Below are 144,179 nucleotides of genomic sequence, written 5' to 3'. Positions count from 1 at the left end.
TACAGATATAAGCTTGAAGTAGAAGAAAACAATTATTTTGATAAAAATCTGTGCTAGATATAATTAAATTATGACAGTTGATTAGTCAAACAGTTGATTATGGATTAAAATAATCATAAACTGTTTCTGTTGAAAGTGTTAGTCAGTCAGTTGTTTCCAACTCTTTGCGACCCCATGACTGTACCCCTTGAGGCTCCTTTGTTCATGGAATTCTCCTGGCAAGAACATTAGAGTGAGTAACCACTTCCTTCTCCAGGGAATCTTCCTTACAAAAGGATTGAACCCAGGTCTTCTGCATTGCAGGCAGATTTTTAACAACCTGAGCCACCAGAGAAGCCAAGAGAAGAAATGATAAACTTTATCTAGTTGCTGTTGTTATCTAGTTATCTAGAAAGCTGAGCACCGAAGACTTGATGCTTTTGAACTGTGGTGTTGTAGAAGACTCTTGAGAGTCCCTAGGACTGCAAGGAGATCCAACCCGTCCATCCTAAAGGAAATCGGTCCTGAATATTCATTGGAAGGACTGATGTTGAAGCTGAAACTCCAATACTTTGGCCACCTGATGCAAAGAGCTGACTCATTGGAAAAGACCCTGATGCTGGGAAAGATTGAGGGATGAGATGGTTGGATGGCATCACCGACTCAATGGACATGGGTTTGTGTGGACTCCAGGAGTTGGTGATGGACAGGGAGGCCTGGCATGCTGTGGTTCATGGGGTTGCAAAGAGTCAGATACAACTGAGTGACTGAACTGAACTGAGTTGCTGTTAAGAAGAAATGATAACGTCATGTAGCTCAACACCTTATTTTCTAGATGAGGAACCTGAGATCCAGAGAGAATGAATAACCAGTTAAAAGTCATACAACTAATGACCAGCAAATGTAAGACTGAAGCTCTTATCTCCTGGGTCTGTTGATATCCATTTATGTCTTACTATACTTGTTTCTGAATCCTCAATATGTTTATTGTCTTCCATTTTTATGAAAAGAACCATTAATGGAATTTACAAAAATCATGGTCCCTGTCCCTCATCCAGTCCCAGCTTTTTCTTGCTCTGCTTCATACACATATAAAAATATGACAATATTGGTATAATTTTATCCAATTTTTATTAAATACTATTTGTTGACAACATATATTTTTCATAATAGGGATCTAGCTGTATTTTTGAAATTGACTTTGATGTTTTGATGCTGAAAGAGCCCTGGATATTTACATATTATCCCTAGACTTCTCTCTCTGTGCCTCACACTCTCACCTCTCTTAGCCTGGCTGTAGCTCCATTCATCAAAGTGAAGAAGGAAATGAACCAGAAAGAGGGCCAGCAAAGCTTTGTGCATCTTTGAAAGAAATGAAGCATTGCATTGAATTGTATAGCAAGTAGAAGAGGTGGCCGTGGTGTGGGCTGTGTAATGTCTGGAAATTGCTTGTAAGGGGTATGTAGCATTTAGTGTTGTAGACAACTTATGACACCATTTGAAGTTTAAAACCACTTTAAATGGGGAGAGTAACTTGTAAAAATAAATAAAGTAATTAGATTTATTTTGTAAGGTAAAGAGAGAGAGGGTTAAGAGGGATTTGGAGAATGAGCTGGAGGTTTTAACCTTAAGGATACAGTACCCTATCCCATTTGTTGATTTAAAAGTCATATATAAAACATATAAAATATTATAAAGTCTGGAGATGTTGTAATGGTTATTAAGGTAACTTTTAATAAGGTACATTCTAGTTTTATGTGATCACCAGTTAGGGAAATAACCCTTGCTGAACCATTAGGACACGGACTAATAAAACACAAAGCTTCTTGTTGGAGGTAGCAATATTGTAAGGCTTGATGAGAATGAAAAGAGTCTAAATTAAGCAATAACAATTGGGAAGCAGGACATTTCCTGGGGATTAATGACAGGCTGGGTGGAGTTGATGAACCATGGCTATTCTGTGGGCCATTAACCTCAGTTGATTGTTAATTCCCAAGAAATACCTGATGGTGAGGTCATTACTATAATTATCACCTTAAAGAGGGAGAAGTGGTAGAATCCAGGTAGTGAAGTTAAAAGAATAGCAAATATTTCATATAAAGCATGGTGCCTTATAGACCAAAGGACTATAAGATTCCTTGAGTCATTTCTCAGTTGTCAGTTCAGTTCATAGATGAAAAGGAAGAAAAGTGCCATTCTTTAGTGAGGATTTCATGAAAGAGGGAGATAAGAATGCATGTTACTAGGTTGGGCAAAAATATCATGGTTTTGGGCCCTGAATTTTAAATCATTATAACTAAGCTCAGAAACATCTTTATTAGTCAAAATAGGAACCATTACAATCAATACATTTTTGCAAATGAGAAATAAGTTTTATTTCTTTAGCATAAAAATGCATGCTTTAGGATTTGATGAACTCTTGGAAAGCATTTTCTACCTTCTGCTGGTTGTGGAAACGTTTTCCCTGCAAAAAGTTGTCAAGATGCTTGAAGAGGTTGTAACTGGCTGGTTAGAGCTCAGGTAAACATGGCAGATGAGGCAAAACATGACAGCCCAAATCGTTCAACTTTGGAAGCACTGGTTGTTTGGTGTGTAGCCAGGTGTTGCTGTGGAGGAGAACTGGGCTTTTTCCGTTGACCAAGGCCAGCTGCCGGTGTTGCCGTTTTTGGTGCATCTCACTGACTTGCTGATCGTACTTCTCAGATGAAATGGTTTCGCCAGGATTCAGAAAGCTGCAGTGGGTCAGACCAGCAGCAGACCACCAGACAGTGACCATGACCCTTTTTTGGGAAAGGGTTTGGCTTGGGAAGTGCTTTGGAACTTTTTCTCTGAGCAAACACTGAGATGGTGGCTGCTGGTTGTCGTATAAAATCCACTTTTCATTGCACATCACAATCCAATTGAGAACTTGTGTGTTGTTGTGTAGAATAACAGAAGACAACCACTTCAAAAAGATAGTTATTGGTTGATTTGCAGTCAGCTCATAAGACACCCACTTTTCAAGTTTTTTTACCTTTCCAGTTTGCTTCAAATGCCAAATGACTGCAAGATGGTCGACGTTGAGTTCTTGGGCAACTTCTTGTGTATTTGTAAGAAGATTTGCTTCGATGACCCTCTGTTGGGTGTTGTTAACTCCGGACAGCCAGGAAATGCATTCCTCTTCTTCAAGGCTCTCATCTCCTTTGCAAAACTCCTTGAACCACCACTGTGCTGTTTATTCATTAGAAGTTTCTGGACCAAGTGCGTTGTTGATATTATGAGTTGACTCTGTTGCTTTTTGTCCCATTTTGAACACAAATTAAAAAAATAGCTCAAAATTGCTTTTTGTCTAACATCATTTCCATAGTCTAAAATAGGTATAAAGTAAAGAGCAAATAATAATTCATTAGCAAAAAATATAAAGCAAGAAATGTGCATTAAAAATGATGTATAATATAACGATGTTTATTTAAGAATGTACTCCAATAACAAATTTCAAATTTCAACAATGCAAAACTGAAATTACTTCTACACCAGTCTTAATACACAGGGTAAAGTATGTGTGTTTTTTTACAAACTAGCCTGTTGTAAAATGACTGGCGGAACAGTGAGAAACTTTCTAGTAACACAAGATTTCCCATGACGGCAGAGTTAGGTAGTGTTTGGAGTTTGATATTCATCTTGCCTCCTTTGAATGGATTTTATTTGATTCTAATATGATGAGGGTGATAAATGTAACTAGGTGAGAATTGAAAGACCTGAATTCACAGGAAGTGTGGTGTTGGGTACTTACAGTCTTTAGATTTCAGTTTGTTTATCTGTAAAAATGAAGGGATTGTTCTAGATATCTCTAAAGACCAGTCCAGCTCTGAAGATTCTCTGACTTGTATTTAAGAAGCCCAAGATCTTCCTGGAATAAGGCCTATAGAACTTTGAAATAATGAGATAAACCACTGGGAAAGGAAATCATGAACTTCTCCTAGAGGAACAAGCAGTTTGTGTGGGTGGAAGTGAAGCTTCCTGATTCAAATTATTGATAGTATTTATCTATTTTTTGAGATTGACTCATTCCAGGTTGCAAGCTTTTAACAAAGCATAAAATTATTTAGACGGAAGCTCCCTGCTGTTTTAATTGAAAATTGATCTTGAAAAAAAAAGAAATTCCGACGGGCAGCTGGTTCCCGGCTCTCCTGTTGTGTGATCCAATAGTGCCAGAAGGCAGCTTCACTGGTGTAATTTTCCAAAACCAAGACTTCTATACATAATGGGTTTGAACTGGGAGATTAAAGCAGACACAGGGTGTGAAATAAGCCGACATAGGTTGCCATGTTGACTCACAGCCTTGACCTTAAAATTCTGCTCATGTCCGTTTTCTCATCCTCTAGAACTTTCTGACACATTTGTTAATCCAATCATCTGTCCTTCTGACAATTATTAAGTACTTTCTATGTGCCAGGCACCGTGCTCTGTGTTGAGAAATTAAGGGTAACAAAGACATAGCTCCTGACCTCTGAGGAATCACAAAGTCATGGTTAAAAGAAAGAAAGACAGTATGTGGCTCTTGTAAGAGAATTAAATGCACAAGAGACAGTGGTCTGTTCTTTCCAGAGAAGTCATGGAGCCCAGGCAAGCATCATAGAAAATCTTGATTTGAGCCCTAAAGGAAGAATGGGGATGTAGTGAGTCTGGTAGGGATGGTTTTCTCCATGAAACAAAAGAGGGGAGTACGCACAGAAGCAGCAAGTAATTCAATTTGACTGGGACGGAGGGAAGGTGTTGAGATGAGACTAAAGGGATAATAAGGTTTGTGTCATGAAAGATTTTTGCATACAATGATAATGGGTTTGGACTTTATCCTTTGGGGTGTGGGTAGGGTGGTTAAATATATGTAACGTATAGTGTCTGACTTTGCAACCTCATGGATTATACAGTCCATGGAATTCTCCAGGCCAGAATACTGGAGTGGGTAACCTTTCTCTTCTCCAGGGGATCTTCGCAACCCAGGGATCAAACCTAGGTCCCCTGCATTGCAGGCAGATTCTTCACCAGCTGAGCCACCAGGGAAGCCCAAGAATACTGGAGTGGGCAGCCTACCCCTTCTCCAGGCAATCTTCCCCACCCAGGAATCCAGCTGGGGTCTCCTGCATTAGAGTTACAGTAGGAAACAGTAGAAGAAGAGGTTAGTCTAACCTGGGCAGCAGTGCCTATAGAAGAAAGAGGGGAATGTGTATGACAATATTTAAGAAATGGAAAGTAAAGATGAAATCATTGCTTGAGTGTATAAGGGTGAGGGAGATGGAGCCATCCAGGACCATCCTGGTTTGGGTTACTAGCTAGTGTCATTACACAACACATAGAAAAAAGGTTGGAATGATGCTATAGGTGGAATGTTTGTGTTCCCCCAAATTCGTCTGTTGAACTATAATCCCTGATTGATGATATTTGCAGATGGGGCCTTTGGAAGTGATGCAGTTATGAAGGTAGAGTGCTCATGAATGGGATTAGTGCCTTTACAAAAGAGACCCAGAGAGCTTCCTCTCCCCATTTGCCACAGGAAGACACAGAGAGAGGACTGTCTTAGGAAACAGGATGTAGGCTCTCACCAGACACCAAATCTGCCAGTCTTGATTTTAGCATTCCTAGGCTCCGTGACCGTGAGAAGTAAATGTTTGTTGTTTAAGCCACCCTATGCCTGTTTTGACAATTAGGTGGCTACTGGTCCATTAGCAAGAAAATGGATATAGAATAGCAGCAGGCCAAGCAAACTGCTCAGTCCACACTGTTGATTAAAAACAAAAATAAAATTCAAACCCAATGTTTCTGACTTCAGATGCAGTGCTTTTTCTACCTTACTGATTTTCGCCTCATTTATCCTTGTCGCCTGTATCTTACAAAGATTATTCTGTGTGCCACGGACTAGCCCTTGTGACCCATGATGCCACTGAATCATAAAAAAAAAATCCTACCTCTTCTGCTTTTGGATATTCTTGGCTGTGTTTGCTGTACCAACTAGTGAAGCTTCTCTTTGCCTGTACCTACACCTGCTAGGTTAGACCTCCCTGCATCCCTCAGTGTCTCCGTGAGTTAAGTCTGCATTTACCTTTACTTTGGACACCATGTTCTTCATCCAGTAGGATCAACTGTGTCCATCTGTCTCACTTTATGAGTTCATTCAATAATACTTTTGTGCATTTAATATATGACAGATAACGTTCTCAGTGCTGCATAATACAGCAGTGAATAAAATAAGCATGATACCTGGCCTCAAGGAACATACAATCTCATTTCCCATTTGGGAATAACTTTCTGATCCTGTTCTTTGTTGCTGAAAATGCAGAATTTCTAGTCCAAATAAACTCCTTATAGTGAAGAAACTAGCTAGAAGTTGGAAAAACTGGGCAGTGAAATAGTTTTATTAGAAACAGTCACATATTTTCAGTTGTAAATGTAAAAGAACAGGATTATAGCTGGAGTATGCTAAGAATATGTCTTATCTAATATGATATTGTCCCAAGTTTAAAATTTACTTTATCCAGTTTCCTTGAATATATAGATATGGCAACTGCCTAGTGCATTTTTATAGTCATCACTAGAGCAGGGTTCCCTAAGAAAATTTTCCTTGATAATGATGCACATATTTTGGTGTTTCCAGGTATGATGTCCTTTATACTGCCTTTAAAGTTGACTAGCAAGTTTGCAAAATAAGTTTGGTGAGTGGTTAAAATACCAGGATCTAAAGGATTTTGTTTTATTTCTTATTACCTTTGGAAAAATCTCCAGCATAGTCTATGTCTGTTTTCTCGTCAGTAAAATGATGGTGTTGAACTTTATAACCCTTAAAATCTCTTCTGGCCCTTAGATGCTGTGATTCAATTGCAGGCAAATGTCCACAGCAAAGAACAGGAATCAATAAATGTATTTATTCTCCTACTGATTATATACTGTTAACCTTCATTGAAGATAATTGTTCTTGCATGCTCCACAACCCAGGTCTACCAGATCCTAAGTAAATATTGTTTTTGATGAATGGATGGATGTGTCAGAACCAAGGAAACCATTTTGAATACACTTTAAGAAGCAACCACAATCTGTTCCCTCTTGACCTTCGGCTATAGTCACTGGCTAACCTCCAACTCTGGGTCAAACTAACCATTTGTTTTCTCTGAATAAAGAAAGCCATATCTCTTTATTTGCTGGCTCTCTCTATAGTAATTTGTGTTTTTTTTTAAACTTGGTTGAGCCTTCAGTATTACCTGCCAACATTTTACTTATCTCTGGATGATTCTATAGCAACTACTCTAAATCTGTAACTGTCCTCTAACGTGCCTAGCATAACCTGGCTAGCTACCTTGACCTTCCTTTTCACTTAGAAGATAGGATCTCTCATTATATGAACACCCCTCTTTACTAATTCTTCTTTAACTATTTTGCCCAGGATTTCTATCCATCTCTCTTTTCTGAAGTGTTCTGACTCATTTTCACTCTTAATTCCATGTGCTGGTGTGGTCAGTTGCCCAGTTATGTCCAACTCTTTGTGACCCCATGGACTGTAGCCCACCAGGCTCCTCTGTCCATGGAATTTTCCAGGCAAGAATACTGAAATGGGTTGCCAGTTCCTACCCCAGGGGATCCTTCCGACCCAGGGGTTGAACGTGTATCTCTTGCGTCCCCTGCATTGGAAGGTGGATTCTTTACCACTGTGCCACCTAGGGGGCCCTTTAATTCCATACCAACCTGTAACTAAAGTTTTGCTTCATCTATTCCTTCCTTCCTTTCTTAAGTCTTCCAGTTTTCCTTTCCGCAGGCTACTTGCCTTCAGCTGTCAAACACTCCTGAGGATTCACATCCCGGAACACCCTCTTATTATAGTCCTGGACTCCTGTTCCCTAATCCCTTTCCTTTCATTCCTCATCAGATTGTTCTGACCATGTCTCTTCTATAACCTCCATTTACATCTTAAGACTGACTTTAACATGACTTCACATTATTCTTTTCAAGCTGTGTTCCTAAAAATCACAAGTGCCTGAGAAATGTCAAATGGCTTGACTTTCTCCACTATATTTCTGAATGACTTATCTAAGCCCTGCAATATTTTGAAAAACACTTCCTTCTATAGTTTCTCTCCCCTTTTAACTTTTCTTTTTTTCTTTAAACTGACTTCTCCTTGCCTAACTCTGGGATTCATTTCTGATTCTACATTTTACATTAAATTTTGGACTTATAAAACCCTTTTCTCTTTTATTAACAGCTTTATTGAGGTATAATTGACATAAACTACATATGTTTAAATTGACATTTTAATGAGTTTGAATGTTTATAAACTTATGACACTATCACTGGATTACATAAAAGATATTCATCATCACTAAACATTTCCCGACCTTACTTGACTCTTCCCTTGCCCAATCTTCCCAAGCCATCACTGATGTGCTTTCTCTCACTATCAGATAATCTGTATTTTCTGGAATTTTATATAAATTCATACATATAGCATATCTGCATTTTTTGGTCTTTTATTTAGTTTGCTTATTTTAAGATTAGTTTATATTGTTGTCTGTATTAACAGTCTATTACCTTTCATTGCTGAGCAGTATTCCATTTTATGGATCTATCTCAATCTTTTAAAACATTTACCTGTTAATAAACATTTGAGTTAGTTTCTATTTTGGACAATTACAAATAACACAGCTATAAATAGCCATGTATGTCTTTATAGGGATATTTCCTTTTATTCCCTTTGGTAAATACCTAGAATTGAAATGGCGGGGTTGTGTGATAAGTGTATGTGTAACTGTTTTTAAAACTACCAAATCATTTCCAGATAAACTGTTTTAAATTTTTAGACTAGATCTATAATGTAAAGTATGGATCAAAGTTCATCTTTTGCATATTGAATATGAACATTCTAGCATGGTTTGTTGAATCCTTACTCACTGAATTGTCTTTGCCTCTTTAATGAAAATTAGCTGATGATGAATATGTGGATATATTTCTCCATTCAGTTCCATTGACCTATTTGTCTATCTTAATGCCAGCCCTCCACTCTCTTGATTACTATAGCTTTTTACGTCCTAAACTCAGCTGGTGCCATCCCCTAAGTATGTTCTTTTCCCAAATGGTTTCTGGGTCCTTTGCATTCCTTCATGAACTTTAGATCATCTTCTCAGTCATGAATACCTCTCCATTTATTTAAGTATTCTTCATCTCAGCAATGTTCTACAGTTTTCAGCTCACAGATGTTGTAAATTCTTTGTCAGATTTATTTCAGTGCTTCAGATTATTTTCACTGTTGTAAATGGCATTGTTTTTTGATATCATGCTCAGGAGGCTCATGAGTTTCCCAGGTGGTGCTAGTAGTAAAGATCCCACCTGTCAGTGTAGGAGAAGTGGGTTCAATCCTTGGGTTGGGAAGATCGCCTGGAAGATGGGGAGATCCCCTGGAGGAGAGCATGGAAATCCACTCCAGCATTTTTTCTGGGAAAATCCCATGGACAGAGAAGCCTGGCAGGCTACAGTCTTTGGGGTCACAAAGAGTCAGAACGACTGAGCAATGAGCACACAGCACACCACATCTTGCTGGACTAGGTAGGAAGAGCGCTGACTTTTGTATGTTGGTCTTCTACTATGTAACCCACTAAGCTCATTTTTAGTTCTGTAGCTTTTTTGTAGACTCCATAGGATTTTCTAGATAAATGTCATGTCATCTCTGAATAAAGTTAGTTTTATTCTTCCTTTCCAATGTGAAAGATTTTTATTTCTTTTTCTGATCTATTCTCTAGGTATGATCTCTAGTACAATGTCAACTAGAAATGGTGAAAAAGAAAATGATTGCATTATTCCTTATATTAGGGGGGAAACATTGTCTTTCATAATTAACTGTGCTATTGGTTTGTAGTTTTTTTTTTTTTTTAATTCTCCTTATCAGACTGGGGAAGTTAACTTTTATAGAGAATTTGGTGAGAAATTTTATTTCTGTTTAAGTTCAGGAATAGATGCTAGATTTTGAATTTTCTCAAAAAACTTTTTCTGATCTATAGAGATGACCATATTGCTTTTTCTTTTAGTTCATCTACAAAGTGAATGACATTCATCAAATTTTAAATATGAAAACAAACTTGCAGCCTTGCATTACTGAGATAAGCCCCACTTGGTCATGCCCTGTGGAACCATCAAGACGGATGGGTCATGGCTGAGAGTTCTGATAAAACGTGGTCCACTGGAGAAGGGAATGGCAAACCACTTCAGTATTCCTGCCTTGAGAACTCCATAAACAGTATGAAAAGGCAAAAAGATAAGACACCGAAAGATGAGCTACCCAGGTCGGTAGGTACCCAGTATGCTGCTGGAAATCAGTGGAGAAATAACTCCAGAAAGAATGAACAGACAGAGACAAGGCAAAAACAATACCCCGTTGTGGATGTGACTGGTGATGGAGATAAAGTCCAATGCTGTAAAGAGCAATATTGCATATGAACCTGGAATGCTAGGTCCATGAATCAAGGTAAATTGGAAGTGGTCAAACAGGAGATGGCAAGAGTGAACATTGATACTTTAGGAATCAGCAAACTAAAATGGGCTGGAATGGGAGAATTTAATTTAGATGATCATTATATCTACTACTGTGAGCAAGAATCCCTTAGAAGGGATGGAGTAGCCCTCATAGTCAACAAAAGAGCCTGAAATGCAGTACTTGGATGCAGTCTCAAAAATGACAGAATGATCTCTGTTCATTTCCTGATCTCAATGGTTTACAAGGCAAACCATTCAATATCACAGTAATTCAAATCTATGTCCCGACCAATGATGCTGAAGTGGAGTGGTTCTATGAAGACCTACAAGACCTTCTAGAAATAACACCCCAAAAGATGTCCTTTTCATTATAGGGGGCTGGAATGCAAAAGTAGGAAGTCAAGAGATACCTGGAGTAACAGGCAAATTTGGCCTTGGAGTAAAACATGAAGCAGGGCAAAGACTGACAGAGTTTTGCCAAGAGAACGCACTGGTCATAGCAAACACCCTCTTCTAACAACACAAGAGAAGACTCCACACATGTACATCACCAGATGGTCAACACCGAAATCAGATTGATTATATCCTTTGCAGCCAAACATGGAGAAGCTCTATACAGTCAGCAAAAACAAGACTGGGAGCTGACTGTGGCACAGATCATGAAATCCTTATTTCCAAATTCAGACTTAAGTTGAAGAAAGTAGGGAAAACCACATTAGACCATTCAGGTATGACCTAAATCAAATCCCTTATGATTATACAGTAGAAATGACAAATAGATTAAAGGGATTGGATCTAATTTACAGAGTGCCTGAAGAACTATGGATGGAGGTTCGTGATATTGTACGTGAGGTACTGATCAACAGCATCCCCCAGGAAAAGAAATGCAAAAAGGCAAAGTGGTTGTCTGAGGAGGCCTTACAAATAGCTGTGAGTAGGAGAGAGGCTAAAGGCAAAGGAGAAAAGGAAAGATATACCCATTTGAATGCAGAATTCCAAAGAATAGCCAGGTGAGATAAGAAAGGCTTTCTCAGTGATCAATGCAAAGAAATAAAGGAAAACAATAGAATGGGAAAGACTAGAGATCTCTTCATGAAAACTAGAGAAACCGAGGGAATATTTCATGCAAAGATGGGCTCAATAGAGGACAGAAATGGTGTGGACCTAATAGAAGCTGAAGATATTAAGAAGTGGTGACAAGAATACACAGAAGAACTGTACAAAAAAGATCTTCACGACCCAGATAATCACGATGGTGTGATCACCAACGTAGAGCCAGACATCCTGGAATGTGAAGTCAAGTGGGCCTTAGGAAGCATCGCTATGAACAAAGTTTGTGGAGGTGATGGAATTCCAGTTGAGCTATTTCAAATCCTAAAAGATGATTCTGTGAAAGTGCTGCACTCAATATGCCAGAAAATTGGAAAACTCAGCAGTGGCCACAGGACTGGGAAAGGTCAGTTTTCATTCCAATCCCAAAGAAAGGCAATGCCAAAGAATGCTCAAACTACTGCATAACTGCACTCATCTCATATGCTAATAAAGTAGTACTCAAAATTCTGCAAGCCAGACTTCAATAGTACGTGAACCATGAACTTTCAGATGTTCAAGCTGGTTTTAGATAAAGGCAGAAGAACCAGAGATCAAATTGCCAACATCCACTGGATCATTGAAAAAGCAAGAGAGTTTTTTGAAAAACTTGTATTTCTGCTTTATTGATATACCAAAGCCTTTGACTGTGTGGACCTCAACGAACTGTAGAAAATTCTTCAAGAGATGGGAATACTAGACTACCTGGCCTGCCTCTTGAGAAATCTGTATGCAGGTCAGAAAGCAACAGTTAGAAGTGGACATGGAAGAGCAGACTGCTTCCAAATAGGGAAAGGAGTACATCGAGGCTGTATATTGTCACCCTGCTTATTTAAATTATATGTACAATACGTCTTGTAAAGTGCCAGGCTGGATGAAGCACAAGCTGTAATCAAGATTGCCAGGAGAAATATCATAACCTTACATAGGCAGATGACACCACCCTAATGGCAGAAGGTGAAGAGGGACTAAAGAGCCTCTTGATAAAGGGGAGAGGGGAGAGGGAAAAAGCTGGCTTAAAACTCAACATTCAAGAAATGAAGATCATGGCATCTGATCTCATCACTTCATGGCAAATAGATGGGGAAACAATGGAAACAGAGACAGACTATTTTCTTGGGTTCCAAAATCACTGCAGATGGTAACTATAGCCATGAAATTAAAAGTGTTTGCTCCTTAGAAGATAAACTATGAGAAAGGCAGGTAGCGTATTGAAAAGCACATATTACTTTCCCAATAGGCATGTATGGGTGTAAGAGTTGGACCATAAAGAAGGCTTAATGCCAAAGAATTGGTGTTTTTGAGCTGTGGTGTTGGAGAAGACTCTTGAGAGTCCCTTGGACTGCAAGGAGATCAAACCTAGATTTTCCTAGAGGAAATCAATCCTGAATATTCTAGAAGGCATGTTACTGAAGCTGAAGTTCCAACATTTTGGCCACCTGATGTGAAGAGCCGACTCATTAGAATAGACCCTGATGGGAAAGATTGAAGGCAGGGGGAGAAGAGGACGACAGAGGATGAGATGGTTGGATGGCATCACTGAGAAGGATGTGAGTTTGTTAAGCTCTGGGAGATGGTGAAGGACAGGGAAACCTCGTGTGCTTCAGTCCATGGTGTTGCAAAGAGTCGGACACAGCTGAGCGACTGAACAGCTATAAACTATCAGGGAACAAATTTTTCAATAACTTGATTCTATTATAATTATTAAGATTTTTTGTTTGGCCCAGTATGTTTCATTTTCATTTTAAAAAATGTGTTTTTTGTTGTTTTTGGGGGGAGTTTAATCTATAACTTTTAATCATGTCAGATTGGTTGATGTTGTTGTTCTAGTATTCTATACATTCACAGATTTTCTATTTGTTCCTGCTATTTTTGAAACAGAGGTATAGAAACTGCTGACTGTAACTGTAAATTTGTCTATTTTTGCTTTCAGTTTCATATTATGCTTCATGTGTTAAATATTTCAAAGCTCTGTGTAAGTGATAAAGTTTGTTACATTTTCTTGATGATATTTTTAAAATCATTACAATCCATTCCTATCTGTTCCTGCCTTCATCTTTGTTTTATGTCACCTAATATCATGATGCACTCCCCTGGTGGCTCAGCCGCAAAGGATCTGCTTGCAATGCAAGAGACACAAGAGACTCGGGTTCAATCCTTCGGTCAGGAAAATCCCCTGGAGAAGAAAATGGCAATCCACTCCAGTATTCTTGCCTGGGAATTCCCACAGACAGAGGAGCCTGGTGGGCTGTCGTCCATGGGGTTGAAAAAGAGTCAGACATAACTTAGCAATTAAACAACAGCAACAAACAACAGCATCAAGATAGTTACTAGTGCTTTCCCATGATTGGCATTGGCCTGGGGACACTTTCTCCTCATCTGTTTACTTTTAACCTATTTGCATTTTTATATTTGGGTTCTCAGGTGGCTCAGTGGTAAAGAATTTGCCTGCCAATGCAGGAGACATGGGAGACTTGGGTTCAGTCCCTGGGTTGAGAAGATCCTCTGGAGGAGGAGATGGTAACCCATTCCAGTATTCTTGCCTTGGAAATCCCATGGACAGAGGAGCCTGGCAGGCTATAGTTCATAGGGTCACAAAGAGTCAGATACAACTGAGCATGCATGCACACCTTATGCTCGTTAGCATATAGTTATTTCACTCTTTAATCTAATTTTACAATATTTGCCTCTTAATTGGAGTGTAAATTATTTACATTTAATGTTATTATTTTTATGGTTAATTTAAGTACTCCATCTTACTATGTGTTTTCTATTTGCCTCATGTATTCCCATTCACCTTTCCCTCTTTTTTCAGATTGAGGTTTTTTTTTTTTATGATTCCTCTTTGACTCCTTTGTTTATTAACTATAACTTTATTTTGACATGCAAACTTCCTTTAGTTTTTACAGTATACATCTTGTGCTATTAACATGGTATATTTTACTTTATATATATATTATAAATACCACAACATACTGTTACTATTTTTACTTTAAGCAATTATCTTTTGTGGATATTTAATGAGAATAAAAGCCTTTATATTTGACCATGCATTTATCATTTCCATTGCTTTTTATTTCTTTGTGAAGATCCATGGTTCTATATGATATCACTTTCTTTCTGCTTGAGGGATATCCTTTGATATTTATTGTAGTTCAGTTTTGCTTATAGTGAATTTCTTCAGTTTTTGCATTCTGAAAAAAGTCCTGCATGGTAAAAGATCAGTAATTGTTAGAGATTGAAAGTAGGAGGGGAGGGATGAATGGGCAGTCCATAGAGGATTTTTAGGGCAAGAAGATACTCTGTGTGATACCATAATGATGGATACATGCTATTATTCATTTGTTTAAATCTCTAGAATGTACAACAGCAAAAGTGAATGGTAATGTAAACCATGTATTTTGAGAGATTATGATGTATCAATGTGGGTTCATCAATTGTAACTAACGTGCCACTCTAGAAAGGGCTGTTGATAACAGGGGATGCTATGCATACGTGGGGTCAGGAAGTATATGGAAAAATCACTGAAATTTTCTCTCAGTTTTACTGGGAACCTAAAACCACTCTAAAAAATAAAGTCTTAATTTTTTTTAAAAGCCCTTAACTTATCTTTAACCCACTCCAGTATTCTTGCTTTCCCAGATGGCGCTAGTGGTAAAGAATCTGCCTGCCAATGCAGGAGACACAAGAGACTAGGGTTCAATCCCTGGGTCAGGACGATCCCCTGGAGTAGGAAAGGACAACGCGCTCCGATATTCTTGCTGGGAAAATGCTATGGTCGGAGGAGCTTGGCAAGCTACAGCCCATGGGACCACAAAGAGTGACATGACTGAGCAACTAAGCACGTGGCTTATCTTTACTTTTGAACAATATTTTTGTATGAAACAAAATTCTAATAATTTTATTAAAGAAATTTGATTTATTGTCTACTTGCTTTCATTATTTCCCACAAATCTGCTTTCATCCATATATCTATTCTTCTGCACATAATCCTTTACTTATATCTGCTTCTAACATTTCCTTCTTATCACTCACTGGTTTTAAGTAATTGGCTTTTATGTGCCGGGCTATAGTTTAATTTATATATGTATTTTGTGCTTAGATTATTAAGCTTCTTTGATATGTGTTTGTATTTTTCATCAAATTTGCAAAGGTTTAAGCCACTATTTTTTCAAATATTTTCTCTCTCCTTTCCCCTTTAGGAACTTTCTTCTCTGTGTACTTCGTTTTGGATAGTTCACACTACTATATTTTCAACTTTACTTTCTTTTCTTCTGAAATGTCATCTGTCATTCCATCCTATGTATTTTACAAAGCAGAAATCTTAACTTTTACTTCTAGAAATTCAAATTGGGTCTTTTTTATATCTTCTATTTAAATGTTCATTCTTGCCATTAGCCTTTTGGATATATAGCATACAGTTATAATTACTTTTTAATGCCATCTATATCATATTTGGTCTAGCTTAATTGGTTAACTCTTTTCTTCTCCGTTATGTTATATAGTCCTTCATTTTTGTATACTTGACACTTTTTTTGTGGGTGTCAGACATTGTGATTCTGGGTATTGTTGTATTTCTGAAAGAATATTCTTGAACTTTGTACTCAAATACTGTTAAAGTACTTGGTAATAGTTTAAATCTTTTTTTTTTTTTCTTTTTAAGCTTTGTTATGCGAGACTACAGCAGTATTTACTTGCCCCACCCCATGCTTCAGGCAATATTCTTAGTTCTCTGATGCCAAGGATTATAAAATTTTCCATTTTGGTTATTGAGCACAGGCATGCTTCCTGGTCTTATATGTTTCCTTGGTAGTATTTAATCCTTCTGGCTATTTCCTTTCCTGGCTTCAGGTAGTTTCCTCACAAGAATGTGTCACTGGCAAAGCCCATTAACAGTTCCCAGAGAATAAAAATAGAATCTGGGTAAAAAGTCCAATCTTTGCTTTTCTTCTGTGCTTAGTCTAGTTTCACCGGCTCATAGGGTGCCATGTGCAGAGTTCTCACACCTGGCATTTCAAACCAGAGCTCCTAGTGCAAAACAGCGGCATAGGGTGTGTGCAGAAGTGCTGCGCAGAACATTGCAGCTCAGTGTGGTGGCCATGGGCCTTGCACAGAGATGCCGCATCCAGGGCTGAGATCTGAAGTGTGAGCAGCAGAGCCGCACCCAACCTGAAAGAATCCTGCCCCCTCCTTGCTGAGGAGAATTCCATAATGCAGCCCAAAATGGCTTTGCATGAAGAGCACGTGCTCTGGAGCATGGGCATGCACCTCTCCATTCATTGATCAAAGAATAAGGCTGCGTGCTGCTTCTGAACTGAACTTGGTTTCCTTTTACTGCTGCAAGTGGCGTGGGAAGGAATGTTGGTGACAAATGCAAGTCGGTCTCTACTTGCTTTAAGCAGAACCATCTGCAAATCTTTGGAGTTCTCTTTCTGTGCAACTTTCTCCTCTTCAGTGTCCTGCCCTGCGAACACCAGTCACGTTGGGTTTTCTAAACTCCTTACTCCTTTTCGTCAACTCAGAATATTCAATAGACTTTGCCTGAATTTCCTCTCCCTGATTCACAAGCTGGGAACTTTCTCTGAGGAGTAAGCTAGAGCAACGATAAGGCTCCCCTTATTTGTTTCATGACTTTTTTTTTTTTTTTTGGCAGTCACTCGCCTTTATTTCTAACATGTTGATGACTATGCCTTTACATATTTAGTCTGGTATTTTAGTTATTTTCTACAAACAGGATGGTAAATTTTATCCCTGTTTCTATATTTCATCCAGAAGTCTTGCTTTTCTTGATATTTTTTTTATGCCAACAACTTTGCTTTTGACATATTGAGTGGTTCTCATGTAATAACAGTTATCAATATTTATTTAAGTCTCCCTTCTCAATTATTCTAAAAGGTACAAACTTTTATGTTTGTCTTTATATTCTCTGTACTAACACAATGCCTAATGCAGAGCAGAGGTTTCATAAACACTTGCAGAATGAATGAAACTAAAATAGAGTAAGCGCACATTTCTGTGACAATCTATTGTAAAATAGAGTAAGCAAATGTTTCTGTAACAATCTATTGTAATCTATATATATATTATATGTAAAATCTATATTTTACATATAAGTATATGATACATATTTTATATTATATATATGCAAGTGTATATGTATGAATATGTGTGTGTAAGTATATATTCTTTCCATTGCACTTACAGTTCTGGAATTCTCTTTTTTTACACAGCTGAGAGATGCTTAGTAAAAGCTATTTTGCAGCAAAGAAAGGTTAATTAGGTTTCACTTCAGCAAAATGAACAACAAGATTGATGCTTAAAATGTAAAGGTGTTACCTGCCCAGCGTTTACTCACTCTGAATATTAATAAGCATATACGTATGATTGTTGAATATTAACTAAGAAATACTACTTCCAAGATTCAGAAAGGAAGAATCTATAACAAAGGTTAGATATCTCATATATATCTCTTTATAATTTCATTATAAAAATAAAATAGTTTAGAATTACTTTGCAAAAGAAATATATAGAAATACAATCCTGTGTCTGTTACAACTATGGTTGGAAAGAAGTCTTTAGAAGAGTTATGTTTGCTCTTAGGTCAGTTTCATTCTAAACTCCAAGGGAGTAAGGCCTGAGAGAGTGCAGATCCTTCTTTAGTGAGCATGAAATGTGGTAACCTTAGCCCTGACCTTTAATCTGCTAAAGCGATGAGACAGAGGCATTTCTCTGGGACACTTGAGAAGATACAAACCATTAAAGTTAACAGTGGATGAACTCATTCCATTACTTTTAATAATATTGTATCTGTGTTTGTCTGCTCAATGTAATGATAACTTAGTGAAGGAGAATTAATTCCACATATTATCTACATAAAGGATAATGAGGGAAATCAGTTTCCTCTAAGGAAGTTTCATTAAATTTGGGTATAAGCCAATCTACTTTAGATTGGTCCCCAGCTTTTGGATGACTTTCAAGCCTTGAGGCTCGGAGAGAATGTACAAGGCCATTTTTGAATCTCAGGGAAGCAGACACAGACGGTTTCAGAAAACCCTTGTCACTGAAATTCCCTCCCCTTCTGGAAGGCAAACTGCTAGTTTGCAGACCATCAGGTGCAAAATATAATTTTTTTTCCCACATACCAACATGGTGTCTGCTGAGATAGTTTTAATTCATATGATTTGTGCCCGAATTATCTGATCTGTGGGTCTGATGGTTCCTTGAGGCATTTCAAGTAATGAAAACAACAAGCAAGCCAATAAATAGTGAGTTAATAAATATTCAGTGTCAGTAAGGAGAAAACTTTTGCATTTTTTTAGCACAAGAAGGTGAAAGCTGTGTCTTCCAACTTAGTTACCAGTTTTGAAAGTCTTTCAAACCCAGTTGAACTCAACCTGAGTATTGACTTCATATACATAGGTAATGATTCTTATAGTGGAGCATAAAATTTGCAATTTTCATGCATGCACAATTCATGCAATGTAATTAATTTTGTATTAGCAAAGTTAACTGAGAAAACAATTTGATGTCTCAAAGACAAAAAATAAAATTCACCAAAATATGTTTGCTTTAAATTGAGAATAATTTCATCAAAGGTAAATTGCACCTAAATTGTCTTGCTCAAAAAATGTTAGTGATCCTTAAAAGGTTTCACCACATAGAGTATTCTTATGTACTAAAACATTACTAACTCAGACTAGATGGGGAAAAACAAGTCTAAAATAGCAAGCATGTTGAGTTTCAGTATTTATGCAATGGTGCTTCAGATTTAGTCTATTACTTCTAAGCTACTGCTACAACCCAGACAATAATTATACCTCAGTGTAGGCTACAGGATTAGTACTGAGTAGAAGAATTTATAGCCTAAAATAATAAAATCAAAGAGTTGAGGGAACCATTGTATCAAAGTTGATTCTGCTGTTAGGTTAGAACCTTACTAAATGAAATTGAAGTAACTGAATGAACATTTAAGCACTTTTTTACCTTAAAAAACCAAAGCCAAACAGAAACCTTATTCCTATTTTGAACAGTTCTGAAAGAGTGTTTATTCTCAAGTATTTTTCCCCTTTATATTTTGTTATGAAATTAATTTATTCAACCTTATTAAGAAGAACATCCTAATCAAAGATAACCTTCGTTGCTCACCTTGTCTGAATGTCTTCAAATTCCAAATCGGTGTAGCCCACATACATCAAGTGTTGCTGTATTTACAATTCCAGAATAAATTACACAGCAATGGAATGTGAGTTTCTTTGGGGATTTGATTATTCACAAAATGAGTAATTGAGCTAATCCCGTATGTAGATTTTCAATTTACAATTATTATGTGTTTAATCATTATGGTTACTTGGGATGCTGAAGAATTTACTAATAGGACTTTATGAAAATGAAGCAAATATTTCTAGACAGAAAATGGCTAGAAAAGGGTTGTGAACCAGTAAATCTTGAGTGAAATAACTGTTGATGAATAGCTGATGATGAAAAGTTTGTATTATTTCTCACAATGGGCTCTAACAACAGGAAACATTCAAACAGGAGCTAGAACAGAGGGGACAGTAACTGTTCTTTATAAGCACTGTGTTTTTTGTAAGGAACAATATAAAAAAGATGCTGGCATATTGGACAGCTCTATTTTAGGGTCCAAAATTTTAGTTTCACCATTTTTAAGCCAAGTAACTGTTACAGAGTATCTGAAGAATAAGAAAATCATTTCCCCTATGTGTTTTTCAGTGTATTGTACTGTTCTCTGTTTGCCTTAAAAATCATTATATCATCCTCATCCTCAATAACTGTTAAGTGGGTAAAAGGAGGTCTATTATGGCTGGACTGACATCTGTGGTGGTTCACTGCTGATGGCACACACATCACAAATACACAATGATAAACACAAACCTCTTCTTCCTTCTAGGTGTTCACAGAAGTTGCTATTCATTCATTCGATCAACATTTATGAGCACATACTACACATCAGTGCTATGGTGAAGAAGCCCCATAAGGCTCATATTCTAATGAGGAGAAATAGAAACCATAGTCAGTTTGGTTCAGTTTAGTTCAATTGCTCAGTCGTGTCCAACTCTTTGTGACGCCATAGACTGCAGCATGCCAGGCCTCCCTGTCCATCACCAACTCCCAGAGTTTAGTCAAACTCATGTCCATCAAATTGGTGTTGCCATCCAGCCATCTCATCCTCTGTCGTCCCCTTCTCCTCCTGCCCCCAATCCCTCCCAGCATCAGAGTCTTTTTTAATGAGTCAGCTCTTCGCATGAGGTGGCCAAAGTATTGGAGTTTCAGCTTCAGCATCAGTCCTTCCAATGAACACCCAGGACTGATCTCCTTTAGGATGGACTGGTTGGATCTCCTTGCAGTTCAAGGGACTCTCAAGAGTCTTCTCCAACACCACAGTTCAAAAGCATCAATTCTTTGGTGCTCAGCTTTCTTCACAGTTCAACTTTCACATCCATACATGACCACTGGAAAAGCCATAGCCTTGACTAGACGGACCTTTGTGGACAAAGTAATGTCTCTGCTTTTTAATATTCTGTCTAGGGTGGTCATAACTTTCCAGGAGTAAGCATCTTTTAATTTCATGGCTGCAGTCACCATCTGCAGTGATTTTGGAGCCCAGAAAAATAAAGCCAGCCACTGTTTCCACTGTTCCCCCATCTATTTGCCCTGAAGTGATGGGGCCGGATGCCATGATCTTAATTTTCTGAATGTTGAGCTTTAAGCCAACTTTTTCACTCTCCTCTTTCACTTTCATCAAGAGGCTCTTTAGTTTTTCTTCAGTTATTAATACTGACTTGTATACTAGAAATGTGCTAAAAGAGTAGATCATAGCTGTTCCCCTGTCTCCCACCCCAAAAGTAGCTGTGATTAGTTTGACTATGGTAAGTATATCTAAATATCACTTTGCACACAATAAATATATATGATTTTTATTGTCACTACACTTCAACAAACTATAAAGAAATGGCAAATGCCCAATTGTATCACATGTTCTGGATAATTCTAATCCTCGAGAATTAGGCTGACATTAATTAGCATTGAGGACACTGTAGAAGACCTTGAGCATAGCCATTTGCTGGTAATAAAAGGCTGACTGAATGGCCTCTAGGTGAGGAGATAAGGTGTTAGACACATTAGTGTAGATAATTCTTTCAAGTATGTTTGTTGTAGTTGAGAACATGGAATGGAGCTGTAGCTGGAGTTTGATGTGGGATCTAGGAAGGGTTTTTAAAAATTGTTATTCATTTTGGCATATTTGCCGCTGATGGGAATGGTCCTATAAGGGGGGAAAGTCCTGATGATTAGGAGAGAGAAATGTGATGGTGCAGTGATATGATCGTATAGACAAGAGGGGATGGGATCTGGAGAAAATGCGAAAGGCTGGCAATAGACAGGAGCATGGACCCTTCCCCAAAGTAACAAGATGGAAACTAGATTACAGGTGTTCAGATCCAACGGGGACAGTAGATGTGGTGGTTGTGTGGGCAGGAGTCGGTTTGTGATGCGCCCACTTTCTTAAGAGGATGGGGAAGAAGTTCATCAGCTGAAAATCATGAGAGAGAGAAGATATTGGAAACTGGGGGGTGGATGGGAAGGTATGAGATAGTCATGTAATAGAAAGAGAGTGAAGGAACTCTACTGAATGAGCTGCCAAATGTTTAACCTAATATATCAGGTGTTTCAGTTCAGTTCAGTTGCACAGTCATGCCTATTTGCTCTCCCATGGACTGCAGCATGCCAGGCTTCCCTCTCCATCACCAACTCCCGGACCTTACTCAAACTTATGTACGTCTAGTTGGTGATGCCATCCAACCATCTCATCTTCTGTCATTCCCTTCTCCTCCTGCCTTCAATCTTTCCCAGCACCAGGGTCTTTTCCAATGGGTCAGTTCTTCACATCAGGTGGCCAAAGTATTGGAGCTTCAGCTTCAACATCAGTCCTTCCAATGAATATTCAGAACTGATTTCCTTTGGGATTGATTGATTTGATCTCCTTGAAATCCAAGGGACTCTCAGGAGTCTTCACCAATACCACAGTTCAAAAGCATCAATTCTTCAGTGCTCAGCTTTCTTTATAGCCTAACTGTTACATCCATACATGACTACTGGAAAAACCATAGCTTTGACTAGATGGACCTTTATTGGCAAAGTAATATCTCTTCTTTTTAATATGCTGTCTAGATTGGTCATAACTTTTCCTCCAAGGAACAAGCATCTTTTAATTTCATGGCTGCAGTCACCATCTGCAGTGATTTTGGAGCCCCCCAAAATAGTCTGTCACTGTTTCCATTGTTTCCCCATCTATTTGCCATGAAGCGATGGGACTGGGTGCTTTTTTTTAAGCCAATTTTTTCACTCTCCTCTTTCACTTTCATCAAGAGGCTCCTTAGTTCCTCTTCACTTTGCCACAAAGGTGCTGTCATCTGCAAAACTGAGGTTATTGATATTTCTCCCAGCAAGCTTGACTCCAGCCCGGCATTTTGCATGATATACTCTGCATATAAGTTAAACAAGCAGGGTGACAATAAACAGCCTTGACATACTCCTTTCCCAAATTGGAACCAGTCTGTTGTTCCATGTCCAGTTCTAACTGTTGCTTCTTGACCTGCATACAGATTTCTCAGGAGGCAGGTCAGGTGCTCTGGTATTCCCATCTCATTGAGAATTTTTCACATTTTGTTGTGATCCCACAGTCAAAAGTTTTGGTGTAGTCAGTAAAACAGAGGTAGATGTTTTCCTGGAACTCTCTTGATTTTTCGATGATCCAACGGATGTTTTCAATTTGATATCTAGTTTCTCTGCCTTTTCTAAACCCAGTTTGAACATCTGGAAATTCACAGTTCATGTACTATTGAAGCCTGGCTTGAAGAATTTTGAGCATTACTTTGCTAGCGTGTGGGATGAGTGCAACTGTGTGGTAGTTGAATGTTCTTTGGCATTGCCTTTCTTTGGGATTGGAATGAAACTGACCTTTTCCAGTTTTGTGGCCACTGCTGAGCTTTCCAAACTTGCTGGCATATTGAATGCAACACTTCCACAGAATCATCTTTTAGGATTTGAAATAGCTCAGCTGGAATTCCATCACCTCCACTAGCTTTGTTTATAGTGATGCTTCCTAAAGCTCACCTGACTTGGCATTCCAGGATGTCTGAATCTAGATGAGTGATCACACCATTGTGGTTATCTGAGACATGAAGATCTTTTTGGTATAGTTCTTCTGTGTATAGTTGCCATCTCTTCTTAATATCTTCTGCTTCTGTTAGGTCCATACCATTTCTGTCCTTTATTGTGCCCATCTTTGCATGAAATGTTCTCCTGGTATCTCTAATTTTCTTGAAGAAATCTCTAGTTTATTGTTTCCCTCTATTTCTTTGCACTGATCACTGCGGAAGGCTTTCTTATCTCTCCTTGCTACTCTTTGGAACTCTACATTCAAATAGGTATTTCTTTCCTTTTCTCCTTTGCCTTTAGCCTCTATTCTTTTCTCATCTATTTGTAAGGCCTCCAGAGACACCCATTTTGACTTTTTGAATTTCTTTTTCTTGGAGATGGTCTTCATCCCTGCCTCCTGTACAATGTCACAAACCTCTGTCCATAGTTGTTCAGGCACTCTGTCTATCAGATCGAATCCCTTGCATCTATTTGTCACTTCCACTGTATAAATGTAGGGGATTTGATTTAGGTTACACCTGAATGTTCCAGTGGTTTTTCCTACTTTCTTCTATTTAAGTCTGTATTCTGCAACAAGGAGTTCATGATCTGAACCACAGTCAGCTCCTGGTCTTGTTTTTGCTGACTGTATAGAGTTTCTCTATCTTTGGCTGCAAAGAATAAAATCAATCTGATTTTCGTATTGACCATCTGGTGATGTGCATGTGTAGTGTAGAGTCTTCTTTTGTGTTGTGAGGAGAGGGTGTTTGCTATGACCAGTGCGTTCTCTTGGCAAAACTCTGTTAGTCTTTGCCCTGCTTTATTCTGTGCTCCAAGGCCAAATCCGCCTGTTACTCCAGGTGTCTCTTGACTTCCTACCTTTGCAGTCCATGCCTCCAACTGAAGCAGATGTTTGGGCACTGACATACGTATTTCCGTGGTGATACTCAGAAGTGCTGTAGTGAAAATGAGAGATATTATGATATTAAGCAGTCTGAGAGAGGTAGAAGGGAGGAACACTTCATGGTTGTGAAGGGGAGATGCAGAAATCTGGATCTAGATACAGCTGACCCCAGAGTCCGTGGGGTTGACAGGAGACTGTGCTATTCCACTCACAGGTAACAGCTCCTGCACTCTAGAGCCCATTATCAAATAGTCGGGCTAGCCGTGGACATGAGCCACCATCACACAGACAGGGTATCACGATTCATGTGTAATCAGAATCCCTGCCATCTTACTTTGAGGGAAAGAGTATTCACTTTTGGCTGGTATGCAAGGAAGACTTCAAGGAGGAGGAAGGACTTAATTTTGGATTCTGAGTGATGAAAAGGGTTTGACAGTGTAGAGTAAGGCATTGGATTTTAAGATAAAGGAATAAAACTCTTTGCAGTGATATTACTCTAGGAAATGACCCTGCACGAAGGCTTGAATTCTTTGTTTATTGCCTGCCTTTCTATGCTTTTCTGTAAAATTTTAATTTCTCCTGGTGGGATTAGGGAGAGACTGTTGACATATCTCCTTCTTAATTAAGTATAGTGTTGACCTCACTCTGTTAAGGAAACAAAGCATCTCTTTCACCTGTTACCCATGAGATGCTGGGCAGAGCTTTGGGAATTGTGTTTGTTCATCTATAACACAGGGATGTTAACATATTTCTCACAGGGATGCTCTGAGTATTAAATAAAAGAATATGTGGCAGTGCTTTGTAAAGCGTAAACATCATAAAGTTGTAGTGTAGATGTTGTTATTCAATTTCATCAAGTAAAACAATGCTAGAGGAAAAGACAAAAAACAACAAACAATATTTCTTTGGGGTTTTGCTTATGGCCCTGTGACCTTGTTTGGCTGAAAGATCTTTGGTATGTTAATATAATAGCTTTGAAAAGATTTGAGCCCTATCATTCATGTTAGACATTTCTATCCACTTACAAAAGCACTCTGCTGTATCCAGCTTGGCTACCAGCTGGCCTGGTAGAATGCAAAATAGTGATAGAACCTGAGAGCTGTACTTGATTGACCCAAGAACTTCAAAAACAAAATAATCTGGTTCTATTATTTTTTATTTCCTGCAAAACATGAAAGCTGATAACTTTGGGGCTCTCTTGCTATTTCAAGGAAACAATCTAGTTGAATCACCCCTTTAGCCAACGACAGAAAAGTCTAATAATTTCTGTTCCAGAAACCTGCAACTTGGAGGTTAAAGACTTTTTCTTCAGTAAAGCCATTTCTCTTTTGGGAAGCTTTCTGGAAGCATCTGGTTTCATGGTGCTGGCCAATTTGAACTCCAGCACTCTGCACATGGCACTTCACCTCAGTTTTTAGGAGAGGCAGGTAGTCAGCATGCTATTTACACTGGTTATTGATCTTTTCAAGTTGTCTAAAGGAGTCCCTTTGGCAGTTCAAAAACTTAATGTTCATTTCAATCAGCTAAGAGCCTCTCCAAGTTATGATTAATCTCTAAAGAGGGTGCACATGGCATCTGATCTTGAATTCTCTATAACCAGAAACTTCACAAGTGCATCAGAAGTTAAGAGTCCAAATAATATTTTTTTTCTCTTTTTTGTTGTTTCTCTTTGCTTTAAGGATGCCCCATTAGCCTTTTGTGTACCATAACTCATTCTTTTAGTTGTCTATACTCTGGGAGACTAGTGAAACCTATTAGGAATGAAATGAATCAGGGTAGATCAAAGTTGTGAATGCAGGTAAGGCATCTGAGAAACTGATAGATTTCAGAGGATGCAGAGTTCGCTCTACACACTCCACACTCATTAAAGTGCCCTGAAGCAGCTCAACAAGTTTCAGTCTAAACCATGGACATTCTTTTATCAGGTTCTCTTCCTTTTTCGCATAACGCGCTCAGGTGTTCACTACTTTACATGTAATCCGTGGCCAACTGGAGCCATTTAAGTTGCAGTTTAGAACTGCTAGTCAACGCCAAACTCCCATGGAAAGGATGCTGGGTGTGGGGATGTGAAAAAAACCTGGTTACTTGGTGTCCACATCCTTTTCCCTTCTATTTTTTACTGGCTCCAATCTGGAGCTGCAGCTTGCTCTAAGATGTAATAGACCAGTGCATCTCAGACTTCAGCGTGTATAGGAACACGGAAGGATCTGGTGAATGTTCAGTTTCTGCTTCACTAAGTGTGGGATCAGACCCAAGATTCTGCCTTTCCAACAAGCTCTCTGGTAGTGTTGATGCTGGGGTCAACTCATCACCTTTTAAGCAGCAAGGAATTAGGCAGAGGATGTATTGGTTATGGAGGCTCTCAAACATTCAGACTCAGGCTCCAGTAACAGTGCAGACTTAACATGATGCATGACAAAGAAAGAGTGTCTTTTAACAGCATTTTCCCTGGCCTGTCCCCTGGGATCTAGCATAAAATGATTTCATTATATTTATCAAATACTCTCTGCAAAACATATTGTTATAAAAATCAGTTAAGCGTTTGTGACTAAATAAAATGACTAAAGTGCTGTAATTGTCTAAAGAGTGATATACGAGAAACTCACCAGCGCTATCTGGGTGCACAGGATCTCCGAGCCTCTTTCATCCATCAAAGGTTTTCCTCCATGGATGTCAGCCGGGAGGTTATCTGTATCGTAAACACTATGCAAAGCTTTTTGGATCCTTTCTCTGGGACAGGTTGCTTCCATCGACTATGTTATCAATCAGGGCATAAACCACAGCCGTAATGTTATCTGAGACTCAGAACTTCACCCCGGTACACTAACTGCTGGGGAATTACGAGTCATGGGATTGCTCTCACAGAGAGTATTGTGCTGTGAAGATTATGAAATCTTATTAGAAAAAGCTCTGCCCCAGATTTGTAGCCGTTAAAATCAGAGCCTTTCTTTCAGATACCTTAGGGAAGATAAAAAAGGTTGGAACCTGTTTATATTTACTCATATGTACTCCCAGGATACAGAGCTGGCAGCAGGCACTGCCTCAGCCCTCACTTATTAGGATGAATTTCCCCTTTGGAGGGTTATTTAAAAATATTTGTACATATTTCAAATCCCTCAATCTGGTTTATGGCAAATGGTTACTTAAGCAGCTTCTTAATTATTTCGTTTGAGTTTGTGCAGGAGGACTGTTGCAGATATTTGGCACAAAGCTTAGGTTTTGGAGGCCTTTTACTACCTCCTGAATAGATTTCAGGAAAAGGAGGGAAAAAAAAAATCCATCAAGGGGTGTTAAATTATTACTCTCTTTGTGTCGTATGCACAAATAGAATTGATTGTGGACCTCATACGGGAGAGAAATACTTGCACAGCTGCATGGTAATAATTTTTATGTGTGTTAAAATTATGTTCTTGCTATTTTGTCATAATATTCCAGAGTGAAGCTTTGGAGGAATGACATGGTTATAATAATAGTAAATGGAGTCACTTTGTAGATATCAGGTCATAAATTATCTCATGAACTTGGGGATGAAATGTAAGGAAAATCATTTAAACTCTAAGGTAGAAAACTAGAAACAAACACAATCAGATGTTATTTGCAGTCATATCAGGTGGAATCATTCATTGGAGGAGACATAATTCAAGTGCCAAACTCAGATTGAAGCCAATTTTGATTAGCAAATACATGCCCAGCCTCTGCTCCTGCCCTTCTCTGGAGCCTCGGAGCAGCTGGAAAGGTGTGCATCAAGTGTAAAGGGAGGCAGGCTCGAAGAATTTATGGACTGAGGATGCCTGAGACCCAGGGCCATCCCGAATCGTCACAATGGCCAATTTATTCCTTGCAGTCAAGGGGAAGATGAGATGGTGTCATACCCTCATTGATCCTATGGTGGTTGATTTAAAACATCTGGGCTGAGCATCCAGAGAAAGCCTCCATACTGTCTCCCTGCTTTTCTAGTGATTCAACTACATAGCTTGTTGCATTTCATTCTATATATTTATGCATGTTTATGTATTTTTAAAGTACAGAAAAGACCAGCAATAGGCGGTAAGAAAGACATCCTACATTGCGAGGTTGCCCTCTTATCAAATTGAGCAGGAGACAGCCAATTTGGAAATATAATAATGAGCTTCAATCACGACTCCAGAATAATTTGTAAATAATTTTTTACCAAAAAATCCATAATCTCTGCTCGGTGAAAATTATGTTGTGGTCACAACTTTGGCAATGAAAATAGAACTTATATTCCAAAACATTGCCAAGGAACTCAGTCCATAGCCATCAGCTTTATATAGAGCATTGAATGGTCACTGAAAGCACAGTGCTCCCCTATACTTAATTTAAAGGCATGAAACGAAATCCCACAACCCAAACCATGAACAGAGAATCCTGTCTGGTCCATAAGAAGTACAAGTTTACAGGGCCTCAGATACCTACCGTCTGGTTGAAAGCTCAAAAATAAACCCAAACCAAGAACAAATAGTAGAGCTCGGAGGTCACAGAGTGCAAATAGTTGATTTTTACAAAGAAGGAATCCGACAGAGAGGTTATGCAAATTTCCCCAGGTCACAGACTTGACAAGCGGCAGAGCTGAGATGATGATCCAGGCAGTCTGACTCTAGCATCTGTGTCCTTGATTCTATGAGATACTGCCTTTCTGCAGAAGTTGTGACCTAAGGGAGGTTTCTTTCAGATTTGTTTCAAAGGCCTGTAGTGTCTTCCTTCATATCACAATTTGGCTGCCTCTATCTGCAATTCTTTCTGCTAGTAGAGTGGGGGGAGACAGGCCTAATCAGCCAATTATCCAAGCAATTGCTCACTTTTCATTTTGAAAAGCACTGGGTAGCAAAGAGGGCTGTGAAAGTCCTCAGCAAGGGTGGGGTGGGAGGACTCAACTAAAGGCTGGGGAAGGAGCTGGTGAGGGGAGACGTTTGAGCTGAGAACTGATGGATGAGGAGGTTTTCACTGGGTGAGGGGGGCTGTGGACAATTTTTGAAGGGATAAGTGAATTCTAAGCACAGAGTGCAGTTGGGTAAAGACCTTTTAGCAGGAAGCACCAGGCACCTGGGAGGGTCTGAAGGACCAGCCAAATTGGCATGGTCAGTGATATGACCAAGGTTTGGGAGGCTGGCAGGAAGTATGGGGTCATATAGGACCTTGAGGATCATGTTAAATAATTTAGTATTTGTTCTTAAAACCAACAGACTCTTGACATTCACTAAATGGTGTTTTATCTCTGTCCCCATAAACGGTAGGAAATGAAAAAAAAAAAACAAAAAAACAAAAAGTTGAGATGTAAATATCTAATGTTCCCCTGGAATTTAGATTGGAGATTTTGCCACCCCTCCCCCCAGATCTAAGGCAGGAGTCAGCATCCTTTCAAATCAAAGTGTGAAACTCACACTTCTTATTATCCAGACATAGAGGAAGGACCAGCCTTATTAAGGGCAAGATGGGAAGTGGTAGTTACTCAGGATGTCAGAGGTCAGCTTCTGCACCCTCTGAACTGGGCTTTCTGCCACCTATCTCCTGGGAATTGTAGTTTGCCTCTCCTGCCCCCATCTCACATTTGTGTCTTGTATAGCAAGGTTTATTTTCCAACAGACCCCAATCTTTAATTTTCAATGGCTTTAGAGGATCATTCTGTCAATGCCGAAATGAAAGAAGTCCCCAACTCATAAACTTCCATTTTGAAAGTTTATATATCAGAAGGCAGGGTGACCCTTGGACTTACGCCTTCAATCACGGAATAGGCCTCTCTCCCTGGGTGCCTGAGTCTGGGCCCTAGGCATGGCCACTTCCCAGAAGTGAGGTTATAAATGGCAGTTCTGTTTCTGCACAAGTCCAAGATTGCATTAACAACTTAGTCGTCTGAGCCCAGGGAAAATGGACGATGCTGCTCAGAAGAGAGGAAAGAAAGAACAATTTCTTTCTGTCTCTCCTGCATGTAATTTGGGAAGAGAGGCACTTCTGTGTCAAATTAGAGTGATATCTGGGTGCTAGGTGGGAAGGAGTGCTGCAAGGATAAACATAACACTCTGATATTGAAAGGAGACCTCCCCATTGGCTGGTGACTGGCTGAGCTGAGCCTGGAAAGGCTGTTAGACCATGCCTCGGGCTATAGTTAGGATAGTCCCACAGCTCTGCCAGCCTGTTCAGAGTGTTTGAAGTGACTGGGTGACGGCTTCTTTGTCTCCTGGCTTTCCAGAACTGAAGAGAACATTGATAGTATGCGGCTTCCTGGGGCCTCCATCTCTCCATCTGTCTCTCTCTCCAGTACTTATTTTTACAAAATGTGGAAAAGCAGTGAAAAGCAGTCTTGGCCATTCCCAGGAGAGAGCATGGCGATGCAACGCAAAACACAAGCAAAAATCTCCAAGAGCAGTTCCAACAGTGGCCTCCGCTCCGATCAGTGAAAGACCAGGGGCAGAGGTGATGCTGCAGGCACGCTGGGAAACCACGGGAGGATCCAGGGCAGAGCCGTGCAGGACCCCCTGGGTGCTGCTGCAGGGGGCAGGCAAATCAGCTCATGAGCCTCCGTCTTTAGAACCAGAGAATAAAGCCAAGGCCTCGCAGACAGGAGCGAGCCCAGAGATCAGAATCTAGGCTCCTGGAGACCAGACTGTGCCTTCCGCCTCTTCTGTCCTCTGTCCACCACCAAGTGCCCCCTCATTGCTAATGGGAACCAGACTATGCATAGGAGGGGCTTCCAGAACTCTGAAGAGGGGCAGAGGGCAGGCAGTACCCTCAGACCTAAAGATGTGTGCTAAGGCAGAGATGGAAGAAGAGACGGTTCTTTCTTGTCTACAAAGGTTGAATAGAGATCTCATTTCCCAGGACTGATGGAGCTGGCTAATAAGGAGATTTTCCAGGCAAGAATACTGGAGTGGGTTGCCATTTCCTTCTCCAGGGGATCTTCCCGACTCAGGGATCAAAGGTGCACCCCCTGTGTCTGCTGCATTGGCAGGCGGATTCTTTACCACTGTGCCGCCTGGGAAGCCAAATAAAGAGAAACTCCTTGTGATTAAATTGGGAAATGATCATGGATATTTAGCTTTTCTCCAAGACACGTTAGTTGGGCTGTCTTAAAGACGCGTTACCAAAGTCACCGCAATGACCCCAGCATTGTTTGGCTGCCTCGCTTGAAGCTGTGCTCTAAGAAAGCCGGGGGCGTGATAGGCCCACTTTAGGTGAGGGGTTTCTGTGTGTCCCAATCTACTGGGCGCTCTGCCAGAAAAAGAAGGAAAGAGTCCCTGTCTAGATCTCTGAGGGAGTGGAGGGGACATTCCTTTCATTTGGAGATTTACCAGGTAAAGGCGAAGAAGGCTCTGGATTCAATCAGTAGACTTTGCTGTTGTTTGTTTTTTAATCCAATGTCTTCTAAGCGTGAATAAACGTAGAACCCCATTGCCATACAGCAAATATTTCCGACACTTTGGAAAATGCTGCTGCAGTGGGTGGCTTGCAACAGATTGGAATTTTATCTATTTGGAGCAGATCACGAAATAGCAGGAAGTTGAAATTTTCCCTGAACAATCTGGACAACCTCTGGAGCCCGTGCCAGAGGCAATACCCCCTTTCTTGATGGCTCTGAGTGGAGAGTCAGATTAAGCCTGGCAAAATCTGTCATTTTGATCTCCCTGCCACTAAAGGAACCTAGTCAAATTATTTCACTGTCTCGTGTTCCTTTTCTTCACTTGCCCTCTGGCTTTTTTCAGGAGAATGTGCAGACAATGAAAGGGGTGTCTTTCAGTGAAGCCTAGCTGGCCCGCGTAGTTAGGCAGAATTAGCATTTCTGTTGTACAAGCTTAATCCTTCTTGGAGATTCCTACAGTGGCATTCTTGTGCGCAAAGATTCGGTGCGCAGAGATGGCGGGTAACAGGGTTCCTAGCTGGGCGTGTCCTGTCCTGGTTCCTCCAGGACGGGCGGCGGCAGAGACAACTCACAGGAGGTCATGACCGAAGAGAAACACGGCTGAGCCAGCTTCTTGACCGACTCTCCGCTCCTTGCGGGGCTTGCTCGCTTTGTAGTGATTTGTCCAGAGGAGTTTCTATTTTCATTACATTGCTCTTTGCACCAGCGAAAAGCCTTTTGAGCTAAATAGGAACATTTATCCACTAGGTGGCGCTACATCCTTTGTTCTCCGGCGGATGCTTTCTCCCTAAATGAGGCTAGAAAGGATTTGGTTTGGGTTGGAAGTCCGCAAAGAGAGCGTCGGTCCTTCGTTCCTGTCACCTTGTCGTGGGAGCTACAGTATTTTGATCGAAAAATGTATGGATAAACGGTCATGTTTTCATAATGGGAATGAGGGCTATGGTGCTTTAGGGTGTCTTTTGAAATACAGCAGATAGATAGCTGAGTGCTATCAGGAGGCCTCACTTGCAATTGAGTCCGTGACTTGCGAGATGCACGGAAAATGGAAAGTTATTGAACCGCCCAGTGTTTTACTTCTCACGGATTTTAAGGGGTTCTGTACCTGTTAAATACCTGCTTTATGATAAGATTGTCTTGTGGACTAAATGAAACCTCTGTGATGTACTTAGCCTGGGACCTAAGAAACACTCAGTGTTTTTGCTTTATTTTTATTTTCTATTTTTATTTTTCATTGACTTAGTGCTCACTGACACAGCGTTCACGTTTTCATGTGTAAATGGGAAATTAAGCAGGGTTTGTATTTCTGACTGGAAGGCCTGTATTCTTACACCTTGTGGGGTCCAGCGCTGCTTTAACCTTCTTACCCCCCTGGCAGGATCTCTCCTTTCCCCTGAAACAGAGATCCTCAGCTTCTTGAATGCGCAAGCTCTCCTTCCCTGGCCCCTCTGGAGGACTTGTTAAAACTCACATTCCTGGGTCTCAGCCCCAGTGTCTGGTTGGGAAGGTCTAGGGTGGGGCCTGGGAGTGTGTATTTCTAACAAACACCTAGGTGATGCTGCTACAGGTCCGAGGCCCATATCCCGTGGGCCTGGAAAGGGCTGTTTCAACCTTGCTTTCTGGCTCTCTGAGATGACTCTTTTGGTGGAGAAAGCTGTGACTGCAAGTCAGGGCTGGGTGGGCTTCTTTACAGTTGTGTTCTCCCCAGCTGCCTCCCTTTCTCTGCTTGTCATGGGGTCTAAAATGCACATTTGTTCCCTTGAAAAAAGCAGATAGATCTCATTATCAGGTCCGCAACTTCGCTCTGTCGTTTCTTATCACCTCTCACCCCCCTGCGATTTTGATCTGACTCACACTGGACAAGCTCAGGGCTTCGCGGTTGATGGCTGTTGGGACCAACAATTGAGCAGGAGCTAGTAGGTGACTCTTCATTGAAAAATGACCTTGCGCGCCATGCATGGCACATGGTAAATGTGCAGATATACTTGTGGAGTGAATAAATGCTCGAGGGCAGGCCTATTCAAAGGAGGACTTTGCCAGTCATAAAAGTTTTCATCTGCCAGCGATGCGACCATTGGAAAGTCACTTTAGAGCCAACACAACTTAAAAGTATTAGGTATTATTGTGATTTACAGCCACCTGCCGATTAATATGACATACTCTTTTAGGTCAAGCCATATGAAATTGCCTCTATTCGACCATTTTTGGTTTACAAAAATGTCAGCTTTATATATCTCAACCTAATAAAACTTCTGTATTTTAAATTAGGCCCATGCTTAATAGAACTATTTTTCCAATATGCTTTTAATTCTGAGGAACCACATTCCTGATTCTCTTTCTCCTGGTGCATATACTAATGTCGAGGGAATGTTTTAAAAATAAGCCTGATGTTGGCACTGTGAAAATTCAATTTTCCTCTCAGTCTAAGATGACCCTTCGTCACCATTTTCTTGTTGGAAGAATGACTCTCCTTCATTTGGAAGCCATTGGCAGATGTTCTCCCTTGAGCTGGCTCTTGGTTTTTGTGGAATACAAAGGTGTTGAAATTCCAGGGTGTAGAATTGTCTTTTCTCACACTTTCCACCCCATGCCCCAAACACTGCCTCCACTCCCCCAACTCCTGTAAAAGGGTACACTAGCCTTTGATTTAGTCTTTGGCAATACCATTCAGGCTTGCTTGCTCTCTCTCTCTCCTCTCTCTCTCTCTCTCTCTTGTTAGAATTGACTTGCACATAGGCAAATGAGATTAGGTTTACGGAACTGTGCTACCTAATTTGAAGTTATTATTTCAATTACGTGAAGACTAATGTAACGTTTTTAAGCCCAGCTGCTAAATCCTAGGACTTTTGGTGCTGGAGAGTCATTCGGACAATTTTGGGGAGAGGCAGTGCATAAACATTGAGCAGTCATTCAATAGCTACTTATTGGGCACTGACTATTTACCAGGAGGCTCTGGTCACTCGGAGAAAGAAATGGCAACCCACTCCAGTATTCTTGCCTGGGAAATCCCATGGACGGAGGGGCCTGGTCGTCTGTAGTCCTTGGGGTCACTGTAGAGTTGGACACAACTTAGCGAATAAACAACAACAGCAAATTTAGAGGGTTCTTTTACATGATGACTCAGCTGGTAAAGAGTCTGCCTGCAATGCATCGCTGAATTTGATTCCTGGGTCAGGATGATCCCCTGGAGAAGGGATAGGCTGCCCACTCCAGTATTCTTGGGCTTCCCTTATCGCTCAGCTGGTGAAGAATCTGCCTGCAATGCAGGAGACCTGGATTCGGTCCCTGGGTTGAGAAGATCCCCTGGAGAAGGGAAAGGCTACTCATTCCAGTATTCTGGCCTGGAGAATCTCATGGACTGAAAGAGTTGGACATGACTGAGTGACTTTCACTTTCTGGGGCACTTGCCCTTCATTGGAATAGGTTTATTAATTCATTTTGACAACTATCAGCAGGTTTTGTTAGGAGGAAAGTTAAAAAAAAGAAAAAGATCTTAATTGTTAGGAGCTGTAGGAACAATTCCCTAAGAGAAGATGAGGCTCAGGAAAAGGGCATAGAAAGGTACAAAGTCGATAGGTTTTAATTTTGCCTCATTTGACCATGTAGAATGATGATAATTGCTCAAGGATGAATTAGCTATGTAATAAGTTGATATTTTATTTTATTTATTTTTTTAATAAGTTGATATTTTAAACCAAGATATTTTTATGCAGCTCTCTGCATAAGAGATATTGGAGCCATATCTCCAGTTTGAATCTTTCTGCTGCTCAATCTGTGTGCCTTTGCGGAAGTTACTTAGATTCTTGGCATCTCAGTTTCCTCATCCATAAAATGGGGTTAGTAATAGCAATAACTTAATAAGGTTATTGTGAGGATAAGTTAAGATATCCAAAGTGCTTAGAGAAAATGCTGTCAAATTATAAAAACTATGTAAATATTAGGAATTTTTAGTGTCAAAGAATATCCTAGAAAATGCTAAATTATAAAAAATATCTGTCTAATCATAGATAAATCCTCCTTTAGGAGCTAATGGAGGCTTTAAAAAAAATCCTTTGTATTTTTTGTAGATATCTAGCTTTAAATGGGTTTGAAATTATTATGTCATTTAAAAATCATTTAATACCTTAATCCAGTGAGTTTATCATCAGGAAATTCTTTCCCCCCTTGATATTTAGGCTAAAACTTCCCTCTTCTTAGTTTCAGTCTATTTTCCTTCATTAAGATCCTTTTCCTATGCTGGTGACTTTTTTCTTTCTTCATGTTTACCTCTCCCTGATATTTGCGGAAGTACAAGAGAGAATTTGTGAACTTAGGCAAACTCTTCCGAGGGAACACCCCAGGGATGCTCCATAGGAGTCACGCTTCTCCCTGTTTCACTGCAGATGGCACCAGCAGAGTGCCATGGGTTTCTTTGGGAATTTCTCATGAATAAAAGCGGAGAAAAAGGCAAAGCCACTCATTTGTGAGTTGAAGAATGGGGTTCTGGCCTTTCATTGTCATTTCCTCAAGCGCTTTAAATTATGAGCTAAACTGATGAAGCACCACGTGAATCTTCAGCATTTATATTGTTGTGCTCAAAACTGGAGTCAGGGGTGATTACGGCCATGATTCACCAGGAAATTCACAGTAGCATCATGGGGGACTCCAAGATCCTGTCCTTGGCTATATTATTTGTGCGTGTTGTAGTCACATTTTGTGCTTTTGACATGTTATGATTATTTCATGTTGTACCAGTCATATTAAAAAAAAACACACACAAAACACTTCAAAAAGTTTGTTTATGGTCTCCTTGCATTTTATACTGTAGTTCAGTCCTGGAATTTTTAAACCCCCAAAGGATATCAGCATTGAGCTTTATGAGACAAATTTTATAACTACTGAGGTTTCATAATTATTCTATGTATCTTATTGTTTTATTTAGCAGAATGTTTAAGATGTTATGTTCACAGTCTAGTCAGGTAGAATTTTAGCATCTGTTAAGTTATGTTTTGGTTACTTTTCTTAGAAGTAAAAACTATTTTCGTATCTTTGATACCTTCAGTGGAGGGGAAAAGTACAACCACTTTTATTCGATTACAAAATTGATCAATTTGATAATAAGGATTTTGAAAAAAATCCAGAATCTAAGAGATAATGCAAGAGTTATACAACTGGTTTCAAAAGCTGCGTGTTAATTTAATCAAGCAGAAAGTCAGAATAAGCAAAAGAATGGACTCTGATGGTTCACAGTTTTTATTCTAGCTGCTCAATAAGGTTTTATCCTTAATATCTATCTGAGGTAGTGGCTAAAACTTGACACCAAAATACTTCTGTTTGAAAGTATAAGTTCTCACTTTTTGCTCTTCCCTCATTTTCTTCTTTGTCCCATATTTAAGGCATGTGTGGGAATAGTAGTAAATGGCTTAAAATTAGTGCAAAGAGGACACAAAATAAATATCATTTTGGTTTAGCCCACACCTCTGAATCCAGAGTTATTAGTCTCTCTGCTCTTGATCTGAAGCCCTGTGATACTAGACTCTTTAAAGAGATGGCCAGAGGGATGGTGAGGGATGGGATTAGGGGTGGGTGAAGATGTGGTAATAGTGGTGGGTAATGAAATGGATGCAGAGAGTGAGGATGCATGCCCACTGGAATTACCAGTGAGGTGGTACCTTATGGCAGTCTCGTTGTCTGTGAGTGTGACGGCCAGCAGATCCAGAGATTCACCCTCAACTGCCCATACCCACAGCTGGCATGGTATTTGGAAACCAGGTGAGGAGGCCCCCCTTTCTATCATTCTGTCCTCCTTTTGCTCCTGAGGTCAAGGGTGGTTCAGTGGGGTACCCGATCAACTGACAAACGGTAGCAGTTGTGATGTTTGGAGGGTTCTGATAAATATGAAAGCAAGCAAAAAAAAAAAAAAAAAATTTTTGGTCTTGCTTGACTGCCTCCAGCACCTTCTGGCCTAAAAAGCAGGACTAGGGCATCTGGCAAAATGGCAGATGGTTGAACCGGGTCTTGCGCCTTTGACCTAGTGAGATGGTTTGTTCATTGTACTGCCTTTTGTAAAATATTGAACAGCTTCTAATCAAAATTTTAACATGATTGAAGTAAAATAGCCACATGATTTCTCCTGTATGAAGAAAACTTAAAGCCTAGAGAGCTTCAGAATCTTGCTCAAGGTCACAAACATTAGAAAGGACAGAATCAAACTTAGAAAACCCTCTCACCTTGTTTTCTGATCTATTCTTTCTGGTTGTATAGATCTCTTTTAGTGTATGATGAAAAGAATGAACCATTGTTAGAACTTACCATAAGACTGAAATTGACTTGATTGTGAAAAATAATTTTTTTCTAGAAGATTTGCAATGTTAGGATGAATACTGAACATTTTTGAATTCTAACTGTGAAGCACTAATGTTGGACATTAGTGCGTAGCCTTGGGAAATTCTTACTTTGGGTGCCAAATCAAACTAATTTACACTTACTAACTAACTGAACATTTTCTTAGCATGGCACAGTGCTCACATTTCTACCATAATATTATACTTTACACTTTTCCTACTATTTTACAAAGTTGTATGAGAAGTGAAATATTTCAAGCTTTGAACCATGGTTCTTCATGGCCTCCTGGAAGACTATGATGCAAAGACACTAAGGATACTAATGTTCACTGTCAGATGATATTATAAACTGTCCTCCTGGATGGAATAACCTGCTGAGTAGAATGTCATTACTATGAGGCACATCCTGAACTGTGATGATTCAGTGACAATTTTTCCTGAGCATTTTTCTGGGTCTATTATTGCTAATCCTTCAACCCAGCTAGATGTGCTACCCAATGTTCTTTAAACAAAAATGTCACAGAAAAATTAAGTAAGTTATAAAGAATATAGGGAGAAGAGCGATAGGAGCTGGTTTGGGAAGACCACTCAAAGTCCATACATAGTCTGATTCTCATTTAAGTTCAATATTGGACCCTGTAGCTTTATCCATTCTTAGAATAAAGCACAGTCAGACAGCTTCTATTTGAATTTGAGGTGCATCTATGTGCCTTAGGAGGCTATCCAGGTGAACAGCTAGCTGGTGACTTTCATTCTGAGCTGGTGCCTGGCCACTGTCCTGGAAAGCCCAGGTCTTGATCATGAGTCAGTAAAGCACAGAGGATGTTTTAAGATGACGGTTTACCTGGCTGTGCATTAGTCACTACATGCTGGACTGGGAACAGAGGATGTGTCGTTAGCTGTGGGAAATATAGCATGCTTTCTGAAAAATATCCCCTAGAAATCAGATTTCAAAGTTCTCTTTATCCTTGGGTGGTTTAACGCTCCACACATTCTCTGCCTTGCTTTGTTAGAGCCTGGACCCCTGCCATTCCTATGATAAAGGCAGTGGGGAATGTCTCACCTATCTTGGTAATTTGAGCTTTTGTCCCATTTTCCAGGCAAGACTTCAGACTTTTAATTACCCACTTAGTAAAACCCAGATGTCCCATTTCAAAGACCTATTCCCATTGGGGAATTTTCATTTCCAAGCAATAGTTGGATGAAATCCTAGAGTTTTATTGCATCCCGTTTCCAGTACTTCAGATTTACTTTTTTTTTTTCCCGAGTAAATAAAACCCTAAACTTTAAATTATGAAAACCTATTTTAGATAGAATTGGAAATACACTGCAATCCACTGTGTTGACACTTTCCATCTAAGCCTAACTGGTTCTTTTCAAAATATTTCTTAGCATGAATTTGGTTCATAAACCTCCTTGGGGTGCTAAGAGGATAAGTGACTTTCAATTTGAAAATACATTACAAAGTGTTCCATCTCTTAAAGTTTAAGGAATACCCTGGTCAAGGTCTTAGAACATTTGAACATTTACCTGACAGTGATTTTGATAAACGGATTCATCACTGGGTTGGAAAAGGGCCAGAACGAGATGGCTCTTAGACCTATTTTCTGCAACCAGGAGTACTGCCAGAGGAATATGGGTCTTAGATGACCTGGTTTACCCAGGATATTTCCACAGCTATGCTAGATGAAAGTCTCCACTCGGTTGCTCATCTCCACTGAGCAAACTAGTTACTCTAATCACCTCTTGATGGTGTTCCACATCAGATAGTCGTTTTCTAGTGTCAAGAGGAGATACTCAGGAATTTAAATAGGTTATATTGATGTGGAGGCAAAATAACAGTGAGAGGATTTCATATTGATAATCACATTAAGGTTTAAATTAGAGCACAGACAATTAAAACTGTGACTTCAAGGTGGCCTTTATATAACCTAAGGGTAAAGTATTATGCTTGATAAGGGCAATTTCAGGCTAAGATATAAATTGTGACCCTTTCTGAGTCAGAAGCGCTATTTTATTTACATGTTGCACTCTTCAAAGTGCTTCCACAGTCATACAGGATCTCGATAACTGTTTCCAAAGGCTGGAAAATGCACAGATATGAAGCCCTTATCATGGCTGCCAGGACCACAGGTTTCTAAAGTCCAGGGTCATAATCCTTAATACCTTGTGTATGACTGTTGCCCTGGGAGGCGCGCATGTGCGGGGACTGGACTGACGATATAGAGGCTTACACGACTGGGAGATTTGCTCCCTACTTCCAGCCCCCCCCCCTTTTCAGGCTTCATCTTCTCCCCTCCCCTCACTGAGCCCCAGCCCCTTGGGACTCCTTGCTGGTATCTGAACACAAGTTCTGACCTCAAAGACTTTGCACTCGCCATTTCCCTAGCCATTTTATTTAACATTGCAATTCTTCCCACATTTTCTGTTCTTTTCCATTCATTTTCCCCATCACTATTTTGTATACTATCCATACAGTTTATCTTCTGTCGTCTCTCGAGCCTCTCTTTGCGCTCCCAGTGTCTATGAATGCACTGACCTTAATCTGTTTTATTGTTTCTCAATGCTGTGGCTCCAGCATCTAGACTTGTGTCTGGTACCTGGTAGGTCCTTCATAAATATTTTGTGGATAAGTGAATGGAATAAAAACTTTTCAATATATTTTTAAAGCTAGCACAGAGTTACTGACACAGTAAGGGAGTCTGGACCTTCTGTATATACCATGTTTTCCAAAGCCAGAAAAGTTGGGGATTTTGCTCATTCTGGTGATGAGGTGTGTAACACGTTCCATGTGTGGCCAGGTAGAGCTCTGACTTGGAGACCCTTACAGACTTCTGGGCTTCCCTGGAGGCTTAAGATGGTAAAAAAACTGCCTGTAATACAAGAGACCCAGATTCAATCCCTGGGTCAGAAGGATTTCCTGGAGAAAGGAATGGCTACCCACTTCAGAGTTCTTGCCTGGAGACGTCCATGGACAGAGGAGTTTGGTGGGCTACAGTCCGTGGGGTCGCAAAGAGTTGGACACGACTGAGTGGCTGGCACTTTCACTTTCACAGACACCTGCAAGTCCTTCCGTTATTTCTCAAAGAACACAAATTTCGCTTTGAAGGTTTGAAACAGAAGTGACCTTAGTTGGTGTGGTAGCTCAAGTGTCAGTGTGTTAACGTCAAGACTTCCATGAAAAATAATCATTAATATTAGAGAGACAATATCAACTTCTCATTCATGTCTCTGATTTGGCCATCGTGATTCTTCTGATCCCAGGATTTTCCTGCCTTCCTGCTACTGAACATGGGTGTAGACCAACTCACTTAATGGAATTCATTTGCTATCTCCTAGAATATTGTTTTTGTAAAAACAGCATCAGTCTTACCATTAAGTTCATTTGATAATTTAGTATCATTTGGCCAGATACTAAGGAAACTTATTATTTTTCAGAAATTTCATGATTATTCAGAAAACGTTTGCTTTCATGGCATTTTGTTTACAGTATGCTTTCTGTTAAGTGTGTTTCAAATAATTGGTAACATGTGTGGGAAATTATACATGGCATTATATGGATCTTCAATGTGTCTTAATTGTGAATATCCAAATGTTCATTCCAAAGGAGTGAGTTTCTATGGATAATTAAACATCAGGGACTTATATATGGCCTGAAATTGGTAAGTGCATATGTATATAGAAAAATGCAAATAATGTTTCAGTCATTTTTTTAGGGTAGAGTGGTTTCTGAAACAGATACCTGGCACAGTTTCTTATAGAAACTGAACACTATTTGGATGATTAGGTGTTGTGATGATGGATGCTAATAAAGAACATGGTGTTTGTGTCTCTCTGGCAGAGTCCCGGACTCCCTGGCAGGGAGGATAGGCCATCTTTTGGTAGCACGTGCTCTGGTCTTAATGCCTGTGAGTCTGTAGCATTTCTTTAATTGTCCAATTTGTTTTATATTACCAGGTGGTTTTGATTAATGAGCCAAAACAAGTGAATTTGTGTACAGAAGACAGAAAGAATTATAACTCAGATGGTTGCTCTTAGGTCAGTACAAGTTACAATGGAAATACATAATCTTGTAACTGATGCAACATTAATTCCTTCCATATTGAGGGGGATGAAATACCTCATTAAAATTCCAACATTTCCTTCCCCTGTTTTAATCTTCCTACACACTAGTAAATCTACAGAACCGTGAATGAACTATCTTAGCTTTCCAGGCAGTGTGGCTATTCAACAAAAACAGCTTTGGTGCTACAAGCGCTACGAGGGTAAAGGGATGGTCTTTAACTCCACTGCCTCTTCTCCTGCTGCTTTAGGCAGGAGAAGCAACTGGTCCTCCCCTACCCCGAAGCGTAAGAGCCTAAACTATGCTATCCTTGTTTTTGTTTTAAAAAATATTTCACTCAAACAGCCTTTCCTTCCTTATTTAATAAGCACTAATATAGTGCCTACTAGTGAGCAGAGGGTTCTTTGAGCTTTGCAAATATTTACTCTTCTCTTTTCCTTCTCATTTCTCTTACACGTCCTTTCGTCCCTCTCTGTCTCTCTGTTTCATTTTCATTTACCAACTTCTGAACCAAAATCTTTTTTTCAGCATTAGGTAAAAACTAATATCTTTTATAAGGGAACCTGGATGGTGGCCTCTTATTTTGAGTCATTTTCTGCCTTAGGGGGAGATTTTTTTTTTTTTTTCTTTTTTTCCCATTTTGTGAAATTCAGTTTGAAAAATACATTTTAAGAGCTTTAATTACATCTATTATAAAATCAGTCAGAGAAAATAGGACAATGATTTTAAAAAGAAAAGGATTTCTTTTTAACTTTCTGTTCCTTCATAGCAAAAGCATTCCCAAATAATTTGTCTGCATAAGTTTGAAGTAAAGAATGCAGCAGTTCACTCTGTCTTTCTCTGCGTCTGCTTGGCAGATAGGTTCGTCTGTCCCATTTTCTAGATTTCACATATATGTGTTGATTCAAGATATTTGTTCTTCTCTTTCTGACTTACTTCACTCTGTATGATAATCTCTAGGTCCATCCTTGTCTCTGAAAATGGACCTAAATGAGAAAGAAAAAAAAAACAACAACCAGGGGATATATGTATATCTGGGCTTCCCTGGTGGCTCAGCTGGTAAAGAATCTGCCTGCAATGCAGAGACCCGGGTTTGATCCCTGTGTCAGGAAGATCCCCTGTAGGAGGGAATGGCAACCCACTCTAGTATGCTTCCAGAGAGAATTCCATGGACGGAGGAGCCTGGTGGGCTACAGTCCACAGGGTTGCAAAGAGTCGGACACGACTGAAGCGACTAACACTTCCGTCTTCACGTATGTGTTCCTAAGACTGATTCCTTGGCTGCATACATAGTGGAAACGTACACAACATTTAAAGCAGCCATGCTTCAATAAAAATTTTAAAGAAAGAATGCCGCAGTTCCTAATCAGTCAAGAGAACAAAAGACGTCTCTGGTTTCTGTAATAAAAGTTCTAAATGGCCTGGTCTTGCACCAAATGGATTAAAATGGTCTAGTTTTCACTCACAATTTGAAATGCAATACTTGCTACCTGAAGACATCATCAAGTTTTCAGCAAAGGAAAACTAATATTCATGCTGTGCCTATGATTGGAGCTGTGTGGTGGATGACCATAGTGGGTTTTGAAGAGTGTAAATGAGGGTAGGTGGCAGGTTTATGTCTCTCAGGCTCAGCGCTTAGCACAATGCTGAGTACGCAGTAGGTGCTCAACAAATATTGGTTCAACACGAGGCTCAATGATGGAATTGGTTTCTGAAAGTTAGGAACTGTTATCATCCAAGAGCTGACTGCTATGAAATGTGTGTCTTGAGTGCACTTTAATATTTCCACTGACATCTAAGTTAGGGAGGAATCACAGGGTGTAAAGAGTGTTAGCACTCAGGAGAGAAAGGAATGGTTTATTGTCTTCCAACAAAGGTCAGTCCTGGGGAGTATTAATTGTGAGTGAGACTAAAGAACACTTGGGCTGAATGTCAGGAGAAGTTTTTGAAGAGTAAAGTGTGTTAAGCTACATAACAGATCCGGAGGTGGCGACCCAAGGGAGCTGATGGAAGTTTCAAGGACTGGACAATTTATAAGGAGACTGGATGAAGTCCTGCAGAAGTGAAATTGTGCACCTCAGAGGCATATCCTAGGAAGGCTTTCAGGGTATTATCTTGTTTCTTTGTTGTGTCCAACTGCACTGGAATCTTATAAATATGAAGAAGAAAAATATGATATGTGTGGTTTGGTAGAGGGGCCTTTGCAATTTGTACTGTATCATAATGACACAATAATACTAAAAAGAGTTTGTATGCTTGGAAAATGATGCTATGATAAGGTAAGATTCTGGGAGAGCAAGTGAGGAATAAATGATTCATTCTGTAGTGCTTTGAAATAGTGTGTTTATCAATTATTCATATAACTAAATATAAATGTCTATAACAAAGGAATGGAGTCCAGCTTTAATTAGAAAAAGTGAATTAGTGAATTCCTTTCAGGTCTATGACTCTTGGAAAATTAAATCTGAGGACAGTGGTGCTATAGTAGCTTAAATGTACTCAAAATCTCTAATGTCCCCTGGAGCTAAAATCCTCTAAAATCAGCCTACATAATGAAGCCTTTGTTATAGCTCAAATTTGCTTATATTATATATAGAATGCTTTGTGCTGCATATTTTATATGTTAATTTAAAAGTTGAGCTCTCATCCAGGAAGTGAAATTACAGGTCTTTCCATGGAGTCCAATAAAGAATTTTGTTACAAAACAAAAAGAAGTTTAACAAAAAGGTTTAATTCAACTCTAGTACAAATGGGCTGGCCTTCCACTTCCTAGTGCTACTGTCTAAATTCACCTGTAATTTTAAGGTCACTTTAAGAGAAACTATCTCTCTTCTCAAATTAGTATTTTTAAAATTTGATAAATAAGGCACAAAGCATGTGATTGATTTCATGTTATAAAATAACAGTATTTGTGAAAATAAATTTGGATGTCATCCATTATTTATAGATAGATAAATATAGAGATAGATATGGATGCAGAGGTGAGAGGAAGAGGGGGGCAGGGAGTCACTGGAGGAATGAGGGAGAGACAGAGTGAGACAGAGACAAAAAGAGAGAGGAGATAACTGGAATCCTCTAAGATTTGTATCTTTAACAGTTGTCGTTTTGAATACAATAGAACATTTTGCCAGTGATTCATGATTTGACTTGGTTTTTCCATTGATTGATGAATATATCACATGGAAGAATCTTTTTGAATTATCAATTTTGCAGTGACTGTCTAGTCAAAAGTATGGTTTTTCTGGTAGTTATGTATGGATGCAAGAGTTGTAAAGAAAGCTGAGCGCCAAAGAATTGATGTTTTTGAATTGTTGTGTTGGAGAAGACTCTTGAGAGTCCCTTGGAATGTGAGGAGATCAAACCAGTCAGTCTTAAAGGAAATCAATCCTGAATATTCTTTGGAATATGAATGAAACTGAAACTCCAATACTTTGGCCACCTGATGCAAAGAACTGACTCATTAGAAAAGACCCTGATGCTGGGAAAGATTGAAGGCAGGAGGAGAAGGGACAGCAAAGGATGAGATGGTTGGATGGTATCAACCAACTCGATGGACATGAGTTTGGGTAAACTCTGGGAGTTGGTGATGGACAGGGAAGCCTGGCGTGCTGTAGTCCATGGGGTTGCAAAGAGTCGGACATGACTGAGAGACTGAACTGAATCTGAATAAGATTAAGTTTCTTATTCTTAAGTGGATCACATGAACAAAGATTGTTCATGTTAGCAACTATGGCAACCACTTATGTTTTAAGTGGTCTGACTTGAAGTGTAGGTTATGTGAAAGCGCTAGTTGCTCAGACTGTTTGTGACCCCATGGACTGCAGCCCATCAGGCGCCTCTGTCCATGGAATTCTGCAGGCAAGAATACTTGAGTGTGTAACCATTCCCTTCTGCAAGTAGGTTACATGGAAGTCTCACGATTAATGAGCCTAACTTCTCTTCCAAATGTACTGTTCCTCTTCTAGTCCTATTAGAGTTAATGGTAAGCCTACCTACCAGGTGTCCATCTAAAAGCTGAACGCTAACGCAGATGTGCTCTGAGGGGCCTGTGTCCCTGACCATGGGAGGGACGTCCACAGCCTTCATCAGTGTCAGAGAGAGGACCCTGATTGCCAGCACAGCCCCAAGTGCAGATATTCAGTATGTAGCAATTGGTTTGAAGACAGACTGCTTTGAACAGATATGCAAATGGTGGTTACAAAATATCTAAAGCTTTTTTTTTTTCTTAAACAAGTATACCTTATGTTGGGCATTTGAAGAACTGCAATTATGAAAAGGCAGTATAAATGATAGTGATTTTTACTAATTTTCACTCTCCTTTTCTATAGTCTATCATGTTCAATGAGCAATAATATTTTATAAGTTGGGTCATGCTGATCTGTGATGGTTTCTTATTTCTTGACTGGCTTTGACCTTGTGAGCCAAGCAATCTTCTTGAGGATGCAAGTGACAGTTGTTTTTCTGTTGAGATTCCCCACAGGCCTGGCTGTGGCAGAGCCCTGGCTCCTGCAGTTTAACTGTGCTCGTTCTTAATTTCATCAACAGTTCCATCAATGATTCTTTAAGTCATCAAACTAGGGACAGTCTTCTGTTTCCAAGACTGCTCAAATGTCCCATTTCAAAGTGTGAGGTGACCTTGATTCTTTTCTTGAGTCATAGCTTCACAGTTTAGATACTGTTTTTTATTTTTATTTTTAATACTCAGAGATTGCCAAGTTCCTCTTTGACATTATTTTGTATAGGTTAAGATGGGGACACTTAGGCATAAAAAAATCTGAAAAGATTGATTCCATTTTAACTCCTAAAATACTCCCATAATATACAAAGGTAATCATCATCAGAATGCTTCATATAGGTTTTCTTGCAATATAACTGCCAAAAAGAAAGAAGTCTTATAGTAGAGTTCTCTTTTTAGCTTTCTCCACAGAATAAATCAAGAGCAGGCTTTTGGGATCTCCTATATCCAGTGAAATGAATGATCTTTTGTGAACAAGAGAGAAACATGACTTTGACTTATATCAAATATTTGGACCTTAAAACAAACAAAGGCTATAAAGATGGCTCTTAGAAGTTTCATCTTACCCCAAGAGCAATGAGATAGAAAAAAAGAAAAATGTAACATAAATGTGAAATACAGAGTGACTTTTTATTGCCTAACTGTTGGACTGGATAACATGTTTGGGAAGTTTATGTACCTGGTCCAGAATGTAACCATTTTCCACATCTGCGGAACATGCTCTGGGAGCAGTCCACCTCCCCCACACTCCCAGCCCGGCAGGCCTGCTCTCTGCTCTTGCATCGTGGTTGGCGCCTGTGGCCTGTGTAAGTGGCGGACAGCGCTTTGGTCTTCCTTTCAAGTCGACAAGTGCTTTAGGGGAAATTCAAATGGGTTAAACCAGTTCAGGGGCATCTGACAGTCACTTCTAGAAGGCTTTCTTCCTGCTTCCATGCTCCTGGGCAGCCCCGGCTTCCATTACTACCTGGTATCATTGTACAGAGCTCACAAAAAGATGGTCTGCTCTTGAGAACGGTGATGACGGCATGGCCCTGTGGCCGGGACTCCAGGCCTGTCTTTACTCAGAGGCCTCTGCCCCACCTCCCATCATCAGTGAGCACTCAACAAGTCTATGAACTTATCTCCCGATTTCCTAACCGTCATTACAGTTTCTCATTTCCAGTGGAACATTACCCTCTTTCTGGACCTCCTTCACGTATTTGGCAGCTGACTTAGGTGATCACTTCCCGTTTCCCGTCTTTCCGCCTTTCCTTTAAAACTGGGACAGGCCTTTGTTTTTGCTGAAGTTTGCCATTATCTCCTTGTTACTGATGTGCACCCTCCTTTGTGCTGACGGCCAAGAAAATTCTGGACTGCTGCCCTGTGTGCCTCTAGAGACTGAAGCAAAGTCTTCAAAGTAAAGTCAGTGTGTTTTTTTTTTTTTCTTTCTTTTTCTCAAAATAGAGTTTACCAGAAACAAGACATCTTCATGCTTATGAGGACCTTGTGTACTAGAAAACCTTCAAAGGCTGCCAGCCTGGACCAGACCGCTCTGAGGTTTGCAAACATACTTGAAACTACTTAAAAAAAAATGGTTTCAGCAAGGGCAACAATGAAGTTAAGCCTCGGTATTATTTTATTATTTTATCTTTTCATCCAGCACCAATAGAAAAATGTTGAAAAGTATTTTCAGTTGGGTGTTCTTTGGGCAGAAACTGAAGAGGACTTGTTGAAAATTCTCAGTACAATTATGATCATGTGACAATTTGCTTAACTCAGTTCCCCCAAACCTATTTTGCTGCTGTCATGGAAAAGGCTATCAGATTCTGGGTGATAGGCTTTAGTAAAATGAACATTACAGCGTCTTCTCTCTACGCATGTCAGAGAAGGTGTGCTGTTTCCTGAAGTCTGCCTGCACTGTGGCTGTCTTGTTTACCTAAGACCCAATCCACCTAATTACTGAGATGAAAGCAATCATATCATCCATTCCTCTCCTCCAGCCCATTTGAATACATTATCCATTTATTTGGTGTTTGGCTCAGGTTTAAATGAGTCATTTAATAACCCCTGTTCACAGCAAGTTAAGTTGCAACCAGCTGGCAGCCACAACTCACAGGGTTGTTAACCGTTTCAACCAGGATCAGACCCCAAGCTCCAGCCTTCCTGAAGGGCATGAGGCAGTTTTGCTCCAGCTATCATGGCAGGAGTTTCCAGCAAATCTGTGCCTCAGGTAATGAAATGGCCATGAGAACCATAAGGGTTTCAGAAAATAGATGTCAGTGTCTGTTCTAATGACTGGAAAGGCTATTGATAAAGCTGTTTGAGGCCGGTTATTATCTTAGACTGAGAAGCTCCATTTGACTCACGAGGTCTTCAGGGGTTGGACCAAAAGCACAGCAGCCAGAATCTGCAAAAAGGTCGTTTTGTAGGAAAGGTCAGTGACACTCTGGAATGGAGATTCTACGACGGGATGGTCATGAAGGACGACACAGTGCTTCCACATCCGCCTGGCTCTCTTTGTGTTTTTAAGAATGGCTTTTATTTAGAGTTATTGCCTCTTCATTCATTTTTTTAAGTGGAATTTATCACTTTGTAACATGTAATTATTTATTAGGTTTATTGTTTATGACTGTCTACCACTACATCCTCTGCCTGGAATTCCCAACCCTGATCTCTACCATCATTAGTCTATTTGGCACATAAGAGGCAGTTCAAAAGAACTGTTAAGTGAATATGTGGAGTGTATTTATTTTTTTTTATCCTTTAGTTTTCATTTATTTACAAATGATCAGTTTTAATCCTCCCCTTCACTTTGTGTCCCCCAAGAACAGAGAATATAAATTCAAAGAGAACAGTGATATTTTCTGGCATCTTTGCTACTTTTTTGAGAATATTAAAATAGTTTCAAACTAGAGTGTATTCATTTTTGAAAACTGAAAACTGTAGAATATAAAAAAATGTATGTGATAATAAAAGTCATCCATTCATTCTAATCCACTAAACAGCATCATTAACATTGTGGGAAGACATATACATTTCCCCATTGCTATGTGAATTTAGGAATAAGTGTGTACATATCAAAATTAGTATTTACCAAAGCCCCTCCCTCATTTATTTCTGAGAATCTCCAAAAGGAGACTGTCTAAATGTTTCAGTCCAGTTCTTAACCAAGCAATCTGCATCAGCAATTCTTAGTTGAGTTAGTTCTGCAGCATCCCCCACCACCAACAAACCCCCTGAAACACTTGGTGATACCTGGAAACAGTCTTGGTTGTCATTATTGGGGTGGGAGTGCTACCAGGATCTAATATGTAGAGGCCAGGGATGCTGTTACATTTCTTAATGGTACATACGAGTGTCCTGCTGCCCATCACCCCAACAAAGAATTACCCCACCCAAAATGTCAGTGGAGAGGTCAGAAACCCGAATCGACATCTTTCCTTTTCCTCTGGAGATGTTCCCAGGTCTGTGAAGCCTCAAAGGGAAGTCTCCTTCCATTGCTTCTCTACTCTTGGAGGCAAGCCCACTGCTCTTGCCGAGGGTGCCGTATCCACATCCTTCCTCTGGCCACCAGCCACAGCTGGTAGGGCTCCTCAGAGAGGCCTTCTCCATTGCTGTCTCTACCCAACGTGGGAATGGCTGCTCTTGCCATGACTGTGATCTCCACTCCTCTCGGCCTTTGCAGAGCGCCCTGCCAGGCAGCCACCCAAGAAAAGACAGTGAGGAGTGTCTCTTCACTTCCTCCGTGCTCGCCTCATGGTCATCATGACTCATAGGCAGCTGTGTTTGTGCCAGAGACCCAAAGAGATTAACTTCTGACCATCATTCATTGCTCAGGTATTTGCAAAGTTGGTCTTGAAAAATTGTTTTGGTTCTCATGTCTCTAAATTTGGTAGCTCAAATTGAGTTCAAGGGGCCAGCTGAGAAAGCATTATCTTCATCATTTTTCTTCCCCTGGCCCTGCTCAAACTTGAAAATTCTAGCCCCTTCCTGATCCTGTTTGTAACTATGGTGTCAGAAGATGATGGAGAGCAGTCTGCAGAGTAGCATCTGGTCTTGTCTTTTCAAAAATGTCCTTTACATTTTATTTTTGGTGTCATTTCACATTACATTATTCTAGTATTTTTTCAGATGTATATAAAGTTGTTATTTTTTGTTCACTCAAAACCTCTTTGATATTTTCAGTGGCCTTATACAATTTAATTTACTTAAATCCCTCAGATTCTTTACTAAATATGTTCCTGTGAATTTTGTGCTTAAGGTTGCTATTAGGAGTGATTTTTTAAAAAGTGATATATTTGAACATTTTGCTGACTGAAATAGATATATAAATAGCTCTATAGCATGTTTCCAATGGCTTTTAAACATGTTTTATTAATGGAGATACTTTTTCAGTAAATTCTCTTGGATTTTCTGTTGTATCATTGGAAAATGATAATTTGCTTTCTCATTTCCAGGATAGCATTGACTTTTTAAAAATTATGTATTTTTATTTTCTTTTAATTAATTGTTTTGAAGCAAACAACTTTTTATTGAAATATAGTTGATTTGCAATGTTTTATTAGTTTTAGGTTTCAGTTCAGTTCAGCCTCTCAGTAATGTCCAACTCTTTGTGACCCCTTGAACCGCAGCACGCCAGGCCTCTCTGTCCATCACCAAGTCCTGGAGTCCACCCAAACCCATGTCCATTGAGTTGGTGATGCCATTCAGCCATCTCATCCTCTGTTGTCCCCTTCTCCTCCTGCCCTCAATCTTTCCCAGCATCAGGGTCTTTTCAAATGAGTCAGCTCTTTGCATCAGGTGACCAAAGTATTGGAGATTTAGCTTCAGCATCAGTCCTTCCAATGAAAACCCAGGACTGATCTCCTTTAGGATGGACTGGTTGGATCTCCTTGCAGTCCAGGGGACTCTCAAGAGTCTTCTCCAAGACCACGGTTCAAAAGCATCAATTCTTCGGCACTCATTTTTCTTTATAGTCCAACTCTCACATCCATACATGAACACTGGAAAAACCATAGCCTTGACTAGACGGACCTTTGTTGACAAAGTAATGTCTCTGTTTTTCAATGTGCTGTCTAGGTTGATCATAACTTTCCTTCCAAGGAGTGAGCGTCTTTTAATTTCATGGCTGCAGTCACCATGTGCAGTGATTTTGGAGCCCAGAAAAATAAAGTCAGCCACTATTTCCACTTTTTCCACATCTATTTGCCATAGTTTTAGGTTTACAGCAAAGTAATTCATATATATACACATATATATGTGTATATGTGTGTATATATACATATATATACACACACACGCACATTGTTTTTTCAGACTCTTTTCTGTCATGAGTTATTATAAGATATTGAATATATTTCCCTGTGCCATAGAGTTGGTCCTTGTATTTTTATCTATTTTACTTATAGTCTTGTGTAGCTCTTAATCCCAAACTCTTAATACATGCCTCTCCATCATCTGCTTTCCGATTTGATGATCATAGTTTGTTTTCTATGCCTGTGAGTTTTTTTCTGTTTTATAGACAGGTTCATTTGTATCATTTTTTTAAGATTCCATAAGTGATATGTGATATTTGTTTTTTGCTGTCTTACTTCACATAGTATGATAATCATCCCTGTTGCTGCAAATGGCATTATTAAGTAACTTTTGTGCTGAAATAAAAGAAAGAAGTACCTTATTTAAGCAGATGTTTCTGCACGGGCAGTTGGCTTGGTCCATGTAGAGATCCTTGAAGAAGTAGAACGAATTTCCTTAGGGCAAGTGCAACTTCACCCTAGAGGGCTGAAATTGTTAAAAGACACATGTGTCAAGAAGAGGACACAGTGTGTCCCAGAGAGTGGCGGCTGCGTTTCAGCCCCTCCTCACCTTCGGCTTGGAGCCCGAGACAAGGGATGCCATGTTCATGTGTGGGAGGAGGTTCCACCCAGACCCTTTCATTGGAGCTTTGTTTTTTCCTTCCTATTTCATGTCTCATTGCTTTGCATGTGTGGGTGTTTATAAAAACATATATATGTATATAAATACATATATATACATACATTTTTATATATATGTATGTGTGTATATATATATGTGTATATATATATATATGTATAGAAAGAGAGAGAGAGAGAGAGAGGACAATGTTAGCTTTCCAAATCAGTGGGAAGATAAAGACCACCAAATAAATGAGTAAACACTCTTGAAATAATTGTCTGTCAAACATAAAACAGGGATTAAAAAACAGCATACCTAATAAACCAAGGCTTAATAGCCTATATATATGAAGCTCTCCCACAGAGTAATTACATTAAAAATGAGGACAAGAACTTTTTATAAATAATCTCTTAATCATTATAACAGATGAGAAACTGAGGCTCAGAGAGGTTCAAATTCACACAGCTCAAACGTAATGAAGTTTAAATTTCAATTCAGGAAATCTTTCCGTAGCTGCACTCTGCACACAGAAACGAACCAGTGTTGGTGAATTTGGAAGAAAAGCACATTTCTTACACAGTGTATGTGGGGATTTAAATCAACACAACTTTTGGAAAGACTTGGTAATCGTTAGAAACACAACACTTTCTTGGTGGCTGAGCAGTAAAGAATCCACCTGCCAATTCAGGAGACATGGGTTTGATCCCTGGGTCAGGAAGATCCTCTGGAGAAGGAACTGATAACCCACTGCAACTTCTTGCCTGGGAAATCCCACGAACAGAGGAGCCTGGTGGGCTACAGCATGTGGACTTGTAAAAGAGTTGGACTAGCGACTAAACAACAGCAATACAAACACTTAAGACCTAAAGTGTGCTTACCCTTCATGTCACCAGTTCTTGTTCTTATTAAAACATAAGGACATTTCTACACTGAAGCATTGTTTGTGAAGTATTTGGTGTGTAATTTGATAATATTCAGTCTCTATTTGTAAAAGGGCATACATAAAGTTTTACTTACAAAAGTAAAACATATAGACATAGGTATGTGTATCTACATAGCTAGTTATTTATTTCATGAAAGAGTTTCAGAAAGATACGCACAATCCACTGTTAGTGCTCTTCTCTGGGGAGGTGACAAGTGGGAGATGCAAGTGTGACCAGGGGTGGGAACTTTCACTTCTTACACATAGATTTCTGTGTTGTTTAATTTTTGTAGCGTGACCATGGTTATACAAAAATAATTAGAAGAAACTTTAGTTTTTTTAAAAAAGACTTTTTTAAAAATTGAGGAAAGAATTTTGCACAGTATCCATATATTTTCCTCATTATTAAGATGATATACTTTTCTTATTTGGTTGACTTGAAACAAATTATTAATAAACTTTACTAATATTAAATGATCCTCACATTCATAAGATAAAAATTTTTCAGAGTCTGACGTTCCATCAGTATATGCTTAAGTTTTATGGCTAGTATTTATTTAGAATATTCACATCTATTTTTACATACAAGATGAGCCTATAATTATCATTTTTGTGATTTTTTGCGAGGTTGTTACAGCATTATGTTGGCTTTATAAAATAAACTTGGTAGTTTTCCATTTTTTTCATACCTTCTGCCAAAACTGTGGTGATGAAATTATGCATGTGTGCTCAGTCACGTATGACTCTTTGTAATTCCTTGGACTGCATGCCAGTTTCCTCTGTCCATGGAATTTTTTAGGTAAGAATACTGGAGTGGGTTGCCATTTCCTCTCCGGGATATCTTCCCCACAAAGGGATTGAACCTGTGTCTTCTGCATTGGCAGGCGATTCTTTACCACTGTGTCACCAAAACTTTAAGGGAACTTATCATTACAATTAATTTTTATAATCAATCGTCTTCTTCTTTTTATGTTTTAATCGAATGATAATTGCTTTATAGAATTTTATTGTTTTCTGTCAAACCTCAGCGTGAATCAGCCATAGGTATGCACATATCCCCTCCCTTTTGAACCTCCCTCCCATCTCCCTTCCCATCCCACCCCTCTAGGTTGATACAGAGCCCCCATTTGATTTTCCCGAGTCATAAAGCAAATTCCCGTTGGCTATCTATTTTACATACGGTGATGTAAGTTTCCATGTTACTCTGCATATACATCTCACCCTCTGCTTTCCTCTCCCCATGTCCATAAGTCTATTCTCTATGTCTGTTTCTCCACTGCTGCTGCTGCTAAGTCGCTTCAGTCGTGTCCGACTCTGTGCGACCCCATAGACGGCAGCCCACCAGGCTCCCCCATCCCTGGGATTCTCCAGGCAGGAACACTGGAGCCGGTTGCCATTTCCTTCTCCAATGCGTGAAAGTGAAAAGTGAAAGTGAAGTCGCTCAGTCGTGTCCGACTCTTAGCGACCCCATGGACTGCAGCCCACCAGGCTCCTCCGTCCATGGGATTTTCCAGGCAAGAGCACTGGAGTGGGCTGCCATTGCCTAGTTTCTCCATTGCTGCCCTGTAAATAAATTCTTCAGTACCATTTTTTCTAGATTCTGTATATGTGTGTTAGCATATGGTATTTATCTTTATTTTTTTATTCACTTCACTCTGTATAATAGGTTCTAGGTTCATTCACCTCATTAGAACTGACTCAAATGTGTTCCTTTTTATGGCTGAGTAATATTCCATTGTGTATACATACCAAAACTTCTTTATCCATTCATCTGTCGATGAACATCTAGGTTGCTTCCATGTTCTAACTATTGTAAATAGTGCTGCAATGAACAATGGGATACATGTGTTTTTTTTTCAATTTTGGTTTCCTCAGGGTATATGCGTAGGAGTGGGATTGCTGGGTCATATGGTGGTTTTATTCCTAGTTTTTTAAGGAATCTCAATACCGTCTTCCATAGTGGCTGTATCAATTTACATTCCTACCAACAGTGCAAGAGCATTCCCTTTTCTCCAAACCCTCTCCAGCATTTATTGTTTGTAGATTTTTTGGTGATGGCCATTCTGAGCAGTGTGAGGTGATATCTCATTGTGGTTTTGATTTGCATTTCTCTAGTAATGAGTGACGTTGAGCATCTTTTCTTGTGTTTGTTAGCCATCTGTATGTCTTCTTTGGAAAAATGTCTGTTTAGGTCTTTTCCCCACTCTTTGATTGGGTTGTTTGTTTTTCTGGCATTGAGTTGTATGAGCTTCTTGTATATTTTGGAAATTAACCCTTTGTCAGTTGTTTCATTTACTATTATTTTCTCCCATTCTGAGGGTTGTCTTTTCACCTTGCTTATAGTTTCCTTTGCTGTGCAAAAGCCTTTAAGCTTAATCAGGTCCCACTTGTTTCCTTTTGTTTTTATTTCCATTACTCAAGGAGGTGGGTCATAGAGGATCTTGCTTTGATTGACGTCATCGAATGTTCTGCCTTTATTTTCCTCTAAGAGTTTTATAGTTTCTAGTCTTACATTTAGGTCTTTAATCCATTTTCAGTTTATCTTTATCTATGGTGTTAGGGGGCTTCCCTTGTGGCTTGGCTGGTAAAGAATCCACCTGCAGTGTGGGAGACCTGGGTTTGATCCCTGGGTTGGGAAGTGTTCTAATTTCATTCTTTTACATGAAGCTGTACAGTTTTTCCAGCATCATTTATTGAAAAGGCTATCTTTTCCCCATTGTATATTCTTGCCTCCTTTCTGAAAAATAAAGTACCCATAGGTGCATGGGCTTATTTCTGGGCTTTCTATCTTGTTCCATTGGGCTATAGGTCTGTTTATGTGCCAGTACCATACTATCTTGATGACTGTAGCCTTGTAGTATAATCTAAAGTCAGGAAGTTTGATTTCTCCAGATTCATTCTTCTTTCTTAAGACAGCTTCAGCTATTTGGGGTCTTTTGTGTTTCCATACGAATTTTGAAATTTTTTGTTCTGGTTCTGTGAAAATGTCATTAATAATTTGATAGGGATCACATTTAATCTGTAGATTGTGTTTAATAGTATAGGCATTTTCACAATATTGATTCTCTTACCCAGGATCATGGACTATCTCTCCATCTGTTTATGTAATCTTTGCTTTCTTTCATCAGTGTCTTGTAATTTTCTGTGTATAGTTCTTTTGTCTCCTTAGGTAAGTTTATTCATAGATATTTAATTCTTTTTGTTGCAATGGTGAATGGGATTGATTCTTTAATTTATCTGATTTTTCATTGTTAGTGTATAGAAATGCAAGCAATTTCTGTGTATTGATTTTGTATCCTGCAACTCTGCTAAATTCACTGATTAGCTCTAGTCATTTTCTAATGCTCTCTTTAGGGTTTTCTATGTACAGTATCATGTCATTTGCAAACAGTGAGAGCTTTACTTCTTCTTTTCTTATCTGGATTCCTTTTACTTTTTTTTCTTCTCTGATTGCTGTTGCTAGGACTTCCAGAACTATGCTGAATAATAGTGATGAAAGTGGACACCCTTGTCTTGTTCCTGATCTTAGGGGGAACGCTTTCAGTTTTTCAACATTGAGAATAATGTTTGCCATAGGCTTATCATATATGGCCTTTACTATGTTGAGGTAGGTATCTTCTATGCCCATTCTTTGAAGAGTTTTAGTCACAAATGGGTGCTGAATTTTGTCAAATGCTTCTTCTGCATCTATTGGGATGATCATATGGTTTTTATCTTTCAATTTGTTAGCATGGTGTATCACATTGATCTGTGTGTACTGAAGAATCCTTGCATTCCTGGAATAAACCCAACTCGATCATGGTGTATGAGCTTTTTGATGTGTCACTGAATTCTGTCTGCTAAAATTTTGTTGAGGATTTTTGCATCTATGTTCATCAGTGATATTGGCCTGTAGTTTTCTTTTTTTGTGTTGTCTTTGGTTTTGGTATCAGGGTGATGGTGGCCTTGTAGAATGAGTTTGGAAGTGTTCCTTCCTCTGCAATTTTTTGAAAGAGTTTTAGAAGGATAGGTATTAACTTTTCTCTAAATGTTTGATAGAATTCTCCTGTGAAGCCATTTAGTCCTGGGCTTTTGATTTTGGGAGATTTCTGATCACAGCTTCAATTTCAGTGCTTGTATTTGGATTGTTCATAATTTCTATTTCTTCCTGGTTCAGTCTTGGAAGATTGAACTTATCTAAGTATCTGTCCATTTCTTTTAGGTTATCCATTTTAAAGCTGTACAGTTGTTCATAATAGTCTCTTATAATCCTTTGTATTTCTGCACTGTCAGTTGTAACCTCTCCTTTTTCATTTCTAATTTTGTTCTTCTCTCTTTTTGTTTTGATGAGTCTGGCTAAAGGTTTGTCAGTTTTGTTTATCTTAAATAACTGGCTTTTAGTTTTATTAATCATTACTATTGCTTCTTTCATTTCTTTTTCATTTATTTGTGCTAGGATCTTTATGATTTCTTTCCTTCTACTGATTTTGCTTGTTTTTATTGTTGTTGTTTTTCTTTTCGCTCTTCTTTTCCCAGTTGTTTTAGGTGTAAAGTTAAGCTGTCTATTCAATGTATTTCTTGTTTCTTGAGGTAGGATTGTATTGCTATAAACTTCCCCCTTAGAATTGCTTTTGCTACATCCCATAGGTTTTGAGTGTCATGTTTTCATTGTCATTTGTTTCTAGAAATTTTTTTATTTCCCTTTTGATTTCTTCAGTAATCTGTTGATTATTTAGAAACGTGTTGTTTAATCTCCATGTGTTTGTGTTGCTTACAGTGTTTATCTTGTAATTGATATCTAGTCTCATAGCATTGTGGTCAGAGAAGATGCTTGATATGATTTCAATTTTCTTAAATTTACTGAGGTTTGATTTGTGATCCAAGATGTGGTCTATCCTGGAGTATGTTCCATGGGCATTTAAGAATAAAGTGTATTCTTCTGCATTTGGATGGAATGCCCTGAAGATATCAATGAGATCCATCTCATCTAATGTATCATTTAAAACTTGTGTTTCCTTACTAATTTTCTCTTTTGATGATCTGTCCATTGGTGTGAGTGGGGTGTTAAAGTCTCCTACCATTATTTATTGTGTTACTGCCAATTTCTCCTTTTATGTCTATTAGTGTTTGTCTTATGTATTGAGGTGCTCCTATGTTGGGTGTGTAGATATTTACATTTGTTATGTCTTCCTCTTGGATTGATCCCTTGATCATTACATAGTGTCCTTCTTTATCCCTTGTAACCTTCTTTATTTTAAGGTCTATTTTGCCTGATATAAGGATTGCTACTCCAGCTTTCTGTTGCTTTCCACTTGCATGGAAAATATTTTTCTATCCTCTCACTTTCAGTCTCTATGTGTCTTGAGGTCTGAAGTGGGTTTCTTGTAGACAGCAGATATATGGGTCTTGTTTTTGTATTCATTCAGCCAGTCTGTGTCTTTTGGTTGGAGCATTTAATCCATTTACATTTAAAGCAATTATTGATATATATATGTATATATATACATATGTGTGTGTGTGTGTGTGTGTGTGTGTGTACACACATACATATACACTTCCTTGGTGGTTCAGATGGTAAAGCATCTGCCTACAATGCGGGAGACCGGGTTTGATTCCTGGGTTGGGAAGATCTCCTGGAGAAGGGAATGGCAACCCACTCCAGTATTCTTGTCCTCCCCCCCCAAAAAAAAGGGGCTCAAAGAAATACATATGTATATGTATATATATATTCCTATTTCCCTTTTCTTAATTGTTTGAGGTTGATTTTGTAAATGTTTTTTCTTCTCTTATATTTCTTGACTACATAAGTCCCTTTAACATTTTTTGTAAAGCTGGTTTGGTGGTACTGAATTCTCTTAACTTTTGCTTGTCTGAAAAGCTTTTTATTTCTCCATCAATTTTGAATGAGATCCTTTCTGGGTACAGTAATCTTGGTTATAGATTTTTCCCTTTCAGGACTTTAGATATACCCTGCCATTCCCTTCTTGCCTGCAAAGTTTCTGTTGAAAGATCAGCTGTTAAGCATATGGGGTTTCCCTTGTATGTAACTTATAGCTTCTCCCTTGCTGCTTTTAATATTCTTTCTATGTGTTTAGTCTTTGTTAGTTTGGTTAGTGTGTGTCTTGGCATGTTTCTCCTTGGGTTTATCCTGTATGGGACTCTTTGTGCCTCTTGGACTTGACTATTTCCTTTCCCATGTTGGGGAAATTTTCAACTATAATCTCTTCAAAAATTTTCTCAAACCCTTTCTTTTTCTCTTCTTCTTCTGGGACTCCTATAATTTGAATGTTGGTGAATTTGATATTACCCCAGAGGTCTCTGAGACTATCCTCAGTTCTTTTCATTCTTTTTACTTTATTCTGCTCTTCAGAAGTTACTTCCACCATTTTATCTTCCAGCTCACTGATTTGTCCTTCTGCTTCAGATATTCTGCTATTGATTCCTTCTAGAGTATTTTTAATTTCAGTAATTGTGTTGTTTGTCTCTGTATAGTTATTTTTTAATTCTTCTAGGTCGTTGTTAATTGATTCTTGCATTTTCTCCATTTTGTTTTTGAGGTTTTTGATCATCTTTATTATGATCACTATTCTAAATTCTTTTGCAAGATAGTTAGCCTATTTCCCCTTCATTTATTTGGACTTCTGTGTTTCTAGTTTGTTACTTCATTTGTGTAGTATTTCTCTGCTTTCCATTATTAATTCTTTACCTTATTGTATTTGAGGTCTCCTTTCCCCAGGCTTCAAGGTTGAATTCCTTCTTCATTTGGTTTCTGCCCTCCTAAGGCTGGTCCTGCGGTTTGTGCCAGCTTCATACAGGGTGAGATTTGTGCTGAGTTCCTGTTTGCTTGTCTGCTATTTCCTCTGATGGGCAAGGCTGAGTGAGGTGGTACTCCTGTCTGCTGATGGTTGGGTCTGTATTCCTGTTTTGTATGTTGTTTAGATGAGGTGTCCTGCACAGGGTGTTACTGGTGGTTGGGTGATGCTTGGTCCTGAATTCAAGTGGTTTCCTTTATGTGAGTTCTTGCTACTTGCTACTCCCTAGGATTAGCTCTCTGATCGTGTAGGATCTTGGAGTCAGAGCTCCCACTCCAAAGGCTCAGAGCTTGATCTCTGGTAAGGATCAAAGATTCCACAAGTGGTTTGTTATGACACTGAGATTAAAACAAATATCCAAAAATGAGAAACCAAAGATGAAAAGGTGAACCCCAGATAAATGGCAATTACAAAATCAAACAAATAATATTAAAATAGTGGAATATACACATATACAAATACAGCCATGAGCAAAGTCAAAACAGTCCAACAAAAATAAAGTACAATAGGTTGACCCAGGGAACAAAGGAAATAAAAAATTATATTTACCAGTTAAGAACAAAAGTAACTAAAGCAAGGTGCCAAGTGGGGAATAAAGCAATGAAAATAAAACTAACAAAATGTTCAGAGGAAAGGAAAGAAAGCAAAGGAAGAAAGAATAAGTATGCAAAGTTAAATGGAGGTAGATGGAGAAGACTTACATACGTGAAATATTAACTGAAAGGGGAAAAAAACAGTAGCAAAGGCAAACAAAGGAATAAATGTAGAAAAAATTTAATAGGTTTAAAAATTTCAAAATTAAAATTATACAAAATGAGAAAAGAAAAAAAACGGAAGATGAAAGAAAAAAGGAAAACTCCACAGAACTGCAAAAGCCCAACATAGAGGCAGAAGTTTATAACAACAATAAATAGTGTGACTGAATATACACACATACACATACACCCATAAGCAAAATCAAAACAGTCCAACAAAAATAAAGCACAGTAGATTGATCCAGTGAACAAAGGAATCAAAAAACTATATCTACCAGAAAAAAACTAACTAAAGCACAAACTGGAAAACAAAACTAAAGCAAGGTGCAAATTGTGGAATAAAGTAATGAAAATAAAACTAACAAACATGTTGAGAGGAAATGAAAGAAAGAAAAGAAAGAATAGATATACAAAATTACATAGAGGTAGACAAAGAAGATTTATATGCATTAAAGATTTACTGCAAGAGGAAAGGAACAGTAGGAAAAGCAAACAAAGGAATAAATGTAGAAAAAAATAATAGGTTTAAAAAATTAAAATTAAAGAAAGATAAAGAAAAAAAAAAAAAGAGGGAAAACTCACCAGACCAGCAAAAGCCCAACACAGAGGCAGGGGTTTATATAAACAATAAAAAATGTGACTGAGGGAAAAAAGCAAAAAAAAAAAAAAAAAGCTCAAAAGCTTAATAAGATTTCATAGTGCCAATAAAATTGACAATTACAACAGAGAGTATAAAAAAAAAGGGAAAAAATCCAAAAGAATCTACAGACAAGTCAAAACATAATTATAATAAATGTTTTTCTTGAGTCACTGCTGTCAGAGCCCAACCTCGCTGGGAGTCACAGTCCACCTCACCTCCCCAGGACGCCCCCCAACACTGTGCTGATCTCTGGACCTGCTGGGGCGCAGCTCAGAGTCTAATCTGCTCCTGCTCCTCTGTGTCCTCGCCTCCAATGCCCACAGCTGTCAGAACTAGTGCGTTTTCTTTTTGGGGCATTCTCAATGACCTTTTATATCTCCCATAGACACAGAGTCTGCCTAACTGATTGTGTGGATTTAAGCTGCAGCTTATATAGCTGGTGGGAGGGTTTGGGGTCTTCTTCCTTAGTCACACTGCCCCTGGGTTTCACTTGTGGTTTTATTTCCACCTCTGCATGTGGGTCATCCACTGGGGTTTGCTCCTGAGGCTGCCCTGGAGGGCTTGGGTTTGCCCCTGTGAGGGCCAGGTGTGGAGGTGGGGCAGCTGCTTGGGTCGCAGGGGTTCTGGCAACTCCAGGTACTCAGGGGGGTTGGCGGCTAGGGCAGCGGGAATGTAGTGCCCTAGAAGGGTATGGCAACCAGGATTGGCCAATACGCTCCAGTATTCCTGCCCGGAGAACCCCTCTCCCTGACAGAGAAGCCTGGCAGGCCACAGTCCACAGGGTCGCAAAGAGTTGGACACTACCGAAGCGACCCTGCGCACACAGATGCAAGACATTCTTAGCCTGTGGCAGCTCTGCCCCCATGAGAGCTGAGCGTGAAGCTGGCACAGGTGCTTGGCTTTGGGGACCCCGGCGGCGCCACGTGTGCGGGGACACGGACTGCCTCCGCCACAGGAGTCATGGCCTATCAGGGTCTTCTTTTGAGTCTCGTGTAGCTGGCGGTCAGACGGCCTCTTTGGCCAGTCTTATCCATAGCTCCAGCCATTCAGGCACTTAATGATCTCCCTTGCCTGGGGCCCTTCTCTGTTGTTCAGCGGGTCAGGCGCTTAAAGGGGCGCCCTGGGTGGGGTCCCACTGTGTAGGCCAGCGGGTCAGGCACTTAAAGGGGCGCCCTGGGTGGGGTCCCACTGTGTAGGTCAGCGGGTCAGGCATTAAAGGGGCGCCCTGGGTGGGGTCCTACTGTGTAGGCCAGCGGGTCAGGCACTTAAAGGGGCGCCCTGGGTGGGGTCTTACTGTGTAGGTCAGCGGGTCAGGCATTAAAGGGGCGCCCTGGGTGGGGTCCTACTGTGTAGGTCAGCGGGTCAGGCATTAAAGGGGCGCCCTGGGTGGGGTCCCACTGTGTAGGTCAGCGGGTCAGGCGCTTAAAGGGGCGCCCTGGCTGGGGTCCCACTGTGTAGGTCAGCGGGCCAGGCACATAGAGCGGTGCCCTGGGTGGGGTCCTACTGTGTAGGTCAGCGGGTCAGGCACTTAAAAGGGCGCCCTGGGTGGGGTCCTACTGTGTAGGCCAGTGGGTCAGGCACTTAAAGGGGCGCCCTGGGTGGGGTCCTACTGTGTAGGTCAGCGGGTCAGGCACTTAAAGGGGCGCCCTGGGTGGGGTCCTACTGTGTAGGTCAGCGGGTCAGGCATTAAAGGGGCGCCCTGGGTGGGGTCCCACTGTGTAGGTCAGCGGGTCAGGCGCTTAAAGGGGCGCCCTGGCTGGGGTCCCACTGTGTAGGTCAGCGGGCCAGGCACATAGAGGGGTGCCCTGGGTGGGGTCCTACTGTGTAGGTCAGCGGGTCAGGCACTTAAAGGGGCGCCCTGGGTGGGGTCCTACTGTGTAGGTCAGCGGGTCAGGCACTTAAAGGGGCGCCCTGGGTGGGGTCTTTCCCTGTAGTTCAGTGCGTCAGGCGTCTGATGGGCCAGCCTCTCTGCTGTTCAGCTGCCAATGCCATCGTTTGCGGGGAGAGAGGCTAGGGTGATGCTCCACCCCCTACGCATGACTCAGCAGTATCACCTCGCTGCCCCGCTTTCCTCCACAGGCATTTCCCACCACTGTCTCCTCCCTCACACCCCCTCGATCTGTCTCTCTGCAGTCACAGCAGCCCTCGCCCTGGGATTGCTCCACGACCCCTAAACTCCAGCTCCCAGCCGCTGCACCTTCCAGGAGACCTACGTCCCTGTCCGGGGTATGTACGGCGGCGGCAAGGACTGTCTGATTCTCATCCCATTTAGGCTGCCCCAGATCGGCTGTTTCACTCCCATCCTTAAATGCTGTTCCTCTGACTCAGACAATTGGCCCGATGTGGGGATTGGACCCCTGCTTCAGTTCCCAAAAGACACGGGTTTGATCCCTGGGTGGAGAGGATCCTGTGGAGTAGGAAATGGCAACCCGCTCTAGTATTCTTGCCTGGAAAATTCCATGGACAGAGGAGCATGGCAGGCTACAGTCCTTGGGGTTTCAAAGAGTCATACATTACTGAGCGTGCACATGCATGCACAGGTAAATATAGGGGCTCATGGCTTATCAGAGCAGAGAATGAGGAGAGTGTTGGAACCAAAGCTGAGGTAGGAAAACCTGAAGTGGAATTGGTAAATTGCTGAGGGCTTAGTGCATAAAATTCCAAACGATAAAAACCCCAGGAGTCCTCGTTGTAGGGGAGCCCCTTCATCACAACATTGTGAGATTTGTCTCCAGAGAAAAATACACTCAGGTTTCTGGCAGGGGGAGGGGAAAAGGAATCATTTTGAAACATGCCAGAGGATCCTCCTGGTTTTTTGTTTTTTGCCTGGTCATGGATCGTAGCTCCCTGACCAGAGATCAGCAGTGGAAGTGCTCAGTCCTACACACTGGACTGTGAGAGAATTTCCCCAGGCCATGCTCTTCTTAAAAAGACCTACCCTTATTGTAAACTAGCTAACCGGAGCCTAACCCACTGGTGTATTCCTAGATCCTAGCTGATCTAGAGGAGGGAAATACCCAATTCTAGCCCACTCTAGCCGTTCTGAGCTGTAGAAGGGAAGAGGAAAAACCTGGAAACGCTTGTCAAGTTCACACTCCACAGATAGTCTCATTGAAAGACTGATGACTAATCATGGAATTAAAGAATGCTTCTCCCAGACCTCATTACCATGTTACTAAAGGCCTATTTAAGTTGTTTCTTTTACCCAGTGCATTATGTCCAGCTATCAAGAAAGAAATTATAATACACATCAAAATGCAAAAAACAAACAAACAAACAAAAAAACACAAAAAAAAACACCGCATTAGAAGAGACAGAACATCAGAACCAGACATGGCAGGGATGTTGGAACTATCAGACTGGGAATTTAAAACAACTGTGATGAATATGCTAAGGTCTCTAAGAGACAATTTGTTCAAAATAGTAATAGCAACAACATATTTGATTATGCTTGTTTATGTATATTTCTGATATTTTTATCTAAGTGCAATAAATGACAGGAAAGATACAAGGGATGGGAGGCAGGAATTAGAATTATTTTGTTACTCTAAGATACTCACACTCCATATGAAGACTGAGTGACTAAACACTTTCACTTTCACATGTGAAGTGGTACAGTGTTATGTGAAGTAGATTAGGATTACTTGTAAATGTACATTGCAAACTCCAGGACAATGACAAAAAAAAAAAATCAGTCAAGGAGGTATGACTGATATGCTAAAAGAGTGTTTGTCAGTTGTGTACAACTCTTTGTAAAACCATGGACTGTAACCCTGCCAGGTTCCCCTGCCCATGGATTTCTCCAGGCAAGAATACTGGAGTGGGGTGCCATTCCCTACTCTAGGGGATCTTCCGGACCCAGATATTGAAGCCAGGTCTCCTCCACTGCAGGCAGATTCTTTATCATCTGCAATTTGATAATCTAGATGAAATGAACCAATTCTTTGAAAGACACAACCTGCCACAACTCACGCAAGAATAAATGGTCAATCTGAATAGGCCTGTATCTATTAAAGATACTGAATCGCTAATCAATAACCTTCCAAAACAGAAAGCAACAGGCCCCAATGGGTTAATTGATGGATTCTACCAGCCATTAAAGAAGTAAATTATACCAATTTTCTACATTACCTTTCAGAGGAGAGAAGCAGAGGAAATACATCTTAACTCATGCATTACCTTATACCAAAACCAGTAAAGAGCATTACAAGAAAAATAAAATTACGGACTATATACATGAATATCTGTTATAAACATAGATGCAAAAGTTCATAATCGCCAAAATTTGGAGGCAACCAAAATGTCTTTCAGTAGGTTAATTCCTAAATAAGCTGTGGTACATAAAGATCATCAAGTATTATTCAACACTAAAGAGAAATGACTTGTCAGACCATGAAAAATATGGAGGAACTTTAAATTCATATTAATAAGTTCATATTATTAATTGAGTCATATTATTAAGTGAAAGAAGCCAATCTGAAAAGTCTGCATACTGTATGATTCCAACTATATGACATTCTAGAAAAGACAAAACTATGAATACAATAAAGAGATTAGTGGTTTCCAAGCATGGTAAAGTAGGGAGATGAATAGTCAGAGCAGAGAGGATTTTTCAGGCAGTGAAAATCCTCTGTATGATACAGCAATGATGGTTATAATTTTGTGCAAACCCATAGAATGTGAAATACCAAGACTGTACCCTAAGGTAAATGATGGGCCTTGGGTGATTGTGATATACCAATGTAGATTCATCCTTGGTGAAAAGCGGTGAGTGATATTGATGATGTGGGAGGTTATACACGAGTGGGGACAGGATGTGTAAGGGAAACTCCATAAACGACAATGTAAAGAATATTAGAAGACAAGGCATTGATTAGGAAAAATATTTGCAAAATACACATCTGATAAAGGACTATCATGCAAAATATACAGAGAATCCTTAAAACTCAACTGTAAGTTTGTAAACCCAAAACCACTCTGAAAATAGTCTTAAAAATTTATTTTTGTCTCAAGACATTCTTCTACTTCCTAAACTGCTGGTTACATTTGTTTTCTTAGAAATTTAAATTTAATCCAATTTTTAAACTTTTGTATATAGTATTCTCTTCCTCTTATGATTTATAATTCTCTCTATATACTGTAACCCTATAGTAATTTAATTTTCATTTATTTTTATATTAATTAGATATTTTAGACATTTGTCTCTTTTTTATCCCTAAAAACCAGCTCTTATTTTTTAAATATTAAAGTTAGAATATTTGCTTTGATTTATTTGCATTTTTGAATATTTGCTTTTTGACAGTACTCCTTAGTTTCTTTTCTTAAAGTAACTTTTTAAGGAAATATGCCTGTGTTTTCTTTCTCTTACTTAGATTTGCTATACAAATTTAATGTTAATCTCATTTTATTTATGCAAAACTGGCCATCCACAAAGTTAAAATTTTGCCATTAACTACTGTTCCCATTTCATGTAGAGTGCCAATTCTAATGAATATGTAAATATGGTGATTACTCTTAGGACAAAATAAATATGTTTACAAATAAACAGCTCGCTTTTTTGTTGTTCTTACAGAATCGGAGAAGCATTAAATGGAACTGATTATGGAGTTGATATATGAAATAAAATAGTTTACTTAGGGGCAAAAAAGCATCTCAGTATCTTCATATAAACGGCTAGACTGAAGGAAGGAATTCTTATCCTGAACTAACATTCATACAGCGAGGAAGGCGTGTTTAGATAGGGTAAAAAGAAAGGCATTTTCTGAGCTAGAACTTGCACTTTTCCTCATTTCTGAGTCAGTTTCTCCAACTGGTTTCTCACTTGGTAGCTCCTGAGCCATTTCTGAGTATTCAGTTCTATTAAATAGCTGACAGTATCCACGACAGTAACTCAGATCAACCCACCCCAGTGTTTTGAGGTCATTCATTTGTACAGTTAGGTGGAGAGACTTGGAGCATGGTGAGGAAAATGCTGCCTTTCTGGAAATAGCTTGAATGCTAGATAAGAGAAATGCCATGTGATGCCACCAGAAAGCAATACATTTGCACAGGACCGTGGGAAGGTTCTCAGTTTGAGAGTCAGTCAGGGTTTAGCTTAATCCCGCATCTAGGACCATTTCTGTGAGCAACAGTTCACCTGATTTTCAGCGTTCGCCAGTGATAGTGGCAGTCACACTACTTATCTTTCAGAGTTCTTGTGTTGCTCAAATGTAAACTGTATAAAACATTCTTAGAACTCTCTGTAAGACACTTTTTAAAAAACACTATTGAATAAGTAGTGAATCTATTTTCGGTATGATGGTATGGCTGTTATTTTTCAAAAAGAGATCCAGTGTCTTTTGCGATTTCCAACTGAAGGCAGCCCTGACTTTCTTCAGTCAGGTAGTTGGCACATTTCTGTCATTCAGCGCTGTAATTGCTTTTACGACAGAGCAATTCAGTTCCACAAACCTTTACCAAGCTCGTGTTTTTCTCCAGACTAGAGACTAGATGATGGATATAGAAGGATGCGAAAAGTGAGACTCCTCCCTTAACAAACGTAGATCCTTCTCCATAGATTCTCAACCCTATTCCTTGACCCAAACAATTCTGATTAGCAAACACCATATGTCCGACACTGTCCTCTAAGTTCAGTTTGCCCGAGGCATTATTCCTCTGAGGACGGTGGAATTTCACCGCTCTCATCCATTTAACTTGTCTAACTTTAATGTGAAATCAGATGTGAGAACAGGAAGAACCTGGGAAGAACTTTTGGCCCTTCACTGGTCCAAAGTGGAAACAGTTACATTTTATTAAAAATGAAGGAGTTTAGCAAAGCGTTTAAAAATAGAATGATATGGGAGCTCAGCAGGTCATGGAAATTCTTTCAGAGGAATTTGCAGAAGGACTGTCTTAGGGGGTAAAGATCAAAGATCAGCCATCCATAGCATAAAGGGGGCAGTGTTTTTCATCTTAGCCTGCCTGGCCTCATAAATAAACAGGGATATTGTGTGCATGGGTTGGCTGTGGCTCTTAGGACTTGAGAGGTAAAAGAAGCACAATTTCTACATGTGAAGGGGCTGTGAGGGGAATGCAATAAACTTTCAGATTTCAGCGGTGGAGGAACCGGGTTTACTTTTAATGTGTAATCTTCCAGGATTCTGTGAATTGGTCTTTTCTTTCTATTCTGACCTTTGCTTTGAAGGGAATGCCAATTTATGTCTGAAACAAAAGTTGCTGTCGCTATCTGTTTTTCTTTCCCTGTCAGATAAAGTTAAGAGACACAGCTGTTAAAGTGAGTTTATAAAATCACAATTTCCACACATTCATTCAACAGCCCCATGCAATACAACATGCAGTGATAATTCAAATTGAATATGTAAAGGCAATTTAGGTCAGAAAATTTTGATTTTCTTCTGTGAGTGAGTAAGGAAGGAAATCCTAGATATGGCATATAAAATCATCAATTCTCTTTATGAACTGTACTATTCAAGATATCTTCCTGACAAGTAAGAAAAATCTAAACTTGACCATTTTTATTGATCTCATAGACTTGTATCTGTTTGGCTGGTGTGATGTGATCTTAAATGAGTAGAAGCAGCAAGCAAGTGTGTGGAAAGTTTAGAATACCTAGTCCCTCTCGACGTATTAATGCTGGTGTTGAGTGTACCAGTAATGTGCTCAGATTTCTTGAAATAATGTTCCTGAATTACTAACTGGCTTTAAATACCTCTAAGGGGTCTCACTATCAAATGAGTTTTAACTAAGTTAAACAGGTTTGTTGAATGCATTTAATATTCAATACATTTTTTTTTTTTGGTGAGTTTCCAAGAAATAAGTATAATGTATTCTATTTCCTAAATTTATTAGAAGTGTACATGTAAGTTTTCTGGACCTTTTCTTCTGAGAATATGCCACTTTGAGACATAATATGATTGATACAATTTTCAAATTATTGACTTATTACTTCTTCCTTTTCCCTAAACATTGACCTTCTACATTTTGCCCTTGATGAAATTATAGAATGGCATCACAGAGTGTCTGCTAACATTACTTCATGTGAGTGATGAAGTCAAATGTTAATGTGGACTCATGGAAGCTATGAGAATATACTATTATATGTTAGTTCAACACTACAAAGAGTTCTATCTGTCCTGAGGAATGGATTATAAGAGGTTTACATCAAACAGGAATTAGTCCATGGAAAACACTATGATGAAGAGGAGGCCTTAAGCCTTCTAGTAAGAGAAATATGAAAGAATGGGAAGCATTTAAGATGAAAACAAGATTCCTAAAAAACTACTACAATCTTTAAAGATTTAAAATGATGATATTTGGAAGAGTACCTATGTGTCACAAGGGGCAAAACTTGATCTAATGTGTAGACACAACCAGGTTGCAGAATTTTGACCCAGTGTAGGGAGACACTTTCTTATAGTCAGTATTGTCCAGGAATGGCTGTGTGCCCTTGGGAAGCAGTGGTGGTCAGGTCTAAACCAACTGGGAGCTTGTCAGAGACTTTGTAAAGGGACATGGGTGCAGCCTTAGTTAAATAAGTGCAGGATGAGATGATCAGATCCTTAAAACATACAGGTTTTGTGACTTTTATTACAAAATTTCATATTAAAATGAGAATCGATATAAAACAAATTTTTGATGCCTCAATTCTTAAGCTTCTTATTTCAAGCAGTAAAAACAGTATTATGTCAGCAGATTGATTTTTTAGGACTTTCTGTACATATAATTAATTAATTTATTTATTTATTTATTTTTAACTTGCATAATAAATCTCATAGTGAATGGTTGACTCTTGAAAAGTAGAAATGAAGTATATGATCTGATAAGTGTTTTATTGGTAACAGTACAGTGAGCCATGACAAAATCCAGATTATAAGTCAAGACAGTAGAATTTTAAGACATTAAAAAAATCGATTTTTACATACAAATTTCAGATTTACATACAAATTTCAAATTTTACATACTAATACTATTCTAATCATTAGTACATTTACCTTGAAATAATACTGAAAATAATAGCTATCTATATTTAAGGCAGTTTACCTGATCCAGGTACACTTTATGCTTCATGATAACCCAGTGGAGCAAGAACCATTATTAGTATAGCAATTGTTACTACAAACAGCAAAGATGAGGTTATAACAAATAAAGTAACTTGTCCAGTCACCATGTCAGAAACTTCTAGTTATTCTAGAAATGCCACTTTGGGGAGCAAAAAAAGATATTTTATATTTCCCAACCTTTCTTGCAGTGGGGTGTGTTCATGTGATGACATTCTAGTCTGTGGAATGAGAGTGGGATTGAATTATGCCATCTGTCTAGCAAGGTTTTTAAAAGTAGGCTTGTCCTATGCCCTTACTCTTTCCCTTTTCAACAACCAGGTGTGTGTGTATGTGGTCGGTTGTGTCTGACTCTTTGTGACCCCACAGCTGTAGCCTGCCAGGCTCCTCTGTCCTTGGAATTATCCAGGCAAGAATACTGGAGTGGGCTGCCATTTCCTCCTCTAGGGATCTTCCTGACCTGGGGATTGAACCTGCATCTCTTGTGTCTCCTGCGCTGTCAGGCAGATTTTTTTTTAAAACCACTGAGCCACCTGGGAAATTCCAGCAATCAGGTACAGGTGAGAACAAGCCCTGAGCTTTCTGAGACCTCCAGATGGAAGGAAATGAATAACCACAAGGAGGAAAACCCCTCACCCAACAAGTAGGGGCATTTACCTAGGACTGTCATGTGAATGGAAAATAAACCTCTTGTCTGTTTTGAGGTCTATTTGCTATGGCAAATGGCATTACCCCAACTGATATGTCACACAGCTGTTCAATGGTGGGGACAATCTTTAGACCCAATCTGTGTGACTCAAACATTCTGATTTTTACCACTAAGGTAGCCCCCCTTTTTTCTAATATTCATGGTGATTATTACTAAAACATTGACAGTTTTACTTTTGTGATCATCAAAATGCTTTTTTTCAGATGACTGATCAATGAATATTTATTGTTTACTCTTTGGTCATACAACGTTTATTTTTAGGACACAGTGATAATTAATCCTAATCCTGGAATTTTAACATCATTGAATTTTACATTTGAGAAGTTGGAACACCTCTATTTCATTGAAATGAACTAGTTACCTTTGGAAGATAAAAGAGGAGAAAGTGCTGGATATGAAAGCCAAAATAGATAAATGGATTAAACAGTATATCTCTGTTTGTGATTCTGCAATGTTCTAAGAGTTCATAAATAAATTATTAATTAGAATTTATAAGCATCCTACAGGAAAGTATTATTATTAGCATTTTCATTTTATAGACAAGACTGTTAAGGCACAGATTAGATGACTTTCCTTGGATTATACTATTAGTAAAATAAGAAGCTGAAATATGAACCCAGAGAATCTACTTCAGAGGTCTGACCTCAAGCAATATGGTGAATGGTCTCAGACAGGCATGACAGGGAAGTAAAAAAGACTGGACTCTCTAATCTGGAGAGAAAAGAAGAGGCATATCATTAATTCTCTCTTAAGTACAGAATATATTATTGTAAGGAGAATGCTGACTCATATTCTTCATAGCAAGTGACCTTATAATTCTTGTGACTTATTTTATAAAAAGTCATCAAACACATCTTTATACCAAGGATTACTGAAGGCTGAATTGGGATAGAGCGGATATAGAAAAATTCCTTTTAACAAATACATTTTTAAGACTAAGGTAAAGAGTAGCATTCTTGTGATTTAGATGGTTTATATGTTGTTGAGTTGGAAGTTCCAAGGATAAACTAGCAGACGAGCTTTGGATGCTTATGTGGGAGACCATGTGAGTTCGATGCATCACCTTGTTTTCCTTTTACATTGGCTTTCTATCATGCTTGAACCATATGATTCTCCATTATGGTCCTTGCTATCTGTATAACGACTACATGGAAGCTACCTACACGTGGCTGACCGAGGGAAGCCACTTACAAGTTAGTCAGTGATCCATGAGGGGTTCCACCTAAAGAGTCCTGTCTTGGCGGGGCACCCTACGCTGAGGTGGCATGTGGTCAACATGAATGGAAGCTCTTTTCTTGTTGAGCGTGAAGAGAAGTAATCAGCCACCGCTTGAGTAACAGATGCTGAGGGTCGTTCTTCACTGGCTAAGTCATGTCCGACCCTTTGTGAACCTATGAGCTGCAGCTTGCCGGGCTTCCCTCTCCTTTATCTCCTGGTGTTGGCTCAAACTCATATTCATTGATATGAGGGATTTAGGTACAAAATGGAGAATTGTGATGATGTTGTGTAACTATTACAGAATAGTACCTGTCCTTCTTCAGATCTCCATGTTACTTATATTTAAAAACCCTAATTCTCAGTCAACTGTATTAGTTTTGTATTGATGCTATATTGAACCATAGGCTTTGTGACTTCAAACAATAAAAAAAAATATTTTACAGTTCTAGAGGTCAGAAGTCTGAAATGAATTGTATTAGGCTAAACTCAAGGTATCGGCAGGACTGGGTTCCTGTCTGAAGACTTTGGGAAGAATCCTCTATGTTTCTTTTCTTTATTTCTTTACTTTTTCCACCTCCAAAAACTGTTTGCATTTCTTGACTCATGTTTCTTGACTCATTTCTTGACTCATGGAAGGAAACTCATCTTCAAAGCCAACAATGGCTGGCTATTCACGTCTTCCTCATGATACCATCTCTCTAGTTCTGCCTCTTCTGATTAAAGATCCTTATGATTACACTGGGCTCATCCAAATAAGTCTCTTTAAAGTCAGATGATTAGCCAACTTTATTGCACCTGTAGCCTTAATTCCCTTTTGCCACATAAAATAACTCCTAGGTCCTGGGAATTAGGATGTGGACATCTTTGGGAATCATTATTCAATGTATGACAGCAAGTGTAATACAAGTTCTATTTTTACAAGCATATGCTGTAAATATGAAATTCAAACTTCCTTGCAACTGTCTGCCATAATATATAACAATAAAGTTTAAGGTCCTGTGGCATGGATAGGCTAATAGTTAACCTGCTTGGCAAGCATAGATAAACCATGGTGTTTTAAATAAGAAGTCTTGAAGGAGGAAGAGATAGTGGGGTAATCCTACCATATATGGCTCAAATATGTCCAAAATTTAAGCGTGCTTAATGAAAATTTGTCCAGTACTCAGAACTATGAAGAGTTATAGTAATTTGAGTATCATTCAGATCTAAGTGACAAATGAGGCATCATGGATAACTTTTTAGTAAATATTTTAGCTGCTGATATTTTCAAGAAAGTAAACACAAGTGTTGCTATTCCACTGCACACTCAGGAGCACACGGCTGTTGAACAGGGTATCACAGTGAGAGTTTGAAATGATTATACAATTATCTTCTAAGATTTTCCTAGTGAGGTTGTAATTCTCTTACATCACTTTCTGGAAAAACATTCTCCCTCTCTGGTAATACCTATCAAGTAATGGGGATCTCACTATACTGGCTTATTTTGATTATTGTCTGAGTGACTTATGCATAAACATGGCTAATTGAACATGTGCATTTATCTCTGCTTTATCCCTGAAGTGACAATGGAAAAAGGAAATGAGTCCACGAGGGCAAACAAACAGAAATGGATAGGTTTGGTGATCAATTAATATTTAATAAATGAATTAATTAAATTTCAAAGGAAAACATTTAGTTTTCTCCAAGTAAAGAGGGAGATATAATAGGACAATCATCTAAGCAGATTTCATTCTACATTATTTAAAGTTCTTCTAAACATGTATGTTTGCTGGAAAAATTACATGCAATAAATCTACTCCTAATTTATAGACAGAGCCAGTTCTGAAAAAAGTCAAGAAAATTGGAATTGATTATGCATTTTCTATTCTTTCCACAATTGAAAACTTATGTCATTTTAATCATCAATATATTGTGTCTACTGTGTGATCTTATCATCATGAAACATGAAGGTAAAGATTGGTATCATATATGAATATGCGACCTGGGTGTTCGACATTCTGGGCATTATTGACTCTGAAAGAGATAATGCTGTCTTTAACGTTTTGGAGTGTTAGGCAAAATGTAAGGAAACATTTACCCCCTATCCTGACCTCACACTTAATTGAAATGAAGGCATTTGCAATGTGCATTAAGGGAAGTAGATGGAGTCAGTGAAGTGATTCCATCATCCTGCCAGTTAATTATTTTCTTTTATCTTTTTAAAGTTAGAGCTATACCTCATTGCCTGGCATTAGTGAATTTCCAGTTGTATAAAGAGCAGATGAGAAGTGAAGAACTCAAAAGAGTTGAAAAGGCAGCAGCCCAGTAAGGAGAAGAGATGAGTTTGTGAGTTCTCCCCAAACCTGATACCTAATAAGAAACAGTCAAGTGACAGATGGCTGGCATTTTAAGAGCTTTTGTTACTGTGGTGAAAATTCTAGATGGGCTTGGCAACAAAGCAGGTGGTGTTGCTGTCTCAGTTGGTAACATTACAGTCCTAATTCAGTTTTTTCAACTGACCTGTATGGTTCTATAATTTATAAAATATGAACAGTTATACCTGATTCTCTTCAGTTTACTAGTTGAAGAAAAGCAGAATGAAGAGTACTCATACCATATCCTAATATACTCATGCCAAACTCAGCTAAAATTCCTACTTATTCTTTGTAAACTCAAAGTTTAGAGGATGACTGGGGTGAACAATTATCCCAGTTTTCCTAAGACTTTCTGGGTTTAACACTGAAGATCCTGCACCCCAGAAAACCTCTCAGTCCCAGGAAAACCAGGACAGTTGGCCACCCTAAGTCATGCTCCCGGGCTTCAGTCCTGCCGGACCATCACTAAAGCTATAGCGAGTCGTTTGGAATTAGAAAAACTATAGTTTGTCCTTCCAAGATCTTTATTCCATTCTGATCACTTATGCTTAACTCTTGCTGATACTATGACTGCAAAGAGCAGGACACAGTACTCTTTCAGTTTAAGGATAAATATTCAACATACCACAACCCATCAGAGCGATTCCACTAGAGGGAGAACAAAGATATATATATAAAGATATCCACTACATTATTATTTATTTTTAATAGGAAAAAATGTGAATCAACTTAAATGTCCCCACAATGGGGATTAATTTAGTGAAATTCCTTCTATTTATTGATATACAAGGGAAAGAGTATATCCATTAAAATTACTTTTTTGCAAGCTATCCAATGATATGGGAAAAGCTTTTAAAAATAATGTTAACTGCCGAGGTCCAGCCCCGGCAGGACCAGGAGTACCCAAGGGATGAGTGGTGTCGGCGAGGAAGAAGACAGACAGACACACACGGAAGGTTGCATAGAAGAGGTAGCTTTTTTTTTCATTTTTTGGATAGCTCAGTTTTTATAGAATGAACGTTACCTCCCCCTTAAGTCACACATATTACATCAGATATTGGTTTGTGCTTCCGTCAATATTTTTTTCCCCATGTTTTTCCCCAAGCATCCATCTAGAACGTTTCCGATTACAGGGTTTATACTTAAATGTCCCGTACATAGTCTTCTTGCCTCAATGGCCTAACAAAAACAATGTTCCACAAATCTCAGGTATAGTGTAAACTCTTTGGACACTAAAACAATACATGGGAAGGGTCACAGTAACGTGTTTGACATTTCTGAAAATAGTACCATGAGAAAAACCTGATATTTTTCTTTACGTGAAACCACAAAATCTCAATTTACAACGATTAACTATTAAACAGCAAAAACACCTCTAAAGCAGCAAAACCCCTCTATTAATAGTAAGATAATTGCAGTGAAGCTGGTTAATATAAATCTTCTATTAAAATCCTATATATCCCATTTTCTAATTTTACAAAAATACCCATAATATCCCATGTTGTTTAAAGAAAGGGAAACAATGAACGAATAGCAGCAAGGAAATAGCAATAGTGAAAACCCTTTCAACCAAGGAGCAAGTAAACTAAAGCGGCAAATCTACTTCTAAATCTAACACCTCTGCTCTTTTTGATTATAGAACATTATAGTCTTTTAAGCAAGCAGCCAAACTATATCTGTGGCCTTTTCTTTTATGACTTGATGTTTATGGTCATGTCCTGACCACAGCAATCTTGAGCATTTCCAAAAAGGCTTGGACTTTTCCAGCGAGGCCTTATTATTATATATTATTATTTCCAAAAATTAATAGAAAGCCCAACAACAGTAAGACAGAAGGAAGAAAGGGACATACCGGGCCCCTGGGACAGCCTCGAGGGGAAGAGCTGCCTTGCAGGTTCCTTTCTTGTCCCATGACCTTGTCCCATGACCGTGTCACGGACTGGGTGCATCCCGGCGGCTCCCAACAGTTAACATTATTATAGATATAAAATCATATATATTGCATAGGAAAAGAAGACAGGTAGGAAAATATATGACAATGTTAATAATAGGTTATATTTGGATGGCTATTATACATTTTATGCTTTCTTTATAATAACTATAAGAATCATTATTGAGAAAAACATTAACTCCTATATAAGTTCCTCAACTTTATTTACCTAAAGAGCATTTTCTCTAAGGTATATTTCCCAGTTCTGCCTTCAAATATTATGAATCGAGGTCTGAATGAAGCTCTTGAAACCGTGATTTATACATCACCCTGGAAGATCCCAATTTGTGTGATGTGAATTACTTGGGAGAAACACCAGCTGGAATGTGAATTTCTATCCTTAATCTATTTCTCTATTTTTCTTTATTTAGCAAGTTAGTCTAGCATACAGGTAGAAGAGGTGGTTCTATAATTTGTGGGTTGTCAAGGCACCATTAGCTGCTTCAACCAAAGTTACCCCTCAAACTGATTAGTGATAGAAAGTTTACCATTAGAGATTCATTTCTTTAACCTGTAATTTACCACTGAGAGAATGCATCAGATTATTTTTGGAAGTTTGTGAATATCTATGCATGTGCGTGCATGCATGTGCGCGCACACACACACACACACACACACACACACACACACACACATATACACAGAGTTCCCCAGGCCACAGTCAAAACCTCTGAAATCATAACCTCTGAGCTGAAGGCTGAGAGATCACACTAACAGGTCTCCATATGTGATTTTGATGTTCCCTCCTGTTTAACAACTACCACTGTGGTCTAAGATGATAGTTTTATTAAAACAAAAATACCCTTAGAAGGGTAGGACTTCAAAGCTGTTATTAATTATAAGCGTCTTATTAAAATTGAATTTGCTGGGTCTGTTTCTTAAAGCAAACTTTGATAAAGATAGAGTAAAAGAACATGAAGATCTTGGTACAACAATTAACAAACAAACAGCCCCTACAAGTGGTTACTGGAGGTCCTAGAGATCGACCAAGAGCCAGCCTCATCATTCTGCACAGGCTAGCCCCTGGCACTGCAACGGTGCTTTTACCGACTCCAAAACATAATTAGGTGTTATTGGTGAGTAAAGTTGAAAAAGTTAAATTGCTCACGCTTAACAATAGTGGAATAGTCAATGCAGCAGAAAGTAGCTATTTCATTAGTGCTTTTTGCAAGACCAGTAAGTGGTTCATTATCAATTATGCAGCATTTATGCAGATTTGCTTTAAACTTACACCTCCAAGGCCACACTTGCATATTCCTTAACTTTCTCCTGGATTTCAATGGCTTGTCTTCAAGTCTAGGCTTCTGACGTGTTTTCCTTCTATGAGATGGGCCAGTTCAGAGGGAAAGAGATAATTTCTGCCTCTAAAATTATTTTTTAATGGAATGTATTTTACTCTCTTACCTGCTAGATTCCAACGCTGGCTCACTCTTTTGAAGAATGAGGTGAGAAATAGATAAGTCTTCTAATATCTGAGGTGGAGGTCATAGGAGTTTTTCATCAGAGAAAAACGGCTGCCTCAGAACTGGCTTGGTATCCCCTTGAAGACCCAAGAAAATGCGGCAGAATGTTCTTTTCATGTATGTCAGAGAAAAGAAAAGAGTTTGGGCAGCTGTAATTTGTGCTGGGACTATTCTGTATTCAGAAACTTAATTCACTTTCTTGTCTTTAGTTTACCAAAGGAAGGGGGAAGACCATTTTTCTTACAGAGTTGTTATAAAACAGAGTTACTTGGATATAACAAGACAGAGGAGAAGGCTAATTGTTCCATAGAACAAGTTCATTCTTAAAAGGAACTGGAATAATGAGAATAGGAAAAGGTCACTTGGAAAGATAGTGTGTGATTAAGTAAAGAATTAATCAGTTCCATTCAAACTCTCCCCTCCCACCTTCCCAGTGTAGACTGTGAAGTGACTTGTGTTAAGAGAGCTAGTTAACAAAGGCAAGATCGTGGGGAAAGTTGGAGAATCAGTGATCGGGGCTGTGTATGTGTACCAAGTTGCTTCAGTCATGTCCCGCTCTTTGCAACCCCATGGACTATAGCCCACCAGGCTGCTCTGTCCATGGGATTCTCCAGGTAAAAATACTGGAGAGGGTTGCCGTGCCCTCCTCCAGGGGATCTTCCCAACCCAGGGATCAAACCCACATCTCTTATGTCTCCTTCATTGGCAGGCTGGTTCTTTACCAGTAGCACCACCTGGGAAGCCCTGACTAGGGCTAGATCTGAGTTATTTTTAGAATTTCAGCCCTTGCCTGAATAGATTTTGGTGATACATGTGTGTACTTGACCTAGATACAAGGGGCGTTCTGTCTAGAACACCACAAGGCTGTCCTCTGCCTTCTAGCTTCTCTGAGCATCTGGAGATTCCATTCTGGAGCATCCATGTGTCATCTCCCTTTTCTAGGCTGGATTTACACCCACCCCACAAATACCATATAACCTGAGTGTAGGCATTAGATAAGCCTGTGTTGAATGAAAGAGCCATTCTGCTCATCCTTTTTGTACAATCACTTCTGTGAGAATCTCACAGAAATAAAAGATTCTGGGAAACCTAACATTTTGCTGATGATCTGACAGAATAGAATGTTAGAACTGGAAAGCAAATCCTAAGTTGTGGGGACCATTTGTAGATAAGAAACCGAAGGCCTGAGAGTTAAGATAAAAATACTGACACGGAAACTTAAAGTACAACTTAAAACAGGATATAGTCTTTGCAGGATAGTCACCTATGTGATCATTTACTCAAAACAGCTTCCTGAATGGGGTAGGATGCTTATTGTCACCTATAAATTCATGACTTGGAAGCAGAGAGATTCAGTAATTTTTTAAAAGCAGCTTGAACATGGCCTCGATCAAGAACTCAAACCTCAGAATTTAAAAATCTGAACAGTATTCTTTTCCTTATATGTAGATGCTTCTCAAGGGCTTCCTAGGTGGTTCAGTGGTTAAAAAAAAAACTCTGCCTGCCAATGCAGGAGATGTGTGTTCAATCCCAGGGTCGGGAGGATCCTCTGGAGAAGAAATTGGCAACCCACTGCAGTATTCTTCCCTGAGAAATCCCATAGACAGAGGAGCTTGGTGGGCTACTGTCCTCGGGGTTGCAAAGAGTCAGACACAACTGAGCATTCAGGCACACAGATGTTTCTCAAAACTGACTTGTTGAAAGACCTCCGAGAGCATAAAACCGATTATAAAACACCATTTTTATTGCACCATCTCGCAGGATCCTGCCTGAAGTCCAGAGTTAGGGAGCTAGGCTGGGTTTGCAGAAAGACATGCAAGCTACCGAACCTACTCTGCTCCATCCATCAATTTGTTTTATACTGTGCACCCTCACTTACCTGACCTTGGACCAAGAGCTGCGGTCAATCTTCCATCTCTGGTGCTATTCGCAGTCAAGTTTCACGCTGAACCCTAGCTCCAGGCAACCACTGATCTGCTGTTTTGTAGTTCCTATAAAATTTCACATAAATGAAACCAGAATATTTTGGTCTTTTCACCTCGTGTAATTATTGAGGTTCATTCATACTGCAGCATGTGTTAGTGATTTGACCCTTTTCATTGCTGACTAGTAATCCTGTGCATCAGTGCTTTGCAGGGAAGAAAGTCCAAACTCTATCTCAACATATGAACCTTTAATGACCAGAGTGCTGCCCATTTGTCCATTTGCTTCAATTGACTTCCTTCTCCATGCCCTAGCCCGGCATTTTACTCTAGCAATACTGAACACCTTGAAGCTTCCAAGTGTATAATGTTCTCCCTTGCAATGTGCCTTTTCTAATAAAAATATTAATACAGTCTAAGTAATAAAGCTCTATGGCTTTGAACACCCTTATGATGCTCTCATTCAATTCTGATCAGATCCGGCACCATATTTCTGTACTTGACTCATTTCTATCTTTTCAGAACTCGACTCAGAAGACGTCTGCTGTAGGAGGGCATGCCACCTTATAGCCATCCCACCCTGATCCTGGCCGGGTGCCCCAGCAGTTCATAGCTTCCTCTTTGTGTCACATCATGTTACAAACACTTGCTCACTGGTTTGCTTCTCCGAATTTGTCAGATTACAAGGTCACTGAAGGAAGGAAACATGTCTTTCTGCCTTTCATGTCTAGTACATTGTGGCACATGATAGAAATTTAATAAGTTTGAGAATACAAGAATTCTATCCCTTGTTTCTCTGTCTTGTGGCTAAACGTTCTAACTGCTCATGAGCTAAACAGAGGAGAATCTGAGCACCATCAACAAGAAAGAGAGCGTAACTACAGGGAATCATTTCCAAACGCAGTTGTTTTGTGTAACGTTGGTAGGCTAGAGTTACTACAACTCGTATCACAGATTGTTTGTAGGCACTTCAGGATTTATGGGCTTCCCCGATGGCTCAGTGGGTAAAGAATCTGCCTGCAACGCTGGAGAGAGGATACACAGATTCGATCCCTGGGAAAACTCTCTGGAGAAGGAAGTGGCAACCTACTCCAATATTCTTGCCTGGAAAACCCCGTGGACAGAGGAGCCTGGCGGGCTAATTCCAAAGGGTTGCAAAGAGTCAGCATGACTAAGCATGCAGGCAGGGATTTATACTTATATTTAAGTTTTTCCAGCACAGATAGAAAGTTTTTCCAGCTTCATTGAGCCTAATAAAAAATACTAGCACTAGCCATGCAGTAAAGACACTTAGTCTTGGAAGGAAAGTTATGACCAACCTAGACAGCATTTTAAAAAGCAGAGACATTACTTTGCCAACAAAGGTCCATCTAGTCAAAGCTATGGTTTTTCCAGTGGTCATGTATGGATGTGAGAGTTGGACTATAAACAAAGCTGAGCATCAAAGAATTGATGCTTTTGAACTGTGGTGTTGGAGAAGGCTCTTGAGAGTCCCTCGGACTGCAAGGAGATCCAACCAGTCCATCCTAAAGGAGATCAGTCCTGGGTGTTCATTGAAAGGACTGATGTTGAAGTTGAAATTCCAATACTTTGGCCACCTGATGTGAAGAGTTGACTCATTAGAAAAGACCCTGATGCTAGGAGGGATTGGGGGCAGGAGGAGAAGGAGATGACAGAGGTTGAGATGGTTGGATGGCATCTCCGACTCAGTGGACATGAATTTGAGTAAACTCCGGGAGCTGGTGATGGACAGGGAGGCCTGGCGTGCTGCGGTTCATGGGGTCGCAAAGAGTCGGACACGACTGAGCGACTGAACTGAACTGAACTGAGCCAAGCTGTGTGCCCTTTCTCGTCAATCTCAGTTTTAGCTCCACAAGACTACTCCTTCAAGCTTTTAAATTTTATTGATTGTAAATTCATCATCTGTTCCTCAAGCCTTAATGGTAAGAGCAGCTTTCAGTAATAACTACACTCTGGTCCCTGTCTGTCTTCAGTTCAGTACCTAGCAGTTCTTCTTATGAAATTCTCCCTGTTAAAATACACAATGTACTTTCTGTCTACTGACTATACCTTGACTGATGTGTCTTTTTCATAGGCTTGTTGTGAACATTAAAATAACTATCCATGGAAAAGGCATAACAGTGCCTGGCGCCTTGAAAGGACTCAGCAAATGTTAACCAGTGATACTACTAATTGCTATTTTCATGGCTTAAGAAGAACTCTGTATCTGTTGTGACTATTTCCTTTTATTTCTATCCCTCCTCAGGAACAATAAAGGAAAGGTTAATCATAGGTCACATGTTTTTGTTTTGGATTACTCTGTATTTATGCATCCTTTTGGAGTTGTTTCAAGTTCTGTAGGAAGCAAGGGAATCTTGGTCCCCAGATCAGCTGTATGGGGGTTTCTTAGTTTTCACAATCGCAACTGTCATGCCATTATCTATTTACTATTGTAAATTTTTAAAATTAAATTTCCCAATTTAAATTTTAATTTTAAATTAACTTTCCAAACAGAGAAATGAACGGAATGCTGAACATATATGTAGAACTGACTGATTCTCTTTGAGGCTCCTCTTTTTTATTTTTTACTGAATTCATTCTTAACAGCTTCACTGGTTTCAATATGCTCCTCTCTTTCTGAGTTCTTTGCAGTTTGTATTCTGTCTCTTTTAAACCCTTCTATTTGACATATTTTCTACTAAAAAAATCCCAGTACATTCCTCTGCTTACACTTAGACACTTTATTCTCATTACTTCATATGTTTCTCTAGTTAAATGATTACTGTAGATTTTAATTTTCCACTCAGTGATCCCAATGGACTGTCCTCCAGATCTTTTGCTGTGTAAGTGGGCAATGCTCTACTTATTCTTAAACCAATCTGTAGGGAGGAAAAAGGATGAGTTTATGATTATTGGTCTCCTGAGATGCCCCAGAAATATTCCTTTATGCTACAGAACAATGGGAAAATAGACTTTGGGGGTTTTGCTTCTATATCTAAGTGTGGTTATATTTATGAGCCTGAGAGATGTGAGTTGGTTCTGCCCTTACTTGTTAGTCAACATTTTAGCATTTTAGCTAGAGTTCAAGAGGTGAAGATGCCATGTGAGTGTGACTCAGAGAGAGAGAGACAGAGAGAGTCAGAGAGAGACAGAATGAGAGAATGTGAGCATGAGCATGTATGTGCGTGTAAGTGTGTGTGCACGTGTATGTGTTTGGGAGTTTAGATAGGGCTGTGAGCAGGACTCTGACTAACAGCAGCAAGTTTTGCCCTGTATTTCATCAGATTGCCTGCTTTAACAGCCAGAAGAGGCAATTTCGGCAGTATTAACAACTATACTGGTGAGACCTTTTGAAATGTTACACTTAAACTGTTTCACATGCTTTGTCTGACCTTAATAAGTCCACTTATAGCCTTAGTTGTGTCTGACTCTTTGTGACCCCATGGACTGCAGCACGCCAGGCCTCCCTGACCATCACCAACTCCCAGAGCCTGCTCAAACTCAAGTCCATTGAGTCGGTGTTGCCATCCAATCGTCTCATCCTTTATTGTTCCCTTCTCCTCCTGCCTTCAACCTTTCCCAGCATCAGGGTCTTTTCCAATGGGTCAGTTCTTTGATTCAGGTGGCCAAAGTACTGGAGCTTCAGCTTCAGCATCAGTCCTACCGATAAATATTCAGGACTGATTTCCTTTAGGATTGACTGGTTTGATCTTGCAGTCTAAGGGACTCTCAAGAATCTTCTCCAGCACCACAGTTCAAAAACATGAATTCTTTGGCACTCAGCCTTCTTAACGGTCCAACTCTCACATCCATACATGACTACTGGAAAAACTTAGAGCCATACATTTCAGAAATTCCTTTATTGAGGAAAATATATATTTTTTCCTGCTTCTGTCTCATATATGCTCCCGCAACTGAGCTCAATCTAAGCTAAAAGAATATTCCTATAGTAGAACAACTTAACTAAATCAAACTAACCAAAAGAAAACATTATCTCCACTAACAAGGTTTCTATTCTATAAGGAATAGGAATATATCCATATAAATAGAGATAGAGAAAGTTCTGGTGAAATGTTCTTCCTATTTTTGTTACACAGTGAAATTTTGTCAACAGTAGCTCTCTCAGGGTCTTACGTACAACCTTTATATAGAGAATATATTTCATGGTCAAGGAAATGGGTAATAGGCAAAAGACAATTCAAACTCCTTCATACATCTTTTTGTCTCCTTTGGGTAAAATCATCCCCACGAGATTTTCCTCTTTTATCCCCTGAACTGTCAAAGGGTCTTCCTTCATTGTAAAGCCAAGAGCTCTTTTGGCTCCTTTTATAAGCTGGCCAATTTATTCCCACTGCTTGTTAGTGTTTAATTATCCAACCACCTCACAATTAGAACTCATTCTAACTGCTGAAAAATTGCTATCTGGCATCTACTTAGCTCTTTCCTTATGTGTATATTACACATGATTGACCTCTAGGCTTTTTTGATATATATTTTTTATTTTGCAGATTCCCAAGGCTAATTGGTGACAGTAGAAAAAATATAGCTAAATTATTAGTGAATGATTTTTCAAAGGTTGAAAATAATTGGGAAATAAGAAAGAGATTTATGAAAAGAAAATGCAATGGTCTGGTGACCATTCAGGGAGAACCAACTCTTAATTGTAACACTAATAAAACTTCAAATGTCTCATTATTGCACAATGGAAGAATGAACTCTGAGGTCACAATGGTTTGAAATATTAGGAACTTTCAGTTATTTTGCTCTTTTCCTGAGAATATGTGCTTGAGCAATTGAAATCTGGAGACACTCTGCCCTTGAACTGGTTTGCATCCTCAGTATCTCCAAGATGTCATGGTGATAGCCATCATCCATTCATCCACAAGCTTGATGATAATCTCTCCAGAGTCCATCTGTGAAACATTGTATCAGATGGGAAGGCAACAGCTAAGCAATGTGTTAAAACAGATTTGCATAAAACATTCCATCTTCTTCAGGTTGAGCTTGCTGCCTTTACCATTTTTCATCTTATCTGTCCTGGTTCCAGCACCATTTCTACAGAATGTCATTTGGTCACATTTGAGCAGATGGCATATCTTCTGATCTGCTAATGCTCCACTCAGGATAATGAGTGTTCTTTATACTGTTCCCTCAGAGCATTGCTGAGGTGGAGAGCTCTCTGACCCTCATAGCTTCCCCTAGGTGGGGGAAAAAATAAATCCCAGCATTTCAAGCATCTGGTTTCAACAAGTCAGATCTTGGTTGGCATTTAGTAGGCCAGCGAGAGAAAGTAGCCACCAGATTGCGTGATTCTCTGGGGGCTGGTGGAGAAATCATTTTTCCATTCTCCATTGAGTCCCTTGGGGGTGAAACTCCCAGGGACTTTCAGTGATTTTCTCCAAATTAATATTCTTTACGTTAGACTAATTCTTGTTTCCAGAAAGGGATTTACTGCTAAGTTGAAGACAAACTAAGTATCATAAATCGTGAGGCTGAAATAGAAGCTCTGGTTTCCTTATTTAGTGGTAAAAAGAGTGAGATTTAAATATTTCTCTAAATGGTATGCAGATGAGAGTCTACTTGGTTGTATTTGTAGGCCTCCATGGGTGCTGTTGTAGTGACATTTTCTAATATATGTCATATTTTTCAGTATGCAAAAGTTGAATAAATATGCGTTTCGTCATTTACTGCATGAAACAATTTCCACTTTGTAGGAGGTAAAATGGAGTGTCCTGTAAGGACATTTCTATACTTTTTTCTTGGGAAAATTTTTTGTGAGAGTTATGGTTTTAGTAATTTGAGAAGGCATTCTAGAAATGAGGAAGAACAGAAGATAGTTAAGTGAAATGATATCAAGCTGTTAGAAATGAAATTTTTAAAATTCCAGAGTCAACTTAAATCATTCTTCTTGGACTGTAGCGTAAATATTTCATAATCACATACTCTTCTTTAAGGATTGACATTTTAAAAGATGGAAACTGAAAAGATACTTGTATTTCTAGAAGAATGGTTGAAAACTTATTCCCAAAGAAAAATTACTAAGAATCTTTCCTCACATATGGAAATTTTTTTCTCCAATAGACTTTTTATGCAAAAGTGTTTATTATAATAAAAATTTATTTTAACAGTAATGGCAGAGACTTAGAACAATAGAATCTCATACTAATAAGACTTTTTCAGTAAACTTGGGCAATTAGTCTTTGAATTTTAAGAAACCAGAGGGATAAGGCACCAAAAAATGTGTAAAAATATATTTTTCCTTTGTAATTGTTATAATTTGTAAACTCTGAAACACTTTACGAAAAATAAAATTATTTACTTTCCTCTAGTTTCAGATACATCACTTATATATTTTTTGCCTTTTCCCTGTAACGACAAAAACAGGCCTGACATGTATTCATTTGGCTAATTCTATTTTATGAGACATGTGGTAACATCCTTTTCTGTCTTCTCTGTTGCACTCCTATACACTTTAATTGGTGTATTGTACTTTTAAATAGGGAGAAGGAAATGGTAACCCACTCCACTGTTCTTGCCTAGAGAATCTCGTGGACAGAGGAGGCTGGTGGTCTGCTGTCCATAGGGTCACACGGAGTTGGACACGACTGAAGCGACTTAGCATGCATGCATGCATTGGACAAGGAAATGGCAACCCACTCCAGTGTTCTTGCCTGGAGAGTCCCAGGGACGGGGGAGCCTGGTGGGCTGCCGTCTATGGGGTCGCACAGAGTCGGACACGACTGAAGCGACTCAGCAGCCGCAGCAGCAGCATTTTTAAACAGACATATTCAAATACCAAGTTTTCTGTTTTATTTTTAAAGTTTATTAAAATGTTTATATTTAAACAGTTGATATATAATGTTATGTTAGTTTCAGGTATACCACCTAGTGATTGAACATTTGCTCCATTAAAAAGTAATCCCCATGATAAGTGTCGTAGCCGTCTGTTCCCACACAACATGATTACAGTGTTACTGACCATATTCCTTGTGCTGTATGTGACATCCCTGTGGCTTACTTATTTTATAATGAGAGGTTTGTATCCCAGTTCAAATCCCTTCATCCTTTTTAACCCTTCACTCTCCCCCCACTCCATCAAACACTCATTTGTTCTCTGTATCTATGACTCAGTTTCAGCTTCATGTTTGTTCATTTGTTTTGCTTTTTGAATTCCACATAAAGTGAAATCAAACAATATTTGTCTTTCATTTTTTGCCTTATTTCACTTAGTGTAATACCCTCTAGGTCCATCCAAGTTGTTACAAATGGCAAAAGTTCATTCTTTTTAATGGCTGAGTAATATTCCATTATATATATGACATATATCATATATATATATACATACCACATATTCTTTATCCAGTCATTTTTTAATGGACACTTAGATTGTTTTCACATCTTGTAATTATTTTAAATAATGCTGTAATGGACATAGAAGGGCATGTATTTTTTTAATTAGTATTTTTGTTTTCTTCAGATAAATATCCAGAAGTGGAATTGCTAGATTATATGGTAGCTCTATTTTTAAGGTTTTGAGAAATCTCCATGCTGTTTTCCATAGAAGCTGCGTCCAGTTTACATTCCTACCAACAGTGCATGGGGATTCCTTTCCTCCAAATCCTCAGCAACACTTTTATTTCTTGTGCTTTTAATAATAGCGATTCTGACCAGTGTGATGCTATGTCTCACTGTGATTTTGGTCTGCATTTCCCTTTTCCTTCCCCAGGTCAGGGAGATTTTTGGCCAGTATTTCTCGGAATGAGTTCTCTGCCCCTTTCCGTTTGTCTTCTTTTTCTGAGAACCCTATAAAGTAAATGTTAGTATACCTGACGTTGTCCCAGAGGTTTCTTTAACTATTCTAAGTTATAAAAGTGTTTTTCTTCCTGTCTAACTTGTGTGATTTCTACTAATCTGACTTCTAGACCACCGATCCATCCGTTCCTCTGTATCAGCTGATCTACTGCTGATTCCTCTTAGTGTATTTTAAAATTTCAGTTATTATATTTTTCAGCTCTGTTTGATTCTATTTCCTCTTGTTTAAATGATCACTGTGTCCATCCAATCTCTCCTGAGTTCAGTGAACATCTTTATGAGCCTTACTTTGGACTCTTTATTGGGTAGATTGCTTATCTCCACTTTGCTTACTTGTTTAGTTCTTTTTCTAAAGTTGTCTTTTCCTTTGTTTGAAACATATTCCTGTCTCTCCTCATTGTGACCAGTTCTCTGTGTTCATCTCTGTATTAGGAAGATCAGCTACATTTCTTGATATTGGAGGAGTGGTCTTATGTAGAGGATGACCTATAGGGTCCAGTATCTTGCTTCCCTCTGATTGTCTGAGCTATATACTCTAGGGGCGCTTCCGATGTGGGATACCTGCACTTTTCTTTCACATCCAGGTCAGCATGTTGTGGGCATGTTGGTGGGTGGGTGGGGCTGGGCCCTGGCCTGCATGGTTTTGAGGCTGTGCCTTATGCCCACTGGATTTGCATAAAACATTCCATCTTCTTGGAATAGAATAGAAATGGATGGAAAACACTCCATCCACTGGAGGGTGGGAAGGGCTTCCTGTGTGGTAGGTTGCATGACCTGGGAGGATATAGGGCTTCTAGCCTGCTAGAGGGTGAGGCTGGGTCTTCCCACGTGACTGTCTGTGCTCAGTGTGAGTGTGGACCTGCTGGAAGGCATTTTGTGGCTTAAGGGAGCAAGGGGGTTGGTGCAGGCCAGCTGGTGCGTGGACCCAGCTCCTCAGAGCTATAGACTGAAACAAGGATCCCAAAAAGGTGTTTGCCAGACCCAGTGTTTCACTTCAGAATGAGCCTCCCCAAAGGACTGCTGCCAGGTTCTGTCCGCAGGGCAAGCCCTCTTTGCCTCTTTAGGAGGTGCTCCGGAATCAGCCAGTGGATCCGAGCCCGGGTCCTTTCAAACTGCGTCCTCTGCGCTGGGGCTCGGAGCACATGGCATTTTGTGTGTATCTTTAAGAACGGAGCCTCTGTTTCCTGGAGCCCTGAGGCTGTCCCGAACAGAAGCCCCGCTGGTTTTCAAAGTCCGCTGCTCTGGGAGTCACCTTCTGGTGCGTTTCCACCGTGCTGCGGAGCCTGAGGTGGGACTGGCCCTTCGCCCTTGAGGAGTTGCTCTGCGACGGTGTTACTGCCCGCCTTGGTGGTTTGCTGACTGGGGGTCGGGGCTCCTGACGGTATCACATCTCCGTCCCGCCTACTCACCCTGCTGGGGTTCCTTCTTTATGTTTTCAGTTGTGGAAATTCTTTTAGCTGTGGAAAATCTTCAGGCCGTTCTCGTAGACAGTTGCTGTGTGTCAGTCGCTCAGTCGCGTCTGACTCTGTGACCCCGTGGACCACAGTCCTCCAGGCTCGTCTGTCCACGGAATTCTCCAGACAAGAACGCTGGAGCGCGTTGCCATGCCCTCCTCCAGGGATCTTCCGGACCCAGGGATCGATCCTGGGTCTCCTGTGCTGCCGGTGGGTTCTTTAACTTCTGAGACACCAGGGGAAAGATAATGTGAAATGAAATATTAGCAGATGGGGATAATTAAAAATTAGGGTAGAAAACACTGGAAAGGACATAGCTATAAATGAGTAAGTAACTTGCTTTGTGGCAGAAGTCGATTATTAACTGAAATGTAGGTAATGGCTTATGTGAATTTCATAATACTACCTTATGGCCTTAAGTTGTTATCTTTCCAAATGCCAGAAATACAATGTATTTGTAAATTTGTATCCATACTCATGTCATTGGGAAGCTGAAATTTGGCACAAATGAGTTACACTGCTCATGTCTATTCTGTGACTATGGGAACAATTAACTCCTAGTATGCAGATTTTTGGTTTCTCTTGACTGACATCATATTCTTGAGTTATCTCAACTAGCTACTATGTATTCAGAAAATATAAATCAAAGTTACTAAGAAGAACACAGTAGGAGTCAATCTTCTTTAAGAAGTCAGAAAAATATGATTTTATCACTCAGAAGTTAAAAAGAAATCATTATTTAAATTTATGTACTTCATCGCTTTTCCAAAATATTGAATCTTCAACAAAATTTTACTGGCTCTCTTTTAACTTTACTTCTATCCATGAATTTACTGTTAGAGCCCATTGCATCTTTTCCTACCACAAGTCCTCATTTAGGAATTTTTACATTTCTAAGCATCATTAGCCAGCACTGATCTGAGGTTATAGGGAAAAATGATGAGCGTTGAAACTTAAATGGTTATTATGAAGAAGGCATAGTTTAAAATTTATTTTGAGGGCAAAATTTTAAAAGCATTAAAAAGTTGCAATTAGGAAATTATCTAATTTCAGGTTACCACCCTACTATGTTATCATAATACAAAGAAAAAATTCACCACCGAGTGACCTAAAGGGAAAAAATATATTCTTTTAAATTCATAATTTAAGACAAAATATCAGACAAATGACCATATTTATTATACTTAATATTTATTTCTGGATATTTATAAATCTGAATGAAATATTATTTTACAGAAATAAGCATTTATACACAAAGATATACAATACAACATGTGAGTACACTAAATGTGCATATTTAGGCAGATTTATATACATGCAAAATATATTCTTGATGCTTTGGCTTGATATGGAGTTTTTCCAGAAATATGTGTATTTCTTAATTATCTTATTCTACTTTCAGTTGAGAGCCTTTCCTTGTGGCTCAGCTGGTAAAGAATCTGCCTGCAATGTGGGAGACCTGGGTTCAGTCCTTAGGTTGGGAAGATCCCTGGAGAAGGGAAAGGCTACCCACTTCATATTGTGTCGTAGAGAATTCCATGGACTGTATAGTCCATGAAGTCGCAAAGAGTTGGACACAACTGAGTGACTTTCACTTTCACTTTCATGTTCACTTGATTGTCCTATTGGAAATTTACCCAGATGTAATTTAAAATACAGTTCTTTAAAATCATAGTAAAAAGAAGTGTAATGGGAATGTATCTTTTGCATTAAGTTAAATTATTTGCTATTCTATCCTGTAGGGAGCTGTCTTCTTAAATAATATAAAGACTAATAAATGAGCAAATGGTGATCATTCGGTTGTACTAACTTTATTAGTTATTCAATTGGAAATAATGAAAGGAATAACTGTCTTAAAAGATGAGATCTATAGGCTTCTATAAACTCACATTCTGCTTTCCCACCATAGAGACTGACCAATTATATAGTGTTAAATATTACCCAAGAAAGGGAGTATTTCTAGTGTAATCTTAAAGGAAAAGAAGTAGGAAGAGAAGGTAGCAGGCTAGCTTTTACGTTTAGGAAAAATATATCTCCTCTGTGACCTTTCAAGGATATTTTCTTTTTGCTCTAGATACTTTGATAAACAAAAATAAAAACAGTCTTTACTTAGTCAGGAAATAGATCAGCATTCTCCCTTGAGAAGTGAATCACTGAACCGGCATGTGACTTAACTCCCCTGGTGGGGGCTTGTTTTCTGAGCCTCCAGCATTCTCTGCTCCCTGAGGACACTCAGGATGGAATAGGGGCTCCTCTCCCAAATTTATCAGAGAAATACAGCCAACAATTTGTGCGCAGAAACCTCTAGCTTGCTCTGGGAGCCGAGGCTGCTTCTCAACCACAACTGTGAGCTGAAAGCTTTTGGATAGGTGGGCTCACAGAAGATCATGGCTTTCAGACTTTATTCAAGGAGAAGGGGTTGTTGACTAAAAATCAGTCAGGGACTTGTCTTTTCCTGGTATCTTATCTCAGTGAACATGTCTCTTCTCAAATTAAGTGAAGGATAATCAATTAGACACAACTACGTTGGAGACACAAGGCTAACAAGTTATTTTTTAAATAAGAATTGAGTTACAAAGGAACTGCTCCATCCTGCCTCAGCCCTTCTACATGGCCATGTTCCATCACCAGCCCTTGATGAAAGGCAAGTAGTTAAGCAGTCATGTTTTGTAATCACAAGATTTTTCTCTCCCAGCCACAGCTGATGCATGGTCATTCCATACCCAAGCCCAGTCAATTCTTAGGCTGGCCAGCCCCCTCCTGTGATACCTGCATACCTGTGTACATAGACACACATACACAACAAACTAAATTTGTTGGAAGAAACTCTCTTGTGAATTTAAACCAAGGAACACCAAGGCAAGGAGCTCATTAGCAATGGATACTGAGTCAAAAATCTCTTGTATAGCAATCAGCAGGTGAAGTTTTGCTAAAGGTATTGGTTTTCTCCTGTTGAAAACAAATCACAACAAACTTTGTGGTTTAAAACAACATAGATGCATTCTCACAGTTTGGAGGTCAGAAGTCCCAAACGGGTTTCACTGAGCTGAAACCAAGGTGCTTGCAGAACCTGTTTCCTCTGGAAGCTCCAGGGGATAATCTTTTTCCTTGACTTTTCCAGATTCTAGAGCTGCATCCCTGGGATTTCTTGCCTCATTGCCCCTGCCTCATCTTTGAAGCCAGTACCTTATTATTTTTATTTTTAAAAAAATCAGAGTATAACTGATTTCTGATGCTGTATTATTTTCTGCTATGCAGAAAAGTGTATCAGTTGCACATGTTCATACTGGTTTGTGCTTGTTTCGTTGCTAAGCTGTGTCCAACTCTTAACCCCATGGACTCTAGCCCGCTGGGCTCCTCTGTCTATGGGACTGGAGTGGGTTGCCGTTTCCTTCCCTACACACACCCACTCTTCATCAGTTTCTTTTTGTACATAGGCCATTACATAGTGTTGAGACGAGTTCCTTGTGCTATTCACGAGTCCTTGTTAGTTACCCGTCTTATATATAGTAGTGCATATATGTCCGTCCCAATATCCCGTTGTGTTGCTTTCCCCCCTTCCCCCTTGGTACCAAGTCTGTTTTCTAGGCCTGTGGCTCCTCAGTGTCTTTAAATCCCGCTCTGCTCCCTTGCCAGGATAATCTTCTGTCTCTCTGATCTCCTACCTCTCTTTTATAAAGATCCCCCTGAGTATGTTTGACCCACCTGGATAATCCAGGATAATCTCCCACCTCAACATTCTTAATCTAATCACACCTGCAAAGTCTCTTTTGCCATATAAAGTAACGTTCCTGGGTCCCAGGGATTAGGACACGCGCATCTTGTGGTAGAATTGCTCATCCTGTTACTCTGGGTAGTGTGTGCAACTAGATCGCAGGCGAGCCAAGACTGGGAATAAGTGAACATACAGCTATAAGACACACATGGGGTGTGGGGGAAGGGGAACAGCCATGTGGAGGGGAAGGTGGGGGCAGCTTAGAGTGAAAGTCGTGGCCTTCTGGAGCCACTGTCCCTACAGCCAGAGAAACACCCTCCAGTGTTAGCTCTTTCTGAGAGTGAAGGAAAGCTGTATCTGTTTGTACATATCCTGAAAATAAACGTCTGCTACTGAAGGTCACTTGAAGTTTTCTTTGAGGCTGGTAAGCAAAGAGGCCTGACTAGAGAGCAGGCATATTTGTCATCCTTTCCCTTAAAAGTGGATGCTGGGGGAGGCGGGAGGTCAAGATGGTGGAGTAGAAGGATGCGCCCACCTCCCCTCATGAACACATGAAAAATAACGTCTACATTTAGAGCAACTCTAGCTGAAAATAGCCAGGCAACGGGCAAAGCCTCTCTTATAATGATGACTGTAATGAAAGATCCACACGGAGTGGGGTAGGAAGAGGAGAAGCAGTCAAGTGCCTTATCCAAACCGAGAGGGAGAAAAACACTTGGAAATGAATGGGGACAATCTTGTTCCATTCGAAAAGAAATAGAGCATTTGCCTTTATCTGTTTGAGAAAATAGACATCTGAGATTTTCTCTGTGAGGATGAAGACACAGAACTAGAGGCATCAGTTGGAATGGGGTTTAGCACATTAAATCTGTGAACAAAATTCCAGAATTTACATAAAAACTCCTGACATAATCTTGGCATTGAGCAAAATGTCCAGCTGAGTGAAGGCAGCAGGTTTAGGAGCCCTTAGAAAAGGTCTGACGAAAGCAAAACCTCTGATTCCTTTATTTTTAGAGCAGTCACATTAGCACAAGGTTACCTCTGAGTCTTCACTGTACTGATGCTAAAAAGATCTCAGGATGGAAGTCTAAGAGTTGTTGGAACTCTAGTTTCTATAAGTTGCTTATCTTTTGCAATACTAATAATGGAGGACTCACTGAAAAGTTACTCTAATATACTGTTTTTCTTTAAAAGTTATTGTTTGCACAAAAGGCATAAGATATGAACTATCTTAGACAAAGTTATAATCCCTCCATTTTTTTTTTTTTTTTTTTTTTTGCAGTGAATGTTATGGACTGAATGTGTATGTCCTCACCAAAATCTTACATTGGAGTCCTCACCCCCACTGTGTTTGGCTGTGTTTGGAGATGGGACCTCTAAGGAGATCAGTTAAGGTCAAATAAAGTCATCCAGGTGGGGCCCTGATCCCACAGGATGAGTGTCCTTGTAAGGAGAAACACCATGACCCCCTCTCTCTCTTTCTCTCTGCACACACAGGGAGAAGGCAGTCATCTGCAACTTCAGGGGAGAGCTTTCACCAGACACTACCTTTCTGACAGCCTTGGCTTGGACTGCTAGCTTCCAGAACTGTGAGAAACACATGTCTGTTACTTAAGTCATTCAGCCTGTGGTGTTTTGTTTTAGCAGCTGACTGACAGACTGAGACAGGAGGGCCCAACCTGCTCCTTAAAGGTTTAGACATGGAAGTTACCAGGTAAGTGGGGCTTCGCAGATGCCTCAGGGGTAAAGAACCCGCCTGCCAAAGCAGGAGACATAGGTTCAATCCCTCGGTCTGGAAGATCCCCTGGGGAAGGAAACGACAATCCACTCCAGTATTCTTGCCTGGAGAATTCAGTGGACAGAGGAGTCTGGTGGGCTACAGTCCATGGGGTTGCAAAGAGCTGGATACGACTGAGCACACACACACACACAAACTTATCGACTTAAAATAGATAATATTATGGTAAACATAAGAGACATCATAAAACACTATCGACCTGAGCGTCAGTGTTTTTATTGGCTGATAACTTGTTTATGGGCTTCCCTGGTGGCTCAGTGATAAAGAATCCACCTGCAATGTGGGAGATCAGGGTTCAATCCCTAGGTTGGGAAGATGCCCTGGAGGAGGGCATGGCAACCCACTCCAGTATTGCTGCCTGGAGAAACCCCATGGATGGAGGAGCCGGCGGGCTACAGTCCACGGGGTCGCAAAGAGTCAGACACGACTAAGTGACTAAGCATCCACACCATTTGTTTATACTTGAAAATTTACATACTTATTTTCTGAGCCATTTTTCTCATCAAGGAAACATGAAGAAGCAGTACCTATGAAACACACCAGTCCTGTGGAAATTCAAGATGTGTCTAAGAAATGAGGGAAGCTGGGGAATTCTATCTTGGGGTTGTTCAGGAAACAGAGTCATCATCATTTGACCTCCATGACCCAGGCAATGTTTATGTGTTGGACGGGAAGTAAGAAAGTGTGCAAAGCCTTGTAACATGCAAGCCTCCTGGAGAATTGGGTCCTTATTCAGAATCTCTCAAAAGCTCTGAACGTCTGTTATTCTTATGCCCGATGAATTCCTTTGTGTCTGTTCTCAGTCTCACGACTCACATGTACCACCTTCTCTTTGAATTTTTCTGCTCCTCTTGTTTTGCTTTTCCATATAATGTCTTATATGGAATGTCATATATATGACATATATATACACATATGTGTATATATAACATATATATATATATGTACGCACATATGTCATATATGTGTCTTATTTGTCCTGTATCCTAACTCCCAAGAAAGGGTCTGATTAGGAGAGTTTATTCAGTATCCACCTGCCCTGCTGTAGAGAGTCCTCAAGCCAGGCCCTATGATGGACCACTGGCCACCCACATGTCAGGCTGGGATGGGCTTTGATTCATTGTGGCCAGACTTGCAGTTTTGTGACCATGGCCATCTAATCATGGCTATCTGATTGACTGGTGAATATTCAAGATTTGTTGTTAAATGGCCATATATGGGTAGATAAGAAGAACAGTGTGGAAGTATTACACCGAGATCTGTCTTTCACATCTCAGGAAAAATCATGCCGATGTCACCCTTCATTTTGGGGGGACTTTGTACTACTGACTTTTGCTCTTACTATCATGAAGATATGTTTATTTCTCTTATGTTTTCCATTTTATCTACTTCCCTCTCATCTCTGGTACAATGGCCAGGCAGGATCTGTTTCACTCCAATTGGACAAGCAGGTTAGAGGAAACCTGAGGCAGGAGCTGGTGTTGGGGTGCCGGGTCGGGGACAGGCCTGGAGAGTGGAGAGAGGTGTGGGCACCGGAGCCAGAGCCAGCAGGTTCCCGGCCAGCAGAGCGAAGCATCTGTTGGTCTCCTGCCAGAAGACAGCTGTTTAATGCCTAAATAGGGCTCCTTCTCAAGTCAGCTGTGTGACTTTGGGCAGTACCCACCCTCACTGAGCTAAGAAGAAGAGTTTGGATTTTATTCCAAGCATCCTGGGAAGCCAAGGGGAAATTTTAAGCAGAGGAGAAACATGACGTGAATTGTACTTAGAAAAATCAACCAGGCCACAGGGTGGGCAGTGGGTGAAGTAGAAAGGACAGAAGCAAGAACAGTGAGCAGGCTGCTGCATCTGAGAGGCAGTCTGTCGGGAGAAAGCAACACTGCAGACCTATCTGACAGATGAGGATGGCTCAGAGCCCAGGTCGGGGTTGGCAGGGGGGCAGGTGAGGGCATCTCCGTGTACAATGGAGAGAAGGGGATATTTAAGATACAGTTTGGGGTAGAGTTAAAGAGACTTTTTCATGGATTAGAATAGCAACAGCCATAAAATAGCAACAAGGGATCTGACAACTTTTTAAAAAATGTATTAAAGCATAGTAAAATATAGGTAAAATTATAGTATAGGCAAGTATTGGGGGAAAAAAAGCTGATGCTGGGAAAGACTGAAGGCAAAAGGAGAGGGAAGAAGCAGAGAATGAGATGGTTAGATAGCATCACCCACTCCATGGACATGGATCTGAGCAAATTCTGGGAGACAGTGGAGGATAGAGGAGCCTGGCATGCTTCAGTCCACAGGGACTGAAGTCAGACCCTTCATACACAACTTAGTGACTGGACAATACAATGATAGGTAATTAACAATGGTGTTTTAGTTTCAGGTGTACAACAAGTGAATCAGTTATGCTATGTATATATATTCTTTTTCAGATTCTTTTCCCATATAGATTATTATAGAATATTGAATATATTTTTCTGTGCTATACAGGAGGTCCTTGTTAGTTATCTACTTTATATATAGTAGTGCATGCTCAATCGCTCAGCTATATCTCACTCTTTGTGATCCAATGGACTGCAGCCCACCAGGCTCCCCTGTCCTGGGGTAGATTGCCATTTCCTCCTTCAATTTAGAGTAGTGTGTGTCTGTTAACCCCAATCTCCTAATTTATCACTTCCTTTATTTTTCCCTTTTAATAACTATAAATTTGATTTTGAGATCATGAGTCTGTTACCATTTTGTAAAAAAAATTCATTTATGTCATTTTTTGTTAGGTTCCATAGCTAGGTTGGTAAAGAATCTCCCTGCAGTGCAGGAGATCTGGGTTTGATCCCTGGGTCAGGAAGATCCCTTGGAGGAGGAAATGGCAACCCTCTCCAGCATTCTTGCCTAGAAAACCCTATGGGCAGAGGAGCCGGGCAGACTGCAGTCTGTGTGGCCACAGAGTCGGACACGACTTAGCAACTAAAGCACCAGCACCACAGCTCTTTAAAACCATGGAATCGCCCGGGGCAGTGCACGCTGCTGGAGACTTCGGCCTTTCGTTCGTTCTCCTTTCCCGACCTCCTCTGCCACCAGAGGAGGATCCCTGCTGAGCAGCCGTCCAGCAGCACCTCATGCTCAGTTTCTTTCTGAGTCCGCTTCCTGTAATTACTTCTTATACCTTCAAGTCTCCCCTGACCCTGTGGAGTAACCAAAGTTAATTTTTTAAAGGTGTTTTCCATGAAATGTCGATGATTTCATATAGAATGTCCCCAAGAAGTAAAACATCTGCCTTTTAACACAGAATAATTCCAGTTGGAAGGTCAGTCATGGGGGCCAGTTCAGTAGGAACTTTGAGTGTTGGAGGACCTTTGAGTGTCCCTGGAATGATATTAGTTTATTTAAACTTCCAACTTAAACAAGAAGTAGTTCTATCTAGGCTGTCATTGGGTGTTTCTCTTTTGTGAATTCTATATACCAGAACTTTTTTTGTGGAGCTTTTAAAAAACATATTCACTTGAAAACACACACACTCATACTCACAAACACACACATACCTGAAAACACTCCTACACACTCATACTCACGCCTGTACCCTACTTCCGAGTCTCAGGGGTTGGCCTAGTTCATGGTATTTGCACAGGTTCCACAGGTCAGGAGTCACTGAACTTTCCTCTAAACGGCCACATGGTAAAGATGTTCGGCTTTGTGGACCTGAGGTGGCTGTGGTGTGCTGCCTCTCGTAGGTCCTGGCTGCACGTGATCCTCCAGCCTTTCTGGTAGCCCTGCTGCTGATTCTGGTTTGGGGAATTTGCATCAGTCCCTGATCACCCGTTGACACTTAGAATACAAATACTAGTTCCTGCATTCAAGGAGTCACAGATGCGCGGGGAAAAAAAGACACAGAGACAATGGACAACGCAGGATAAGGGTGAGCACCGATTTCTATGCCCTCCGCCCTACACAGACCTCCTTCCAGATGCAGGCTCTCTGGACCACACCGATTTGACATCACATGCTCATCTTCTTCTGCACTGACTCCTGTGAACATTTTACCTGTCATACTTTCTTGTGCTGTGTTTTGTTGCTCAGTCGTGTCCGGCTCTTTGTGACCCATGGACTGTAGCCGGCCAGGCTCCTCTGTCCAGGGGGATTCTCCAGGCAAGAATACTGGAATGGGTTGCCATGCCCTCTCCCAGGGCATCTTCCCAACCCAGGGATCGAACCCAGGTCTCCTGCATTGCAGGCCGATTCTTCAAGCTGAGTTACCAGGGAAGGACCATGCTTTCTTAATTTATCTCTATTTCTCCTTTGCTGTCCAGCCAGTCCATTTTAAAGAGCTGTTCTATATTCCCACTGCAAGCGTGATTTTGAGTAATTGCTTCTTTACAGAACTGCTCAGAGGAAAGCAGTTCACCTTCTAGAAGCAGTGATGTCAGTCAAGATCTAAATCTCAGTTTACAAGCCTGAGTAACAGGACCCTTTCAGGGATTCTCTCTGTTCTTGCTCCAGTTGGTTCTGAATGCTTTCATACTCTCATAACTCATTTGTGGACAGTTGTTCTGTCTCCTGGAAAGTCCCTTGGTGTCTTCACAAAGCTCAGTATTATCACACAGAATGGCCTCATTAGTTTGGGGTTGAAGCACATCCAGGAAACAGTTCCCTCCCAAACCCTTTTGGCCTGGAAGCATCATAGCATGCTGGTGGGGGAAGCCTGGGGGTATTCCCTCTGATGATATTCAGAGGCTGTCTGAGCTGAGTGAAGTATGGCTTTGGTGCTGGCTAAAGCCTTCTTCCTGACCAAGGTGTCAGTTCATTTTCAGAAAGATTAAACAACCCCTGCATATACAAATGTTCAGAACTCACAGGCCATCTGGGGTTCCTGTATCCTCACATGAGAGACCCCAGATGGGTTGTAAATTCATCCCTATGGGTAATATAGTGCCATTGCTCCCCAGTCCTCCTGATTTTCCCGGTGGCATCTGATACTACGGCCATGATGAGGTTAATTTATGTGGCTTGATACACTTCATCATCTGTCACTGGTACAGCTCTCACTGTGCCATCTGGTGTCTCAGAGGCAGTTTCAGAAAGCAGCATGCATAACAAGGTATCTGCATTTGTGAATTCTTTCAAGCATTTATAGGTAATAGCTAAAAGATATTTTGAGAAGCCAGTTCCCGTTTCTGCCGCAGATCAACACTAACGTGGATAATCTGACATGAGGCTCAAACAAAGCCTGCTATGTTTTGCAGGAAAACACATCTGAATTAGTCTGCAATCACCAATATTGATGGAACCTATTTATTTCAAGACCCTGAATATCTCTATTGGGCTCAGAATATCATCCTGAGCTCTTGTGCAAATCGGGAAAAGGCAGAGGCAATGGCTTACTTTCAAACATGATAGATAATGAGACAAAACAGCACATGCACGCTCAAAAAATTGTTTAAATCACAATTCCTGCAGCAAAATGCCTAAGTGCTCCTATGATGATGATTTCATAGCCATGTCTCTTTTTCAGCAATGAGTTAGGACCTCGAGAGAGCACAACAGAACATTAAATAGACAAGACAATGAGGCACAGACAGCAAATACACTCAGGAGAAGTGGGGATGGAGAAATGATACAATATGGGCCGTCCTGTCTGCTGGTCACTCAGGCTGGAATTTGCAGGCCTTTGTCCTGGGTACCAGGTAATGGGTGGGGATTATGAGTGTTAGGACTCTTGCTCTTTAGATATTGCACCCTGTTTGGGGAGAGTAAGATAATTAGATTATATGTGTAATATATACATTAATATATACATTAATAATAATATATATATATACACAATAGGCATGAATACATAGTATATTTCTTATATATTATGGAGCTTCCTAGACCACTTTACCTGCCTCCTGAGAAACCTGTATGCAGGTCAGTAAGCAACAGTTCTAACCGGACATGGAACAACAGACTGGTTCCAAATAGGAAAAGGAGTACATCAAGGCTGTATATTGTCACCCTGCTTATTTAACTTGTATGCAGAGTGCATCATGAGAAATGCTGGGGTGGATGAAGCGTAAGCTGGAATCAAGATTGCTGGGAGACATAGATGACACCACCCTTATGGCAGAAAGTGAAGAAGAACTAAAGAGCCTCTTGATGAAAGTGAAAGAGAAGAGTAAAAAAGTTAGCTTAAAACTCAACATTCAAAAAACAAAGATCATGGCATCTGCTCCCATCACGTCATGGCATGTAGACAGAGAAACAATGGAAACAGTGACAGACTTGATTTTCTTGGGCTCCAAAATCACTGCAGATGGTGACTGCAGCCATGAAATTAAAAGATGCTTGCTCCTTGGAAGAAAAGCTATGACCAACTTAGACAGCATATTAAAAGGCAGACACATTACTTTGTTGATAAAGTTCCGTCTAGTCAAAGCTATGGCTTTTCCAGTAGTCATGTAGGGATGTGAGAGTTGGACCATCAAGAATGTTTAGCACTGAAGAATGCTTTTGAACTCTGGTGTTGGAGAAGACTCTTGAGAGTCTTTGGACTGCAAGGAGATCAAACCAGTCAATCCTAAAGGAAATCAATCCTGAATATTCATTGAAAAGACTGATGCTGAAGCTGAAGCTCCAATACTTTGGCCACCTGATGTGAAGAGTTGACCCATTAAAAAAGACCCTGATGCTGGGAAAGATTGAGGGCAAAAGGAGAGGGGAATGACAGAGTAAGAGCTGGTTGGATGGCATCACCAACTCAATAGACATGAGTTTGAGCAAGGTCCGGGGGATGGTGAAGGACAGGGAAGCCTGGTGTGCTGTGGTAGTCCCTGAGGTCACAAACAGTTGGACACGGCTGAGTGGCTGAACGAGAACAATGGGGCGTCCCAAGCATATGCTAACATGTGTTAGCTGGTGGTAAAGATCCCTCCTGCCGATGCAGGAGATGTAAGAAACACAGGTTTAATCTCTGGGTCAGGGAGATCTTTTGGAGGAGGGCATGTAACCCACTCCAGTAGTCCTGCCTGGAGGATCCCATGGACAGAGGAGCCTGGTGGGCTACAGTTCATAGGGTCTCAAACGGTCAGACAGGACTAAAGTTACTTAGCAACAGTACAGCATATGTATATATATATGCATGCATATGTATATATAATAGTACATTAGTAATTATATATAATAATATATTGCTGATTCTATAAAATTAGCAATATATTATTTTTTGTTTTTTAAAAACTTATTTTTTAATTGAAGGTTAATTTTTTATAGACTTTAGTTGCTTTTTGTCAATCATCAGCCATAGGTGTACATATGTCCCATCTCTCTTGAACCTCCCTCCAATCTCCCTCCCCATCCCACCCCTCTAGGTTGATACACGCCCCTGTTTGAGTTTCCTGAGACACACAGCAAATTCCCACTGACTATCTATTTTACCTACGGTAATGTCAGTTTCCATGTACTCTTTCTTTCCATATATCTCAGCCTCTCCTCCCCTATCCCTGTAGTCCAGAAGTCCATACAATTATCAATATCTTATTATATATAATTACTAATGTATTATGATATGTAATATAGAAAATGTATTTTCTTCCTAGCTGGTGCAGTGGTAAAGAATCTGCCTGCCAGCGCAGGAGATGCAAGAGATGTAGGTTCTATCCCTGGGTTGGGAAGATCCCCTGGAGGAGGAAATGGCAACCCAGTCTAATATTCTTGCCTGGAAAATCTCAAGGACAGAGGACCCTGTCAGGATATGGTCCATGGGGTTACAAAGGGTCGGACAGGACTGAGTGTTTGCGCACGCGCACACACGCACACACACATACACACACATATTAGTAAGTCCTCAAGTAGAAAAGAGAAGAAAATCAGGGGGATTTTAGAGATGAAGTTTGCAGAGTATCACAAAGCTTTTGAAAGAACCTAGTGTTAAGCCAGATTCTAGAGGAGTGAAGGGCCCTCAGAAGAGAAGCTGGGAAGCATGCAGGAGAGTGCAAAGGTCAAGGGGCAGAACCGAACCTCTCTTTCAGGCTACGCCTGGCCATCGGCTTGAACAGGACACAGGGGTATATAGTGTGAGACAAACCTGGAGGACAGGATAAGACAGATTAGTGCAGATTATGTGACACTGAGGTTATGACATTTAATGGAATAAGTATCACAGATCCATTAACTGTTTTCAGGGAAGTAGTCCATGAAAATGGAATTTGAGGGGAAAGTTATCTTGCAGTAGTATGAGTGGATACTTCCACCGTAAGTGGGAAAGCAGCACGGGTCTATCCCAGAACCTAGTGATTCTACCAGCAGAATTGCAGGTAACACCTAATAATACAGTAGCTCCAGTAAGTGAAATATTGAAGGACATCCACGATTTAAAAAGTGACTTCTTAGCCCAGCAATGAGTTAACAAATATCTCAAAGCTTAGTCATTCCCTCCCCATCTTATGTCTTCCAACCACTCATTATTTCTCTCTGTATTATAGGGTGAAGAAAACACAAGGCAACAGATACTTCTTTCTTGTAGAGCCAAAGATCTTTTGGAGAGCTTTATTATAAGGATGAGAATAAAATTAGTGACTTCAATTGAAAAGTTTATTTAATAAGCACTCATTAAATGTGGACTCTAGAAAAATGGCACAGATGAACCTATTTGCAGGGCAGGAATACGGACGCAGAGGCAGAGCACGGACAGGTGGATAGGGTAGGGGGAGGTGGGTGGGATGAACTGGGAGATTGGATCTCACATATGTACACCGCCATGAGTAAAGCAGACAGCTAGTGGGAACCTGCTGTATAGAGCAGGGAGATGGGCTTGGGGCTCTGCGGTGACCTAGAGGGGTGGGATGAGGTGTGGGTGGTGGGGAGGAAAGTCTAGCAGGGGGAAGTACATGTATACGTATAGGTGATTCATTTCATTGTATAGAAGAAACTAACAGCATTGTAAAGCAACTATACTCCAAATAAGAAAAAAGAAAATCTATTCTGTTTCAGACCACCTCTTGGCACTTTCTGACTGTATACATAGAAAAGAAAATGTAGATCTCTTGTTTGAGTGATGCCCCTTGCAGTGAAGAGCTTGCTGAGCCAGTATTAGGTTGCTGACAGTGACTAGAATGAAGACGTTTGTCTGAAAGAGGAAGCATGCTCTTTGCACTAATTCTTAAAATGTTGGAGCGTTGGCCTGGCCAGGTCCATGTTCCATTTGAATCCACTCTGCAACTGTCCACCCAGCTCTGCAGAAGCAGAAATCTGTCACAGCCATTCAGATCCCCAATGCCTTCTTAGTCCAGGGCCTAGGATAATAAGGGATCAACCGATGTTTGTGAAATGACTGTGTGTTTGTACTGTATGGCTTTCTGGGGAACAGGCCTTTCTTCTCATCCTGCAATGTGTTTGTTCAAACTTCTGAGAGTGCGGCCCAGTAATCTTGGCACGGCTGCTGGGGGAATCATCTTTACCATCCTATGACTCCCCTCCATGCATTCTGTGTTCTCCTGATTAGACATGGTATTATTTTTTTTCCTTTTGTTTTAAGGCTCTGGGTGGAGTAACTCATCACTTTCTTTGTGAGCCTTACCCATTTATCCCCCCTTTTTTATTTAGTTTAGGGATCAGTAACTTTTTCTAAAAAGGTCAGACAGCAAACATTTTAGCCTTCCCAGACCTTGTGGTCCAGCTCTGCTGTTGTGATGTGAATGCAGCCGTGGACAACACAGAAGCAAATGAACCTGGTTGATCTTCAGTATAACTTTACTTATACAAGAGGCAGAGTCTATATTTGGCCTTTGGGCTGTAATTATTTTACCCAATTTAGTCTATACGGTATATGGTCCTTAATTTATTGCTTTGAGTATTGTTTCTATAGTTCCCCAGGTGGCACAGTGGTAAAGAATCCTGCTGCCAATGCAGGAAACACAAGTTCATTCACTGGATTGGGAAGGTCCCCTGGAGAGGAAATGGCAACTTGCTCTAGTATTCTTGATGGAGAATTCCACGCACAGAGCATCCTGGTGGGCTACAGTCCATGGAGTCACACAAAGTCAGATACTACTGGGTGACTGAATGTGCACACACATGTTCTTGTCTTTCTACTCTCCAACAGTTAGCTGGTATCTACTCTTTTGTGCCACCCATCACTTGCACTCAACGAACAAAAACATGGGCTGGACTTTGCCAAATATCTTTGCCCTCTAGGCACACAGTTCTTTTAATACACAAACTCCACTGTCCTGTGAAAGTCAGTTTTTCTACAATAGTACAGATTTAGGTACATGATAATATAGCCAAATGCAATGAAGTTTGGCCACTTCTTTCTTTGGATCTGTTACGGGTCTTGAGAATTGTTTTAGCAGAATATTATCTTGTATTTCTCTACCTTTCAGTAGTTAAGCTTTGCTTGCTTCTTCTGAAGCCCTGGAGCCTCTAAATATTCATTCCTTCATATTTTGGACCTGCCTTGAAGAGCTAAGAGACATAACTGACCACTTATGTTCCCTCCATTGCTTTCGCCTGACATGGGCCCTATGTTTTGTGCTCTTTGATAGAAGGAAAAATTGTGTAGATTCCATGGTTATTAAACTATCTTCCATGAGGGACCAAGTTTCTTTGAATCATACATAGGAGGTTCTTTGAATGCAAAGCTACTTCTGGAAAAGCCATTTCGCTCATTTAAAATCATCATATCCAAGAGGAGGGGCTGTCAATACACACACTACAACAGAAACTTCACAGCTTAGAAGACAATTAGGGGGAGGGGATTTTTCCAGATAATGTCAATCTTGAGCCACACAATCATGACAAATGTTGTGTCAGGAGTCTGTGATTGCAAACTGTCCTTTGGTCCTGCTTTACAACCCTCACTTATGGAAGTGAATTGTTGTACCAATGTACACTTTGCCACAGGCTCCTTTTGAAATGTTATCTGTACCACTTCTTTCTGGTTGTTTTTTTTTTTTTCAGGTAATCATAGTTTATACCCTTACCCCTGGAATAAAATGTCTATTTATAACACTGCTCAACTAATATATTAAAATAAGGCTTGTTAAAATGCAAAATACTGTTCCCAAAGCAATGGTAGTTGTATTGCTTGAGATATGTAAAATAAGTTGATTAAAGGAGAAAGAAATAAAATATGAAGAGAAATAATCTCTCCTTCACAATGGGAAAAAAAAATAAGCTTTTGCTTTTAATTTCTGAGATTCTCAATAAATGGTTGTTTTGGCCAAAACAAATGAAGTGAGAAATACATTAAACAAAATCCTCAGTGAATTCAGGACTATGGTAGCATCAGAGCACCCTGGTCAATGAGCTACACTCTGGACAAGTTACTTGGCTTTGTGTTTTGGTCTTCAACTCAGTCACATGCCTTTCCTGCTTTCTACTTTTTAACCCCTCGATCTGTTTCATTTTAAGCTTATTTATAAATAATGGGACCACATACCTCTGCTGTTGAAAGAATCAATAATTTGAGATCTTAAGTTTTTCCAAATTTGGCCTTCCAAAGCTGGTGATCCCAAGAAACTAGTCAGAAATGCTAGATTTAGAGATGGCTGAGGGCATTTCCCATTTCATTAACATTTAAAACACATTAAGGACTAATAATAAATATAGCATAGTCATTGAATTTTTGTTAAAAAAAGCACACACACATACAAAAGTTCTAAGCTGATGGAGATGTTATCATGAAAAATTTAGAGCTGACTTTTGGGCGTGGGAGAGTGGGAAGGGAAGGAGAAATGTAGTAATCACCCTGCTGTTTCTCTTGGCACTCAAGAGAATGTCAAAATAATCACACCAGGGTCTGTACACAGAGGCTGTCAGCAGTCTGGGTCCTGTGCAGACCACATGGAAAGGGATTTGATGGTGCACACAAGTGAATAAGCATTTGTTTCCATAATTTCTCAAAGGTGCAAAGGAGAAAAATTGTATTCTTGTATCAGAAAACAAATGTAAAAGATAACAGTAGATACAGAAGCAGACTGTATGGAGACCATGATTAGAGTTTAAATTTAGTCTGGTCTGTTTTTCCTAGCTATATGTTCCCTTTTTTAAATGTCTGGGGGAAAAGGGCAGGACACATAAATTTAGTTGATGGCAGAGCAAAGGCTCTTGTAGTTTGTATTAACATTAAATCCAGGCATCAGTTCTACAAGAATCAAGTAATCTGTCTTTAAGGCAGAGTCAGGCTGTGTGAACAAGGTCGCAGGGCTTGGCGCCTCAGTGGTCTCAGAGATGTATGCTTCCCCGGGGACAAGGCTCTTTTCAGGGCACCTACTATGTAGTGTGATTGGAAATGACAGGCAATGAAATTCAGCTGACCTGAATTACATCATCTGCTCTGATTTGACGAAGCCCGTATTCCATATACTCAGCAAAGATACACATATTTCAGGGAAGAAAATGCCTGGCTAATTAACGATAACTCACTCAACATCCATCTCCAATGGAAATGCTTTTACTGAACACTTGCTAGAGCACAATACTTCTTTTCGATCTCCTTTGGTTGGCAATAGCTGTCAGAAACAAGGCTAAGCACTCTATATTCATTTAATAAAATCTTTCAGTGAGTTGGATTCCATTCTCGCCATCTTGTCGATTAATTTAGGTAACATACCCAAGAGCACAGATGTGAAACCGGAGTCCAGATCTGCCAAACTTCCAAGCCCCTCCTTCTAACCCCCTGCACTAGTGCCTGGCCTCCCTCCGCAAAGCCACTCATCTTTCTTCACCATCTTTGAAGTTATGCTGAAGTTTCCATACTGTCAGTGAACAAAAGACCAGTTCTTTGCATATTCCTTGAGAAGTACCCCGCAGGGTGCCCTTTTAGCTAAATATAAAAGTGAGCCCTTTTCTCCAAGGGCCCTCCCTTCCACAATACGGGAATTTTGCTTTTCTACTGCTATAAGCTGGAAAATGAGTTTGGCTGAATAGCAATTAAGATCTTGACAGAGCTGGGCAGAGCGATGATAAAGAAGGGAAGGTGGATGCATCAGTGCTCTAAACAATGTCTTTACTGTAGTCAAGGATGCAACCCTTGTGGATTCCGTTAAGGACCAGAGGTTTTCATGCCTGGGGCTCAAGAGCTTGACATCATAGATAGAACACATTTTGACCCATTAGAAGAGCAAGCTTTCCTTTCTCTTGCCTGTTTCTCACCTCCTCCCTTTAAAGAGCTGGACCTGCTGTAATCAAGGCTACTGGAGTTAGTTTGATCAACACTCCTGGCTGCTTCCCAGACCAACTGTGAAGTGATTTAGACTTGGGAAAGCATAAGGGAATTCAATAGACCATGAGTGGTTGTTAGAGTTTAAACTTTCAGAAAGATAACCTGGGGAAAGGAGATGAAGGAAGAGTAAGTGATCTTTATTCCTATAGGTAGACGGCGAATGGGTCACTGGTTCAGGCACAGCAGTAATTCTGGACAGAACCCACCCCATGTGTGATTTATCACTGTCAGAAATAAAACTTGCCTTTGCATTTATCATTCTACTTACTTATTCTACCCGCTACACTCACCATCTCTTTTTCACTCTTCCTGCTTCAATCTTTTATAAAAACTATAGTGGCTAAGCATTTTCCTCTGTGTTGCCCCCCAGTAAGTTGAGAATACATGGCAATTGGAATAACAAAGCACACAGTTCCATAATGCTAGAGACATCTGCGCATCTCAGCATCTTTGCAGTGACATTGAGTTACCCAAGAACCTATCTGTGTTCACCCAGCTGTTGGTTTCTTGCCAGAAGGACAGTTCACCACATTAATCCTGCTGATGGCCTGTCTGTGTAGATGGATTTTTAATCTATTGATTTAGAAAAAAAAAACAAAAAAACCTTACCTAATAGCTCTATTGACACCCATTATATAATTTCACATTTCTTAGCTCTTAGCAGTGTAGCTCACATTTAAAAGCATGTCCTAAAATTAGGAAAAATTCTACTACTTTTCCAGTATTTTTCCCAATATAGCTATTAATAATATTCCATAATTTTATAAATTAAGAAAAATCATGTGTATTAATAACATTCAGGATCTAAACACATTAATTAAATAAAAAATTCCCATTTAATAAACTAGTTATGATAAGTGTTTAAACCCATGAAAAGCTCAAATTAACTACTGTAACAAGTTTACGCTTTATCAAGTAAGATTAAGCAGTACACTGTAACTGTCAAACATTATGAAACATCTACTCCTAACTATGTCTTTTTGATGGATATTGCTTATGTCTGAAGAATGATTCTATATTACCAGACAGAAGAAACCCATGTACCAAAAGCTAAAATTTATATTCAGGGCTCTGACTTCTCTTATTAAAAAAAAAGCATGAAATAAAATGTAGTAATAGAAAATGCATTCTGAACTTATGTTGTCACTATGAACAACAAAGAGACTATTTTGAATGCAAACATATTTTCTTTCAGCTGTTGTAAAGAATGTCACAGTTGGACTGAAGTTTTGTTAGCTATTGTGTCAAACTGGAATAATGTTTCTATCACAACATGTCTCATTTTAAAGAATATGCATTTTCACTATAAATGTTGGCAGACCCATGTCTGGACTTGGGCAATGAACTAGTTTTCACAACTGAAGAATAATGCAGTTCTTTAGAAGCAGAATTTATTTCCTCTAATTTTTAGACCAAATTTAAAAACTTCCCATGAGCTCTTTCAATGGCTCAAATAGTTTGTTGAACTAATATTCCTATTTTTCAGTAAACCAGAAAAAATTCTTTGACATATATCTGGTTCAGAATGGTGGTGGATGACCTAATAGATGAGAAGTAAAATATGTGGGACCAGGTGGGAAAAAGAATTATTCTTTCACAACTCCATATGTGGTGATTAGACATTCATTAAATTAAACTTAGATTCAAAGAGTAAAAAAAAACTGGAGTAATGAACTGACTTCTACTTTACATTTTCGAAGGAGGTAAATTAAAAAAAAAAAAAAACCTATACATGTTAAATACTTACTCAGCACCGTGTTTTCGTTCTTAATTAAATTAAATGTATGATTGATCTAAAAGTATTATCAAACCTACATCCACACTGAGCATGGTAAGCAATGCTCCGTGATAAGCTCTGTGCTGTTGCTGTTTGGTTAGTAAGTCGGGTCCAACTCTTGTGACCCCATGGACTGTAGCCCACAAGTCTCCTCTGTCCATGGGATTTCCCAGGCAAGAATACTGGAGTGGGTTGCCATTTCCTTCTCCAGGAGCTCTTCTAGGCTCTGGGATTGAACCCGCACCTCCTACATTGGCAAGCAGATTCTTTGTTACTGAGTCACCAGGGAAGCCGTGATAAGCTGCATGCAAACACATAAATCAATGAATCATCTATATTTCTCTGTTTTGGATTATACTAGCTTTGTGTGAAATTTATCATTGAATCCTTTTAAGTGTGGTTTCCCTTCTTGTTCCACTTTTTTTTTTTTTTTCAGATTGTGACTAACAACAGGCCACTTTGAGTCTTTGTAAAGGATATACCTTTTTACACAAAGAGATAAAGCCATCTCGAATACTTGTGAACCAAAAGTGATTTTTTAAGTTCTGCATTCAGCATTGTGTGGGCTGGTCGTCAGAAATTCCTAGAGGACACAGGTACAGTTTTCTTCTACTTCTCTCAAGTTATCAGCAGAAAACAGCTGGGGAGTTACTTTCCGGAGCCTTTTTTCCTGAGCTGAGAAAGGTTTTACAGCGTTTAACTAGAACGTGATCAGCTGATCCTGAAAGGAGTAGCTGTAGCCTTTCATTGCTTCTTCAAAATTCCTTTGCTTGGCTCTGTCAACCACAGAGCTGAGGATGCAGCCGCCCTCCCCATTCTAGTGATGAGCAGTGATGATGGGGCCATTGTGTGTTACCATGGCGATTGTTCACCATCCAGTTCTTAAAGCTGTTTCCTTTTAATTTCCCCTTTCTTTTATTTTTACTTGCCTTTCCCCCTTTTCTCTCTCTTTTTGAAAACAGTGAATTGTGAGGAACATAGATTTGAGTACTAAAAGATTTAATTACATTAGAAATTCCAAACATTTATTATAATTGCCCTTAAAAATTATATTTTGAGGTTTTGAGCCATTGACTCTGTGTCTTCTTTACCCACATGAAATATATGGTTGCTTTATTTAAGAACACAAATTATGAGATGATATTATGAAGCTGTCCTTTTTCTCTCAAGTAAAGCTGTTCTATAGATTACTTTGAAATAAAAATGTTACCTGGGTGAGTGGGCTGAGGTTTCTGAGTTTTTATCCAACAGTGAATGGCATGGTATCTGACCTTAAAGAAAGTACTTGACTTTACATTTGCTTATCTGTAAAAATAGGGATAACGCAGATGCCTAATGATTATAAAAAGCTGTGATGCCTCATATGAAAGAAGATAACTACATGCTTTAGAATTAAATACTTAAAATGGCTGTAATTCCATTACTCTTCATTATTTCTTTGTGAAGCAAATGCATTTCAGGAATTATAAGACTGTCTTGCAGACGAATATAATAAAGCATGCAGTGGTTAATGGACTTAGGAAATTAATACAGAGTCCAAAGTTAAACCCAGCTTTACTGACTTTTAATTCCTTTTAATCAACTTCTTTCCACGGTTTCTAATAGTCCACATTTGTGCTGCACAAAGGAGAATAATGAGAGATATCATTATTATTATTTGCAAGAGTAAAGTGTGTTGATTGCACTGTTAGGTCAAAATCCTCTCATCAAATCTACCCATGTTCTGGTTCAGATATGCTTATATAACTTAAGAAAAACTCAAAAATCTCTAATCTCTACTGTCCCCATCTGTAGGGCTTTTAAGGTTTATTAATAACATGGCACTTTTATATTGTTATAATATCTACATTATACGACATCTTATGAGTAGTATATTAAATAAGATAATATGTACAAAATGCTACTCAAATGCTGTGGAGTTATATAAATGTAGACCTTATTTTTGAAGGCAGTGTGTGGCCAGAATACAGAGGATATGAAACATTAGGCTTACGAGTGTTGACATACTGGGTTGACCAAAAAGTTTGTGTTCCCCATAACATCTTAAAGAAAAACCCAAATAACCCATTTGGCCAGCCCAATACTTTATTAGTCAATGGAGAACCCTTAAATTTTTCATAAAAGGGAATGCAAAACCCAGGTAGATCTTGAGGAAGTTGGATCTCACAGTAGCTTGTGTGATAGACCAAGAGATAAAGGGACCGAGTAGTGTGGTATGGGACAGTAAGAAGACTAGTCCTGTGGTTAAAGTGAGAGGCAAAGAGTAGTATCAACCAGGACAGTGACCATCATATTTTTTAAAAACGCCTGAGGGTAGACAAAATTTCTGTAGAACAGAATCTATGAAATAAGCTAAAAATGAGGATAGTGGGTTAAGTAAAGAATGAAATGTGATTTTAAGGGTTCTATCTCAGGTATCCAGTTCAGTTCAGTCACTCAGTCATGTCTGACTCTTTGCGACCCCATGGACTGCAGCACGCCAGGCCTCCCTGTCCATCACCAACTCCTGGAGTTTGCTCAAACTCATGTCCATTGAGTTAGAGATGCCATCCAACCATCTCATTCTCTGTTGTCCCCTTCTCCTCCCTCCTTCAATCTTTCCCAGCATCAGAGTCTTTTCCAGTGAGTCAGTTCTTCTCATCAGGTGGCCAAAGTTCTTTAATATCAGTCCTTCCAATGAACACCCAGGACTGATCTCCTTTAGGATGGACTGGTTGGATCTCCTTGCAGTCCAAAGGGCTCTCAAGAGTCTTCTCCAACACCACAGTTCAAAAGTATCAATTCTTCGGTGCTCAGCTTTCTTTATAGTCCAACTCTCACATCCATACATGACTATGGAAAAAACCATAGCCTTGGATAGACAGAAATGTGTTGGCAAAGTAATGTCTCTGCTTTTCAATATGCTGTCTAGGTTGGTCATAACTTTCCTTCCAAGGAGTAAGCGTCTTTTAATTTCATGGCTGCAATCACCTTCTACAGTGATTTTGGAGCCCCCCAAAATAAAGTCTGTCACTGTTTCCCCATCTATTTCCCATGAAGTGATGGGACCAGATGCCATGATCTTAGTTTTCTGAATTTGAGCTTTAAGCCAACTTTTTCACTCTCCTCTTTCACTTTCATCAAGAGGCTTTTTAGTTAATCTTCACCTTCTGCCATAAGGTTGGTGTCATCTGCATATCTGACATTATTGATATTTCTCCCAGCAAGCTTGATTCCAGCTTGTGATTCTTCCAGCCCAGTGTTTCTCATAATGTACTCTGCATATAAGTTAAATAAACAGGGTGACAATATTCAGCCTTGACGCACTTCTTTCCCTATTTGGAACCAGTCTGTTGTTCCATGACCAGTTCTAACTATGGCTTCCTGACCTGCATACAGGTTTCTCAGAGGCAGGTCAGGTGGTCTGGTATTTCCATCTCTTTCAGAATTTTCCACAATTTATTGTGATCCACACAGTCAAAGGCTTTGGCATAGTCAATAAAGCAGAAATAGATGTTTTTCTGGAACTCCCTTGCTTTTTCAATGAGCCAACAGATGTTAGCAATTTGATCTCAGGTTCCTGTGCCTTTTCTAAAACCAGCTTGAACATTTGGAAGTTCATGGTTCATGTATTGCTGATGCCTGGCTTGGAGAATTTTGAAAATTACTTTGTTAGCATGTGAGATGAGTGCAATTGTGCAGTAGTTTGAGCATTCTTTGGCATTGCCTTTCTTTGGGATTGGGATGAAAACTGACCTTTTCCAGTCCTGTGGCCACTACTGAGTTTTCCAAATTTGCTGACATATTGAGTGAAGCACTTTCACAGCATCATCTTTTAGGATTTCAAATAGCTCAACTGGAATTCCATCACCTCCACTAGCTTTGTCCGTAGTGATGCTTCCTAAGGCCCACTTGACTTCACATTCCGAGATGTCTGGCTCTAGGTGAGTGATCACGCCATCGTGATCATCCGAGTTGTTAAGATCTTTTTGTATAGTTCTTCTGTGTATTCTTGCCACCTCTTCTTAATATCTTCTGCTTCTGTTAGGTCCATACTATTTCTGTCCTTTATTGAGCACATCTTTGGATGAAATGTATGAGACAAAAATTATGAAATTTAGGAGATGGTATTGAGTGTTTGTAAAGATGGAAACCTAATTTAACATATGTTGACTTGGAAGACTTGTCAGGGCATCCCAATGGGAACAGCAAGCAGACATAGGATGTGTTGAAAAAAATCAGGAAAGTGGTAAGAGAATAAAGTGGTTAGAAGATAAAGAGTAATTTGCAAATAAGTAATAATAGGAGCTATGAGAACAGAGAACTTTGATGAGAAAGATGGTGTAGGGACAGAGGGATATATTGAGTTGGACAAAAAATTCTTTTGGATTTTTCTGTAAGATCTCATGAATGTTTTGGCCAACTCAACATATTCTCATAGTAAGAGGCTGTGGGCAATTGAGGTTGCAGAAAGGGGCTAGCAGGCAGGATTAGGCAAATAAAAGACCCCAAGGAATATAGTGTCATGGGTACCAAGAAATGGGAGAACTTGATAATCTTTCCATGAAAGTGGGCTGTTCAGTAATTTTGAATATTTTATTAAAGGCTAATTAGGAAGAGACTATGAATAATCATTGGAAATGCCTGTTTTGAGCTGATTGGTGAGAAGTAGGAGGGTAAAAATCATGTTTGTCTTCTTTAGTCTTTAGCATCATCACTTGCTAGAGGACTCACATTTATGAGCCATTGAGCAAATACTTCTATAAATGAATGAATGAATGAATAATTAAAATTGAATCTTGAAGGTTCAATAAGTGAATTGGGAACAGTTAAAATCAGAGAATATAGACTGTTTTTCTACAATATTTGCAGTAGTGCAAAAAGATTATATCATGGGCATATGTTACCACAATAGCCAAGATTTATTTGTAGCTTATTATGATCTCATTCCATCTTCTCAGAAATCCTATTAGGAAGTCACTGCTACTTTCTCCATGTTAAAGTTGAGAAAACTGAGGCATCAAGAGATTAATATTAGCTGAAATTCACATAACTGATCATGAAAGAAGCTAGGATACATGAAATCATTTCTCTACCTAAAATTTTTCAACAACTTTAATATTTAATCCTTAGTGTCTTCCACAGTACCTGGCAAACTGAAGTATTTATTACCTTCTGGCTGATGGAGAGAACAAAACGCAAAAGTCCAGTACTTTGCCCAAGATCATACACAGCTTATTTGTGGTGGAGATAAAGAGTTTAGACCTAGATAAGAGTATGGTTGCTCAGACAGTAAAGGTCTGCCTACAATGCGGGAGACCCGAGTTCAACCCCTGGGTCAGGAAGATTCTTTGGAGAAGGAAATGGCAACCCACTCCAGGACTCTTGCCTGGAAAATCCCATGGACAGAGGAGCCTGGTATGCTACAGTCCATGGGGTCTCAAAGAGTCGGACACGAGTGAGTGACTTCACTTTTCAAGAGTAAACCAGATACTCTGATACTCTCAGAGCCCTTGTTCATAATCACTGTGTAACATTAGCTTAAATTACTTTGTTTGCCTTGACTCCTACGGGATTGAGCCTAGATAGGGAATGAGCAAAGAACAAAAGAGATCTGGTAAACTGGGAGAAAAGAGATAAAATAATAAAAGCATCTGATGATTAATAATAGTAGGCCTCGTAAGAGTGACTTAGAAATGGAGGGTAGTTTAAGTTCTTAGTGGAAGAGTGTGGAGTGATGCTGAGATCTGAGATGCATTATTGGATAACTGAAAATGAGCAAAAATGGAGGTCAGTAATGTCGAGTATTTTATTTTATTATTATTTTTTTTTTTGGAATTTTATTTTTTTTTTAATTTTTTTTTTCCATTTATTTTTATTAGTTGGAGGCTAATTACTAATGTCGAGTGTTTTAAAACTTATCAGACGAAGGTGTTAAGAGGCTTAATGAGGAGAATGTCATGACACAAACCTAGGTAAAGGAGACTTCTCTAATCCAGGTATAGCGTCTCAATGTTATTTGTGATACACATGTTATATATTAATGGTCCACACATGATGAGGTATGAGCTTCTTGGAGTTTATATTTATGGAAGATGTTAAATCCCATGGTTGCTTCTTCCAATTATAGAGCTTCGAGTTAAAAGAAGTTCTTCTGGATGTGAATTTATGGGATTTACTTTTAAAAAATCTTCTACAGAACTTAATCCCAAGCCTTGTGAGTAATCAACTTTCACTATATGTACACATGTGGAAGACTGTACCAAGTAGCAGATTTCTCTCTCTTCTGAGGAAGATATTATACCCTCATTCATCGTTTATACTTTCTTAAGGGATGCTGATGAATAATTTTCCTATAGGAAGTCATTTGAAGGACATGTATTCATTTCAGATGTAATGAACTTGCCCTGGCATTTTAACTGTCAAGGTTGAAGATGTCGTGGGTAACAGGAGATACCATATGTTCTGATATTCTCTTCAAACGGGGCTCCCCTGAACATATTATCATGCTATGGTACTATTTCAAAACCTAAACTAGAAAAACCAGAAGTTCTTCCTGTTGCTCAAAAGTTTCTATTAATTCTTCCTTGATGATACAACTGCATTTAAGTCTGGCCACTGGATTGTGGAATATAGAAAGGATTAGGAGTAACTATAGCTGAAAAGACACGGCCTCTCTCTAAGGCTAGAACTGCATTTGGGATCCATTATTCCTGCAGGCTAGGTTGTTCCCCCTTCACCCATGCAGACACACACATGTGCACCTAGGAACACTCATCCCCTCTCCTCCGTGAATCTTCTCCTAAAATGGACATTTTTTCGAAGACAGACTGCACTTTAGGATACATGTAGGATCCAGTGAGATATAAAACATAATTTCTCTTTAACAGGTGATATTTCTTCAGTGATACCCATTACTGGTTCAGTAAGCTAGGCAAAGAGGCAATAAAAGGCAAAAATGAGCACCATTTTCACATAACAGATAGTCAACTTCCATAGACTTTTGTGTCCTTCCTCACAGATTTTTCCCCCCTCTTTGAAACTTTGGCAGATGTAGTTTTTAACTGTGCTGTATTAGCTTCAGTGATAACCCAGGGAGGGCCAGGCTACAGCTCAGATTACCTGGGAACAGAAGTTAGAGTTGGACTAATAGCACACAGAGAGCTCAGGGCTTTGCTGCTTTGAAGCCTATCTGTCAATTTTTCCTAAAATACACAGTACACACACGGCCTTGGGTTCTATCGCTGCCTGATTAATGTGATTCTGTTCCTGTAAGGCATGTACGTTACACTCGCCTGGCTTCTAGCAGCCAAGCCCCTCTGGTGTTGCCCGAATTGTACCTGGTTCTTTCTGGCAAATTATTGTGATGATTAAGAAAGTTCGATGATATCTCTCTCTTTTTTTGGATTCTGGACCTCCTGTCAGATAATAGAGTCAGAAGTGTGGGGCTTCGGCAGTTATTCCATATCAGTGCTCCGAGTTCAAATAAAGTGTCAGGATGACTAAGTACAAGGGATTTGCGGAATGCTTTAATGTTGCCTCATTTCAAATCACTTCATAAGCAGCCTGGTAATGAGCTCAATAAATTCTGTTGGAGGAGAAAAAAAGAAAAAGAGCCCTGTATCCACTACAGAAAAAGTAGGTTGCTATTTTATAATTAGGCCTCTGGGCTGGTGGGAAGGAGCCTTATTTCCTGTTTGAAATCCACTTTGTTAGCTCTGTGATGTGGAGATGGCTAAATGAGTATGAAATATTATAATTAAGGACATCACAAGCTGTTTATCTTATCAGCAGTGTTTTCCCTTAAAGGCTGCCTCATTGACCACTTGTATATTATAACTACTTTTTTTTACCCTGGGTTTTGCCAGTTGTAACCAACAGAGATTTATTTGGCTCTAAGCGGGGAGAGAGGAGATATGAAGAACAGCCCAGCAACCAGAAGTCATGGGAGAGACCTAAATTGCTTTTATTTTGCCTGGATCAGGCATTCTTTTCATTAACAGCAATAAGCTGTTTGGTTCTGGAAATAAACGAGTTTATACTAACTCAGTTCAACCTGGTGGGAGCATGGCATCAGGGGCCATGCTGGGAGGTGCCGTCTCGGATATCCCACCAAGCAACATGTTTTGTTTTTTTTTCTGAGGGTTAACGGAGAAAACCAATCCCAGTTTGGAAAATGAGAACTGTTTTATTACTGATTGAGTAGAAAGCAAGTGGCCAGATTTGCAATCTCCACTGTGATTTGAAAGGCTATATATTATGATAATCTTTTGACATGCCAACTTTCTTATTTTCGCTTGTGAGTGGCAGGGTGAGTCCTGCTCCTCTATAATAGACTAAAATGACAGTTCTCACCAGGTTCTGCTGCAAAGGTCTGCATAGCAGTTACTTGCCTCGTAAGCCATTTGGCTGAGCTGAAAGATCAAATCATGTATTCACGACATTCCCATTAGTGTTGATTTTTAAAGGATTCCAGGTCTCAGAAAACACAGGGAGACCTAACGTGTCTGTAAGGATGGGCTCCACATATCTGGACATTCAGAATTTGTTGGACCTTGGCAAGATGAGGGAGGGTGACATATTTTTCGTCTGAATTCCATCTACAAACCTATTTGATCCTAGAATCTAAAGTCCCTTTCATAATCATGCCGTCTCTATCATTTCTCCATCAAAATCATTTTAAGAAAGTATATGACAAAAAAGCCGGGGGAGGAAATGGCAACCCACTTCAGTATTTTGCCTGGAAAATCCCATGACCAGAGGAGCCTGGAAGGTTACGGTCCATGGGCTCACAAAGTTGTACGCGACTGAGCGTGTGCGTACACACACACACACACACACACACACACACACACACACACGCACACACTCGCAAAACAAATCACACGCTATTACCATTTTTAATGGAAACATTTAAATTATCTTCCCTTAAAGTCAAGATCAGGTCAGAAATACAGTTATCACTGCTGTTGTTGAAGACATTTCTCAATATCTTTAAAAATGCTTGAGGACCAGGAAAAGATAGAAATGCGGTTTGATTTAGATGTAAAGAGATCAAAGTGTCCTTAGTTCAAAATGATGCGGTCGTTATCAGGAAAATTCTGTGAAACTCAACTGTGTCTCGCACAAGCTTTGGCCAAGGCCATTGGCTGCTTTGCTCCCTGGTTTCTTCTTTTGCTGAGAACTGAATGAGCTTTATAACCCTCCTGACATACCTTAAGACAGTGTTAGATCATCAAAGGAGAGAATGACAAAGAGATAACATTGCGGGTATGTTCAGTTGCTCACTTGTGCCCGCCACTTTGCGATCCAGGGGACTGCAGCCTACTAGACTCCTCCGTCCATGGGATTTCCCAGGCAAGAACACTGGAGTGGGTTGCCATTTCCTCCTCCAGGGGATCTTTCCCTCCCAGGGATCAAACCCGCATCTCCTGAAGTGGCAGGAGAATTCTTTTCCACTGAGCCACCTGGGAAGCTCTGTAACGTTGCTAAAAGTCTAATTTCTGTTAAATTTTATATGCATTGCATTGTTTTTAGGTAGTAAGGTATGTTAAATAGTACCACTGAAGTGAAGGAGAGGATAACCTTGCTTTGAGATCGGCTCATTCAGATATCATGCTAGCTATAATACAACTGCTGAGTCATATTTAATGTTAGTATAACGTTTTCACTCATTCGTTCACTAAACAGTTCAGAAAATACACATTGAGTTCCTACTTTGTGCTGAAAATGGGAAACAATGCAAAGCTTGGAAGGAGGCAGATAGGAAACTCTAAGAATTCCCAGAACAGAGCATTCCAGAGGCCGAGTGGAACCGCTACCGTGGGCTGGGAAACAGCCAGCAACAGATGACCTGGCTTCTGGCTTTGCCCTGGGAGCAACCGTGGCATGCACCCTAGGAGGAGGGGAGGCGGGCCCCAGGCGACGGCAGAATGTAAATAGCAACTGAGGCCGCCCACCAAGGCACCGTTTTCATTTGTGCGCCTGGGGCTTTTAGCCACGGAAACCGTCATTTTAGCAGCTTAGCCTTCTAGGGTGAAGGGCAGTTACTTTATATGCATATTTGTCGTTGAACAGAGAGTCAAATCTGTTCTCTTTCCTCCTGAGGTTTTTATATTTTTTACCAAGTCCTTCGTTTCATCTGTAGTTGATTCATTGCTTTTTTTCTACCATGCTTGATCCATGCCTTCATTATTTGCAGAATAGCTACTCTGAAGTTATACTCTGTCACCACCCCCACACCATCATTACCATCACCTCATACATGGGCAGAATTCACTGGAAGAGAAATTCATAATTGCTCTTTGATTTTTCAATAGATACATTAATTGAACCGAAAAAGATAAGAGCTAATGTGACTTATTGTCATCAGCCAGAATTCTGGCAGTCCTAACAGAAATGAGACACATCGGGAATAAAAAAATTATTCTGGCTCCAAAGTGCCAAAACACCTGGATGAAACATGAAACATAAAACATGAAAAATGCAGTCCACTGTCCAGGTCTTTTGTCTGCCAAGTGACAAGCATGTTATATACACCGATTTCACTGCCTTAAAATCTACAGGAAAATCTATCTAGAATGAGGTAGTGGCATAAATGTATTAACTCAAACATTGGTCGAAGTCTTCATATTTCCAAGCGTGTTTTTTCTTTTCTTGCAGAGTGCATTTGAGTAAAATTTTATAACTGCCCAGTGCAATTTTAACATTATTGCCCCTTTACTGAAGGTGAGGGTGTGCAGGAAGCAGCTCCAGTTGGCAGCAAGTTTCAGTCTGGCTAAGTCAGAAGATTTTTCAGTGGTGCCCTGTTATCTTTGTATTTGACGAAATTGCACTAAGGCTGCCATTAGCTCCCTGTGTGAGTGTGTTTAAAGAAACTAAGCTGTGGAAGAGAAGCCACTGTCTTTGATGAATTGCTGTTATTTGCACAGTCTTTGTTGGGAGCCCCGCCTCCACACCCACAAGCTCTCTGCTGTCCCTGTCTCCCAGATGTGAGATTCTGGGTCAAGCGTTTCTCATTCGGCTGATGTTCCTCTCGCCCAAGAACTTAAGTGAGATAGCACGTTATTTAGTTTCTGAACAGCAAAGCATTCAGCAAAGCTGAATGCCTCCTGCAGTCAGGCAGGCCTACCCTCCTTCTTGGATCCAGTGATCTATCATTGTGCGCGGATGGGTAATTATTATCATTCCTAGTGAGACAGAGACACAGACTTCATGTCTGATGTGATTCTGCCCAGTAATTTAACATGATACGATGAAACATACAACATGGGTCATATATCTGGCTAGCGCTCTGTGAGGGAACCAAAGTCCATCTGATGGGGCTTTCCTGCAGCCTCATGGGAGAACGTTTATTTTTAAAAGGAGAAGACAAGTTCATGAGAATGTGGTGATGCTTAATTGCTTTCCAAATCTAGAATAAATATTTACCTAGAGACAATTCTCCTAAGATTAAGGCAACTGTCTCTCTCATAAGCCAGAGAAATGCGTCACACCACAGGCTGTGGGCTGTCAGGGAAACCCCGCTGGTCAGAGCTGACCCTTTCATGGACCTTCTTGTATCTATACTGATACCACTCTTACTATTAATAACATCCTGCAGGATCTCTTCCCTCTGCTTACAAACTTGGACAAAGGGGTAATAATTTTGATTTAAAAAAAAAAATGGCAAGCCAGGTTCAGGGAAGATGCAGTGTTGGGTTTTTCCCAAACTTTTCCTCTGTGTTCTCACCCTGGATCCCACTTTCTCCACTGAGAAACCCAAGAGATCATGGCTGTTACAGATATGGAATTAGATGAACTATGTTCTCATGTAAGTAGAGATATTTTCTGAGGCAAGTTAAAAGGTTTTGTTTAAGTCACTGATTCAGTCAATGAACCTTTGTCTGATAATAGCAGTTGTGCTACTATCCCTTGACAGGTTTTATTTTTTATTTTTTTGCTAAAGCGGTCTTGGTCTTAGGTGAAATTTCAAAATAGTCTGGTATCTAGAAAATTCTAGTATTTATTAATAAGGTGTTTAAATCAGTGCCAAAAGTGGCCTGCCATTAAATATTCATTATTGCTTTTCTTCCCCCTAAAACATTTATTTACACACTTTTGAACGTGATGATTTCTGTTTCCAATTATCTAGAACTCCTGGTTTGGGTGAGTCCTCTTATTTTAGAACTGATTTCTCTTTAGACTCCTCTGAATATAACTAGACATGCTTTAGATGCACAATAGGTGTTTGTCAAATTGCACTGAATAAAGTTTTGAATTCTCTCTGTCACCAGCGTAAACCCTTGGACTTTCAATGTACAGATCATTGTAGCTCAGCAATGTTTTAGCTGCTAAACAGGAGCATCCGGATTGGACACAGCTGCTGTCTTTTTAGTATCTTTCATGTTGATTCTTTTTTTATGCTACTGGCTATCTTACTAGTACCTCCTGTTGGGAAGTATTTTTCTTTAGCATAGTATCTTAATAACCATGGAGGTGGTTTACTTGGGGTTTCCTAATGCCCAGCACACCTAGGAATTGTAGTGTGGTAAATATAATGTGGGTAAAGTGACTGTTTTTTAAAAATCCATTATGACCATGTTTTTTAAACTTATTTTTAGCCACTTTGATAATATGTAGATGCAGCCTGCCTTAGGAAACATGACTTCTGATAGACCAAAAAAATCTTTCTTATGGATTATAATTTGAAATTAAAGAAAAAAACCCTTTAAAGAACTCCATATCTAAATTGGAAGGCAGGGTTTTGTAATTTCAAAACCATTATTCTGTTTTCAGCAGCTCCTTCTTTGATTACCCTCATTAGCCTGGGTATATGGGGGAAAGTCATTGTAAACGAATTAATATTGTATAAAACAATTATTGTTTCTTATCGGCTTCACTTTCTCCTAAGTGAATAATTCACTATTAAAGAAATACATCCAAACACACTTTTCATCTTCTGGTGCAAAGCCTAGCATGACAGCCTATATATTTTTGCTGTACTTCAAGTTATTTTTTATTCTTCAGTTATTTCCAGTATGATTTTTCTTTATACAACCATTATTTAAACAATGTGCAGTTATATTTATTTGTTTTTTTGCCCTCCTCTCATTCCTCAAAAGCTTTGAAGCATCTTACAATAATATGTACAGTGCTATAGGACGTGTACTTCATCACTGGGCAAAATCATCAAGAATCTGCCAAATTAATTCAATGTTGATAAATTTTGGTAAGATAGTAAATGCCTTTTATAGTTGGGACTTTCTGCCATTGATAATATGGAGTTTTTCATCACTATGCCATTTTTCCCCACTCAGCTAAGAAATCATAGCGGCAGGTAAAGAGTTCACAAGTGGCAAATTATATGGTCAATTCCTGATTATACTTGGGGGAGTCCTTGCTGACGATCTGCAAATTCTGCTTCTGAGTTCCATTGACATTCACACAGAATGGTCTATAAAGTCATCTGTGGTTAGTACTCAGTACCTTTTGTCTAATTTCTCTTTCCCATGTAGCCTGTCACCCAGCATGAGATCTTTTATGCCAAAGCACTTAATTACTTCCCCCAAAGCAGTGAAGGTTCAGAACAAAACAAAACACAAAACCAACAGAAAAACACAAATATGGCATATTTATAGCTTTCCACCCTGATTCATGACATGTTCTTACCTGTTTGACTTGAGGCTACTTGCAGAACCCGAGGAAGAGGCAGCTGTTTCAGAGGCACAGCAAATCTAAGATATCACCTGCTGTCCTGTTTCTGGGACGACCCCCTGTTTGGGGAGTGGCCATGAGACCGTAATGTGGGGAGGAGAGTTACTGTGTCTTCCACATGTGCTAGAAAACTTGATGTGTGTGAGGGTGCTTCTGCGTTTACATACGGATATATATCTGAAAAGTGAAAATTTATGATATTTGTTTCTGTATATGTGTGTGCATTCTTTTCATGCCTATGTGAAAATAAATAAAATATGAATAAATAAAATAACTCAATTAGATGCAATCCATGCCTTCTTTGTGCAAATGATGAAGAACCACATTCCTATGAAATGAGGCTTATGCCTTTATAGATCTAGACCTACAGATAAAACCCACTGGATCAATGTAAATCTTTACAATACCAGAATATTTTGCCCTCAAATGAATTTTATTTTTTTTTTCCTTACAGTTTTGAAGCTTTTCTGGATAAAGATCAGGGATATCCTCCTAACTAAAAGGGTAAGTTTTTAATTTTTAAACAAAGATTTGCACCCCTAATCCCTCCCATGAAAAAACCAAACTGTTTCCTGTTGCTCTTCTTCACAATTGCACATCCTGAGTTTGCCATGAACGTTCCTATGAAAGGGGGAATCTCTCCCCTTCTTCATCAAGACTTTAGCTGCAGAATTCATTGTTGGTTTGGATGCTCTTATTGCTGTTGACCTTCACCCGCTTGTTTTTAGAAGGGCCATGTGACCCTTGGAAGGCAATGCTTTTTCTACTGCACCTGTGAGAAGATCTAATGTATGTCATCGTTAGACTCCTGTGGAAATATACAATGAAACTAGGGGATCTGGTTAGTGCCAGAGGCAAAGTACTACTAACTCATCCCTGAAGATTGCTTTTTGATTAAAGGGCTCTCGCACTAAGGTGCTCGGCCTTTCTTGAGGCTGATATGAACTACTATTCTTGGCTGCTATATAACCTAGCTTGAACATCTGATTTTTTTTGTTGTTAAAAAAAAATCACACAGCAATTATATTACGGAGTGCTCACGTGAGGTATAATTCCTTAAAATTTCAAGCAGGATTTAATATGTGAACTCAACATTGTAGCTCAGAGTTAGGCAGAAATTCATAAGAGAGAGAGAAGGTGGTGGAAAAAGATAGGGTTAGTTCTGCCCCCAAATATTTCATGGATGAGTGGGACCACATCAAAGTTAATTCAGACTAGAAATCTTCCCTGCTTTAAGAAAAGGAAAGTGAAAAAAAAGAAAGTTGGTCGCTCAGGTGTGTCAAACACTTTGCGATCCCATGAATTGATGCCTGCCAGCCTTCTCTGACCATGGAATTGTCCAGGCAAGAATACTGGAGTGGGTTGCCAATTCCTTCTCCAGGGGATTTTCCTGACCCAAGGATTGAACCCAGGTTTCTTGCATTGCAGGCAGATTCTTTACCATTTTAGCCACTAGGGAAGTCCTATTTTCATCAAGAAAATGAAAAGTAGTCAAATGAATAGCTGAGCTTAAGCAACAGATATCTCTTTTCTTGGCTCTCGTATAACCTGAAGAGTTAAAATAGCTTGCCCCTTAGGTGTTTTGCTTTGGATATTTTTCTTTTCTTTTTTTTTTTTGGGGAAAGGAAAAGGAAGCAAAAAGCAATAGCTATATAATTTATTGTCCAAACTGGGACACTTTTGGAGCTAAAGGAACTCTATTAATAATTACACTGGATAAAAGGCATAAATCAGGACTCTTACAGGCAAACAGAGATGTTTGGTGACCCCTGGGAGGTACAATTAATAGGGCTTTATGTCCCTGTGTCCCTGGTCTTGTAGCCTTGCTGTGACCATGAGCTCACAGTGGAAACATCATTTCTATTGATGGCTTTTTTTTCCCCCCAAGGTTTTGATCACAAACTGTCTGTGTTGCAGGCAATCTCAATTACACTTTGTGGTAAGATAGGTTTTCTGTTCTTGGCATTCTGTTATTAGATTAACAAGCATTTTATTGTTTCTTTTGTATTCGGGCTTTTCATATTCGGTGCAATTGAAATGTGAAAAAAGAAAAAAAAAGTATTTAATAGGACAGCTGAAAAAGAACATCAAATCCCACTATTTGAATTATCTTTCACTGTTAGCTGTCTTTTGTTCTTCAGAGCATGTCTATCTACGAATCCAGCCTCTTTTCTTTTCATCATAATATTGTTTTCTCATTTTCACTGGGGAAGGAAGAGGGCAGAAAGAAATTTGTTGTGATGATTTTATAAAAATCCCAGTGATTTCTCTTTCTTAGCAGGGCTTTCTCAAGAATGAAGTCTATGATTAGTACATAGTAATGGTCTAATGTGACAGCCTTTGAGGCCTCTTAAAGTTTGAAACTGAAGAGATCAGTGTTAAGCAAGAGCCAGTGTGTACTAACGTTAGGAAAACATACTTCTTGGTTCCATTCATCAGCTCTCAGTGCTTTTAGATGGCAGCTTTCTGCTGCATTTACTGAAAATACGACTGCCATGTAAAGAAGGTTCACTTGAGGAAAAAAACCTGGGAATTAAGCTAATTTGTCCACTTAACTTAAAAATATTGAATAGTCAGATTCCTTGCAGGCATTTTGGACATATGTTTGTCAGACAGCAAGCAAACAACCAGCCAATAAACCAAAACAGCAACTCACATCTATCAATTATTAATAACTCCTAAAATGCCATCCCCTGTGCCAAATAAGGATTTTACATACCTTAACTCATTTAATCCTTACAGAATCCTATTCTCAGAATGATTTCTATATAAAATATTAAAAAAAAACACCTCCCAGAAGGCAAATGACTGTAACAAGTTCACAGTTGTGGTTTAGCAGCCAAGTCGTGTCCGACTCTTTGTGACCCTACAGACTGTAGCCTGCCAGGCTCCTCTGTCCGTGGAATTCTCCAGGCAAGAATCCTGGAGTGAGTTGCCATTTCACAGAGCTAGAAAGAAAAGTTCAGACTGAGGCTGTATTAAACCAGTACAACTATTTACTATTTATCTGTGAGAGGATTTAGGTGAAATTTTTAAAAGGTCAGAGATGCTTTTTGTGAGCAGTTTTCTATTTGTATTATTGGAAACTAAATGTGTATGCTAAATACCAGTATTTTAATAATTTAAAAAATCATTACGGAAGTGAAAGGTAAGAGGAGTTAGTACACCACTCCACTTTTAGCTCTTTCTTCAGCTGCACAAACTTCTTTCCCAACTTCCTTGCCACACGCGGGATGTCTCCTCTGTACCAAAGAATGATAAAAGAAAGGATGCTCTCCCAAGACTGGGCACCGCTTCTCTTAACACCCCTCAGTGTATCCTCTCTTCTGGAAGGACCGTTCCTTAGGCATCTTTCCAATCACCTGTCTTTTCCATAAAGATCCTGAGAATGCTCCTCTTTCGGAGACCCATCAGCTCGGTAACTCCCATCAGTAAATGAGTGTTGAATTAAGTTCAGTGAAAACCACTTCTCTCCAGACCCTAGTCTAGCAACTGACTCCACCGTCGCCTCTCTCCTATGTCTGTTCTGTCTGGAAGAATAAATGAAAATGAGAAAGAAAAGAAGCTGTTTAATGAATTGCTAAATTCCTAAATCCTGTTACAGAAAATAATAAAACATATCCTGGTGGCATTTGGGGTGATGGCCGTGACAAATGGTAACTGAATGTGGGTTGCAAAAAAGCGTCCTCTCTGGGAAGGCGAATGACAAAATGGAACTCCCTCAGGCAAGATGGCGCGCCGGTGTGTTTGTATCCCTTCCTATAAGTGGTACCCCGCCCCAGCACTCTCGCCTGGAAACTCCCACGGGAGGACCGTAGCAGGCTCCAGTCCATGGGGTGGCGAAGAGGCGGACACGACTGAGCCTCGCCACTTCACCCCGCCCCCCACAAGGGGGCAGCACTGAGCCACCCGTGTCTTGGGGAGGGCTCACAGGTCTACGGGTAGATGTTTAGTTTTTGAATATTAAATAAGATGGGTATAGAAGAAAAAAAAATTCAAGGAACACCAAAGAATGTTAGTCTGTACAGCCACCTTTCACATTCCGTATATCAATATTTTGGAGAAAGCTAGTGAAGAATTAGTTATAGCATTGAGAGCAAGCATTGGCGGTATCATTTTGTGTCACTCAGAACTATTTTCAAATTCTCTAACAGTCTTAGGTGTATGACTTGGATATACTACTTAATTACTCTGGTCTCATTTTACTCATCTGGAAGTGGGATAAAGAACTTCAGCCCTCACACTTGAAGGTGAAGATTAAATACATGAAGGTAAGTGTCTGGCATGAAGAGTGCATTCATTCATTTTTGCTTTTTGGTATAGAATGTGAATATATGTCTGGCTTCTGATATTTAAGGATGTACTTATATTCTTAGCATATAAATATACACTATTAAACACATCAGTAAGCACTGTTAAATGTAGCAATAGGCATTATTAAGGAATAAATGAAAACAGTAGTCTCATATAATAAGATGGCCCAAAAGGTGTTAAATTATAGTTTGGGAATGGTAGCCTATGTTAATTCATGATTTGTATTTTTTTTTGTCTTATAAAAATGGAAGAATATAAGTACTAATATTTCTTTATGATGAATGTGGTTCATTGATCTTTATCATGCTGGTGTAGAAATATTTAGGCAAAAACTGTATTTCATGTTTCAGAGTTGAATCTAGCATGTCAGTTAATGCTTACTCAATAAAGGAACCCTTTTAATAAATAACTTTAATGGACACTGTGTTTTAAAATGTAAAGTTATTAGAACATTTGCTGGGTAATCTGTTCTTCATTTGAACAAGTTAAAGTCTATCCCTTGGTGATGAGCACTTTATTTGGTTTGTCTCACATTTTTTTCTACAGAAAAGTCTTACTTGTGGAACTAATGACATGACCGAATTACACAGAGAGTTAAGTGATAAGAAATATTTCTAAAAGACTGCCTTTATGAAACTGCTAATAAGTTGACACCTGTTTTCCATTAATGACTTGAAAAACAAGGGAAGCCTGTGGCATTTTAAACAAAACTGTGAATTACAGTATTTCTGCTCTTTTATGCAGAAGAGATTTCCTTTCGATTGTTACTTATCTATGATTCAAATAGGTGCAGGTCCTTTTTGAAGTGTATGAAATATTGTTAGAGCTATTTGCTGGGCATTCTTTGGACACTAAAAAATGGACTAGTAATGTGAAATTATTTAAGTCAGCGCATAAAGAATATACTATATAAATGGAGAAACTCTTAGCCCTGCTTCTCATTTAAACTAGCAACACTCTTCTTTTTATTACAATAATAGAGATAAAATGTATGGTATTGTCCTATAAGCTATACCACTGTTTCACGTTTGACATTAGAGAAAACGTGGGTTGGACTTTTAATATCAATGACATTTCTGACCATCTACACATGCATTTTCTTACATTCCTGGTTCCAATATAAGTGGTGTGTAAATACAAGAATAGAAGACAATGTCGGGTCTGCAGGAGATAGAATTAGACTTGCCGGATGATGATGGCTGGGGTGGGGATGCAGCCACCGCTCTTGGCAGCGTGGCACACCACTCAGGGATGCTCCGTCATGGGATTCTATCGCTTTCTCAGGCTGACTGGTGGAGGGACTTTTAACTCACAACATGTAAGTACTGCAATGCCTTCTTCTCGTCACGGCTGCTAAAAACACACAGCCTTTTGTCAGGCTACAGAATGTTTTAATTCCCAATGCAAATCTGGGTGACATGTTTGTTACGCTAGCGGATATACCTGACAGATCCTATTTTGAGTTTTCCAAGAAAAAACGCACGGCAGCACATTTGTGGGATATCAATCCTTTTATGTGAGCAAAGCATGCCTGTTAGTAATTGGGGAAACCATTTCAAACCGGAGTTGATTTGATATCAAAATAACTTGCAAGTTGTGTTTGTCTAATTCCTAGGGTAAGATCATTTTAGCAGATCTAGTTGTTCGTTACAAAAACAGTTTTATGGTTTGCATGAAGCAGTAAATAATAGTAAAGACAGATCAAGATAAAGCTTTCATCACGCCTTTGTTAACCTTTAGAAATACATTCATTGAGTTTTTGGGTTACTTACACATAGGCATACAGAATGTGTAAAGAATCATGGGGCATGCATTCAAAGAACCTATAAAAACAGAACAATTACATACACATGTTTCTGAAACCATAAGTCATAGGGGTTCATAAAAGTAAGCTGAAGTGTATTTAATATTCAGTGCAAAAATAGATATTAAGAAAGCTTTCCTTGACATTTAAACTCCATACTTTATTTATAATGAGATACTTTGCCTTTAGCCACCAAAACACAGGTTCAAGCTCCGGTCACTTGCATGTGAGGAAACCTACCTGGAATGAATCTTTGGTCACAGTTTTTAATAATGTTATGGATTTGACTTCGGACTCAGCATCTCCAGATAATAAAGTTCACTAGGCTCAAGAGCAGGTTATAGGTCACTCCACCCTGCGTCCCAAAATTACCCATTTCTGTTTTTAGAATTAAAGGAAAGGAAAATAAAACTTGTGCTGCTTTTGAAATTTTTATTAACTTTGTTTAGGAACCACAAAGATTCTAAAAATGCGTTTCTCAACTACTAAGTGTTGGTATTTGCAGGGTTTCAGCAGCATACCCATACTTTCTTTTCCTTCCCATCCATTACATCTTTGTCCTGCTTTGGTTTCATTCTTAGGTAAGTGTGTTTATTTTGAATTGATCACATTCCATTTGCTATTTATTATCTGAGGCTATACCATATATGTAAATGTAGAAAGAGCTAGAAGTATAAAACTAGGCAGAAATGGATTAGAAATGAATATTTGCCCCTTTGATTTTTTTTTCACAGAAAAACACAAGAAGCATATTTAGAGCATTTGAATCTTCTTTGAATAAATGATTGTATTTGTTCAATTAATGTGATCAAACTCCCTTCCTCAAGAGCAAAATTGTGATAAAATATTCAACTTTCTATTTGCAGTCTTGCCTGTAGCATTTTTTTAAAATAGGAGCTTATCTTGACTCAGTTTGCAGGCCACCTTCAGAATCTATTTTCCTCTTATTACAGGTACAAGAAAGACTAAGTACTTTGCCTTACTGCTATCAGAGAAAATATTCTTAGACTACTCACTTATTGGAAGGGGATTGTGAATTGACTAGGGATGTTCTGATTTGAGTATTTTCACTACCATTTAAGATACTAAGATCTATTGAATTACCCTGTTGAATTATTTGCCATTGTGAAAATTTGGTGAGTCATTGAAGAAACTGCCTTTTGAGTTTTTTTTTTTTTCTTTCTGATTATAAAGTACCTGCTGGAGGGCTCAGGTATATCTAGGTTAATGTGTTTCTATTTCAGTACCCAAAAAAACAAAAGTGAGATCTAAGCAGGGTCATACCCACATCCCCGTTGACGATAATTGCGTAGGAGCAAGTACCTGCCCAAGAGGTGTGGGCTCCAAGGCAGAGAAAGGAGAATGGGGGGTGGGAGGCTTTAAACAAAACTTTTAACTGTAAAAGAAACAAGTCGTCCTCTGGGAAATTACTCAGAGTGCAATACACGCATATTTTTCTAATTAAATAGATTAGTTTATGCCTTTGGCACTTAAAAGAAAGTCCTCGTCAGTTAGACGTGTTTCCCAGGTTAATTCTCTGGAAATTAAACCTGGTCCTGTTTCTTGCCATTTTGTTCCCTTCGTTGCAGTCCCGTTTCTCTTCTCACCCCCAGATCCTTTTCTTCTCTCTTTTTACGATCTGCTCACTTTTCTCCTTCCCTCCATCACATCTTCCACCTATCGAGATGGGACCAGCGCTGACGTCCCCTACCGTTTTGCGCCGCCGCCCCCAGGACAAATCGCCTGTAGCCTGCGTCCCCATAGGACTCATTTTAGCCCATTTCATATGTCCAGCCCTTAACTGCTGGCCTTGAACAACAGCTGTTTACTTAAGTCCATCTCTGTCTGCACTGGGGGTGTCCTGAAAGCCAGCGTTCCATTTGCTTCGCTCTGTCTTCCAACATTGCAGGCTTTTTCAGGTGATGAAAAACTCTTCCTTGAACTCTGTGAAGAATCATCTTACTTCTCCTTTTCACATTCACAGCCTTCCTGCTTTACTCTTGTCTTTTCACCCCTGCCCCCTCACCCCTCGAGTTGCTCCCCGAGATGCCCGCTGAGTGCCCGCTGAGGAGTGGAGAGGCATGTGAGTTTGGAGCGTGTCTGCCGTGCCCGCTGGAGGCGCCAGGGGAGCCCTGGTCCCCAGAACAGAAGGGGGTTAGAGAGCAACCAGAACCGAGATAGGAATTGTGTTGCACTAACGAGCAATCACTGAGAAATCACTTTGAGACTTTGACAATAATTTCCCAGTGGTTGGTTGTCTAGAAAAGGAAGGGGAAAAGGAGAGAAAGAAATAGTGTTTTATACTGAATACCAAATAATTCCATATGACAATGCAAATCAGGTTTGAATGCCAGGAGCTAGAAATTAAAGCCCACTCAGCCATTAGGTTGTCTGTCTTGATCAGGAAGGCGTGGAGAGGTGTTCCCTTGGAAAAGCAAAGAAGAAAATGTAGAAAAGAAATGTGAAGGTGAGAGGCTTAAAATAAAAACATTTTGCAGTTGGTTCCAAATGAAAGCAAGTTGGTAACACAGTGCTAATGTATCACTAAAATGGGAGAAAGTAAACAAAATGTTAGATCAGGTCCTGCTTTTAATACTAAGGAAGTCATCTTATGAAAAGATTAAAGGAAAGAGGCATTATGGTCCTAAATAGAATGGCTTTATGAAATGGATCACTTAGAAGTGTGGTTTGTGGCTTCATTTTGTATGACACGTTGGCACACACACATAAAGCAAATCGCTCTGAGTATTATAACATGCAATTCCAAGGTCTCCTGCTCTTGGTTTGTGTTTTACATAAGTGGTTTCTATGTTTGTGCCCTTACTGATGGGAATTCATTTATAACCTGCTGCCGTGGACTCTGACTGTCCTTTTTGATGAACTGCTTTTCACTTCATAAAATTTTTTTGAGGTTTCTGTATCATGAAATGTTTCTCCAAATGCTGCATAGCATAACAGAAAATTGCATCAAGATGAAAGCTGGAGTCAAGGTTAGATAAAGGAAACAAAACCTTTCTATTTCTTCCTCCTATATTTCTTTTTTTAAAAATTAATTTATTTATTTTACCTTACAATATTGTATTGATTTTGCCTAGATGATAATGTGCATTGGTTAATTTTGTAATCCTGTGAAATCTGGGGTCAAGGAAAAATTTACTGAGAAAAGTAATTGGAAGTTTTCAACTTCTAGAAAGATAATACAGTTTAGTAAGAGATATACATGGCTTCCCAGGTGGCGCTAGTCGCAAAGAACCTGTCTCCCAGTGCAGGAGACATAAGAGATGAGGATTTTATCCCTGGGTGGGGAAGTTCCCTTGGAGGACGGCTTGGCAACCCATTCCAGTGTTCTTGCCTGGGAAATCCCGTGGACAGAGGAGTCTGGCGGGCTACAGTCCTTGGGATTGCAAAGAGTCAGACACGACTCAAAGCAGCTTAGCACAGCACAGCACAAGAGATACGCATTGTCTAGAAGTTGAAAGTGTGGCCAGATGTTGAGGCCAAGGTCAGGGAATCCAGTCTGATTTTATTGACTGGCCATTTTTAAGGAACAAAATGACTCACATCCCAAGACTTACCACCGGAGCTGTGAGAGCTGCTTGGAGAAAAAGAATCAGCTTTCCTCTCCTCCCCATTGGACATCAAGGGCAGAAGATCCCAGCTTTTGCAAATGACCCCAACATTTGTTCTCCACAGCTGATTTTTTAAAAAATATTTATTTAATTAGCTACTCATTTATTTATGGCTGCATTGGGTCTTACAGTTGTGGCATGCATGATCCTTCGTTGAGCTATGCGGGCCTCTCTCTCCGAGGGCTCCAGGCTCAGTAGTTGTGGCTCAGAGGCTTAGCTGCCCCACGGCATGTGGGCTCTCAGTTCCCCAACCAGGGATCCAGCCCAAGTCCCCTGCACCGGAAGGTGGATTCTTAACCGTTGGACCACCGAGGAAGCCCCCACTGTGGCTGATTTTATTTCTTCCTCTGCTTCAAGCTCATCTCTGAGCCACCTTGCTGGCCCTGTTCCTGCCGCTCAGTAAATCCAAGGGACTCAGCTAAAGTCAAAGAAGCTTTACCGTTATGGTAGACACTTTATTTTTAATAGACCAACAAGGCAATATAACATCTTTACAGAGGTACAGAGGGATTCACTTTACGTAAGCCCCGTAAATAAGTCATTCCCTACCAGCGCTGCAGCAAATGTCTGTGCCCATCAGGTGAGAGGGCCTGGTTCAAGCTCCACTTCTTCCCTGAAACCTTCCCTGTTTCAGGAAGATGCTTGTGGAACGTCTCCTTATACTGAAAGTCCATTGTAATGCATTTGTTTTCTGTAGCACACGATTAATTAGAAATAGCCATGCATTCTTCATGCCAAAGTTTGACTAGCAGTGCTAAGGCAAATCTTATACTTGCTTGGTAGCAGAGGAGAGTCTGGACATGTGTGTGTAAAACCAAGACACTTTTCTTAAGTGTGCAGGCGTTTATTGAATACCTGTTCTATAGGACACCATAAAGGCAAAAGTGGATAAACAGTTTCTAGTTTAGTAGAGAGAACAAATTTATAAACAAAAAAATTACCTTCTGCTCCAGGTAATATACAGAGAAATTCACCCAGTGCTGGGGTGGCCCAGAAACAAGTCTGATGATTTCTATTCTGGACTCAAGAAATGGGATCAGTAAATCTCTCTGGATATTCTTATTTCTAGGTTAGGTTCAAAGAATGACAAGGATTGTTGTTTTTTAAGCGGACAAGTGAAGGAAAAGGATTCAACGCAGAGCGGTGGAAGTGTGAAAGAGCATATATTTGTGCTTAGAACCTAAATAGACTTCCGAATTCCTGTGATATAATTATAGAGAATAAGACTCATGCGAGGAGAAGAATAACCTAGGAGATAAAGCTGAACAAATAAGCTAGAGATGTGGCCATGACAGGTTTTGCATGTAGCACCTGGAAACAGCAGATAGGGATTAGTAAAGTCACCATGAGAGTAACAGGTGGGCGGATATCTGACGGGGAGGAAGGGTGTGTGGGGAAAAGAACCTTAGAAGTCCTAAAACCAAGGTCAACTGGTGCCCAGGCAGATGTCTTGCCAGGACTCAGTAGCTCCTGGAAGCACTGTGCTTCCACAGCTCAGAACAGGGACTGATACACAGAGTGAGGATCCCCAGTCGTCAGGGAAAGGAGAAATGGTGTGCAGTAAGCTATGTTGATGAAGCCAGGGAAGTGTGTAATAGAGCTTAGAATGTCATGAAACATCAAATAAGAAGCCATCATTTTTGGTGCTTAAAGACGTGTTAGTTTATAAACGTATGAATCCTCTTATTCTCTCATCAGGCCAGCTATTTTAGGTGTTACTGTATCTAGGCTTTTTTTTTTTTTTTAATATTTGTGTTAGGCTAGTTTTACCTGTGAGAATTTAAGTTCCTCATTGGCAGTTAGCTGACTTCATGTTCCCCTACATGTCTCAAGCCAGTGTGGTGAGTTTTTGAGAAAACTTTTATGGTTGTTTTTAGACCGTGATCCAGCACTTCTGTCCTGCTGTCTGGTTCTTTGCTGACTCATTTACGGGACATCACAGGCCAGTTATTGAAACCTTCTGTGGTTTAGTCTACAAGGAATAAATCCATTAACTGTCCCTTACCCTGCAGAATAATTTGTTCCTTGGAAGCGAACTGGGAGAAGATGACATGAGGAAAGAGAAAAATATCAATTTAGCATCCAGAGAATCTTCGGTTTCAGTGCCAGACACCAATCACTATGGGGGTGGCCTCAGTTCAGATGCAATTTCCATGAACCTTGTTTCCCTTTGTGAAAGTGAACGAGAGACATAAAGACTCTGCAGAAGACATTAAACAGCAGAAACTATTCCTATAAAACACACAGCATTCTGTTTATCACAAAGTGGGCACTCAATAAGTTGTAGCCATTAGTATATGTAAAGTCACACTTAAAACACTGTGTCTTTAATCACATCTAAAACGTATATGACATGATTTGAGGAAAGATGACCATTGGAACTAGTTCACTATGGATGAATCTAGAATTACCTTATTATTTTCCTTTCACTACTGAAATCTGATCCTGGTGGCACTTCACCTTGCGTCTGTCAACTACCCCTCACAATATTCTGAAATAAGATAGGATACATTTTAATGTCGTTTTTTGAAAGTTTTAGATGTTTGAATATGACAAGCTTGATGTAAAGTAGAATGAATGAAAGAGAACCAGCAGACCAGAAATTTAAAATATGAGGATGGAATCCAACGCAGTAGATTTCTTAGAACACAGAGGAGCTGACAGGCTGAAGGTCTGCAAAGGAAAGTATTGACTGTATAATCAATTCCCAGAGTACAGTCTGCAGCAGCAAACTTATTCTAAACACATTTCTCACCTTATTTTTATATTATTCTTATTACAAATTCAATCTCACACTCACCATCATTCTCTTTTGTTCTAATCCCCATTTTCCTGTAGGAACCCAGGGCACTGTTTGTGAGCAAGATTTGTCACTTTTTCTCCCCTGATCTCTTCCACATAAGTGCATTTTTATGTCTGCATTTCCAGAAAAAGGTTTTTTTTTTTGACATTGATGATTAAGAAATGGCAATATGACACCCGGGCTTCTTTTTCCTGGTCAGAAAGAGCAAAGTACATATTAGTAGTGACTGCCTGTTTTAAATCTCCCTTTTCTTTGTCTGTCGAGTTGTCTGTAATCATCAGAGTGGAAAATAACTTTGAAAGCTCAAGCTCAGGGAGGTTAAAAAAAAAAAAAAGGAGCTTTAGTGCCTCAATATGGCAAAACCGACCGGCAGTCAGAAAAGCAGAAGAGCTGCTTTTCTGGAAATGTCAGTTTTACCCAGTGCCCACCCCGTTCTACAAAATGCATAACCACATCGTGTACATCCCAAATGGGTCTGCTTGGAGCGCAGGCTTTCCTGTAGATTTTCTCACACAGTGGCCATGGAGAGGGAGCTTGGTCATTACAAAAGAGGAAAAGGAAAGAAAGAGAAAGGAAGGAGAAGTTTACTCCAACCCCCAAAATCTGAAAGACAAGCTAGCTTCTGTCTGGCCTAGGCTGGACTCAGTTTCATTCAAGACCCCGATCTGTTGGCCTCAGCAAATTCATTTTGTAGATTTTAATGCCTGAAAAATGGTGCTTTGGGTTTGCCTTGGTTTGCGTCTCTTCATTTTCCCTTCAACGGTGTGCGTTTTGCCCTCTGTGCCAGCACTGAAAATTCCATAGCATTCTTTTCAGGCTTTGAGATCTCTTTTTTTAGTGTTGAGCTTCCTCTTTTCCAGGTTCTTTTCTATTACATTTGCGTGGCGGTTTCCGTTGTTTTTCTTCTTCTTTCTTTTCTCCTGCTGCTGCATTTGTAGACAACTGTCTCGTTGTCTCTAAGATGTGATGTATTATGCATGTCCTTCCTAGTGGGTTGGGGTGGGGAGAGCCACGAAGAGCTGGTGAGCTCTGACAGGTCATATGCTCCGAGGAACGCCCACTGATGACAATGCTGATGGGCCACAATGGATGGTCTGGAGGAGGCGGGTGGAGGTGGGATTCAGGATAGAACATCCTTTTTTTTTCACCCAGGAGGCTGAATGAAGAGCAATCTTTCTGTTTGTTACAGTGATGGGTAATTTGGAGCACTTCCCTTTGCATGAAGAAATTTGCTATTCTAATCAAAATCTCGTCCCTTTCTACAAACCATTATAAGATACTTATGAAAATAGGCAGATTCAGATTTCCTGTTTGAATTTTTGTCAGCTTTCACTTTTATGCTCATTTGCAGAATCACATAACTATGAAAGGCCAATTAGCTCTAAGTCCCCAGAAAGTGACAGAATAAATTGCTTTCTTCTTAGCAAACCAAGAATAATATTGTGGGTGCAGTGCAAATGTGTCCACCCAGAGATTTCCATTCATTTTATCAATCTAATAGAGAGTTTCTGGCCTGTCTTCTGGGACTCATACTTTGACTGTGACTCACGCCGTGACTCCAGAATTCCTGTTGGAGCTTTATGTAACATGTCTCTACTTCTTGCTAAGATAGAGGACGAATCCATAAATTTGAGCTGTGCATTGGTCAAGATAGGTGGTGAGCAGATCACTCACTTTAGTCAACACTTATTTGTTACATAAAATAGTTCATAGAATTCTCTTTAACAGGATGACATCATCAACTTAATATTCCATAATGGAGCATAGTGAGCATGTGATTAGTTTTTCCCACAGAGGGTCACTGGGATAATGTCACTGTTAATTGTAATAGCTATGCAAAGATGACATAGATGCAATGTTTAAAATCAAGCCATCTCAAAAGAGAAGCAGCTGATGATGGCTTTTCTGAGATAATGCTCCTTCTAGACACATTTATGTGAAAGTTGCCTCTTTTTTTCCAAATTTCTCTCTGTGGCTGCAGTTCCATTTCTTGAACACTTTTCTCCTAAGTGGCCCTAAATACTTTCACTATGCTTGGGAAGTTCAGGGTACCCCGATGGAGAGAAACAGTTTGTTGTTGTTGTTTTTTCAAACTATAAGGGGACCGCTAGGAATGGGCTGTAGCCCTGAAAGGAGGTCACACTTAGTCACTAACACAGAACTAGGAGCCGTAGTAAGTTTGATCACTGGAGAAACAAGGCATCTCTCTTGTTTCACACTCCAAGGATTTTCACTGAAAGAACATTTGCTGCTTATTCATCATTGCCAGAAATATTATTCTTGGTGCCTTAGAAAAGAGGGCAGAATATAAAAAGACTTGACTTAGAACTAGTATGGAATTACTTTGTTTTCTTGAGTCCATTAGCTCTTCCCGAAAAGCAGTAAATTGCTAATCATTTCTTGCATACCTGTGCCCCTCCACTGGTGTAAATGAGTTATATTCAATCAGAGAAGTTATAATGAGTAACATTTATGCATAATAACTGGGTACTTAGGCTGTAACCCAATTTTTGTTGTTCAGTTGTTCAGGAGGATAGATGCAGGCTACTTGAGGAGTTTTGTTCTGGATTCCTATGGCATTACATAAAACATTTATATTAATACCCAATGAGTTCGACATGATTAGTGTCATTACAATGAATTCCAAAGGGATTAATGGGGATTTGCCACTTGTAGGAAGCTGTTGCCTGGCAGAAACCGCCATTGTACAATTCCAGGGTGGCCACGTTTTTGTCAGAACTTTTGGATTACAGGTCTTCAATAAAAACATCTGTAAACTGTTATAAGATTTACATTCTTCCCCCTCTTAGAGATGACATTGCTAACTCTACTGCACTACTGGGGCTCATTTCATCTAGCAGTCATTTCTGCAAGCACTTCATAAAAAACAATTATTGAATTAATTGTGATGTTTCCAGTCCAGTATTCATTTATGATATCCTCTCCACCTGTAAACTCCTCTCCCAGTTGCCTTGTAGAAGTAAAACAGGATAATTTCACAGCCTATAAAATATGTGGGGTTTTTGTTTATATAAAATCTATAACAAGAACTCTACTGGTAGAGAACATACAGTTCTAGTGTCATTTTGTCCTGCTTAAGGGGAATAAAGCCTTGTCAACTTACCAGGAGATAAGTTCATTCAATCCGTGTCTCCCTTTCAGCTGTCCTTCCTTGAAAGGACTCCTTCACATACCTTCCTACAGAAATTCAAAAATTCACTGAATGTTTTCTTTCTTGAGTTATTTTTAACTACATCAGAAAAGAAAAAAAGAATACTCTGAAGCTTGAACATATTTCTAAAAAGGAGAAATGTGTTTAATCTTCCCAAATTCTCACACTTTTTTTTTTTTTTGACTGGAGGTTCTATGTTGTATTTTGACTTGGTTTGTTTCTGTTATTTCCTCAAACTCCACAAGGTTGAGCTGGGCACCTTTACTTCTAAAGTTTATATTTAAGCCATTTCTTAAGATGTGCGGTATCTAGGATGAAAGAAAAGAGCCGTGAAGACAGAGCAGTCTGGCAAAGAATAGTTTTGGAACTGACATGCCAGGCACTAGAACACAGTGAGTTGAGGGGTATACAAAGAAGAATCTTCATTTGATTTCTATGCAGTTGGGAGCCTTGAGCTACTAAAGCATAGCATCAAGTAGCTCAGTATTTTCATGTCTGAGTTTTTTTCTTCTGCCTACAGACCCACAGGACAATCACACATCAATTTTGGAGCTACAATACAGATACCACTTATCTGACAGCTGAAGGTGTAGATTAAGCATCCATTTACCCTAAAGGCATGTGGCAGTTTTTTAGATAGTGTGGGTCAAATCTAAGCAACTTGTAGAGGCTGTGCGTGCGTGTGTGCTAAGTCGCTTCAGTCGTGTCCCACTCTTTGCGATCCTATGGACTGGAGCCCACTAAGCTCCTCTGTCCATGGGATTCTGTATCTGAAGCTAAACAATACATGAATATAGAGATCTGATGGGGGAAGGTGTGTGCTAAAAATCTGAGAGCTAGAGGACTCACATGAGAGGTTGCACCTGAATAGAATTGCATTTGTATTTCAAAAATGCAGTGGGGAATACTTTAAGCAACTTTTTGAAAAAAATCAGTTCATTGGTAGCTCAGTGGTAAAGAATCCACCCACCAATGCAGGAGACGTGGGTTTGATCCCTGGGTCAGGAAGAGGCCCTGGATAGAAAGTGGCAAACTCCTCCGGCAGTCTTGCCTGGAACAGAAGACAGAGAAGCCTGGTAGCCTCCAATCCACGGGGCCGCAAAAGACAGGACTCAGTGACTAAGCAACTGCAACAATAAACATTTGGAAAATGAATGCCCTTTTGAGCTGCATCCTTCAGGAAATGGGACCCATTACAATAAAGGGACAGAGGTCTTATGCATCTTGGCCAACAACACATTGATTCTAGATGCAATCCACAGCCACGGTTTTCCTACCTTGCAGAGGGATTCAAGGAGGTAGATGGTGGACCTTTCACGTGTTCCTAATGATGTGTAATTAAAAACTACTACACGAGGAAGTTGCAAGGTGATAGAACAGTTCTGTATCTTCATTGTGGTCGTGATTATGTGACACTCTACACATTCTAACACACATAGAATTGTACATCAAAAGGAATCAGTTTTACTCTATGGAAATTAAAAGTAGTAATAGAAAGAATTATAGTTAAATTTCAGTTCAAAATAGTTCTGTTGCATGTCAGAGAAGAATAAGAAGAGGGATTCGATTGACAGATTAACACATTAAAGTAAAAGCTAAAAGAAAAACTGATGTAATAAGACATAGTACAAACAACAATTATATTTTCAAAAAAGACATTAAAAATTACCAAAAATTGGATGTGTGAAGTGATCTGTAAGGCTGTCCCACCAGCCTATGATGCAAGCTGACTCCCCTGCCAGGCATTTGTATCTCTTATAATATGCTCTTAACCCAACTTTCAGGCTGAATCTCCCTCTGCAGCCTCAACAGTACAGAAATCTAAAATTTATAAGCACTATTTTTCATAACATATTTGGTGACCAAAGTTGATCTGAAGGTCAGATCTGACATGGGGCTATTTATGTCCTTTATGTATATCACTTTGTGCAAATATTTGCACGTTAGATGTAGAAATACTACTGTATTTGGTTACTAGTTGCTTCCCAGGGGCTACAGGTGTGTTTTATATAGAGTATGTGAACTGCATCCTTTTTTTAAAATCTGAAAATTTCTGAATTGCAAAAATACATCTGACCCAAGGGTTTTCAGTTAAGGATTAGAGACTGTTCCAAAGACTGCTTCTCAACAAAACACGTGGTCCCTCCTACCATTCAGACATGTTTTGAGTATTTACGGCTTTACTGTCTTTGCTGATATTACTCCCTGAATCTGGTTGTACAGTTCTGTCAATTCAGCCATGTGAGAACCAAGTTTAAATGCCACTCACTCCCTCCAAGATCATTCCAGCTGGGCTTTCCCACTTCTTTCTTTCTAATTCTAATCCTTTTTTATCTCCTAGATTATAATTTTCCAGAAAGCACAGACTACTCTGATGAGCAGGAAACTCTGCTCATTGCAGCAACTCTGGCTATCATTGCAGCAAGTTTTGTTCAAAGGATGCAGATTCATGACTTGTGCTGGGATCAGAAAACCTCCGGAGCAAAGATTACAGTCATGGCCACCTGGGCAAGGATAATAGCGGCCAAACCTCCTGGTTCCAAGTTAGAAATAAAATGCGTTGAAGTTGAGGACTTACAATGGGGCTTGCAGGAATAAGTTGTTGTACACATGATAAAAGCATGGCAAAGGCACCTATAATAAGATTAGCTACCATGCGCTAACCACTGATTAAGTACCAGGGCTTCTGCAGATACTTTAGAGTCATAACTTCATTTAATCCTCAAATTTTTAAGTAGTTGTTAATATCTCCATTTTACAGGTGAGGAACTAAGGCTTAGAGAGGGTAAGCCCTTGACCAGTATCACAGTTTGTTAGAAGAAAAGTCAAGATTTGTTTTCAATCCTTCTAATACCTGGGGCTTGCTCCTGACTTAGTGTCTTCCACTGGGACGAACAGAGATGGATGTGGGAAATTACACTCTGATAAGATAAATGCTGGAGCTGAGGACTTGGGGTAGCATTCATTACATTTTTGTACAGTGGCTAACTCCAATTTTGTATTTAGCACTCTGGTTTTTCCTAATAAACTCTGAAGCTTTATATCCCCCTATACCTAAGAGTTCCCCTGTCCATTAAGATAGGGATTATACCCTTAGTTAAGGCAACAAACACCCCTAAGGCTGCTCTCTGTATGACCCCACTGAAGATAAATGAGAAGAGAGATTAAGCCCCATATGGGTGATCCAGTGGAGACAGATACTTTTATGTTCTGAAATTTTTCTATGGGATTTCTTCAGGCCATTACTTCTTTTGGGGTCCTTCAAGCTGACAGGGACCATTATTATATTCATTCTTGTCCCCAGTATAAATAATACAGTGTCTTGAATACAATGGGAAATAATTGTTTACAGAATGAATTCCTGCTAGCTGAGATGGGCAAAACTGGACTGCTTGATAAGAACATATTGCTGCTGACACCTGCTACATAATGAGAGACGGTTTCCTCATATTCTTAAGTTTTGGAGACTTCAGAATAAAGTTTAGCTATTAAGAAACATTTGAAAAAGAATGAATACATTTAATATCATTTAATGTATATATTTTCAGTTGGACAGAATGTTGGAAACCACGTTAATTTCCCCCAGCGTTATTTTATGGTTTCTGTAGACCTGAGGATTTTTGATGTATTGGATCCAATGGGAGAACATCCCTGTTGTGTTCACGAAAAGCTGACGTTCCATACTTTGCTTCGTTCAGCCTTTCATTCTGGATCCTGTCTGTGCAATCAGCAACTTTCACTCCAGCAAAGGAGATTGTAGATGAATTAATGAGAACGGACTTAGCATAGGTTATCCTCAACAATTTATAGCAAGTAAATTAAAATCACCTGTTGGTCCAGTGCATTAGTGTTGCTGGCTCTTTGCTCAAACCCTTTAGGATTAGTTAAAGCTCAGAGGGATAAATAGGCATAAATAAAAATGCATTTTTCCATCTCTCATTTCACAAAGTTGTAGAAACAGTTGAGAATTTTTTTCCTTCCCTATTACATTTGATTTTTACTGTTCTTGAGAAAGAAGAAAAAGTAAAACATAAAAAGGTATGACACTCCTATTGCTTTTGCTCTCTTATGTGTAGACATATTCAAACATAGGGTATTCTACTATTAATCTGTAAAAATGGACAATGGACGTGTTTTATATTGTAACAATATATCTTCACCCAATGTTTAGGGGATTGACATTGAATATCAACTGACTTCTATTCTAGGGGCCAGCTGTAGAAACTTCCTGGGTTCCTAACTTGATTTATTTACCAAATAAATGAGTGAAGATAATTTAGTCTTCTCCAAGAATAGCTTGAGGCAACTGATTCTCCCAACCTGTCTTTGAAGCATTGGGGGTTACACGAAGGACACTCAGTGCTGCCTGGAGTCCTCCAGTCTCTGGGCGGAGATATGGAACCTCAGTGATGGGAGATTTTTGAATTGAAATTTCA

The 144,179-nt window shown here is 39.7% G+C and overlaps 1 long non-coding RNA gene across 3 annotated transcripts; it reads left to right on the top strand.

Moving 5' to 3' along the window:
• Positions 1 to 63,827: 63,827 nt before the first annotated feature.
• LOC110121695 (uncharacterized) lies at positions 63,828 to 142,323 on the top strand. 3 transcript variants are annotated; one of them, XR_011481921.1, is made up of 7 exons: positions 63,828 to 64,119; positions 95,234 to 95,300; positions 110,784 to 110,943; positions 124,476 to 124,525; positions 128,176 to 128,292; positions 129,460 to 129,653; positions 142,085 to 142,323. It is a non-coding gene; the product is annotated as an uncharacterized lncRNA (long non-coding RNA). The 3 variants fall into 3 exon arrangements; XR_011481920.1 differs by lacking the exon at positions 63,828 to 64,119 and having other exon boundaries at positions 94,874 to 95,300; XR_002309031.2 differs by lacking the exons at positions 63,828 to 64,119; positions 95,234 to 95,300 and adding an exon at positions 108,510 to 108,696.
• Positions 142,324 to 144,179: the final 1,856 nt, after the last annotated feature.

The sequence above is a fragment of the Odocoileus virginianus genome, chromosome 19 (genome assembly GCF_023699985.2).
Source record: "Odocoileus virginianus isolate 20LAN1187 ecotype Illinois chromosome 19, Ovbor_1.2, whole genome shotgun sequence".
In the NCBI taxonomy this organism is placed as follows: Eukaryota; Metazoa; Chordata; class Mammalia; order Artiodactyla; family Cervidae; genus Odocoileus; species Odocoileus virginianus.
This window is presented reverse-complemented; position numbering and strand designations above follow the sequence as displayed.